The 133,566-nt window shown below is 44.1% G+C and overlaps 1 protein-coding gene and 1 pseudogene across 4 annotated transcripts; one reads left to right on the top strand and one right to left on the bottom strand.

Annotated features, from left to right (window-relative positions):
• Window positions 1-16,805: 16,805 nt before the first annotated feature.
• On the top strand, window positions 16,806-75,054 carry MREG (melanoregulin). Of its 4 annotated transcripts, none has more exons than XR_010410287.1 (6): window positions 16,806-17,198; window positions 34,408-34,567; window positions 71,153-71,243; window positions 72,489-72,652; window positions 73,399-73,618; window positions 74,360-75,054. XR_010410287.1 is itself a non-coding variant. In XM_045870158.3 (6 exons), exons 1-5 carry the CDS (start codon window positions 17,104-17,106, stop codon window positions 73,531-73,533), a joined length of 645 nt encoding a protein of 214 aa, XP_045726114.1. In that variant the 5' UTR covers window positions 16,806-17,103; the 3' UTR covers window positions 73,534-73,573; window positions 74,262-75,054. The 4 variants fall into 4 exon arrangements, 2 of the variants coding, with proteins under 2 accessions (XP_045726114.1, XP_054362491.1); XM_045870158.3 differs by having other exon boundaries at window positions 73,399-73,573; window positions 74,262-75,054; XR_006789987.3 differs by having other exon boundaries at window positions 16,807-17,198; window positions 74,262-75,054.
• A 37,225-nt stretch (window positions 75,055-112,279) lies between these two features.
• LOC123840429 (high mobility group protein B1-like) lies at window positions 112,280-113,011 on the bottom strand (annotated as a pseudogene).
• Window positions 113,012-133,566: the final 20,555 nt, after the last annotated feature.

Genomic DNA, 133,566 nt, shown 5'->3' with positions numbered 1-133,566 from the left:
TGATGCCTGTTTCCTTCCCCAAATTAGGGAAGTTCTCTGCTATAATTTGCTCCAATATACCTTCTGCCCCTCTCTCTCTTTCTTCTTCTTCTGGGATCCCAATTATTCTAATATTGTTTTGTCTTATGGTATCACTTATCTCTCGAATTTTGCCCTTGTGATCCAGTAGCTGTTTATCTCTCTTTTTCTCAGCTTCTTTATTCTCCATCATTTTGTCTTCTATATCACTGATTCTCTCTTCTGCCTCATTTATCCTAGCAGTTAGAGTCTCCATTTTTTTTTTTTTAAGAATTTATTTATTTATTTGACAGAGACAGAGATAGCGAGAGCAGGAACACAAGCAGCGGGAGTGGGAGAGGGAGAGCAGGCTTCCCGCCGAGGAGGGAGCCCGATGTGGGACTCGATCCCAGGACCCTGGGATCATGACCTGAGCCGAAGGCAGATGCTTAATGACTGAGCCACCCAGGCACCCTAGAGTCTCCATTTTTTATTGCATCTCATTAATAACCTTTTTGATTTTGACCTGGTTAGATTTTAGTTCTTTTATTTCTCCAGAAAGGGTTTCTCTAGTATCTTCCATGGTTTTTTCAAGCCCAGTTAGTATCTTTATAATTGTCATTCTGAACTCTAGTTCCCACATCTTACTAATGTCCGTATTGATTAGGTCCCTGGCAGTTGGTACTGCCTCTTGTTCTTTTTTTTGAGCTGAGTTTTTCCATCTTGTCATTTTGTCCAGAGGAGAATAGATGAATGAAAGAACAAAATGCTTACAAGGTAACAACGACCCCAGAAAAATATACACTAAACAAATCAGAAGAGACCAAGTGGAACTTCCTCCCGTGCATTCTTCTATTGTCCCAAATGACTAGTTTCATTCTCTTCCTATAGCAGATGTTCAAAGACTCCATCATTTCTTGTGGTCAGGCGAGGGGCCTTTTGCAGCCATAAGGACCTCCATCTTCGGGTGAGGATCTCTCCTCCCCAAAAGAATATTTAAATCTTCAGGTATCTAAAGGGATATTTTGAATCTTGAGGACAATGCTATTTATGATTTGTTTGATAACCAGCGCCCCCTGTCAGTTAGTGTCTGCTTCCCCCCCAAGCTGCATCACCATCCAGCTTTCTCAGCTGTGGCTGGAGTGAGAGGCACATCTTCCTCAGTGGGAGTCAGATGGTGGGGACCCGCATCAGAGCCGCATTCCTGGAGGTCTCTTACTCCTCTCATTGAGTGAGGTCCTCCCCTCGTTTTCATCTGTAGCCTCCAAACTTGCTCTTCTGGAGCTTGTCAGTTCCCTAAAAGGAAACCTCTTGAAAACCTCTTCTGATTGAGGCCACTTTGCTGAGGTTATGAACAACTGTCTGCTTAGGGCACCCTTACACCCTATCCACCTGCTTATTTTGCCCTTTCCTGTGTGTTCTTGCAGAGGTCTTGGCGGACTCTCTCTTTCCATGAGTTATGGCTTTTAGACTCTGCTGGAGTCCAACTGCCTGATTTTGAATCCCAGCTTCTTCCACTTACTCTTGTCACAGCTTTGAGACAATTGAGAGATTTGAATATGGATTGGGTATTAGCAGATATTATTCAAGAATTACTTGTCATTAGATGTGATAATAGCAGGGCAGTTACTTTTTTTAAAAAATGCCCTTCCCTATTAGGAAAGAAATGATATTTAGGACTTGCTTTTAAACACTCCAGTTTAAAGAAAAGTTGGGGAGGGGAGGGGAGCAGGTGAAATGAGATTGGAAGCATGATAATAATTGTTTAGACCAGTGCCAGATACATTATACGTTGGATGGTTAATTCTATTCTCTCTACCTTGGGTAAGTTTGGAAATTCCTAAAATAAAATAAATTGCAAAATAAAAATGGTCTCATTCGTCACTTGGCTAGTGGGTAACATGGGGACGAATTAGTTTGTTATAAATAAAGGTTACTTGGGAGAAACAGGAGAGAGTTTGCATTTGACCTCCAATGGTTCATGGGGGGTACATGGGTGTGGCAGAGGGAGTGAAAGGCCATGTTCCAAATGGAATATGTATTTTGCGGTACAAAGCTGTTGTCTCTTAACCTGAATTCTGCCCTGCAGTCACTGGGCATAACCCAAGCTCCTGGCCAGCCTCCCACACTGGTTATTTAGCATTACCAGTCAGCCCTAGCACAAGCCAGTTGGGTAAACATGTAGAGTTGCAGGAAAGGGACAACAGTCCAATTATTCCAGTGACATTGATATACCTGAGTTCATATGCTTGAATGGATAAATGATATCCAATTGGTAAATTTGGAAAAAAAAATCAAATAAGCAAAGTGAAAACAATATTCCTTGATTTTCTTGACTATTTGGGCCATTAAGCTTCTGTTTTCATCTGTATAGACTGAGTCACAAATTTAGTTAGAATTTGTAGTTTTAAGTATGACTCAACTTTTTCTCAAATGCTAAACTTAAATAGTAAAGATTCTTTTTAAAAAAGAAATCATTTCTATGGGTAATTCAGAGTAATTATCAGTCAGAATTTCTTACCCTTTTTAATTTTAATTTAACCTTCTGAAGTAAAGGCTGTATGTACCAAAGCTGATTTTGTTAAATTTCTTCGGCTTCTTGTTTTCAGATGAATTGAAAAGAGAGGACTAATCTATTTCTTGCTGAAGGAAGATTCCCATGTGAGGCATTGAGTCTGGATTTGGGGTTGGTGGGATTGACTGTGGTGGGAGGGAGAAGGAGCAACCGTTCTCTTCTATATTGTTGGGGTGGAGTTTAGGGGAATTGCGGGGGGATGGATGCCTTTATTGGATTCTAATTAGTTCTTACTATTTTATTTGGAGGAATGAAACAGGAGATTTCAGTGAGATACAGAAGAGAATAGTTTGTTGAGCAAGCAAAGTGCGTGTGTATAGAAATGGGCTTTGTGGTTGGCTTGGGAGTTCAAATTGGAGAGCAGAAATATATTGCTCACAGAGCTATAGAATCAATATGTAGTAGATAACAATAGCAATAATTTATTGAGTGATTACTATATGCCAGACACTGCCAAACGCTTTCCATGCATGATGTCATCCTAACCTTACAAAAACCATGTGAGGTAGGTTTCATCACTACCAGCATTTTACAGTTGGGAAAACTGGCACAAACAGGCCCAGTAACTTGTTCCAGATCTCACCTAGTGAATGGCAGAAGAGGGATTTGCGTTAAAAGAGTCTTAACTGTAGAGCCTGTGACCAATACAATATCCTGAGACGGACTATCTCACCAAGACATCAAGAGATAATCTAAACATTTTTTTTAATGAAACTATTCAAACACACACTAAAAGAGAATAGTATAATAATACCATTACCCAGATTTAATAATGATCTATGTTTTTCTGGGGCGCCTGGGTGGCTCAGTTGGTTGAGCGACTGCCTTCAGCTCAGGTCATGATCCTGGAGTCCCGGGATCGAGTCCCGCATCGGGCTCCCTGCTCAGCAGGGAGTCTGCTTCTCCCTCTGACCTTCCTCCCTCTCATGCTCTCTGTCTCTCATTCTCTCTCTCTCAAATAAATAAATAAAATCTTAAAAAAAAAACACACACAAATGATCTATGTTTTTCCAAATTTGTTTATCTTCCCTACTTGATTTCTGAGTATCTTAGAATAAATTCCAAATTTCCTGTCATTTCACAGCAAGAGTTCCCTTTAATCTGATTTAAAATATGAATGTGAGCAGAAAAACATGCAGCCCTCAAAAGTGGGAGAGTGGTCCATCATGGCAGTGTAGGAAAAACCCACATGGCCACCACAGCAGGGCCCACTGACCACTGGTCATAAGACACACACCCAACCCACGGGCTACACACCTTTGCTTTGCTTGGTGTGTACATACCTGTTTTGGAGGATGCATCAGACTTTCAGAACTGAATTCATTAAACCAACTGCATTCCCTCCAAGTCCATGTCCAAAAAGGAGTCTAAAAATTTGATTTTCTGTGCAGATTTGCCTAAGAGGAAATAATGAGCTGCTCTGGTGCATTGGAATGTTGACCCGCTGTGAGAGTTTTGTGTAAGTCTAGACCATGTACTTCAATTCCTGGTGAGTTCATGAGCATGACCCAGCATCCTTGAATTCTGAGAACTCTGGAGAGAGGAATAATAAGTTCGAGTTTTTATTTTTTTAAATTTATTTATCATTATTATTTTTAAATATTTCATTTATTTATTTGACACACAGAGAGAGAGAGAGAGAGCACAAGCAGGAGTGGCAGGCAGAGGGAGAGGGAGAAGTAGGTTCCCCACTGAGCAGAGAGCCGGGACGCAGGGCTCGATCCCAGGACCCTGGGCCAAAGGCAGACGTTTAACCGACTGAGCCACCCAGGTGCCCCTAATGTAGATCTTTGTTTTATAAACATGACACACTTCAAATGTAGCTTATTTCCATTTAAAGCACTATTTTATATCCTATTTACGTGAAGCTTCAGCTATTTAGTTTTGGTGCAGAAATCCAAATTCTGGTATGGAATTCAAAATGCCATGCCTCAAATTTAAAATTTTTCAATCTGAAGTAACTGAACATGGGGCGCCTGGGTGGTTCAGTTGGTTAAGCATCTGCCTTTGGCTCAGGTCATGATCTCAGCGTCCTGGGATAAAGCCCTGTGTGGGGCTCCCTGCTCAGCAGGGAGCCTGCTTCTCCCTTTCCCTCTGCCTGCCGCTCGCCCTGCTTGTACTCTCTCTCTCTCTAATAAAAAATAAAAAAATCTTTAAGAAAAAAAACAACGACATGTAGAAGTGGTTCTTTTATCAGAGAGGGTGGAGGAGGGTAGTGATTTGGCTCTCAGGTGTCTAAAACAGGGATTTTTGTTAATTAGCATATTTTAAACTGACTCTTTTTTCTTTCCTTCTTTGAAGGTTCTGGTATCTTAACTGTTTCATGGCTTTTGGGCTATTCTTTTTACTTCAAAGTTATATTTCTCTTGGAATTCCAGATGATGCTGGGTCATAGTGGTGGAGTGGTGGTGGGGATGTTATTTGTTTCAATATAATTAAGTCACCTGCATTTTAGCTTTAAACAAATATATTCACATTGTTATGCTTTGTCACCAAATAGCAAACACATTAAAGCAAAATATTCAGATGCAGTTCTTCATGTTTTACCCGGAAAAGATGAAAGATTTTCATCAGTTATTTTTATTTTATTTATTTATTTATTTTTAAGATTTTATTTCTAAGTAGTCTCTACACTGAAGGTGGGGCTTGAACTCACAACCCGGAGATCAAGAGTCACATGCTCCATTGATTGAGCCGGCCAGGCGCCCCCGTCTCAACATACTTTTAATGGCATGTGAATCACAGTGCTCAAAACACCTTTTGAAGGAAAATGCTCTTACAAACAGAAATTGTCTCCCATGTTTAAAGGAGTTGCTTACTGTTATGTATGATTATGTATAATTTCGTTCCCATTTAGTGTCTACTACTTGAATAGGGAGATTGATTTTAAAAACAAATAGTTTCACCTGACTCACCTTGTATAATATGAAGTTACCCTGAGGACAAAGTAACTATATATATATATATATATATACACATATATATATATATGGGGGGAGGGGCAGAGGGAGAGGGACAGAGAGAATCTTAAGCAGGCTCCACGCCCAGTGTGGACCCTGAGATCATGACCTGAGCTGAAATCAAGTCAGGTGCTTAACCGATGAAGCCACCAAGGTGCCCCAGAGTAACAATATTTTAATAACATCCAGGTACTTAGAAGTGAAGGCTTCTACAATAAAGGGTTAATTTTAATACAACGGACTGCATTCAGGGAAGAGGTCTTTTTAACCCATTTTTAAAAATTCAAGTGAAACTGACATATCATAAAATGAATAATTTTTAAATAAACAATTCAGTGGCATTGAATACATTCACAATGTTGTGCACCTACCACCTCTGTCCAGTTCCCAAAAGGAAACTCCATATCCAATAAGCACTTGCTCCCCATTTCCCCTCTTCCCAGCCCTGGTAACAACCAGATGAGCTGTCTTTTTGGATTTACCTATTTTGGATACGTCATGTAAATGAATCATACAATATGTTACCTCTCGTGTCTGTCTGTTTTTCACCTACCATAATGTGTTTGAAGTTCACCTACATTGTAGCTTGTATTTTTAATAAATTTAATATGGATGGGATTACCTCCCCTGGTGCACAGAATTCCTTGAACCTTATTTCTAGAATGTTCCCTTCTAAGAGTAGAAGGCTTTAGGGATAATGCCTGGCAGACTTAATATGTTGTCCCACAATTAAAAAAAAAAAATCTACCTATCTTATACTGAAGTAATTTGATAAAAGAATTCCTGGCATTTCCAGAGGGAGGCAATTCTGAGCTTGCAAAACAACCCATGCATGGGCACGGTGTTGGGGTTGCCAGGCAGAGGATGCTATGGTGTGCCACACAGATCCTCCCTCAGGAAGAAAGGAGTTAGGAGGCCAGCCCGCCTGGACAACCTCAACCGGAGAGAGCGGCCTCATCCAAGGTCATGTCCTCTTCCTGGGTGGCCCTCATCCAGAGTTGATTATCACAGGGGTTCAAAGGCTCAGACCTCTCCTACCAACCCAGAACAGCTTCCCCATGCAGTCCCCACAGGGCTGAAGCCCAGTCCTGCTGTCTTTTCCCGCTTCTCTCCTACAGGTGTTGATTCCATGGTGCTCCCTGCTAAACCTCCTGAGAGCTAACTCCATCTCAGAGTCTGCTTCCCCGGGGACCTAATGGATGATACCAGATTTCTTGCATGACCACATGAGGTGTCTAAGTGGAGGGATGAGGGCCTGCTCCTTCTCTAAGCTGAGAAGCTTTGCCCTTTTGCTGCCAGATGCTTACTTGCTAAGGGTACCAGAGGTCTTCTCTTCAAGTTAAAAAATTTTTTCCTCTCTTGGTCTTCAAAGTAACCTTTTCTAGGTACCTGTGTTGGGGGGGGGGCTGGGTTACAATTAGGGATTTTGCCTTTATTTGTAAGTCTCACTTTCCTATAGAAATCATTCTCCCATCTGGCCAAGATGCACGTTTTTCAGGGATATCAGTGGTGCCAGGAATCATGAAGGGGATATACTCAAATTTCAGGTTAAATTGTTATACCAGCTTTTCATATTTATAATGCATTTTCTATGGGCCAGAAACCATCATTGTTTTTTAAAAAAAGATTTTATTTATTTATTTGAGAGAGCGAGAGAGCACAAGTGAGAGAACACAAGCAGGGAGAGGGGCAGAGGGAGAAGCAGATCCTCGCTGAGCTGGGAGCCTAATGTGGGGTTTGATCTTAGGACCCTGGGATCATGACCTGAGCCAAAGGCAGCCACTTAACCAACTGAGCCACCCAGGTGCCTGAAACCATCACTGTTTAACATAAACTGGACAAGGATGGGTCTCCCTTGGACTAAGGAATCCTTGTGATAAATCACAATAGCCTATGGACAAAAAACAGGAGACCTCACCTTCTTATGGGGCACATAGGGAAGACATGAGGGATAAGGAAGGTGGCTCTGGGTCAAATCCCTACCTGGGTGACAAAGGCCTTTCTGTACTGAAAACAGCCCAGACAGAGCTAATGGAGAGAAGACCCTTGTGGGGCTCAGCAAGGGAAGGTGGATTGTTGCTTACAGACTTAAGCTAGCAAACTTCACAAAGCCATTGAAAAGGCCACTCATAACCTATATTTAAAGGGGCCTCAGCTTTGGTCATGTAGAAATTAAACATCCATCAGTTTTTTTTTTGAGAGTCTGACTCTCTCCTCTTCTGAGTACTGGCGCGTGGTGCTGTTCACTTCCAGAAGGGTTCACTACCACCTTCCTTCACACACAGCTCATGAAGGATGCTCTCTGGTACTGTCCTCCCTCCTTCCTGCTTCATCTTCCTTCTGGCTTCTCTCCAATCCTTGCTCCCCACACCAACTCCTGCTTTCCCTCCATTAGTATGCAGAACAAGATCGTTCTAGCCCATTCATCAGAGGGAATTTTTACACAGCCAAAAAGGTCCATCAACACATTTCACCAAGGATGGTTCTTTTTCTGGGGAATTTTGCTTCCACCCTCCCTTTAATTTATGCCAAGTTGTTTCCAAGATAGATTTGGAAGTACTTTTTATTCCAAGTAGATAATAAACTTGGAAAACAAAAACTCTTCGGTTTCAGCCACTTATTTAAATTACTTCCTTTATATAAGATAGTAAATCAAGCTAATAAATCAAGTATCAATAATCAGATCGAATGAAATAGAAAAACAATGATCAATCATCTGTGGCACGTGATGGTAAGAAGAGAGGACTTACTGAGCAGTTCAGCAGTGCCCTAGCAGGTTTAGAATTTGGATAGAGCCAGTTGGAGCCTCGCATTTGAATACTGAGATGGTCCTTTAAGATCTCAGTCTATATAGGTGGTGTAGCTGTAGCAACTTCCCATCTGTTGAGCGAAAGAAATCTTTGGAACCCATTTCAGATCCTTAGTCCATCTCCCAAGAAACTGCGATTCATTTACAACGGATAGCCACCAGGTGGCAGCATGGAGAACTATAGGAGGGGTTAAATGAAATCTTTATGGGGAGGTTTAGCTGGTACTTTTTTTCTTAAAGATTTTATTTATTTATTTGACAGAGAGAGAGACACAGCGAGAGAGGGAACACAAGCAGGGGGAGTGGGAGAGGGAGAAGCACGCTTCCCGCCGAGCTGGGAGCCCGATGTGGGGCTCGATCCCAGGACCCCGGGATCATGACCTGAGCCGAAGGCTGACGCACAGCGACTGAGCCACCCAGGCGCCCCTTAGCTGGTACTTTTGCTTGGGTACAACTTGCATGGAAAAGTTGCAGCGTTCTGGCCTGTTTATGTATCTCTGTGAGTGTTATGGAGAAATAAGTAATATAAATGAATGGAAAACTAAAAACCCACTGTGATAAATTTGGTTATCTCCGAACACTCAGATTGGCGGGATCTGGGCTTAAAGTTGGAGCAAACTTTTGGGGGCCTTTCACAGCCAAGGACGGTGCTCATGTATTCTCCAGTATTACAGTTACGATGAATGGCTTCTCCTGTTTTGTATCTTGGTGTCATCTTGCATGTAGCAAGCGCTTAATACATGTTTATTAAGTAGAGTTTAATCAGATTAGGAACAAGTGTGGTATAATTAATGAATCCAGGCTGATGTTTCATTTTAGTAGGCTATACTGGGGAGACTTGGCAAGCTGTAGAGCACTTCGGATTACAGGGGAGGGTCTTTTTTTTTTTTTTTTTTAAAGATTTTATTTATTTGACAGAGAGAAACACAGCGAGAGAGGGAACACAAGCAGGGGGAGTGGGAGAGGGAGAAGCAGGCTTCCCGCTGAGCAGAGAGCCCGATGCGGGGCTCGATCCCAGGACCCCGGGATCATGACCTGAGCTGAAGGCAGACACTTAACGACTGAGCCACCCAGGCGCCCCTACAGGGGAGGGTCTTCCGAGGTGTGAAACAGTTTCGTCCCTGAAGATGTGAGGATTGAGACTGGGCGTCTAAACACTGTGTGTCACAGCAGGGTGGTTAAGGACAGTAGAGAGAGGAATATACTTACGATGGGAACATTGTGGGAGCAGTACAGGTAGCTCGGGGGGTCTGGTTAGGATAGTTAAACATGAAAAAGATGGGGGTGAAGGAAGGAAGGACACACTGTAGGAATCAAAAGGTTGAGCGCCTTGGGGCACAGATGCATACAGAAGATTTCAGTGTCATAATTCTGAAATTTTCGTTCTAGGTAGATTTGCTCCAAGTAATAGTCTGAGGACTATTTATGTTTCATCTCTGTATTCCACAAGAGTTTTAGTACAGTGCCATGCTTATAAAGTTGGCATTCAATAAATATTTGTTAAATTGAATAATTTTAGGTGGTCACAATTAGCTGTGTAAGGGGATGGAGTCGAATCTGATGAAAGTATGTATTTAAAAAATTTTTTTATTTATTTTTATTTATTTATTTTTAAAGATTTTATGTATTTATTTGAGAGAGAGAGAGAGCGAAAGAGCACCAGCAGGGCGAGCAGCAAAGGGAGAGGGAGAAGCAGGCTCTCTGCCAAGCAGGGAGCCTGATGCGGGGCTCCATCCCAGGACTCTGGGATCATGACCTGAGCCCAAGGCAGATGCTTAACCATCCGAGCCACTCAGGCGCCCATAAGTACGTATATTTTTTAACAACAATAATTGTAGCTGACGTTTACAGAGTGCTTCCTGTTTTCTGTGAAACTGTGCCGGCTATTATTTCACCTCATCCCGACTGTAGCCACAAGGGGGCGCTGTGATGCCAGAGCCCATGCTCTTAACCACCTTGTTCATGGTTCTCAAATGTCCTATGTGGTCAGTTTCCTGGAGTTGCCTTAACAGATACCATACACTTCGTGGGTGAAACAACAGAAATTTACTTTCTCACGGTTCTGGAAGCTGTGAGATCAAGGTGTCAGCAGGGCTGATATCATTCTGAGGCCTCACCTTGGCTTGTAGATGGTGGTCTTCTTTCTTTGCTATCACCTGGTCTTCCCCCCGTGTCTGCATCCCAATCTCTTCTTCTTATAAGGAGGCCAGTCATAATGGCTTAATGACCTCATTGAAACTTAATTACCCCTTTAAAGGTTCTGTCTTTAAATACAGTCACGTTCTGAGGTACGAGAGATTAGGACTTCAACATACGAATTTTGGAGGGGGACACAGTTCAGTCTGTAACGGTGTGCCTCAGAATTCCCAAACCTTGGAAGTAGGGCTGGGACTAGGGTCTGGGAAGTGAGGGGCGTGGGGTGGAACACTGAGGACATGCTCACTCTCAGGTCTGTTTGTGCAAGTACAGGGTCTGCACCAATAGTGAGTGTCCTTTTAACTACTGTGCCAATAAGCACCTCATGAACCTCCGCCTAGTACCATCCTTGCTGGGGAGCCTGGTAAAAGAGCAGAGTCCGGGGCCCCAGCCCAGAGCTTACGATTCAGAAGGTCTCCGGTAGGGCCTTGGAATCTGGAGTTTCCTTAAGCATCCCCAGGGATTCTAATACAGGTGTTCAGGATCATCCCTCAGCCTCAGAGAGAGCTCCTTTACATCCAGTGCAATAATTTCTCTCTTCCTCTTTGGTCTGGGAGTAGATGTCACTGAACTCATCAATTACCCCTCTGAATTTTTAGGGGGTGGGGTGGGATTCTGAAGTCCCTCCTGCAGAAAGCCCCTGTAGTCTGAGTTGCCGGGCACTGACCTTGAGAGGACCAGGAACTGGCCCTTTTTTTGTGGGGTCCTTTCGGTCTGTTCCAGATGGCAGAAGCTCCTTGGACACACACAAGCATGTGTGAACCAGAGCATCAGCTACTACAATTACAGGGTGCAGGTTACACTGATTCTAAGTACCAAGTTGTTTCCAAGAGTCTCTACTAAACTTTGAGAGAGCCAAGATGTTTGTTGCTTGAAACTGAAGAAGGAGCAAAGACTGATTAGAAAGGTTTTCTTAGAGTCTACATCATGGGGGAGGGAAGGAAGTGAAATCGATCAGCAGACCGCACCAAATAAAAATAGTGTGACAAAAAAAAAAAAAAAAAGGAAAGTATTTTGCATTATGGAGAACCACAGAGTGATATGACTGAAGGATTCTCAGGTGGCGGATTTTTGTCTGTTTCTCTTCAAGGAGGAGAAATCAAACAAAGAAACAGACAAAAATCTCACCTGACTTAATCAAACTTCGGACTGTTGTGGATGGCCCAAAAGAGAGTTGTTCTTTCATAATTCTCTCTCAGAGCACAAACACCCCTTTTTTGTTTCTTAACCCTCTTCAGTGGGACTGGATGGGTTTAGCTCTGAAAGCAATGGAATCTGACCCTCGTTAACTTTAAGCGAAAAAAAGAAAAAGAAGTATTGATTTGACAAGTGATGGAGTAACCCACAGAATGATGGGCAAACTAAACAGCTACAACAACTGGATTTTGGAAAATCCAGGAACAGGCAAGCTCCAGACATCTAAATAGTAATTGCTGTTGGACCTCTTCTTTAGGATACTGTTTTGAAAATAATACATGTTTCAACTCCAGCCATTTTCTATCTTTGGCTCCTTGTCCTTAAGATGTAAATTTCAGGAAGAGTGTCTAATCAGCCCATCTTGGTCACACACCCATCCCTCATTGGAGGTTAAGGTCTGAGGGATGGGGGGTGTACATTCATTGTCATCCCCAACCCATGGGATCGGAGCGGGGGTCTTCCTCAAACAGAAACAGGAGGAGACTTGAGGTGTACTGCAGAGAGAGAAACAAGAAACCCAAAGGGGACCCTTGGCTGACTTTTACCTTAGTGATTTCACTCCCTGATGTGACTTCTCCAGAGATAGGAGGCATGTTAGCTGTCCATCTTGGTTCACTTAGAGTGAGTGATGATGCTGAGGTCAGCTTGGAATACTGGCTTGTCTCAGAAGATAACCTGTTTTCTATAAGGAAGACAGTGTCCTTTAGCTCTCTACTGGATACGGTTAGCTCATAAACAGGCTCTTCAGAAATCAAACATAACTTCATGCCAACTCTGGGTTCACTAAATAGCTCTTTTTCTATTTTCACACATTTCTTTAACACATTTGTTAAGTGCCTACCATGTGTCTGCACTGTTCTAGATGCTGTCTTACAGAATTCCCTTCTGTTTATTGAGTCCCTAACCTGGATCTGCACGGTTCTAGGTGGTGGGGATATTGCAAGAACAAAACAAAGTCCTTGTTTTCATGGATGGAGCCCACATTCTAGTTCACCATTGCATCCCCAGGACCTGGCTCAATAAATATTTGTTGAATGACTATATGAATGACATCAGCTTAAACTATGTCATTGCAAGCCTAGCTTTTCTGTGGAATGCACTCATGTGCTGTTGGAGCTTAAGAATTTGATTTTCTAATCTTTCCTGCCCTGCATATGCCTTTGCCTCTAACTCACAGGAGTCATCAATAAATTCTTAAAGGAGATAGTTGTTTTCAAAGCAGGTGCTAGAGTTTTTGCTGCCATGGAGAAAGCTGACAACATGGGCCCCCAGTTCTGCCTTGAAAATAAGCAGCTGATGGGTCTGTGAGTCACTATGTGCCCCAGGAGACTGCCTACTCCCCCGACATCAGGTGCCCAGGGGATCTTGGTGAATGTCAGATGTTGCTGTCTGTGGTGGGTGGTGTTGGCATCAACTCAGGCGGGAGGAACAATCTAGCATCACTCTAAAAAAAGGAAGGCTCGCTGCTCTCCCACGAATGAGGTCTGAAACAGGAAACAGGGTCACCGAAACGTGGTCTCACCTACCTGGAAGCTGCAGCTGGAGGGTTTGGTAACATTGTTCTTCCTATCCAAGGTCCAATTTACTAAAAAACAGGGAAATCATGAGGGTATTTAATTTCCAGGAAGATGAGCACTACAAGAACACAGATATAATAATCCTTAGGAAATTGATAAATAGAATACTCACATCAGTTAAAATGAATGAGGTAGTATTATATGTGCTAATAAGGATAGACATCCAAGACATATGATTAGGTGGAAAAAACTGGCAGATTAACATGCACCTTTTATATTAAAACAAAACACTGCCAAAAATAATGACACACACAATGATGCCAAATATACATCACAGAGGCACCCAGGTGCATGTGTGTCTGGAAAAAGGTTGGTACTGTACTCATAACAAGGTTACCCTGGAGGAGGTAGAAAATGAACAGGAGTGCGGGTCATGGCCAGAAGACACGTAAGCTGTAATATTTAAACTTTTTTAGAGGAATGTTTCATTTTATAAGTTTTAAAACTTAAAATTAACTTTAAAAGAAAAATATTAAGAATTGTTAGAGCAGGCAAACAGTATACACGATTCTTAGTAAGTCAGGGCATTAACCTCCTGATCATGTTTGTTAAGCAGATGTGGTTCCATGGCCTTCTAGAAATATGTTGTCTGAAACAGACCACATAAAAGATGCCCACACACACACACACACAAAAAGATGCCCACACATGGCAAAGGTAAAAAATATTGTCCTGGGTAAGCCAAGTAATATTGGAACCAACATTTGCCCAATAGGCTTATACTGGATTTGATCAGTAGTGTTGAACTTTGACATTTCTAAGGAACTTTATGGTTTTCAGACTATCTCATTTGAATCTCTCAACTGTGTCTGGTTTGGTAGGGCCAGATTCATCATCTCCATTTCACAGATTAGAAAATTGAGGTTCAGAAAAATTAAGTGACTTGTCTAAGAGCAAAGCGAGTAAAGGGGCAGAGCACCTCTATTTTCCAAGAGCAGAAAGCCTTCTCTCATTTATCCACTCAATAAATCCTACTCCAGTAGTTAATAGTAGCTGCTAGAACCTAGACTGCATCTTCTTGCTGGCTGAGCTCACATTTGGCAGCCCTCTCTGCCCACTCTCTACTTGAACCTAAGTGGATTGACTCACATTCCAAATCCAATTTTAGAACCTAGCGCATTCTCCCAAAGGGATTTTCCAGCCGGTTGGAAGTTTGCTGTCAAGAACAACACTCAGCCTCCATCCTGCCATAGTTGCAAGTGATGAATGATGCGGTGCTGGGCTTGATACCACAGCCCCGCGATGCCTGGCAGCAGCAGCAGCTCTGTAATGTTGACTTTACATCACGGGTCCTTATCCAGTCTCCCCAACTAAGTCCAAGTCAAAGGAAACCTCCTCTTACTCTTCCTGTCCTTCCGTAGCCAGCCTGTCAATGAACGCGCATTTGGTAAGTTCCTTCAGCTTCATAATGTAGCCAGAACAGGACACACTCACGTGTAGCAACACATTTAAAAAATTAATACACTGTCCATGAGAACTGACACTTCTGATAATAAACTCTTGCTCTCCCTCCTCACCCCTGCAAACCTGCTCCCCCCACATTCTTCTCTATCTCAATTAATGGCGAGGCAACTTTTGCAGCTTGTCAACCCGAAACCCTTAGAGTCACTCCTTTCTTTTTTCACACCCTATTTCCAATCCTTTAGCAAATCTCGTTGGCTCTACCTTCAATTTCCATCCAGAATCCATATCAGCTCTACGGCGACCTCCCTGGTCTGTCATCTGGATCATTAGAATGGCCTCCATTTGCATCTCCCTGAACAGCCCTTGGCACCCAGTTTCTTCTCAAGATGGCAGCTAGTGGATCCCACTGCCATCTAGATAGACCATATCATTGCCTCCACTCAAACACCTCCAACTCGGAGCTTAACTTGGAGCAAAATCCAGCATCCTTGCAAAATCCTACAAGGTACCATATTCCATCATTTCCTATTACTCTTCGTCCTGGCCTACACCTCTCCAGGGCCCCTAGAATTCTCTCTCATGCACCCTATAGTTTATTCTCTGTCCTCTGGGATTTTGCACAGTCTCACTCTCCCTGAAATGCTCTTCCCTGTGATATCATAGCTAGCTTATCTCCTTCAAGTCTTGTCTTAAATGTCACCATATTAGGAGGCTTTCTGTGACCACCCCATTTAAAACTGCAGGCACCATCCCTCTCCCCAGCACACACACACACACACACACACACACACACACACACACCTCCCTGGCATTTCTTGTCTCCTTCCCTGCCTTATTTATCCCCAGAGCATGCATTACCTTCTAACACACTAAAGAACACACTTGTTTTGTTTGTCTAACTCTCCTCTTAGATTGTTTGCTCGAAGAGAATAGGGGTTTTTGTTTCTTTTGTTCACGGCAGTTTCCCCAGCGCCTAGTACAAGTCTGGCACATAACAGATGCTGATTAAGTATTTGTTGAATAAATCAGATTGGCAAAGATGAAAAATTAGATGGTGACTTGATTGGCGGGGGTATAGGGAAATAGATACTTTCACACGTTGCTGGTCAGAGTGCAAATTGGAATTGCCTCCTTGGGGAGCAATCTGGCAAGGTCCATTAAAATTTAAAAAGGCATCTTACTAAGACCCAGCATTTAGCTGCCAAGCATTTACTCAATAGATATACATGTCTAAACACATAGTTCAAGGATGCTCATTGGCGCATTATTTTAATGACAAAAGGCCGAATGAACTGAAATGTCAGTAGATAGGGGTCTGCTTGAATAACATATGGGAACCGGTATGACAGCTTAATAAATAACTGTTAAAATGATAGAGGAAGATATACATGTATTGCTGTGGGACGGTCCCCAGGATCTCCTGAGTGGAACAAATGTGTGAGGTATGCCAGCCAATAGGGGAAGAGGGGAATGTAAGTACACATGCTTACAAGTTCCTACAAACATACGTAAGTATATAAATAAGTACATAAATAACTCCGGAAAATTGCAAGAAACTAATGATAGAGGTTGCCTGTTCTGTTATTTAAGGGCTGGTGAGCTTGAAAACGACTGGAAAAATTATCGCGAATATAGTACTTAAAAAAAAAAAACCCGCTTCTGGGGGCGTCTGGCTGGCTCAGTGAGTGGAGCGTGGGACTCTTGATCTGGCTTCGAGTTTGAGCCCCATGTGGAGTGTGGAGATTACTTAAGAATAAAAAAATCTTGAAAAAAAAACAACCACGCCACTTCGTAATGTGACAATCCATGCTCTTCTACTAGCTTTTACTCTGTGTGGGGCTGACCTGGTAACAAACATCTGCCCTAAACTCTGCTTTGAAGGCACGGAGTAGGAAGGAGGACCTTTTATTTCCTGGCGCAGTGAAGCCAATAAAACGTACGAACAGATTCAGCCTGACCTCGCGCTCCCGCCTCGAGGGCTCGCCCCCTCCTTCCCCCAGCCCCGGGCCGCCCGTCGGAGGTGCCGGCTGCCTGGAGTCCCCGCTTCCTCCTGAGAGGGCGGCAGCGGAGCGTCTCGGGGACGCATGCGTCCCAACTGGCGCCCGGGGCATTGGAAGAAAGGGGGGAAGCCCCGCCAAACAGGCGCCCCAAACAAAACCCGAGCGGGGGAAAGCGCGCGGCCGCGCACACCCCGGCCGTGCAGGCGTCTCGGCCTCGCCCGCGTCCCCGGCCCGGCGTGATGCGCACGGAGCGGCCCGCGACGCCCGGGCCGCGACTGTCCTGCAGCGGGACGCCGGCCGGGTGGCCGCGCCCCAGCCGCGCGCGCTCGCTCGCTCGCCGCCGCGGCCGTCTCCCCGTGTGCCGGCGCCGCGGGGCACCTCGCTCCCCATGGGGCCGCGGGACTGGCTGAGGACCGTGTGCCGCTGCTGCCCGTGCCGGTGCCTGGAGGAGCCCGCCGCGCCCGAGAAGGAGCCCCTGGTCAGGTGGGTGCGCGCCCCGGGCCGCGAACTGGGCTTCCCGCGGCGGCGGCGGCGGGCGGCGCGGAGCCGGGCACCTGTGTGCGCGTCCCAGCTGGGGGGGGGCTCGCTTCCCGGTCGCGCTGAGGCGCGCACTCAGCCCCTCGGCCCCTTCCTGCGGATCCTGGCCCTTGGGTGGGGGTTTTGCCCGCGAGCACAATCCTCCGGAGGCGCGGGAGACCCGAGTGGACGCCCGCGGGACGCGCCGAGCGAAGCGCGGGAGAGAAGTTTGTGTCGGCGTCCCACCTGGAGGGTTTGCTGTGCCTGACCGTGTGTTTGAGAGGCGTATTTCAGTGGCACAGGGGACTGTGAGTTTCTGCTCCACCCAGGAAAGAAGTTGGAGACTGTGCATTCAGTGTTGTTACCAAAGAAAGACAAGTTTAGGGGACTGAGCCCAGGTGATACTTTTCACATGAAAAAATGCTTATTTTCTGTAGGGACCGCCTGTTCACTAGGATGTTGACTCATTCATTACACGTTAAGTTAGGAAGTGTGAGGAAATGGAACGCACGTTTGCAGTGCGCTTAATGGCTCTGTTGAGGGGGCCAGGTGACACAGTTTTGTCCTGGGCTGTCATTTTAAGCAATTACTTTTGTACCTTCACCGTGATGAAATGAGGGTTCCACTAGGTCATGCCTACGGGGTAGCTAGGACAGCAACACAAGATTTAAAATGAAATTGGGCACAGGACATGAGGGGAAAGTAAACAAATACTGAAGCCAGCGTTTCTTGTGAAACATGCAGCTAACATGATAAAGCTTTCGCAAGTTTTCAAAAGCATGATTTACCTTTTCTTACTCTGTCAAGTCCAAGCACTTCCCTTGACTTTTGAGGTCTTACGTAACCCCTTACTGCCTGTCCACTCTTATTTTCCAGCATATTAAATACTGTGCACTCCTTGATTTAATCAGACAGGCGTCCTTGCTGCTCTAGGAACAATCCAACTTTCTTATTCCCCCCAAGCTTGCCTTGACCTTTATCCTTCCTGCCCCCTCCAACCAGCTAAGTGCTGGTTCTCAAGCCTCTCTCCACCCCAGCAGCTCTCTTTGATGACTTTGAGCTTATTCATCTCTCACTTCTATGATTTAGGGTTTAGAATTTACCATCTGCCCCTCACTGTTTAGTGAGCACACATGTATGTAGATATATATGTCATATCTGTTGTATATATAGAAACGATTGTACACACGATGCACAATGTTTTTGTGTGCTCTTGCTGATGGTTTCAACAAGAAACCTAGATTATTAGGTTAATATGGACAGGGAGACATCTAGTAAACTACCCTTAGGCTTAAAAGAAGTGGCTAACAATCTGGAATTTCATGCTTGCTTGTACGTGCAACTTGTCAATATTCACTGTAACGAGAAATACAGTACTCATCCTCAGTGTCTTGGGTCTTTCCAATTTTCCATCCCGGATTGCTATTTGAGTTAATAGTTTTGGTTATTTAAAAATCACTCGCCACTCCCCCTTCCTTGGCCCGCCCCACCCCCTGCAACCACTTACCTGCGGTCTGCCTTCCCAGGTTTGCCTCTTCTGGAAATTGTGTATAAATGGAATCGTACACAAAGTGGCCTTGGCACCTGGCTTCTTTCACTCAGAATCATGTTTTTGAGTTTCATCCATGTTGTAGCATTTATCAGCACTTCATTCCTTTTTACGGCTGAATACCCTTCTTTTGTTTGGCTTTCGTACATGTTATTTATCCATTCACCAGTGGATGGACATTTGGGTTCTTTCCACTTTTTGGCTGTGAACATCTGTGTACAAGTTTTTGTGTGGATGTATGTTTTCAGTGACCTTGGGTTTATTCCTAGAAGTGGGATGCTGGGTCATACAGGAATCCTCCATTTAACTTTTTGACAAACTGCCAGACTGTTTCCCTAAGTGACTGGTTTGAAATCTTTTTTTTTTTTTTTTTAAGATTTTATTTATTTATTTGACAGAGAGAGACACAGCGAGAGAGGGAACACCAGCAGGGTGAGGGGGAGAGGGAGAAGCAGGCTCCCTGCAGAGCAGGGAGCCCGATGTGGGACTTGATCCTAGGACCCTGGGATCATGACCTGAGCCGAAGGCAGTCGCTTAATCGACTGAGCCACCCAGGCGCCCATGATTGGTTTGAAATCTTGATGTGGTTAAATCATGGGGCCAGATGGTCTTAGTTTTTATTTTATGGAGAACTTCATTCTTTGTCTTTTTTTTTTTCTCATTTATAAAAGAAGGTTTTGTATATATGCTCTGCCCCTAACCAAATCCTTTTTGGTGACGTAATGGTTTTCAAATTTTGTTTCGTGCCGCAAGGGAACAGTGCCGGGATGAGGTGTGCTTGGGGGAATGACAAAGTGTCATTTGTGTATGCGGTCACCTGCGGGCCTTTTCCAGCACGCACCAGGGATTCTTGTGAGTTCAAGAAAAGCAACTCTGAGTCTCATCTCCTTTGCCAATCTGATCATGCGTTTTGTGTTTTGATCTTGTTCTTTTTTTTTGCCTTTTTCTGGAACTTTATACCTGAAGGGAAATGCCTGTTCCTTGTCTGGTTTACGTCTGTATTTCTCTCTGTTCCGCTAGTTCTTTATTTCCCCTTTTTCTAGAAATACGCTGAGGCTTCCCCTGACTGAAAATTCATCCTGATATTGCCAAGCCCTTCAATTACCATCCTTTGCTTCCTTTTGTGTCGGGCACAAAGGTTTTGAAAGAGTTGTCAACTGTACCCCCCACCCCCACTTCCTTCTTTACCACCCATTCCCCATGAAATCTGGTTTCTTTCTTTTTTAATTTTTAAAAACTATTTATTTATTTTTGAGGGGGGAGAGGAGCAGAGGGGGAGAGAGAGAGACAGAATCCAAGCAGACTCCCCGCTGAACAGGGAGCCAGACACGCGTGGCTCCATCCCATGACCCCGAGATCACCGGCGGAGCTGAAATCAAGAGTCAGAGGCTCAACGGACTGAACCACCTAGGTGCCCCTGAAATCTGGTTTCTGGCCTCTGCTTGATTACATGAAAATTGCTGTCTTGCAAGTCACAAGAGAAAGAAATCTGATGTTCTTTTCTCAGTGTGCAAGCCATACCTCTGTGCTGACCATCCGTGCTTGCTTTCACTCTTCTCTTTCCCTGGCTTGTCTGATTTTGCGTTCTCTGGTTTCTGCCTGTGATCGGTCCAGTCACGTTGGTCTCTCCCCTGGTGTCTTTGCAGAGGCCATATTTGTTAGCTAGACATCTTTTTGTTTTTTTCTACTTCTTAAGCTTCTGCTCTGTTCTCCAGGCCCATTTCAGCTGCCTTTTTTTTTTTTTTAAAGATTTTATTTATTTATTTGACAGAGAGAGACACAGCGAGAGAGGGAACATAAGCAGGGGGAGTGGGAGAGGGAGAAGCAGGCTCTCCGATGAGCAGGGAGCCCGAAGTGGGGCTCGATCCCAGGACCCCAGGATCATGACCTGAGCTGAAGGCAGATGCTTAACGACTGAGCCACCCAGGGGCCCCATTAGCTGCCACCTTTGTGAGGGAGCCTTAGAAAGTCTCCCCAAGCAGTTATGGTGTCTCTTTACTTTCTCTCTACCCCTCGGGTCACTTCTGGTTATGACAGTTCTAAGCTGGGTGCTGCAACCCCAGCTTGACTGGAGGTTCTACTCTGGGTTGGAGGGGCTAAATCCAGCTCACCTGCCAACCCTGCTGTGCCCAGCACAGTGCTCAACATGGGGTAAGAACTGAATAGCTACTTTTTGATGGGTAATGATTACAATACTAGCTGTTCATTTGTTAATTTCCATGTGTAAATTTTTTAAAAATTTATTTAAAACAAAATGCTATTGAGCCAACACACATACACCCAGCATCCACCATAAGAAAACAGTGATAGAATTGAAAGCCCTCCACCTATCTCTCATGACTGCATCTACTTTCCTTCTTAACTTTATAGAAATGGTGCATCCTGGGTGTAAGCCATTGCATGAGTGAGGTTTCTTTGCATACCTTCTGTCATTAGTCATCCCTAGGACTGAATGAAATAGGTGTTATTTACCTCCATTTTATAAAGGAAGAACCCAAGGCTTAGAGAGTTGAAATGAATTCAGAGTCACAGTTGGTAAGTTGGAGAGCCAGAATTTGAATCCAGGTCTGTCAGACTTCCAAGTCTATGCCTTGCATTGTAAAAAATTCAGAAAACTACCAAATACTTTCCAGAAGTAACTTATAATACTTATGCATGAGAAACTGGTGGATATCAGTAGTCTTCACTCCTGTCTGTTTTGGCCCCTTTCTCCTTCCCTTTTTCCATGTCCTTCATAGCTATAGTTCTTTTACCTAGAAGTGGAAGCAACCAGGCCCCGTGAAGTGAGCCCAGTGGGAGTTAGGAGACCTGAATCCTAGTTTCAGCTGTTAACTAGCTGTGGGATTTGGGGGGGGCCTCTTTACCTTCCTCAAACTTTAGTTTCTTCTTTTGCAAAATGGGGAGATCAGACTTTTTTTTTTAAAGATTTGTTTTAGAGAGAGAGAGAGAGTATGAGAGCAGGGGGAGGGGCAGAGGGAGAGGGAGGGAAAGAATCCTCAAGCAGACTCCTCGCTGAGCGCGGAGCCCCACACGAGGCTCGATCTCATGACCCTGAGATCATGACCTGAGCCGAAATCAAGTCGGACTCAATCGACTGAGCAACCCAGGTGTCCTGGGAGATCAGACTTTGATGCATGATCTTGCAGGGCTGTTCCAGGCTTGATGCAAATCGTCCTCCTCCTGCGGGCTTATGTCCGCTGAAATCGTTTGACTGGGACCCCAGGGGCAGTGAGACCATCTGTGGTACAGGGAAGGAACCTGAAGACCCAGGGCATATGCATCACAACCACTTGTCCAACTCCTTAGCTGCCCAGGGCTGTTTCACCAGAGAATAGGTGAGCAGTCATCTCTAATGCCAGGAAGCTTGGTCACAGGTCTCAAGAAAGGACATAAGACCTGACCTTCACACCAGGCTTCAGGCCCAAAGAAAGCCAGAGGTTTTGTTCAGTCTCATTGTTTTCTCCCCCTTCACTCCGATTTTAGGACAGAGTTGTCTAAGAATCATCTTTTCCATCATCTTGGAAGGTTTGAGGTTGTGCACGCCGTTCTTCTCTGTCCTGCCTGTATTCCTAAAATAAATAGTGATCAAACCACAAGGAACCAATGTGCACTGAGGACAAATGGATTGTTTTGGAAAGGCTAGATTATTGATCATTTGTCTGTAAAAGAGTGAATGACTTTTTGGCTCAAGGTTTCATGTTACTAATGAAAAGAAACATAAGGGGTGTGTATCATTAGTTTCCTAGGACTGGCACAACAAAGTACCACGAATCTGGTAGCTTAACCCAACAGAAATGTGTGCGTTCACAGTTCTGGAAGCTATAAGGACTCTAGGGAGAATTGCTTCTTGCAGGTTCCAACTTCTGGTGGCTACTAGTGTTCTTGGCTTCTGGCTGCCCACTTCCAGTCTTTGCCTCTGTTTCCTTCCATGTGCCTCTTCTCCTCTGTCTCAAATACCCCTCTCTTTGCTCTTGTAAGGATATCAGTCATTGGAGTTAGGGTCCATCATAAATCCAGCTTGATCTCATCTCAAGATCCTTAACTTAATCACAGCTGCAAAGCCCCTATTTCTGATTAAAGTCACATTCACAGGAACTGGGGGTTGGGACTTGGACAGATCTTTTGGGGGGGACACTCTTCAACCCACTATGGGGTACTTTCGGGAAAATGTTTGAGCTCAGAGCACTGGTTTTTATTTCACTTTTATAGCATGGCTTTCTTCCATCCGTGGTAAAAGCATGCTCTTGCCATATAAAAATCCCCCCCAAGCATGAGTTGTGGCCCTTGAAATGACATGATTCTGGAAGTGCAGCTGCAGTTAGCCTTTGAGCAGAGCGATGTCCCAGTCCTCCGGCACCAGAGTCCACTGCCATATGACATCCAATAGGGACAGACCTCAGAGATCTGGAAGAGCCTATGATGCAGTGTGAAGGGAGGGCCGTGCAAATGTCACTCTCTAAAGCCTACTTCACAAGGGTCACTTTGAAGTGTGTCGGGGATTACAATTCTTACGCTCTAATTTTCACTTACTCTAATCTCTGATTTTTTATTGGCTGTGGATAACTGATAAACAACCATGACCACCAACTTGTTGAAAAGCCACAGAAGAGAGGGAGAGAATTACAACCGTGGCTGAGTTTTTTTAAAGATTTTATTTCTTTATTTGACAGAGAGCACAAGTAGGCAGAGTGGCAGGCAGAGGGAGAGAGAGAAGCAGACTACCTGCTGAGCAGGGAGTCCGACATGGGGCTCGATCCCAGGACCCCGGGATCATGACCTGAGCCCTGGCTGAGTTTTTATTCGTGGCTCTCTCTTAAGCCACCCAAGTGAACCACGTGATGAGCGTCCACAAGGCTTTAGCTCCCTGCTCTCGTCCAGCCTCCACTCCTGAGAGCAGAATTTACGCGCATATGTATCTGCGGGTGGTGCACAGAGACAGCCTTCTGTGTCTCCTTTTTCTGCAGTGCCTGGAGTTCCCAGCAGGAAAAAGAAAATAAAATCTCAGTTTGCTCTTGAGGGTTGTTTCCTGCTATTCTGAGAAGGAATTGAACAGGGCCTGCGAGTGTGGGCAACAGAATGGAATTTCCCAGACCATAAAGGAACGCTGGGTGTGCACTATGCTTGGGGGCCATTCTAAGCAGCGGAATCACCAATAAAAAGCACAAAAATGCAAAAAACATGGCACTAAATACACAACGAAAAGGACACTTGTCTACACTACGAGAGCCGAAACAGAAAGCAGAGCGACGTCTTGTTGGAGCTCAGCCGGGGACATGCCCCTTGAGTGCTGCAAAAGCACCGTATCGATTTGGGATGACAGATAAATTTGGGTACGTGGGTAAATGTGCAAATATGGGAATGATGAAGCTCAGCTGTAACTGTGTCTGTAATCCCCCCTTGACGGTTGGAGAAACTGAGGCACAAGAGCTTGGGTAGCTTGCTCAGAGGCATACTTGGCCGAGCTGAGGTTCAGATCCTATTAGAAGGAGAAGGGGCTGCCTCGTACGCAGGGAGATGTGTAACTAGCTTTTTATGTGATGTGTGCTAGAAATTGTGTTTGCAGTGTGAGACCTGCCCCGAATTGTTATAACCCGGGGTTGAGAGCCCTCGGGCCCATTTTTCTGTATTCAGGCTGCCCGTGGGAAAGCAGGTGCCTGTGGGAAAGACGGGTGGTGGGTTTAAGACACTTGGGAGGCAATCACCACCAGCTCGAGAGGAACAATAATCCTTTACATGTGTGGAGTTTTTCATTTAACAGTGTGGACTCACATGACCTCCGAGCTGAGTAAATGGTCTTCTACCCTTGGAAGGGCTTAAAAAAAACGTTGGCTGAAGTGTTCGTGTCAGTGAGATCTCTCCGACTGGGGCAGATGGCCTGACTCTTTCCCCTTAGTGTGCCGCAGGGCGCACCCCCCGATGCCCCCTCTCACCCTCCACCCCTCCACCCCCTAGCTAATGCAGCTCGGCCATGACTTCCTGCAGAACCTGCAGGTACAAAGCCCAGAGCCCTGGGCCAGACAGTGATTCATAGGAAGCGCCTGGCAAGGCACAAAGGATTCCTACTGCAGGAATCGGCTCCCAGCTCGAAGAATCTATGGCAAAGCCTGGATTTTTACCTTCTTGAAAGCCAGAGGGGAGAGAGGCGTGGGTCAAGGGCACAGTTCCCAGAACGGTGCCTCAGGTCCAATGAGTAGGAGGTGAATGCTTTACCAAGAAGTCAGCCACTCAAGGTTCACAGAAGGATGACTTATAAAGGTTTTCTTCCCAGGAGACCTCCAGAGTCCTTCTTCCCCTTTTAGTGAATTGCATGAGTCAGTCTTAGTGACATTGGAAGTTCCTGAGAAGATGAAATTTCTTTCTCTTATGCATCCTGTGATCTAGGTTTCCTGGAACTTTTTATTCTCTAGATAGCTTGAAGGGATCTTATCATTACACTTTTGTTTAAAAAGTAAATTCTGCTCCAGTGCTGGGTAAAATAAGTTTATTTTGTTAGCAATTGAAGTCCTTTTTAGTCTGGTGAATACATATTTGTTTGGTGCCAATTACATACTGTGCGCTCTGTTCTTTTGGGCCTTTTTTAGGGAATCATTTAGGTGAGACACTGTGTATCTGAAGTACCCCCCTACTGCCCAAAGCTGATAAGAGTTTACTGAATTCCCCCCTCACTTATTATTTTTTTCCTTAACTTTAAAAAATCCAGGTTTGTATATGTGATATCAGAAACTAAAAACACATAAAAATAGGTACAGTATAAACAACTATAAAGTGAATATTCTTGTAACCACCATCCGGGGCAAGAGATAACTATGGCTAGTCCTGTATCTCCCACCCCTGATTGTGTCTAGATTTTTGTGATAGTCATTTCCTGGCTTTTCTTTAAAGCTTTACCATCTATGTGTGCACCTTGAACATGTATTTTAGTTTTGCTTGCTTTTAAGCTGTACCTAAATGACATCAAACTGTGTGAGATCCATCCACTTTGCTGTGTGTAGCTTAACCTGTGATTCTCAGTGCTCCATAGGGTATCCATTTTGTTCACCCATTCTACTGTTGGTGGACTTTTGGGTGGTGTTGGCTGGTGAAATTGTTCATCCTTCAGCCATACGGGCCGTCCCTTGGGTCCTCAGATACACCAAGCATGCTCCTGTCTCAGGGCCTTTGCACTTCCTGCTCTACCTGTTTAGAATGTTCTTTCTCCACTTACCTGTATGGGTAACTCCCTCACTTTATCCAGGTCTCTGCTCAAAGTCATTTTATCAGAAAGTGCTTCCCTCACAACCCCTTTTAAAACAGTGCCCCCACCCCCTCACTCTGTCCCTTTTTTTTTTTTTTTAAAGATTTTATTTATTTGAGAGAGAGAGAATGAGAGAGAACACATGAGAGGGGATAGGGTCAGAGGGCAAAGCAGACTCCCTGCTGAGCAGGGAGCCCGATGCGGGACTCGATCCAGGGACTCCAGGATCATGACCTGAGCCGAAGGCAGTTGCTTAACCAACTGAGCCACCCAGGTGCCCCACTCTGTCCCTTATTCACCATGTATTCCTTCCGACCCCTGAGCATCGCCTGATGTAAGCTTATGTGCTTATTGTCTGCTTCCTCCCGTGAGACTGTGGGCCCACCTTCGTAAACTTAAACAGCTAAAAAATGTTAAGTTTGTCTGTGAGTCTGGAGACAGGGATTTCCAGCCTCATTTCTACGATTCAGAGCCCTATGAACTTGGGAAACAACAATTCATCACTTAGCAAATATTTATTGAGCATCTCCTATGTGTTGTAAGCACTGTCGCAAGTCATATATCACAATATCACCGAGCCAAGTAGGTAGTGATCCTCTCCTCCTTTTATTCTAGTGGGGGGAGGAAGCAGCAAATATAATAAGTAAATTGGAAGATAAATATGTGTGTAGGAAAAAGAAAAGGCAGAGCATGGGCGGGGGGTACGCTTGCCATTTTAAGTTGATTGGTCAGCTCCTCATCCAGGAGCTAATGTTTAGACAGAGATTTGAAGGAGGGGAGGGAGTGAGGCATGTGGATATCTGGGGGAAAACATTCTAGGTAGAAGGATCAGCCAGTGTGACTGGGGGGTTCAGAGGACAGCAAAGAGGCCAGAGTGGCTGGGATGTCATATGGGGCCCAATAGAACACTGAATGACTGGCTTATATTCCAAGTGGGAGCCACTGCAGGGTTTTGAGGGAGGGGCAGCATGGTCTGATTTACATAGTAAGGAGATCACTTTGGCTGTTGTGTTAGGGATAGAATTGGTGGGAGGCAACAGTAGCCAGCAGTAGGCGGAAACAATGAGTAGAGGGATTCCTGCGCCAGGTGTAAGACAGACCCACCCTGGCTCACCAGACCCCAGACTCTGCTGGGGTGTGCTCATGCCTGCCCCTTGTATCTTTGGCTCAGGGTGGCAGAGGTAGGTGGATATTTTCTGAATGTAGAGCCAGAAGGATTTTCTGATGGATTGGAGGTAGGGGATGAGAGAGCCAAGAGTGACGTCAGGATTTTGGCCTGAGCAATTGAAAGGATGGAGTTTCCATGATCCGAGTGGAGGCTGCTGGTGCTTGGTTTTAACCATGGTGAGCTCGAACTGCTTATCACACATCCACAGAAATGGGAAGAAGCAGTACGTGTAGGAGTCTGGGGACACAGGTAAGTGTAGACTTAGGAACGTGCCTCACGTAGATGGTATTCGAAGCCATGAGGGGGTGAGGTGAGCGGGAGTGGTGCAAGCAGAACAGAGACCAAGGATTGGGTCCCATCCTCCTGAGCCCCCCTGCCCACTTCCCAGGGTTCTTGTCAGGGCCGTCTTCAAGCCGGAAAGCACTGGACACGTGCACAAGACGAGATGACACGGGGCTCTCTGTCAGCCCCAGGGACGGAAGGCAGGGAGGGCAGGGGCACAACGGGCACCAGGGCCAGAAAAGGGGCCCCCGATCGGGGCTTTTCTTCCTTCACTTTGAGGTAGGTGGTACCTCTGGCACTGAAGAGAGTCGTGGACCTCGGTGGGGAAAGGCTGAGAAAAACTCTGGCATCTATGGAACCGTGTTTAGATTGGGGGTCAAGTGATGGATCAGCCAGGTGTGAGAAAGAGCCAGAGTATCTGGTGGGAGGGAAGGAAGGAAAAAAGGGAGGGAGGGAATGTAGGAAGGGGGGGACGGAGAGAGAGAGAAAGGGGAAAAAACAAAGAGGAAGGACAGAGGGGGAAAAGGAGAGGGAGAGGATCTTGGATCCTCCTGCTCCGTCACTGGGAGGCTTCCTTAGCAAGAGGAAGGAGAGGTCTGGAAGCCACGGGCTCAATAGGAGACCAGTTCTCAGTGGGGAATCAGATGAGGTGTCCTTAGGTAGTCAAGGGGGTGCCACCAAACGGCCTTCGGGGTCTGTTTTTTGAGACTTTGGTTGCTGTTTATTGGAGATTTTTTAAAAAATCATTTATTTATTTATCAGAGAGAGAGAGAGAGCACGTGCACACGAGAGAGCACACAGGGTAGGGGAAGGCAGAGGGAGAGGGAGAGAATCTCAAGCAGACTCCCAGCTGAGCACAGAGCCCCACATGGGGCTCGATCTCATGACCCTGAGATCATGACCTGAGCTGAAACCAAGAGTCGAACTCTGAACCAGCTGCACCACCCAGGCGGCCCTATTGGAGATTTTTATCTTTTCACTGTCTTGAGGGCTTCAGCCTTACACCACCGATCTCTGACCCATGGCCTGTCTGTGGGGAGAGCTGGGGGGGGGGGTCACTGCAGCTCCAGGTGTCAGCAGCGGTATTCTGTGGGGTAGGGAGGACTTGTTGGTAGGGAGGACTCACGGGAAGCTCTGGAAACTCTTGGCAAGCAGCCTTAGTGGCCGCCGGCTCTTTGCACCTGCATTCCCCAGGCAGGGAGTCCGGTGTTCCCAGATCTTGAGTCTCCTGGGAGCTGCAGGTGGGTTGAAAGAAAAGACTCCCAAGGGATTGGGTCTTGTGCCCCCAGGTGGGACTAGGAGTGGAATCATCTTACCTTTTGCGAGTGAAAGCTGCTTCTGCTTCTAATGTGACTTCAGAGCCACCTCTCAAATGCCCAAGCTTAATAAAATATTTATCACCAGCAGATGGTGGCCAGAGGCAAAACAGCTGCTCTCACTTTCTTTAGAACCTTTCCGAAATCATATGGGGGAGAGAAAGTCAAAGTTCCCGACTCAACACCCCCCCTTCATCCTTGCCTTTTGTCCTCCCTGGGCTTCTTGGGCTCAGACCTCAGGGCCTTTGCACTGAATTCTCTTTACACAAGCCCCAGAGTCCTTCCCGGAGGTACCTGAGCTGCTTCTCCAGTCGTTTGCTTTAGGCATTTCTTTTTTTTTTTTTCCTGGTCTCTCCACCTTAAGGGTTTACAATTTTAGAATAAAGTGGATTGATGCCTGGACTGGGTGGGTGGTGCAGGATAAAAGGAACAGGGACTAGCATGCTGGAGCAAAGAATCTGGGATCAGTGAGTCGGGCGGGCTCTGACAGAACCCTCCCTCACTTTCATCTTGACCAGTATGTGGCTGAGCAGATGGGCAGGCCACATTCCACACTCAGGAGGACGGCAGGAGCCCCAGGCAAACAGCACGGGTCAGAGTCATTGCTCTCTCAGAGGCAGAAGCATGCGATGCTCTTGCCTGTTTTATGCCATTCCCCTGGGTGTCAGTGACTAGGCAGTCCGAGGCCCGTGGGACGCCAGGGCAACACGGCTCCTAATTAGGGTAGCGTTATAGTTGTGGAGAGAACTCTGGAGGCCCCACCTGCCTAGAGGCAGGAGCCCTTTGAACAGGCCCGGTGTTGACCTCCCTGCAGAGCTGCATTTGGGTTTGCAGACCAAGCAGGAGAGGCTGTGTTTCACATTGGCTGGAGTCATGCATGTTCCTGTGTGTGTGTGTGTGTTGGAGTGAAAGACAGACAGACAAAGAGAGAGACAGAGAGAGAGATTGGCTTTGAGAGGCAGGGGGACTAGCCAGGGAGGCACCGGTTGTAATCTTCTCAAAACATGCAAAGAAATTGTGGATTGCTAGCAGAAAGTGGGCTAGATTATTCATGATCAGATGTTGATCACCGATAATGGGGGTGGATACTGGCTAATTTCTCAACCTCGGCTTTGGGAAAGTTTTAGAAAGGTGGCAGGGGTGAGTTGTGGCTGAGATTTCCTTTAACACGTACTTTTAAAGCACCTCCTCTGTGCCTGACCCTGCCAGGCCATGTGGGATGTCAAGAAGTGCAGAAAACAGTCCCCGCCTGGAGGAACTTTCCAGCCGGTGGCAGAGTCAAGACTCACACGAATGAAACAAATTCGGGGACGAGGAAGAGAGCGGTGTCAGGAAAGTACGAGGGTTTCGAGGCCTTGGAGGGAAATGTCCCGTGCATTGGGAGCCCGGGTGGTGTCTCTGGGGTCTCAGGGCCGGGAGGAGCCACGCTGGGGGCAATTGGCCGGTTTGTATGGGGACCGCGGCACACGTGTACTCGTTATCTGAGCCGCTCCATTTGCGGGTGTGCAGCATTTGGCTGTCCAGTCGGTGACACGTGGCTGCTTAGAGCCAGCCCACTGGGGACCTCCTGCTGGGACGACTGTCAGCTGGCCGTCAGTCCTCGACAGACGGTTAGGCAACACCAGGGTCTGGTCCGTGTCTGCAGAGGGGGGGATAGCGTTCCCTACCCTTCTGACCTCAGACGGCCCTGTCACAGGAAGCATGGGATGTGGGAGCCCTCGGACGAAGCTCTGGGTAGTGCAGCAGTGCTTTCTCAATAGTGTAAAATCTCCTTAGGCGGAGAGCCGTCCGAGGCAGCACCCTTCAAGTTAGGGACACCTCTCCGGGGTCTGCCTGCCCTTTGGAATTCCTCCCGGCCCCGCCTTCTGTCTTCCTTGTGGCTCACCTGCGCTCTCCAGTCGACCCCCATCCCCCGCGCTCTTTCAGTCTAGCTGTTCCCGGAGGCCTTTCCTTACTCCTCAGGCCCAGGCCGGGCCTCCGATGCTACGATGCTACGGCTTCCAGGTGATGGAAATGCACGTGCATGTCTCCCTAGTCTAGATGGCCAGCACCATCCTCGTTCCTCAGCCCGGATCCTGACCTCCCTGTGAATGTCCCGTAGGCTCAGGGTCAACCGTGGCCTCCTCTGCGCGGTGCCAGTTGAAGGCATCCCTCTCCCTCGTCAGCTAGGCCTCTGCTCGCACCTCGGGGCCGCCCGCCACCGGGCTCCAGCATCTCGGGATGTCCGTTCCCGCCCTGTTTCCACAGCCACCCCCTTGCCCGTGCTCGCCCCAACCAGTATTTCAGACGTTTAGAATGACATATGTATTTGTTAGCAGAACTCCCCCTTGCCTGTGCCCCAAAGAAACCTTCGTTGTAACTCTAAAAATGAGATTTAAATCGAGCAGCCCTGGTGGTTGTGGCTGGTTTGTGGGCTTCTGTCTCTGTCTGCCCATCTCCTGCGGCACTCCTTCCCCGCCAGCTGCCCCCTGGGCCCCTGACAGAGGACCTCAAAGATCAGGTCATGAACACCGCACCTGCCGTCTTGGCATGGCCTCCTAGGCCATGTCCTTGTTCCTTCTTCCCCCGAGTTGTTTCTATTTTTGTTTTTTTTAAGATTTTATTTATTTGTTTGACAGAGAGAGAGAGAGACAGCACAAGCAGGGGAAGCAGCAGACAGAGGGAGAGGGAGAAGCAGGCTCCCCGCCCAACAGAGAGCCCAGGACCCTGGGATCATGACCCGAGCCAAAGGCGGACGCTTAACTAAGTCACCCAGGTGCGCCCCCCCCCCACCGAGTTGTTTCTAAAACCCAGACCTGACAAGGCTCAGAATCCCCTTAACACTTGACAGTTCACAGAATAAAGCCCGAACTCCAGCACTGTCATCAGTCTGACCCCGAACGACCTTTTCTTCCTCCCATCCTTCTGTCTCCCTCTGTGCGTGCACTGTGTGGTGTAGCCATACAGGGAGGCGTGGAATCTCCCAGCCCTGTGGGCACCTCAGAGGCTCCTGCTGTTCCCTCTGCCGGGAACACCTTTCCCCTGGCTTCTCCTGGCGACAGGCTGTGCTTCCTCAGGTCTGGGCTAGATGTCGCCTCCACAAAACCTTTCTTGAACTTCCTTCTCATCACACAGGTTGTCACTCCTTCTCTGGCTCTATGACATTCTGTTTATACTTAAAAAAAATTTAATTTCACTTATCTCATTGCACTTATAGTCACAGTAAGGGCGGGGGCAATGTCCTATTTGTTTTCAAGTCCCCAGAGAACCCTGGTGCCCCGGATACAGCAGGCATCCATTCCATGTTCGTTGAATCAACAACTGATGGAATGAATGAATGAATTTGACATTCTTGTTAAAGCCCGTGTGGCCAGGGCACTGAGGCCTCATTTGCCTCCTCTTTTGTTGACTCATCATTTTTTTTTTTAATTTTTTAATTTAAATTCAATTTAGTTTACGTAGAGTGTGTTACTAGTCTTGGAGGTAGAGTTTAGTGATTCATCGTTGCAAACAACACCCAGTGCTCATTACATCACGTGCCCTCCCCAGTGTCCATCACACAGTTACCCCTTCCCCGCACCCCCTCCCCTCCAGCAACCCTTAGTTTGTTTCCTAGGATAAAGAGTCTCTTATGGTTTGCCTCCCACTCTGTTTTTATCTTATTTTATTTTTCCTTTCCTCCCCCTCAGTTCTTCTGTTTTGTTTCTTAAATTCCACATATAAGTGAAATCATGTGGTATTTATCTTTCTCTGACTTATTTCACTTAGGATAACGCCCTCTAGCTCCATCCACATTGTTGCAAATGGCAAGATTCCATTCTTTTTGATGGCTGAGTAATATTCCTGTGTGTGTGTGTGTGTGTGTGTGTACCACACCTTCTTTATCCATTCATCTGTCGATGGACATCTGGGTTCTTTCCATAGTTTGGCTATTGTGGACATTGCTGCTCTAAACATTGGGGTGCAGGTGCCCCTTCGGATCACTACATTTGTATCTTTGGGGTAAATACCCAGTAGAGCAATTGCTGGGTTGTAGGGTAGTTCTATTTTCAACTTCTTGAGGAACCTCCGTACTGTTTCTAGAGTGGCTACACCAGCTTGCATTCCCACCAGCAGTGTAGGAGGGTTCCCCTTTCTCCACATCCTCGCCAACATCTGTTGTTTCCTGACTTGTTAATTTTAGCCATTCTGACTGGTGTGAGGTGGTATCTCACTGTGGTTTTGATTTCTATTTCCCTGATGCCGAGTGATGTTGAGCACTTTTTCATGTGTCTGTTGACCATTTGGATGTCTTCTTTGGAGTAGTGTCTGTTCATGTCTTCTGCCCATTTCTGACTGGATTCTTTGTTGGCTCATCATTCTGAAGAAGTGCTTTCTGCGTTTCTGCCTTTGCCGTGTTGGGCCTCCTACATGACAGCCGGGCGGCTGAGAGCACTGTGGCCGAGCTGTCTGGTTCCCCAGTCGTTTCCCGATCGCTCTGATCCCTTTGTCCAGTCCCAGACCCTACATGCTGCACTGCAGCTAGAGGGATTTAAGGGTCCAGTGTCTCGGTCCTCTGTCTGAGGCAGATAGTGGCCTCCTGCTGGCCTTAGCTCTAAGATCCCCTCCCCGCTTATGCTCCAGTTTTTACAAGTGGGCCCTGGCCCTCCCCAGGGCCTTTGAATGTATTGTTTCATTTGCCTGGAGCTATGTTCTTATCTTTCAACTTGAAGTTCAAGCACCCCTTCTTTACGATGCCTACCTGATGCTTTCCCCCGCTGGCTCTCAAGGCTCTCTGAACTCCCCCTCTGTAGCACGTCTCCCAGTTTTTCACCATATAGTCATCTGGTCATTCATTAATGTGATTCCCTCCCTGGGCTCTAGTGAGGTCCAAGGATGGGGATCGTGTCTGTTTTGTTCACAATTTTACGGAGCCCTGTGATTTACACGGAGTCAGCACTTCATACATATAATAATGAAGGGAACAGCCCCGGCATGACCCTGCCTGTGCAGTCCCACAGAAGCTCACCAGGGCCGGGTACAAGCAGGTCCTAAGTATGGGGCTTTGCTGCTCACCTCCTCCAGAAGCCCAAACGTGGATACCACCTTGTAGAATGTAAATCCTACAACAAACACAAGAGATGGAATGACTGAACTTCTTACTCAACATCTCACATTGTCTGCTGAAAGTATTTGGATATGCATATTCATTTCTCCACTTTCTTGTGAGGAATTTGATAGACATTCTGTTGCCATTGTGTTCTCAGTTTATTGTGCTTCCGTGAAAAATTCACCTCTTTAGGTCAATTGTCCATCACACGAGAATTTTACCCACCCCTGTTGGATTTCCTTTTTTTGTTTTCACTGCTGGGATGTGTAGTGCTAAATTTCGTGTTGAATGTAGTAAAATCACCTCTACCCAGGCGTCTGCTTGCATCTGTTCTCTGCTATTCTTAAAGTGATTTTTTAAAGTGTTCTATTGTGCTATGCTTAATAATTAGAGACCATTCAGACCTTGTTATTAGAAATATATATACTTATATATTACATTGTATATTATACAGTATATAACATTTTATTTGTATTATATGTTACATGCGTATGATGTATACATTACATATATTACATGTATTACCAAATGCTTATACCCCTTTTTTTAAACACCATAGTGACAGCAATCCGTATTCTTCATTTGGAGCAACTCTGGCAAGAGATGATGAAAAGAATTTGTGGAGCATGCCCCACGATGTGTCCCACACAGAGGCAGATGACGACAGAATCCTGTACAATTTGATAGTCGTTCGAAATCAGCAGGCCAAAGATTCAGAGGTAAGCAGATCTTGCTGTATGCTGCTGATAATGGCCAGTCCGAAATAGCAGTGACCCAGAAGGCCAGCTTGGAATAAAGAAAAAAAAGGAGAAAGGAGATATTCGGAATGAGGGCAGGTATTTTAGCAGCATGGGGTTGCTAATTATAGCTGGTCTTGGCCGACCTGCCGGATACACAGATAAGACTGACTTCCAGGTACGACCTCGAAGATGGAAGGATTATAGAAACAGCAAGGCTGTGTTGCTGACGACGGATCATCTTCCGCGACTTACCCATGCTTCTGTAATTTTTCCGGTTGCTTGGCAAGGCACAGTTAGAAGATTCAGACTGACATGGAAGGGGATTTTGCGTTACAACGAATCGTGAATTAGTGGGGCCTGAATTAGTTTTAATTATTTTTTCTGCTTCTTAAATTGTGCATGTTGATTAGATAGCAGCGTATCGTAATTTTTGTGATGAAGCATGAAATCAGTCTTTTTTTTTTGGTAGTAGCAATGTTTAAAATTACTAATTTTTCAGAGCAGTTTTAGATTTATAGAGAAATAGAGCAGAAAGAACAGCCACTACCTCCAAGGTCCACGGTTTCCCCCATTATTAACATCTTGCATTGGGGCGGGGGGGTACATTTGTTACAGACAGTATTGATACATTTAGCTAAAGTCCAGAGGTTACATCAGGGTTCACTCTTTGTAGTGTATTGTACGGGTTTTGACAAATGGATAATGACAGGGGCTGAAAACACTCTTAATGAACTCTTATCCCCAAGTTATTGGTATGGGAACACTAGAATATTGAAAAGGACAGAACTGTAGTAAGTTAAGAGAAAACGAGATCATATTTTATTTTCTCATTATAGTACTATATATAATATATTATAATATGATGGGTATCATTTTCCAAATAATAGGAACTTTTCTCAATTCTGCGTTCATCAGTGAGTTCTGAGTAGATACCTATATTAAATACAGACTTCATGTTTTACTTTGTATCTTATAGTAATTGAGAAGAATAAGGACATTGAAAACCCCAGGCTCTGGGTCTGAAGAGAGGTACCAGAGAGCGTGTATGTGTGTTGCTGGGGGCAGGTGGCCATGGGGGGGGGGTCATCTTTTCCTTATCTGGGTTTCTTTATTTTTGCTAATTAATTGCTAACTATTTTTTTCCCCAAAAAACATGCGTTAGCAGGAAGTGATAACTTTTAGAAGAGCCATGTGTCCTTTTATTCTGGTGCAGCTTGGATACGTTTAGGGGGTTAGAAGCAGGTGTGGAGATGGATCACGGGGTGGGGGCAGGGCTGACACTTGCCTCTGGTCCTTCAGGCCCGGGGAGGGGTGGACTGGAGAGTCTGCAGTGGCTATGGAGGAGAGTCCTGTCTTGGGTGTGGAGTGCTGATGAGGACGGCCTCTGCTAGACATCTGTCACAGGGTTTAACTCGGGCATAGCATCCCTCAAGTGGCCGGCTGTGTTCTTCACTGTCCCCGGCTTCCCTTGTCCCTGGCACAATTCTGTCCTCTGCTAGTAACACCGAAAGCACATCATCAAGCCCCTCCAGCCAAGTCCTGCCACCCTGGCTGCCCTTCTTGAGTATATGGACAGGAACATGTGACCTTGCTTGCCCTTGATGAGAAGAGCCACCCCTTACCCTACTAAAATGGGCTGAGCCGTGAGAGTTCCTTTCTGCCGGTGAGAATAGACCTCTTCTGACCCCACCGTGCCCAAAGCTGTTAACAGCAAGAGGGCCGCAATACATGGCTCACCCCCTTCTGTCCAGGGCCCCAAGTAACCGGGGAAGGGACCGGAAGGCATGTCTGGAGCTGAGACTGGCAGCTCTCTTTGGAGAAGAGTCTTCAATAGTCTTCACTGTTGAAAAGCCAGGGCAGGAGGTAACAGGAGCTACAGAGCTCTGTGGATAAGCACAGCTTCCCAAGGGGCCTGTTGCGCCATTTCTGCGCTGCTCTGGGGACTGTGTGAAGGGCCGTGCAGGAGGCTTTTTCTCCTCCTGGCCTCAGAAATGGACGAGCTTCACTCTAGAGGAACTCTGTAACGGAGACGGGCAATCAAATAAATAATGTGAAGATGTGATGATAATCACACGTGAAATGATTCGAAATATTTCTGCTCATGGTGCTTCCTTTTTTTTTAAGTGTAAAATATATATATATATATGCACAAAGTATGTATATTGCATAAAATAGAGACACATTTTGTATGCAATTGCATTATAAGTGTATGATTTTTTATTATTATTTTTTAAAGTTTCTTTTTTTTAAGTGTATGTATTATTATATATATTATATATGTATATATAATAGGGACACCTGGATAAAAATTTTCTCATATTTTCTTCCAAAAATTTGAAACACATATAAAAGCATATATTAATATATCTCTTCATTTCCCCCAAGTTACGTACTGTTCCTCACCTTGCTTTTTTCTACTTAATGATATATTTTATTTATTTATTTTTAAAGATTTTATTTATTTATTTGACGGAGAGAAAGCGAGAGAGGGAACACAAGCAGGGGGAGCGGGAGAGGGAGAAGCAGGCTTCCCGCGGAGCAGGGAGCCCGATGCGGGGCTCGATCCCCGGACCCTGGGATCATGACCTGAGCTGAAGGCAGACGCCCAACGACTGAGCCACCCAGGCGCCCCTAATGATATATTTTAGACATAGATCCATTTCAGGATGCTCTAGCTTTACCTCATTGCTTTGGGGAAGGGGTCTCTAGTGTTCTCTTACCTGGATTTGCTGTCATTTATTCAACCAGTCCCTGTTAACGTTTATGTTGGTTCAGGTTTTTTGAGGCACTGCTGCAGTGGATATCCACATATACTTGCGTGACCTTGGATAGATTTTTCAGGAGTAGAATTGCTGGGTCAAAGTGCATTTATTTATTTATTTATTTATTTAAAGATTTTATTTATTTGAGAGAGAGAATGAGACAGAGAGAGAGAGCACATGAGAGGGGGGAGGGTCGGAAGGAGAAGCAGACCCCCTGCCGAGCAGGGAGCCCGATGCGGGACTCGATCCCGGGACTCCAGGATCATGACCTGAGCCAAAGGCAGTCGCTTAACCAACTGAGCCACCCAGGCGCCCTCAAAGTGCATTTAAATGCTGGAATTGCCACAGCACCTCCTTCTTGGAGGAACAGAGGAGAGAGCCATGAGACTGCAGAACTGGGGAGCATTGGAAGCTTATCCTGTGCTCAAGGGGAGCAGCTGCTGAGCTCCAGACAGCTGTTTGCCATGCCGAGAACATGGATCTGGAAGTGCCAGAACTTTTGATTTTTTTCTCTAATATTTATTTATTTATTTTTATTTATTTTTATTTTTATTTTTTTTTAAAGATTTTATTTATTTATTCATGAGAGACAGAGAGCGAGACAGAGGCAGAGGGAGAAGCAGGCTCCCCATGGAGCAGGGAGCCCGATGCGGGGCTCGATCCCAGGACCCTGGGATCATGACCTGAGCCGAAGGCAGACACCCAACCGACTGAGCCACCCAGGCGCCCCAATATTTATTTATTTTAGACATCGAGAGACAGAGGGGCAGAGGTAGAGGTGCTTCAAGCAGACTCCACGCTGAGTGTGGAGCCCGACGCGGGGCTCAATCTCACTACCCTGATATCATGACCTGAGCTGAAACCAAGAGTCGGATGCTTAAAGTCCAGAGCCATCTATGCACCCATAAAACTTCTGATTTTTAAGGGAAGCTGAAAATCCCAATTTACAGATAAAATGTCCAGATTTTTATTTTTATTTATTTATATTTTTTTAAGATTTTATTATTGGCGGGGGAGAGCACAAGCAGGGGGAGTTGGAGAGGGAGAAGCAGACTCCTTGCTGTGCAGGGAGCCCGATGCTGGGCTCAATCTCAGGACCCTGGGATCATGACCTGAGCTGAAGGCAGATGCTTAACCGACTGAGCCACCCAGGTGCCCCAGATTTTTAAATGATAACTCACATTAAAAAATGTGTCAGCTAGACAAAATATGTTTATGGGCTGCAAATATATAGGGAACATTTACAACAAGGATGACTACGTATTATTATTGTTATGTTGTCTGGTATGAGTAAAAAATGAACCCACCATTGATTAAGGAGGTGTAGTTGGGAAGCCAGTTGGGTTGTGTTTTAAGTTTGAAGGAGTTCCTTGTTTATTACTGTTGCTTATTTTCTTTTTCACAAAGGATGAAACCAGTACAAATGTTAATGAAACAGAGCATTTTAGTTTTGAAAGAAATTCTACCTACTGAGGTACAAGAACCCTAGATATTCTTGTATGATATAATTTAGAAGCTCAGCAAGGTATTAAGGAAAACCAGGCATTATGGTTTTCCTTGAGTAGCAATAGCATGCTGGGGATGTCCATATTTGTAATTCCCTGAAAAATGAAAAATAATTTCAGAAGTGTGTATACTACGTCCATTCCCCTAGTAGAGGAAACACTGCGAATATTACTAAATTTGCACTGTTTCCCCAAAATGAAAAAAAAGAATCAGAAAAGCGGTATATACAGAACAAATAATGAAGCAGAGCCTGAACTTAAAGTTACTTGCAGTGACAGAAGATGTAAAATGTGACATTATTGAAATCGAATAGGATGCACTTTCATTTGCAAAAGCTTCAAAAGCTAATTGAAAACAGACTTTCAGTAGAAGAAATAATGCATCTGCAGACCTCCAAGCGGTGGAAAACTTACTGCTCTTGTCTTCGAATGATGCTGTAAAATACTTTATGTTTGAGAAATAGTGAACAACTTCAAAATTGCGCCCCTGAATCAGGATCGTTATGTTCATTCCCATTAAGCGAATTGTACTTCACATAATCCAGTCTGTTCTAAGGAGCTTACAGTGGTTTATGAGATATCAACGCCTCCTAATTATTTACTTGCATGCCTAATTTTAATCATACTGAGCTATCTTGTTCTCCAAGATATCAATAATAATGAAAAGAGTGCCAGGCACTGTTCACCCACATTGCACATATTAACTATGTCTTCTTCACAACAACACAGTGAGGTAGGCATCATTATTATTTCTTTTGGAAGCAACTTGTCCGGGGCCACGCAGCTGAAAATGTGCCCCTGAGATTTGAATCTTGGCTTCGTGAATCCAGAGACATCATATATCATGAGCGCCATGATTGAAATCTTGAGAAAAGGGATAGGTATTGTCTGCAAGTTGATGTAGATTTCAAAATGGGTGAGCCAAGTCTGCCCAAAGCCTATTTCTGTGACTTGTTGGTGCCAGGGATGAGAGCTGTGTTTGAGGTTGAGGATCGTGATCGCATTTTAGGACATGTTCTTTTTTTTTTTTAAAGATTTTATTTATTTATTTGAGAGAGAGAATGAGATAGAGAGCATGGGGTGGGGGAGGGTCAGAGGGAGAAGCAGACTCTCTGCTGAGCAGGGAGCCCGATGTGGGACTCGATCCAGAGACTCCAGGATCATGACCTGAGCCGAAGGCAGTCGCTTAACCAACTGAGCCACCCAGGTGCCCTAGGACGTGTTCTTGGTTGTACTATCAGCACACCTTTCCTGGCTGATGCTTTTCCATAGGGATCGCAGCCAGTCAAGGCTCCTGTCCCTGGCTTCTGTTTTATCTTGTGCCCTTTCACCCTGTCTCTGCTTTGTTTACTGTTCCCTGACCTAGGTGATTTGATGTCCTTTCTGACGGTTCAGTAACAGTCAACATTTTCACTCTGCTAAAAAAAATTTTTACATGTTTGTTTACGAAAATAAATGCTAAAAGTCAAATCGTTCTTCTAAACACTTCTAAGCACTTTTTTGGTTCAAAATTGGTCACGTTTATTTGGTGGGATCTGTGATAGTATGCCTATTTTTAAAGCTCTTAAGTCATTACATGCTCAGAAATGTTCATAGTTCTCGTGACCCGTGCCTGCCTCCCCGTCACTGAACAGGGCAGTATTTCTACACCAGCAGGATCCATGTGAACATCAGATGCTTGTGTGTGGCTGGAATGATCCCATCCAAACCACACTCTGCCGAATTCTGGGGAACTGTGAAATGGTATTATTTTTTTAAAACCATAGAGGCAAAAGCATAAAATATTCCTGGTTTATAATTTGTTGGCGCTTCCCATGTATCAGGATTCTGCTGGGAGAGTGTTGCCAGGCATTGTAAACGGTGCGTATAAAATGTCTAAAATAGCCACAGACCTCCCCAGGGGTTGGTGGCGGTGTCTGGATGATACACTTAGCCTGGCATAGCCCTGGCACTGAAAGGAAAGAGAACACAGGAGTCGAGTGGAGTGTCTGGTGGGAGGATGTGAGGAAGCGAGAGGAGAGAGGGTTGGGTACCAGCCACGTCACTGTGACACGCGTGGAGCCCAGGATAGGCCATCGGGCTCTGCATGACAGTCTTAACGGGTCTCCACCCATGGGTTGAGACGTGCTCTGGCAGGGCCAGCCGGCTTCTCTGTAAGTGGCTGAACATTGGCTACTGTGGGAGATAGGAGTGCAAGGTTTATGCCAAGCCTGGAGTGCAGAATAGTAGGAAATGAAAGCACTTCTCTAGACAACTCTGGGTTCCCCCAAAGACCTTTTTCTTTGGGAGTCTGGAGCATCAGGATTGTGGGAGGTGGGCATTCTTTATCTTATTTTGCTAGTAAATATTTGGGTTCGCGGGCGAGAGAATAAAAATGCTTATTAGGATCTGAGAATCAAGTGGTCTTACTGTCTGTTTTCTAGGCAATAACATCGAGTATTACTCTGTGTGCTAACCAGCACACTCTCCAGGCAAAGGCTGAATCCTCACAGCAACCCCAGGAAGGAGGCATTCTGACGCTTAAGATTAGAGACTGAGTCGTCTGTACAAGGTGCTGAAGGGAATGAATGGGAGGTTGGGATCCCAGCTCAGTCTGGCTGACCCAGAAGCCAGTGTGGAAACACTGCTCCACTCTCTCTAATGAGCTTAGAAAAAGCCTCGGTGGAATCCTTCCGGTCAAAGATAAACTTACCAAAGGGAAGCTGACTTCCTGCCTCAGGTAGCCGCTCCCGTCTTGTATGTGTCGACATGACACACCCTGTACCAGCTGAATCACAGAGTGGCTTTGGTGTTCGTTTAGTGTCAACATCTGTGTTGGCCACTGCATGTAACATCCTCCAGACGCTGTTGCTTTGGGGCTTTTTAATACCCCAGGCACCATCCCGGTTCGAAGACCCATTGGACCACACCAGGAGACATTCTGTTTGTGATATTCCTTTCTGTTCTTGCCCACCCACCCTTAAAAAAAATATATATATATATATATATATATATATAATATATATATAAAAGCATTTCTGGAAAGCAACATTAAGATACTGTTTCTTACGAGGTAGGTAGCACATCAAAGCTCTATGTAAGGCAGCAGAGTTGAAATGATAAATATTAGAAAACTTGATGTAGATGGGGAAGTCATTAGATACTCGGTAGGGTGTGAGGTGGTAGAAAGCATGGGCTTTGGAATTAGACCGATTTAGGGATAAGAGTTATACTCTTCCCATGTTTTAGCCAGATGACACTGAATAGTTATTTAACCTCAGGGCTGTCACTGTCCAGTTTGGGACACAGTCACAGGGCTTAACTAAGAGGAAAAGGAGGTGCTGATATCAAGCATGCCAGGCCGAAGATATAAATCGGGGCTGCCCTAGACAAGCTGGGACATAGGATCACCTTTCTTTTTTTGATTGTAAAATGTACATAACTTAAAATGTACCATTTTAATCATTTTTAAAAAGATTTATTTTGTTACTTGAGAGAGAGAGAGAAAGTGAGCCCAGGGGGAGGTGCAGAGGAGAGGGAGAGAGAGACTCTTAAGCAGACTCTCCGCTGAGCGTGGAGCCCAATGCGGGGCTCAATCCCATGACTCCGAGATCACAACCTGAGCTGAAACCAAGAGGCAGATGCTCAACCAACTGTGCCACCCAGGTGCCCCCATTTTAACCATTTCTAAGTGTCCATTCAGTGGTATAAGTACATTCACATAGATGAGCAACCATCACCACCATGCATCTTCTGGACTTTTTTATCTTCCCACACTAAACTCCCTACGCATTAAACAATATTACTGCTTATACCTCCCTCCCAGCCCCTGGTAACTACCATTCTACTTTCTGTCTCTATGAACTTGACTACTTTGGGTACCTGGTATTAGTGGAATTGTACAAGATTTGACTCAATGTCGGCTTTGGTTTTTGCTAAAACAAGTGAGATCATCAGAGACGCCTGCTTGTCATCTGGTCACGGCGCCTTCTGCGTGTATTACCTGGCTCTCACCACGGTCTTTTGATGTAGACAGACTATTTGTTAAAAAGAGAGAGACCCAGAGAGCTTCAGTGACTTTAAGTGATTGTGTCCAAGCAGAAATGGGTTTCTGACTCAGCGTTCTGTACCCTGGACTACACAGTGGAGAAGGAAAGCCATCAGGTTCTGAGAATTTAGGGCAGACAGTGGAATGATTTTCTATGTCCTTTTTTATTTTATTTTATTTTATTTATGTATCTATTTATTTATTAAAGATTTATTTGAGAAAGCGAGAGAGAGAACTCAGGTTAGTGCATGCATGTAACCACACACCAGCAGGTGGAGGGGCAGAGGACGAGGGAGAAGGAGAGAAGCAGACTCCCCCATGAGCATGGAGCCCTGTGCTGGCTGATCCCACCACCCTGAGACCATGACCTGAGCGGAAACCAAGAGTCAGACGCTCAACCGACTGAGCCACCCAGGCACCCCTGTCCTTTATTTAAATGTAAACAGGAATAAACGGGTGTTCAAATAAACCAATAGCCATAGACCTTTGTAGAACATACACTGTCCCAACTTATTTCTCTCTTAAGGTGACTCCAATGTGTGATTCTTTTTTCAAAGTCTAGGCTATTCTCATATACAAGAGTTGTTTCAACAAAAGCTCAAATTCTGCCTGGTGTGTTGATTTATTGGTTAATTTTGTTAAAAATGATGTGTCTAGTGTTAAATCAAACAGGTTTGATTTGGAATTATAGTATTGTTAGTTACTCATATGCCTGAAAGGCTAATTTTTTTTTTTTTTTTTTTTTTTTTTTGAGAGAGAGAATGAGCATAGTGCATGCACGAGCAGGAGGTTTGGAGGGGCAGAGGGAGAGAGAATCTCAAGAAGATCCCTGCTGAGAGGCGCCTGGGTGGCTCAGTCATTAAGCGTCTGCCTTCGGCTCAGATCGTGATCCCAGGGTCCTGGGATCGAGCCCCGCATCGGGCCCCCTGCTCCCTGGGAAGCCTGCTTCTCCCTCTCCCACTCCCCCTGTTTGTGTTCCCTCTCTCTGTCAAATAAATAAAATCTTAAAAAAAAAAAAGAAGATCCCTGTTGAGTGGGGAGCCTGACACGGGGCTTGATCTCATGACCCTGAGATCATGGGACCTGAGCTGAAATCAAGATTCGGTGGCTCAGTCGTTAAGTGTCTGCCTTTGGCTCAGGTCATGATTCCAGGGTCCTGGGATCGAGCCCCGCATCGGGCTTCCTGCTCCGCGGGAAGCCTGTTTCTCCCTCTCCCTCTCCCCCTGCTTGTGATCCTGCTCTCACTGTGTCTCTCTCAGTCAAGTACATAAATAAAATCTTTAAAAAAAAAAAAAAAGATTCGGATGCTCAACTGACTGAGCCACCTAGGCGCCCCAGGCTAATATTTTTTAGTCTTTTTTTTTTTAAGAGTCAACAATGTAGGAAAATTATTTTCTGTTCTTCCTAGATCCCTCACCTCTCAACACAGTATGAGAACTAACTGGTTGATACTTCACTTTCATCGTAAAAAGGACCCACTTCTAGGTTCACAACTATTCGTAGGCCAGTGTGATGGGTGTGTATGTGAGAGAGGCTGGTTGGTTGTTCATGCAAAGCTCACAGGCTTGCCGTACCATGGGTGGTGTCACTTCTGCCCAAAATCTGGTGATCAGCTTTGCAAGGTCTTTGAACTTGAATTTTTCAGGGCATCTAGAACTATATGAACATCGAGAGTGCATTAGCCAGAGTTCTTTGGAAAAAGAAACAACAGAAACTATCTGTCTCTCTTTCTCTCTATCTATCCACCTATCCACCCAATCCACCTATCTATTTATCTAACTATTGAGAGATATTTATTTTAAGGAACTGGCTCACAGTTGTGAAGGCTTGGTAAATCCAAAATCTGATAAGGGAGGCTGGCAGACTGGAGACTCGGAAGAGTTGCAGTTTAAGTCCAAAGGTAATCTGCTGGCAGAATTCCTTCTTGCATGGAGATTACTCTTTGTTCTATTAAAGCCTTCAAGTGATTGGTTAGGGTCTATCCATATTATGGAGGGTAATCTGCTTTACTGAGAGTATGCCACTTAAAATATTAATCTCATCCCCAAAATACCTTCACAGAAACATCCAGAATAATGTTTGACCAACTGTCTAGGTACTGTGGCCCAGTCAAGTTGACATATAAAATTAACCATCCCAGGGGGTTTTACTAACAGTAACCAAATTCACAAGAGACTGTTGTATAAACCCAAATGCATATAACCATTTAGGTGGGCCATACACCTAAGTGGTCCCAGCAGTCTCTGCCCTATAATAAAATCCGTAAGGGAAATCAGTGCCCAGACTAGAGGGGTAGCTTGGTGAAAATGAATCAGATAGTGAGAACGATGGCAAGGGATATTTATGGAGCTGTGTACCGGGTGCTGCTCTAAGTACATTACATATACTGTGTTAACTACCCTTGTCCTCCAGATGTGATCATGGTAACCTGGTGCTTTCACCTCCAGTATTAAATTATTCATGTCATTTGGTTAGGACACCATGCCCCTTGATGGTAATAGATAGATATTTCTTTTTTTTTTTTTTTTTAAGATTTTATTTATTTACTTGACAGAGAGAGAGACAATGAGAGAGGGAACACAGCAGGGGGAGTGGGAGAGGGAGAAGCAGGCTTCCTGCTGAGCAGGGAGCCTGATGTGGGGCTCGATCCCAGCACCCTGGGATCATGACCTGACCTGAAGGCAGACGCTTAACGACTGATCCACCCAGGTGCCCCTAGATAGATATTTCTGAACACCACCCCCAGGTGAACAGTAGCCTCAGGCACTGGACTCAGGCATGGATTTGGGAGGGCAGACAGAACGTAGAATCAAGAGAAATCTAGAATAATGTGATATCTCCAGACACTGTCGTCCAAATGAAGCACACAGATTATTGCAAATAGAATCTAAGGTCCTGCCAAGGCCCAACGAGCCCCGCCGTCCCATTTTCTGCCGTGAGACTCTTGACTATGTTCTCAACCACGTAATATCATCTCTACTGCCCATCCATAGCTACACTTCTGCGATTGGAGTCTAATTCATTTTCTTGCTTTCTTATTTAATATCTAAAACTGCCCTTAGGGCACAGAAACCAATGAGGCTGTTGAGCTTGGAGGAATCTCTGCCCAAACAGACTGTGGCAGCTTTCAGGAAAGACCTGCATTTTTCTCTTGGCAGAGACACAAGCGAGCCCACAGGAAGTGGTTGCCCCAGAATGGAATCCCTTGTGATCGAAATAGCGCCTCCGCTTCCTCATTTGTCATTTTGGCTCCGTTCACCAGTGCGATTCTTTTTAAGGTGCAGTAGCCTCGATATTGAATCTGAATTAAATCAATTTCTGCAGCAGTTTTGCTGCTGGCAGTCCATCCTACGGATATTCTCACGTCGTTAAACAAAGATCTATGTGCTTCGCCACGTTGTTTTGAAAAGTAAAAACCTGGAAATAAAATAATCCAATGAAAGTACTGGGTACAAATTCGTGAGGTAGGGTTTATAGGTACTGACTTCTAAAGGGAGTTATGATCTGTTGCTAAGGGGGGAGGTATCATGTCATCCCGCTTGTAGAAAAGCTAATGCTAATAGACAGCAGTAGAGTTTCTTTTCTTTTCTTTTTTTTAAAGATTTTATTTATTTATTTGACAGAGAGAGACACAGCGAGAGAGGGAACACAAGCAGGGGGAGCGGGAGAGGGAGAAGCAGGCCTCCCGCTGAGCAGGGAGCCCGATGCGGGGCTTGATCCCAGGACCCTGGGATCACGACCCGAGCCGAAGGCAGACGCTCAACGACTGAGCCACCCAGGTGCCCCAGCAGTAGAGTTTCTGGAAGGTTAACCTCTCGGCTTATTAGTCATGGTGACCTCTGGGGAGCAGAAGTGGGTGCAGGGAAGAAGACTTTTGTCCTCCTTTAACTTCCCGGTCTCGGTACTGTTTGAAAACAATTTTAGATCATATGCCTGTATCACCTCATGGATGCATACTGCATGTAAAATCATTATCTCACAGCACACGTTATGGTGTGACGGTTTCCCTGGGTCTTTCCAAACATTTTGGTTTGTTGTAGGGAGGGTGTGCTGTGGGAAGGGGAGGGGGGGGGGGGTGCCCAGAGAATGAGAGTTTAGGAGGAGCTGGAGCAAACGCTGAGGAATCCTGCCAAAACGGCCTGGGGCAGACCGTGCCCGGAGCCATCAGTCCGTATTTATCTTTTCAAGGTTGTCAGGTCCTTCTGCTAAATCAGGCTCTTTCTCTGGAGCTCCTTTCCTCTCCAGCTGCACTTGGTAATTAACAGGGCTTTATTTTTGGCTTCTTTACCCCCTGCTTCCCCCTCCACCACCCCTGCCCCTTCCTTTGGTTGGGTTTGCTCATCTCAGAATAATGGAAAATGGCTCTTAACTGCACCCCGCCTGTGTGGGTCCCAGCTGCTGACATGCCGGGCCGTCCGGTCAGGATGTGCTCAGCTCGGGAAGTCTCGGCAAGACTTCTGAAGAGCTTTCCTGAGGAGCCACTTGGCTTGCTTTCTGGTTTTGATTGAACTCATAGGGAAAATGGAGTTCTGGTGGGGGCCGGATCTGCTGCTTCTCAGACTTAAAATCCCCAAAGTATTCTAGAAGGACACTTCATGTAAAACCACCTTTCCGGGGCACCTGGGTGGCTCAGTCGTTAAGCGTCTGCCTTCAGCTCAGGTCATTATCCCAGGGTCCTGGGATCGAGTCCCATATCCGGCTCCCTGCTCAGCGGGAAGCCTGCTTCTCCCTCTCCCACTCCCCCTGCTTGTGTTCCTGCTCTCGCTATCTCGCTCTCTGTCAAATAAATAAATAAAATCTAAAAAAAAAACCAAAAAAACAACTTAAAACCACCTTTCCATTTGGGTGCCCCAGCCCTGGCTACCTAGTTACACACAATCACGTGATTTCCAGGGCGGGAGTGAGCTGTGCCTCGGATGGTTTTGCAAGAGGAGGCAGGCCACGTGGCTCAGGTGCACAAATCGGGTACACCCTCTTGAACTATTAGTCATGTTTCATGACAACTAGTTGAGGTAAAGCCATGCCCAAAGCTCTTACGCCACGTTGTTGTTATTGTTAAGGAACTTGGAGCAGATTTCGATAGACCTGAGTCAAAATTAACCTCGTCCCTTCTTCCGTAAAGAATGTTTTGTGGTCAGAGGCCACAGGCATCTGGGAAATGTGCTTTGGGGCTACAGGTTGCCAGTCCTAGCTGTGGAATCAAGTTTTTCAACCAAGAACCAGAAGATCAGGTGCTCTTGCTGCTTAACCAGGCCCGGATTTTGAGCAAGTGATGAGGGAGGAGTGTAGCAGGAGTAAGTCTTTTCGAAGCACAGCCAGAATATTTTTGTTCAGTTGTAGAGCTGAATGCACTCCAGTCTGTTTGAGACGATTTGCTGATTTTCTTTTCTTTTCTTTTTCCTTGTTCTTTTCTTTTCCTTTCCTTTCTTTTCTTTTCTTTTTTTTTTTTTGCCAGCTTTGGTGAATTTAGCAGAAGATATTGAAACCAAGTACAAGTGGTGGCTGTAAAAATCCACTGCAATTGGATTACTAAACACAGGCCCTGCTTCATTGCTGGGACCTTTTACCCAGGAGCCCTGGGCTCTTTCCCAGGCTGTCACTGACAATCTGGGGGACTCTGAGGGAGCTAGAAGTAGAAATGGCAACAGCTTGTAAGAAGAGAGAGAGACCTTCAGACCACGGACTGCTCAAGCATGGTTCTTTCAACGCAAGCATGGCAATGTGCAAAAATTAATTCTAAGATGCCCTCTGTCATCTTATACCACGCATACTGTTACCTTTCTAAAGTTAGCGAAGTTCCTGTGTTTTTTTCTAATGGGAAGTCACTATAGTGCCTACTCTGAAGCTCTGATCCCTTTGTCTCTCCAGGCCGAAGTTTGGAGGGAATGGGTAATGTGTCGGGATGAAGTGGGGTGTATTTGTGATCAGCAGGAGGGGCAGCCTTCATGTGCCAAACCCTTCCCTGCCCTCTGGGCCCCTCTTCACTTCCAGAGGCCCCTCCAGGGATCAACTCGTGTCACCCTTTGGCTGTGCCCCCTGGCATTGGCTCCTCACCAGGCCTGGCTCTCCCCAGCTGAGTATCCCAATCCTAACATTTTTTCCTTCTTTCTACCCAGTTAAACATCCATTTATTCTGTGTAGGCTCTGCTCAGCCAGAAGTTAAAGAGAAGCGGGTATTAGGAGAAAACCAGAGGACTTCAGTGAAGTGTGTGAATGATTTCAAAGAGGAACTTGGGCATTTGAGAAACGATCTCCCGTCTAGCTGGCAGATCCTGGGCTGATGTGGAAACACTGACTGCCCTTCATACCACTCGTTCCACCTGCTCTGCCCTAGATTTGAAAGGTTTTTTCTTCTCTTCTGTCCTCTGCTTCCAATCCCCTCTGACTCTGGTTCCAGCCACCGAAAGCCTAGAGCAGGGCTATGCCAAATAACCAGGAAGGGAAGCAAGCAAACCTCTGCAGGGTTCATCCACCTTTTATTCCTTTGGCTTGCTCTGAATATTCTCCAGGCTGTCTGTGCTTGTTGTTGTGTAAATGTCTCAGCTAGAGAGAGAGAGAGAGAGAGAGAGAGGATAGAGAGAGAGGAATGGGCTCAGGCCCAGACATATCCAGGCCTGTGATGGCCAAGTGTTCAAAAATGCAGCATTTTATGGATACCTTAGTCTTCATCTTAACGTTTTAATCCACAACATAGTATTTATCTTTTTACTTGTTTTATTTATTTTTATTTATTTATTTATTTATTTATTTATTTATTTTTAAAGATTTTATTTCTTTATTAGAGAGAGAGGCAGAGGCTGAGGGAGAAGCAGGCTCCCCGCTGAGCAGGGAGCCTGATGAGGGACTCGATCCCAGGACTCTGGGATCATGACCTGAGCCCAAGGCAGATGCTTAACTGGCTGAGCCACCCAGGCACCCCAATCTTTTTACCTGTTTTAAAGTGACATTTAATAGACAGCACCTTGGGTCCATAGAAACTAGAGAGAGTACATACTGAATGGACATGTTTTGGAGGGATGATTTTCTACCGAACTCCTGCCTCCCAAGAGTGGAGAGCAGTTGACATTCAAAATCATGGCAAATGTCCCTTCTAATAAGGACACCCGTCATATTGGATTAGGGCCCACCCTAATAACTTCATTTTTAACTTGGTTACCTCTCTAAAGACACCATCTCGAAATTGGGTCACAGTCTGAGGTATTGGGGGTTAGGACTCCAATATAGGGAATTTGGGGGTGTGTGCAGTTCAACCCATAACGGTAGGTAGACCATTGATAGGATTATAAATAGTTGTTTCTTTTGGTGGACAGATGTAGACCCTGTGGGCATAGCAGTAAACAAAGGGCCTGCCCTCAGAGGCAGAAGGAAGACTGACGACAGATACATACAAAGTAGGTTATGATGACAGCACTTTAAAGAAGAAAAATAAGACAATCTCAGGGGACAGAAAGCAACTCCGGGCTGGGGAGTGGAGGCCTGAAGGAGGTGAGGGAGTGAGCTTCGTGGAGGATATTTCAGGCGGAGGGAATTGTGGAGGCACGAAGGCTCCGGGCAGGAAGGAGTGTGGTACCTGCCGGAGACAGTGAGGCCTGTGTGGCCGCAGCAGGGGGAGGCAGGGAGGGGGCTCAGCAGTGTGGCACTGGGAAGCCAGCAAGGACCAGAGCAGGAATGCCCACTGGCCCATGGCGGGGGGTGGGGGGGCTTGAATTTTGTTCTAAGAGGAAGGGGAGGCACTTCCTATCTAAACAAGTAAAACATGCTTATTTATTTGTCCCTGTGCAAGGTCTGTTCCTTCCCTCTGGCCTCTGTCATTCCCATTCTTGGAAGCTCCTGTTCCTTGGGAGGCCTGAGCAGGCCTGGCCTTAAACCTTGTGAGAGGATTCTCCACGAATCTCTTTTTCTTTTCTTTTCTTTTTTTTTTTAAGATTTTTATTGATTTATGTGAGAGAGAGAGACAGAGAGCAGGGGCAGGGGGTGGGGCAGAAGGGGAGGGAGAGGGACAAACAGCCTTCCCACTGAGCAGGGAGCGTGGAGCCAGATGCTGGTCTCCCTCCCAGAACCTTGGGATCTTGACCTGAGCTGAAGGCAGATGCTTAACTGACTGAGCGAGCCCGGCGCCCCTCCATGGAACTCTTGATCCCTGCACATGTGAGCAGACGCACTGCCTGGCTTTTGTCCTGGACTGTCTTTTCAAGGGTGTTAACTTAGCGCACAGCCCTGGGAGGTGTAGGTAATCCTGCCTCAGGAACAAAGGGCAGGCAGGCCTACTGTTCATTATAAAAGATTCAGGTTCCCTGGGTTCAGAGTACCTTCCCTGGGATGCAGCCGACTGCACCTGCGCAGATCATCTGACCCTGCCCCCTTCCCATTACTGCTTTGGAATTGGAGCTTAGAGCGCTGCCGTAAAAAGTACTGACCCCCGATTGCTGGGTCCTTTGTCTCTTCCCCGGAGTCTCGCGTTTTTTGCCATGTCTCATGCCACGCATGAAACTATGGCAGGAGAACTTGTTACCTTGTAAGGGAGTCAAATCTCAGATGCCTCACAATTCTTGACACCCTCAGAATAGCTTCGGTGTTGGCATCATGACTGAGACCTTGACCTTGGGCCAATGCTTTGGCATCTGTTTGTGGTTTTTCAGTTTCTTTTTAAAATAAGTTGGAACTGGGGTGCCTGGGTGGCTCAGTCGTTAAGCATCTGCCTTTAGCTCAGGTCATGATCCCGGGGTCCTGGGATCGAGCCCCACATCGGGCTCCCTGTTCAGTGGGAAGCCTGCTTCTCCCTCTCCCACTCCCCCTGCTTGTGTTCCCTCTCTCACTGTGTCTCTCTCTGTCAAATAAATAAATAAAAATCTTAAAAAAATAAAGTTGGAATTCTTCCAGCACCCCTCCCCCCCAATGACATCTACCAGGAAACTGACAAAATTAAAACTGCTCTGGTGGAAGGTTTCTCATCTCCAGAGCCCCCTGCCCCTGCCCATATATCTTTGGAAAAGTCACTCAACATGATTTCAAAAACACTGTGTTGAGCTACTAAAAAGCCCCTTTAAAACTCAAATCTGATATCTGGGAGCAATAATACATTGATTCTTATCAGAGACCGATTACGTATGTCTTAGCAAAAGTTAATTTACATGCCATTAATATCATTAATAGGTCAGCACAAATGACCTTTTCAAAGGAATGGGATCCAGGATTAAGATTCCAGGATATGGAGGGGGAGGTTGGGAGGGAGGGGTACTGCCATGCTTGGCCCTGGGCATCAGGCCAGGACTAAAAGTAGAGGAGAGAGAGCGCTGGAAGCTAGAGGCACAGAGAGGATAGCAGGTGATAAGTAAAATCACATCTGACCTGCCCATCAGGACACTCACTCCACTGTTCCTCTGTGTCGAAAGGTCTTTTCTTCTTTACTTGGTCTTTACTTGGTTTCTTTGATCCTTATGATCCCTTCCAGGTGCCCCAGGAGCTTTGAGGGCAACCAGGCAGAGGGAGAGAGGCACCCTTACTTTCACATATGTTTCATATTGGGGTTCTATCTGAGATATCATTTGGAAAAAAGACTCTCCTGCCAAAACAAGCTTATGAGCTCATCTACTTGACCCAGAGCTCTGGCAGGGTGTTAAAAAGGAAAGGTGGTTAGAAAGGAAAGCAGGTGCTATTTCATAGAGCACGAGGGGGGGTGTGGTGTTATAGAAAGGGTTCCTGGGGTTCAGGCCGAACGCTACTACTAGCTCCTGACTATACTGCTGATTTGCTATGTGACCTTTGGCAAGCCACTCAACCTCTCTGGGCTTGTTGCTTTCATCTGACGGAGGTAGGTATGGAGGACAGGATCTCAAAGTCCTCATATATAAAGGCCTGTGAATTAGGGAGCAGTGATGCGGCTTTTAACCCAAGAAATATCAAGAGTTGCACCCCTGGGCACTTGCATTGTAAGGAGCTAGACTTCACTCATGTCCTTTGAGTGAGATACATGCACTGTGCTTGGAATGGGGCTTGGACAGTTCCGAGAATAAAACCAGTAGATTTGATTCCTCCATGCCACCTTTTCCTCCACATTCCAGAAAAATCGTGGCTCACAGGCCAAATCCAGGTTGGTTGGTTTTGTTTTTCCAAATCCAGTTTTATCGGAACACAAACATGCCCGTTTGCATATTGTCTTTGGCTGCTTTAGTGCTTTAGTCACAAAGCTGAGTAGCTGATTGTATGTCTTGTAAATCCTTAGACATTTACTATCTGTCTTGAGGCCATCCACACTTGGCCTTTGATTTGCCGCTCAGTAGACTTTGCTTGAATGATTGCGTGGATTTTTCGTACCAAGAGGATATATAACCAACTCCTTTGAGGAAGGCGTCCTGCGACTCCCCCCACCCCTGCCTCACTTTGTGATCCTTTCGAAGAAGAGATCCTCTTTAGAAACCGAGGGACTCTTCTGGCCTTTTCGTTTTTTGGGTGCGAAACATTTCTCATTTACTGATGATTTTTTTTCTTTTGGAAATGACTACACAATTATCTATTATGTGAGATTAGTCAAAAATTTTAAAAATACACTGTAATTTCCAAACATGTTGAATGTGCGGTGGACTCATGCCACACCACGGTTTTCCCCTCCCATTCTGGGATTTCCAGTGCATAGGAGTTGTGGTAGGGGCTTTGTTTGAGTTAATAAAAGCCTGCCATGTTGATGAAGAAGCAAGCAGATGCTGACCAGGCAAAGGTCTTGAAAACTGGAAATGGCTGCCTAATTCAGGATTCATGAGGCAGCCTCCTAATTGGCTTGGCAAAGGGTCATCCGTGTGTCTCTAATAGCCAGTAAAGGCTGGGATAATTATAAACACAAGTGTTAACCAGTGAGTTTCCAGGCAATTACGGGACTGCTTCTGCCTAAGTGATTATTTTGCCTCGAGGCTGTGGCCTTACATCATGCTTGAGGCTTGGTCGGCATAACCCCCAAACCCTCAAGTGGGGGAGCCAGCACCTCTGGAGGCTCAGTTGAAGGTTGGAGGGGAGTAAGAGGTAGGCAGTGAATGAGATACTGGAAATGTAAGGAAAAAAGTTTTATAAGGCTTGGATTTAAATAATAACTCCTAGCAATGGAACTGTGTTGTCATTGACAGGTGACGCAGGCAGCGAGCAGCTTTTGCCTCTTGGGAAAGGGTCACCGTGACTTGGGTTGTGTCCACAGGGTTGTAATATACTGGAGATGTGTGTGGTGTGACCAGGGCAGTGGCTTGGTGTGCAGCTCCGTGTGTTAAAAAGCGTATCAATAACTTAGAGAAGGTGGACAATGTCCACTTAGAGTGGACGATGACAATATGGAGAAATTAGAACGTAGGAGTCAAGGGATGGGGGAGGGGTGGAGTGAGCAAAACCAGATCGTCAAAGCAGTCACCTGGATCATAGATCCTACCCAGCTAGCATCAGGTTGTGCTAATACTTTCAGAGACACAGGCAATCAAGAGGCTCAGCTGAAGCAGGGAGAGGTTTGGAACATTGAGACTGTCACCCTAGGACGCCCTTCCCCCGCAGGACATGCACCTCTGACTCAGAACACTAGATCAGTCTAAATGAAGTTCTCCAGGTTACCTCACATCGTGAGAAGCATTTGAATTGTGAAAGGGCTTCATCTGGTATCCCTTCATTATTTTGTAGCATATGTGACATTCTCCAGGGAGCCACACCCCAAAGATGTTGGGTGTCTTGAGTGCAAGGAATGCTTTGGCCAGAGACATCGTGCTAAGGGCATCTGTAAACAAGGTTTCTTCCTCCTAGCAGATGTCATTCCTCTAGTTACCAGGATATTTGGTTGATAAGGAAATTAGATTGGGTCACCTGCCAGGGTCACCAGTCTTCTTTTTTTTTTTTAAGATTTATTTATTTATTTTAGAGAGAGAGAAAGAGAGAGAGTGGGGGGGGAAGGGCAGAAGGAGAGGGAGAGAAGCAGACTCCCCACTGAGTCCAGACCCAATGTGGGGCTTGATCCCATGACCCTGAGATCATGACCGGAACTGAAACCAAGAGTTGGATGCCCAACCGAGCCACCCAGGCTCCCCTTCTTTTCTTTTTCTTGGGGGGCTTACTCCTTCCCCAAACACACAGACACAGACACACACACACACACACATGAGTGAATGGGTCACAGGCCAGTTGCCTTAACTCCTTCTTCCTAGGGGGCAAAGATGAAAAAGACTGATAAGATTCAGTGCCAGGGAGAAATAAACAACCTGACAGCTTTCAAATACAGAAAGGACAATTATTAGTAGGGTCCCTGGTGATAAGGTATGCAGGAAGAATAATTACAAACAGTTACCACTACATGGGTGCCTGGATGGCTCAGTCGGTAAGCATCCAACTCTTGATCTCAGCCCAGGTCTTGATCTCAGGGTTGTGAGATCCATGCTGAGCGTGGAGCCTACTTAAAAAAAAAAAAATTACCACTTACAATAAGCAGTGTTTGGATTGAAAAAAGTTAGAAACTTTTGGATTTAGGGGGTTGTTAGTTTAAAAAAGCAAATTATAACTTCTGATTTCTCTCTTCCTTTTCTTCCTCTCCCTTGTGTTTCTACCTGGCTCCCTTGGATGCCCACCATCTCCAGATGATCTCAGCTCTGCTGGGGCTCTTTCCTCACCACACCTAACTTTGTCCTTGCTCTGCCTGCCTGCTTTCTGTCCCCTTCCTCCTCTTTAAAGCTGGCAGAGATCTTGGAATGCAGAGTAAACGCTCTACAGAGGCACCAGGGTTTTCAACTAAATGCTGAGGCACGCGTATACACACACAGGAACTTGCAGATTTACCCACAGGATTTTCAATTTAACAGAATTAATCGAAGTCATATGAGCTGAGTAGGCTCTGTGAGTTGCCATCCAGAACATAGTAAATACTTCTCTAAGTAAATTCAAATGATAATAGTACTTATAACTAGACTTTTTCATCTTTGAGGTAAGTAGACATTAGGTTGGGTTAACAAAGGAAGCTGTAAAAATAATCCTTCTTAGTTATTTTAAAGTTTCTATTCTGATTATAAAAGAAGTACATAACCATTGTGGAGAATTTGGAAAGTATAGGAGAAAAAAATCGTCTCTCTCTCTCTCTCTATACACATATATATACACACACACACACACACCCTGAGATGAATATTAGTGTACTATTTTACTGCATTTTTCTTCTGTTATTTTTTTAAAAGATTTTATTTATTTATTTGACAGAGAGAGACACAGCAAGAGAGGGAACACAAGCAGGGGGAGAGGCAGAGGGAGAAGCAGGCTTCCCACAAAGCAGGGAGCCCGATGCGGGGCTTGATCCCAGGACCCTGGGATCATGACCTGAGCCGAAGGCAGATGCTTAACAACTGAGCCACCCAGGCGCCCCTCTTCTGTTATTTTTGAGACATTGTGTGTATATATATATACACACACATATATGCACACACACACATGGAATTTATACTGTACACACATATACGTATGTACTATATATTTATATAATTGTCTCAAATATATATATATTATAATAAATAAATATTCTGCCTTAACACTGATGACTAATTATTTTAGGTCTTTTTTCTTCACTTTTTTGCATTTCCAATTTGTGCTTTAATGAATATTCTTTGCATTCACATCTTTTGTATTTCAGATTATTTCCTTAAGATAGATTCTTGTAACTAGAATTCTTGGATTAAATATTTTACCCATTTTTATATATTTTGAAACACAGCCAAAAAGTTTTCACCCTTTGTGAAAAAATAAAACGATGCCAATTTTATAACTCTCAGTTGTAAGCAAGGAGCCCCTTTCCTCACCCAACTGCCCAGCCTCAGGCATTCCCATTGTTGTTTCCCATAGATAATTTGGAAAGATAGCAGCAATACCAAATTCTTTGTTTTCTTGAGAATTCTTGAAGAGCTGGTGTTACCCTTCTGTGAATTCTCTCTTGACCTCTCTTGTTCGTAAGTGTGATTTTTCTGTGTTAACCCCTTGCTATTGTTTGTATCAAACACTTTCCCCCACATGTTGCTTACCTTTGTATTATTATTTTCTTTCCTTGTTGTAGAAGAGTTTTGAGTTGGGGCGCCTGGGTGGCTCAGTTGGTTAAGTGTCTGCCTTCCGCTCTGGTCATGATCCCGGGGTCCTGGGATCGAGCCCCGAGTCGGGCTCCCTGCTTCTCCCTCTGTCCCTCCCCCTGCTTGTGTTCTCTCTCGCACACCTTCCCTCTCAAATAAATCAATACAATTTAAAAGAAAAGTTTTGGGTTTTTATTCAGTCAAGATATACTTTTCTGTTGTCTTGAAGGTCTTTTAGAAGTAATGGGACATTTGCCTAGGTATAGGTATCATGTACTTGAGATTATGGGTGTGAAAGCACTCTTATAAACTGAAAGACACACTAGCAATAAAAGGAGCAGGGACTCATTAACCCCCATCATTTTGCCACATTTTGAAATTAAACCATAGGGTATAGTATTATCTAGATCAGCACTGTCCGATAAAAATATACCGCAAGCCACCCAAGCAATTGTAAATTTTCTCCTAGCCACATTAAAAAAGTCAAAATAAACAGGTGAAATTGAATTTCATAATATCTTTTCTTTAACCCAGTATACTCAGAATATTATCATTTCAACATAAAATCGCTATAAATCTCCTAATGAGGCATTTTACATTCTTTTTGTTTTTTTTCACTTTGGTACAAGGTCTTCAAAATCCCGTGTGTCTTTTATACTGAGAGTGCTTCTGCATTCAGACCTGTCGTGTGTGGCTGCTGGGGATGGAACTGGACAACACGGGGCTGGGTGCTGCAGGATAGCTGGGTCTTAGTGGGCTTCTAGATTCTGGATTCGAACAACCCAGCCTTAAATCTAAACTCGCCTCAGTACTTGGGGGCAACAGCCTTCCTCGCGGGTACATGAATGGGTCATTTCTATCTTGCCAGAAACTGAAGTCCCCCTTTCCTGTCCATGAACAGCAATATAGTCTTCTTATCCTTTGGTTTTGATGACAGCAGTGAATTGTCCTTCCCCCGCAGTGACCTGAGCAGCAGGACTTTGAGCTGGTTTCCAGCTAGTTGATTAGGAATAACAATGTCACATGCAGCCTCCAAGCCCCTGTTCTTCCCACTGGCAGCATTCGCCAAATCACATCCTGAGTGTGGCCCTTCTCCTACCTCTGAGGCCGGGAGTGGGCTGGAACCCCCCAAATTAGACAAAACTGACTTGAAATCTCATTGCTCAGAAGCCCCGTTCGTTACATGGCCTTGCTGGCAGACATTGGCAGCAGGAGCCGTGAGCCATCCTTTGACTTAATCTGGTTAAAACCAGATAAAGAATTAGGTCAGGGGCCTCTGGCTGCGAAGCAGTCTGCTTCCAGAACCCTGGCAGAGCTGGGGAATGAAAATAAACAAGGAGAGCTGGAAAGGCTTTGCTTGGCATTTACGTCTGACTTGTTCTAGGTCAACATTCTAGCTTTAGTTCTAGGTCAAGACACATGAGCATTGCAAAGGATAGTGGGACTGCTTTAGCAAGCAGGGTAAGGGTGTACCTCTCCAGGGCACCCCAGGCAGTAATTCCAGGATGGTATTAGGGGTTTGAGACTCCGAGTTGTATGTAGAGTCAAACTGCCCAAACTGCCAGACCTTCGAAAAGTTTCACTTTACTATCTTTTAAGTCTCAGAGCGTCTGGGGGAGGAGCCTTAGGGCCTGGTTGTCAGCCCAGCAGGCTGGTCCTAGACCTGGGGGGATCGTGAACCCCCCTAGGCCCAGCTTTCCCTGATTCAGAAGAAGGGCAAGTGGATAGTTCTGGAAGGTCCATAGGGAGGAGACCCAGATGCAGGTCTGTAGCCCAGAAGTTTATTCTTATGTCACTGAAGAGGTGGGTCTGATCAAACTTGGAGAGAGAGAACTGCATCCGAGTCTGATCTACCCTGCCGAAAAGGCTCATTTCCATAGACCCTAGCCACCAACAGACGCTCCAGATGGATGAGCTGTCCAGGCAGAAAAGATAAAGCCAACCCTTGTTGGGAGCAACAACAAGCTCCCTCTGAGCCCCGGAGCCCCCAAGGACCTAAGTGCCAGGTCTCTGGGCCCTCCTTGGCCACCACTCCTCACTCCCCACTCCCCCAAGGTCCATCTCTCTGTTGTTTATCCCTTAGTACGCCGAGTTTCTCTGCCCTGTCATTTGATCCTGTGCCATTTGGGCCGAGGGAGAGGCAGAGGGCTAATGAGCGGCCAGGCTGTGTAGGAACAGTGAAATACAATCCTGTCTTTCCCACTTACACACCCTATCTGGCGGATGGAGAAAATAGGCTTTTATAGCCCTGAAAGAGGATGCCCCTCCTGGGTCCGTGGCCTTGACACCATTCCCAACCACTGTGTTTAAAGGAAGCTCCTCTGCGTAATGGACCGTGGCCTCCTTTCCTGGCCTGCTCTCCCCAGCCTGCCCCTGGCACAGGCATCTGGTCTCTCCTCTGGCTGCTGAGCCGTGAGGAGTGAGCCGACGAGGGGTAGCTGGAGAACAGAGGAGGGGCCTGTCCCTATTCTGGACCCGAGTGGCTGTGCCAGAAGGCGCTTTTGGAATGTCCCTGCACGTTATGTTCCATTTCTCTCCTTGCGTCCCAGTTTCCACACTGGTGACAAGGACAGCATAGTGGGCTAAATTTGGGCCTAATTGAGGGCAGCTTAGGATACCAGGAGGAGCATGGGTTACGGAGTCAGACAGACTTGCGTTTAAATTCTAGGTTCTCCTCCTAATAACTGTGAGATCCCGGCTGGGTTATTTAAACTGTCAGGGCCTCACTTCACACGTCTCTAGAAAGGGCTCCATGAAACGGTCGCGCTGGATTTTATGCCTGGGACGGCACCTGCCACACAGGATGGCCTCAACATCTCTTATTATTTAAAGACACAAACGCGAAAAGAACTTCCGAAATATCAAATGCTTGATCAGGCACACAGTGCAAGAGGGGAATGGATTATTTTGTTTAATTTCACCTTTCTCAAATTCATCATTTCCCCAAAATACGGAAATCAAAATATCTTGATGGTACAAACCAGCCTTGTCCACGAAAGGCACGGATTAGAGCCCAAGTAACTCTTTCTGATAAGATTTAGTGCCAGTTTCTAGATCAAAATAGGCACTGAATCACTGGCAGAATGCAGCCTTTATGTGATTTGTCATATTTCTTTGAATTCAGCAAACCCACTGGGGCACCCCTGTGTACAGAGGATTGTGTAAGACATGGGTGAACCCAGGTTCTTGTACCCAAGGATCCTACAATCTAGTAGCGAAGGGGACATTACAAATACCTTTTTACCAATGTCTATACAGTAAATAGCTCTACAACAGTTTTCATAAAGGGGCTGAGGAATTTCAAAAGAAAAAGCAATTATTTTCAGTTGGTAAGAAAGGTGAAGATCTTTGAAGGTGGTGGCCTTTGAACTGAGCCTTGAAGAGTGAATAGGATTTAGATGGCTCTCGAATGAGGAGGTGAGTGAACGTGGTCAAAGGCACACAGGTTCAAGGCGTGCTGGAGAACAGACCGGTGGTCCTGTGCGGCGGGGGCACACGTGTGTAGGGGGGACGTGTTCATCGAGACTGGATGGTCGGAGCATGGCGAGCCTGCTTGGAATTGCAGCTTTATTCAGTAAGTGCTGGGGCACCACCCAAATCTGACCCAGAAATATACCCGACCTCACCTTCAGGAAGACAGCTCAGGGGTTGGGAGATCTTAGCTTCTGGAAGAAAGTGGAGGGACCAGTTTTGGCCGCTGCTCAGGCCAGGTGAAGCTGGGGTGGTGGGAATAGTGTGGCAGAGGGCAAATTGGCAGGAGCAGATGACTGGTCTGGATTGGGGCGTGTAGGACTGAGGGGAGAGGGCAGCGGGGAACAAAGCTGGGAGCGTGGGAGGGCGGTTGCTGGCTCGGGGGAGGCTGGCAGGGAGTCTCGTTGGTTCTGTAGAGTGGCCTGTCCCCCCACGTGGAGACAGAGGAAAGGGGCCCGTGGAGACCCTCAGTGGAGGCGTGGGGTCGGGAGGCGATTAGGAGTGACCGACAGAGAAGTAGTGACCACAGGAGCTGAGGCGTTGGGGGGATCATCTGGGCAGATGGTGATGGGACGGCCCAAGGCAGAACGTTGGGCAGGGTTTCGGGAGAGGAAGAGACAAAAGAAGAAAGGCCAAAGACAGGGAGCGGGGGGGAGGGAGGTCAGCTGGAGGATGCCCTGCAGAGGCAGCAGATCCTGACTCTCACACCCGCTGCTGCTCATTCCGAGGGGCGGGGGAATAGGTCCATAGGTATGTTAATGGTAAGACTTCCCTCCTTTTCCCGCAGAAACCCAGAGAGGCATGTTAGAAGGGGCCGGCCGTCAGCAATCCATGCTTTAGGTTAGGGCGAGGGCCGCCCCTGACTGGGCGCGAGTGAGACGAGAAGGTGGGGAAGGCAACCTAGCGCTTGCTGTGGGTAACAGCTCCAAAGGGGGCCGCCTGCCAGGGACTGCTGAATTTGGGGGTGGTGAGGAAGTGAGAGCAGCAGGTGGAAGCCCCCCAGGGAAGCCAGTGGGTAGAGGGGCCTGGAGAGTGGGCTAGAGCTTGAGGCAGCTGCAGGGTTGGAGGGGCAGGGCACCATGGCTGCTTGCGTCAGGGAGTGACTCAGTTGTCCTTTTAAGAAGAATGAGCTGATTCCTTCCCGAATCCTTTTTCTTGGACGTGGCACATGAGGTCAAGCTTTTGGGTGTCCGCTGAAAGCCGCCCACTGGTGAGGTCTGGGGGGAGGAAGCCAGCCATGTGGGTGAGTGCCCTGGCTGGCTGTGGCTGTCCCGCGCGCTCTGGGGAGGACATGGCTGGGGTTCTGCGTTAGGCGTCCTGGTAAGAGTGTGGCGGAAGAGGGCTGCAGGCTCCCCAGGGACTTTTGCAAGGGAAGGGAGGTTAATGTGGCTGGCTTCCTTTCGGAATGAGAGGTGGGGCAGCAAGGGAGAGGAGCAGAGGAAGGACCTCAGGTAAGTCTAGGAAACCCAGGGTTTTTTTTTTTACCCAGTCCTGGAGCCTGAAGCAGTTTCAGGAAAGTATGGGGAGTTTCATGGCTCTCCATTGCAGACAAGTGTAGTTCAGGCCAAAATTCTGACTTTTTCTCCTTGGTCCTCAGAATCTCAGATCTTTGCCGGTTGGGCCACCCCTCACTACCCACCACCCTGCGCCTCGGAGGGAATGGTTTTGCTTGTGTTGCTCTGCTCACAGAGGACATGGGGAGGAGGTGGACAGGAGGGAGTGTGCGGAAGAAAGGGTCGGGATGAGTGGGAGGGGGCGAGGTCCTTTCTACCTGCTCTGAACTGAAGTCCCCAGAGGAAGGACTCGAGCACAACTTCGAGGAAGGACTTGAGCACAACTTCCCAGCATCCTTGAGAAGGATGTTGTTGGGTTTGTTTGGTAGCATTCTGGGCTAGAGCCTGGGAATACTTGGTCTCTAGAAAAGTTCTCTCCCAAGACTTCAGCTGTGTTTTCTTGGTTCCTCCTCGGGCGCAGCTGCTGTGGCTTCAGGTTTGTTTCTTCTCCAGTCAGCTGTCCTTTGCTCTTCCTCCACTTGCTTTCCTCCCTTCCCACCTGCCGACACGTCCCCTCCCTTTCTGTTTTAGAAGGCGGTGGAGAGTGGCAAAGTGCATCGGCCCCACAGCCACGCTGCTGGGATGCGAAGTCCCAGGTCTCACTTACTAGAGCGCACTTGGGCAAGTTGTCTCCGTTTTCTCATTCTCGAGATGTGATAATAATATCCATCTCCCAGAGTAACACACGTTATAGGAATTACCTGAGTAAACACATGTAAAGGGCTTAGAGCAGTGCCTGGGAAGAAGAAAGTGCTCTATACATATTATCTCTATCTCTCTATCTACCTCTCTATCTCTACTTTTTTGTAAATGCCTTGAGATTCTTTTAGATTTTGTCAGTTGATACAGGAAAAATATATTATATTGAAAGAGCCTATAGAAATTACGTTTCTAGGGGCGCCTGGGTGTCTCAGTCGGTTAAGCATCTGCCTTCAGCTCAGATCATGATCCCAGGGTCCTGGGATCGAGCCCTTAATCGGGCTCCCTGCTCAGCGGGAAGCCTGCTTCTCCCTCTCCCGCTCCCCCTGCTTCTGCTGTCTCACTCTCACTCTGTCAAATAAACAAAATCTTAAAAAAAAAGAAATTACGTTTTTAGAAATTTAAAGTTATATATATTTGACCCATGAACAACATGGGTTTGAACTGCATGGGTCCACTTATACAAGGAATTTTATTTTGATAAAAACAGTACAGTACTGTAAGTGCATTGACCCTATTTTCTTTTTTCTTTTCCTTATTATTTTAATAATATTTTCTCTATCTTACTTTATTATAAGAATACAGTATATAGTACACATAATATGCAAAATACATGTAAATCGTGTATGTTAATGGTAAGACTTCCGGTCAACAGGAGGCTATTAGTAGTTTTTTTTTTTAAGATCTTATTTATTTGAGACAGACAGAGATAGCGACAGAGGGCATGAGGGGGGAGGAGAGAGAGAAGCCAACTCCCGCTTAGCAGGGAGCCCAACTTGGGGCTCGATCCCAGGACCCTGGGATCATGACCTGAGCCAAAGGCAGATGCTTAACCGACTGAGCCACCCAGGTGCCCAGTAGTTCAGGGAATCAAAAGTTATTCATGGACTTTTGACTTCATAGGAGGTCAGCACCCCTCACTCCCAAGCTGTACAGAGGTCAACGGTGGTATATTTCCTGTAGAAATGACCCCTTTGAGGTCCAGTGATGAAGGACTCACTATCTTACAAAGACTTCATTCTGAAAAGAAACTTCCTTCTTCCACTGATCTTCCTTCTTGGGGCTTTTCTACCTTTTAGTCTTAGTCCTGCATTTTGAGGATATATAGAGAAGAGAAAAGAAGAGGATCCTTCCTCCACATAGCAGGTGTTGAGGCTTGAAGAATGCCATCACGTACCCCCACAGCCCTGTGGTTTGCAGATCCGTCAGCCAGGCCGCCACGACATGGCTCCCAAGCACCTCATCTCGTCTTGGTCCCTCTCCTGGCTGTATCACTGTTGGACAGGATGCCTCTTTAGGCAGCCCCCCACCCCCCGGTGGTTCTGTGTGGAGTGCAGAGATGCTCATGATTAATGCAGTATAATATACATTCATTTAGGGGGCTACCTTTAGGGCAGGCTCCACGTGCTATTTATTTTGGGAAGCCCAGACTTGTGCTTGGCACAAAGCAAGTGCCGGAGAAATGCAGACTGAATGCCCCATTTTGGGTCGATTTGGAGCTTTTGGTTGATTCAAACCCTAGACCTGTCTTTGATGTGAACTGCTGTGCAAGTGGGTTCCTGCGTTGGCTGCTTTGGCTGTGTTCTGCTGTTTCAGCCTAACAGTAGGATATATCTCCATTTATTCCTAATAAATTTCAATGTATAGGTTTTATTTCATAGGCTTTATTTGTTGCATATTTTCAACTCTTGTTTCTCTCCTGCCATATATCAGCTACCTCTCCTACCTCTGTGGCCTTTGATTTCACGAAGTCAATGATAAAAATGATGACGAGGCCCCCACACTGAGCCCTGTCCTGCATTACTGAAAACCTTCCTCCAGACTGACATCAACAGTTTTGAGTACCCTTCAGTAGTTGCAAAACTACCCTCGTCTGCGTTATCCATCTCACATTTCTCTGTGAGAAGCAAACATGAGAGAATCTGTTAGCAGATGTGCCCCCACATATTATGTCTCTCTCTGACTTATCGGATATTTCCCACCATGTACGAAATGAAGGAAAACTGGACTAGAGATGCAGGCCATATGATTTTTTCTATCCTTTAGAGAATCTCTCTTCATCGTAAATAGAAAGTAATATGAGATGATATAAACTGGCAAAAATTGAAAGAAAGAGATAGCAGTTAACAGTGTTCAAAGGATTCACTTTACCAAGAAGCTGTCATTTTCAAGTAAAAGTATTGGGGTCCCATTCACTGTGCCATACCTTGATGTAGATGTTTAACTTCCGTACAAGGCAATGTATGGAATGTTGTTATAGCCAATGTGTCAGTGTTGAGCTGAAGTGGAAATTCCCGAAGGGAATTTTAGTTAGGTGATGCTAGAAAGAATGATGGGGAGCAAAAGGTCTTAAGGCATTTTTTAGTTTTAAGGCACATTTAGGAAAATACTGTAATTTTTTAGGGAACATTTTCTATAAAACAAATATATATACATTTTTAAAAGATTTTTATTTTTTTAAAGATTTTATTTATTTGAGACAGAGGGCAAGCATGAGTGGGGGAAGGGGCAGAGGGAGAGAGAGAAAAGGACAGTTTATATTCTGATACAGAATGATTGCTAAAATATATTAAGTGAAAAGTACAGGATATAGTATGCCAGCATTTATGGGGGAAAAAATGCAAGGGTGCGGGAGAAGTTGGTAACATTCCTTATTTGTAGAAAGGGCACTGATGGCTGGGGGACAGGGCCTTTATTACTTTTTGGATTGTGGATCATATGAATGTATTACCTAACTTACATAAACAAGCCGTAGATATGCAAGAAAAGGAAGCTGTGTTGGGGTAGCAACAATAACTAGTCACTCTTTTCTGTTTCCTTTCTTAAATTAAGGGTATGTAGACTTTGGAAGTAGATTTGAATTCTGGCTTGACTGCTACTGGAAGTTGAGCATGAGGGAAGTAACAGCTCATGCAAAATTTGGGAAGGGCTCTTCTTGCCAATCAAATACAATAAAGACCATTTCTTAAAGTTCAGTTTGTGACTGTCTGATCTTGGGATATGGAATGAAGATGACGATGAAGCAGATTTAAGCCTGGGTATGAGCATCTTCTTCTCCTGAAGATGATTTTTGACCATCCAAGAAAGACAAAAACCAAGATATCCTAATGCTTGGGTTTCAGATGGTGAATAGGTTTTGACTCAAAGTTATTATGGATCAAAAGTTAACTTTGAACTGATCATTAGATCCAGACAGAAAGATTCAACATATGTTTGTAAGTAAGGGAATTGAGTGGTTAAGTCAATGGTAGCTGGACCCCTCTCCCCTCTTATAAGAACAGTCTTGCCCAAGTGAGAAGCTCTGCTCTGATGGACAGAATTTCAGGGGAGGCACCATAAAGCATTCCTTAGACCCAGAAGAGGACTGCTATTATATTTGTGTCATTGACTAAGTCACTTCTGGGACAGAAAGATCGAGCCATTAACACTGCATTCTCTGTAAGCCATAACCTCGCTCAGCTAAATAGGTCTATATGCTGAATGTTGTCCCCCAGGAGCAAGAGGTAGGAAAACATGAGACTAATATTTTGTGCGGTAGTTATAGTTTCCTTTTTGTTTATGTACTCAGTGAACGCACTTTGTAACATGAATCTTTCGGATGCAAGGACCAGAGAAAGAACTCCAGTTGTCTAAACCTACGTGGAATTGTCTTGGATAACAGAGAGTTCCAGAAGTAGGAATGACTTCAGATGAGATAGGATCCTGAGGCCCAGATGTCCTTAGGCTCTCTCTCTCTCTGATTCTTTCACCTTTGTCCTCCTCTGAGAGTTGACTTCTTCCTTAGGCTGACTCTTCTCAGGGTAGTCACAGAGATGGAGCAGTTCTAGTTAGTTCTAGGTTTCTTACCCTCTCACTACATTGTCCAGGGGAAGGGAGAACATCTCTCCTGGTCACTCGTGAAAGCCTCACAGATTTAGCTGCATCTCCTTTGATGAGCTGGGTTAGGTTCCCATTACTGCCCCAGTGGGGGTATGCTGACTGATGTGAGGTATTGGATTTCAAACCTGGCACCCCTTCAAAGGATTCTGATTTCATCAGCCTGGGAGATGGATCTCGTGCATTGGTATTTTAAAAATGCTCCCTGGATGATTCTAATATACAGCCAAAGTTGAGTGTACTACTGAGGAATAAGGTAAGAAAAAGAAGATGGGAAAGCAAACTTTTCATTTTCATTTTAGACCCTTCTGTTCTTTTAGGGCTTTTACTTCCATGTGATTATATTATTTTTATAACTAAAAATAAGTTGATCACTTTTGAAGTTGTTCCTAAGAGTTTAAGATGACTTAAAATATATATAGCCTCTTGTTAGAGTACATTTCTCTATATGCATACATCACCTTTTTTAGCAAGAAATGTCAAGTACTTTTAAACTGTCCCATTCATCCACAACCTCACAGTAATAGAGTCCTTTGTTCTCCTGTCTTCTTGTTGCCTCAGCCTTCTTATCTGGCCCGAATCTGGTGGGCCAACAAACAGAGAGGAGAAGCACCTCAGGAATATGCTCTACGTGCCCTCAGTAACACACTTTCAATCACATGTCTTTCACTTGGACTCGGCTCTCAAGTACCTTATGCAACCAATTCTTTCTTCCTTCCTTTTGGGGGGGGGCAGGGGAGGGGTAGAGGGAGAGGGATAAAGAGAATCTCAAACAGACTCCCTGCTGAGCATGGAGCCCGATGTGGGGCTCCCTCTCACGACCCTGAGATCATGACCTGAACCAAAATCAAGAATTGGAGGCTTAACTGACTGAGCCACACAGCCGCCCCCTGCATTATTTCTTTTATTACACCTTTGCTAATTGACTTATTGTCAAAGTTTCAGGCCACTGTATCAAGACGAGCACAATGTATTACATCAGGATTTAGCAAAAGACAAACAAAAGATAATTTTAGAAAATAAGACCAACTTTTGATGTCTAGTGGGTTTGAATTTCAACTCACTTGTGAAGAGTAATTGCTCTTTGTTATTTTTTTTTAATTATTTATTTATTTTAGAGAGGGAGGAGGGGGAGAGGGAGAGAGAGAATCCCAAGTAGATTCTGGGCAGAGCACATAGCCCAGTGTGGGGCTCAATCCCAGGACCCCGAGATCACGACCTGAGCTGAAACCAAGAGCGGGACACTCAAATGACTGCTCCACCCAGGCACCCCTGGTCTCTGTTATTTTAAAATTATTTGTCTAAAAACAAAGTGTGACGACTTAAAAATTGTAGGACACCACAAGACTTGCTTTTCTCCAAGTATCAGGGAATAGGTGAGTTAGTTTGTTTAGCTGTGAGTAAGATTTTGTACATCACCGTTTCTCATTTGTTGCATTCAGATTCTGTTCTTTGGGGTCATCTTAAAGACAAATTCAAATTCCCTCCTCATTTATTTTATCAAAAGCCAATTCTTAGTTAAAACCCTACCCATGCTTCTACTGGTTTTAGAGCTTTACATTCTGCGCAAAACTTCCAGATACTTTCATATGTGATGATTATCCATGACCATTCTGTCAAAAGACGACAGTAATAATCCAGATATATGAAGCGCATGGTTTCATCCCGTTAATCTTAACAAGCACTTCCCGTGCACAAGTCAGTTGATGCATCATGTGGGGATCCGTCCATAGCAGATTTTTCCATGTCATAGTATTGCTTCTCCATCAAGCGCTTTTATTAGAATAACAGATACTGAAAGAGAACGAATTTGTAGGACATGCAGTGTTGGAATTTAAGAATAGCAAAATAGCTGATAGGTGGGCAGCAAGAAGAGAAAAGTTAAAAAAAAAAAAAGGTCTGAAGCTTGGACGACCCAGTGAGGCTGGGGCTCTGAAAGGATAGGATTTGGCTACTTTGAGCTGAGGGAACAAGTTCTGGGGCATCAGCCAGAACTGGCCATCAGCCAGTCAGAAGAAGCCAAGAAAGCGGCTCAGAGACCTTGAATCACAAGTTAATGAAGCCACCTAGTGGTTTGTTACATGATTTAAGGTTGTGTGAAGACAGAAGGCAAAACTCATCTGCGGATTTTTTGATTGTGTGGGTTTCTTGAATCAAGTGTTTCTAAAAGCCCGATCACTTTCCATTTAAGGAGGACCCGTTTCATTGAGAATCAGCGCCACGCTGCTCTGTGTAATATTTTATTTATTTACAATCTTCTTTTTAGCAAAAAGGACCGAAGCAATTCACATGAAAAGACAGTGAGAGAGCACAAGACAGAAGATGAGAAGAGAAAAAGCATGAATAAAGACATAAAAAGTAGCTTGAATTTTTGGTCATTCAAAAATACTTACGAAATCCTATCAATTTTCCGTGAAAGGACTCTGTATTTTCATTTGGTGGAAACTGATCAGTTACAAATAATGTCCAGAATGATGCAACAGTTTTCAGGAAAAGTGAAACCATATCTGATGCTAAGAGCTGAGCACTTTTTCTTCTGGAGATCCTTCCAAATGAGATACTTCCCTCAATCCTCATGATAGAAACCATCCTGAGTCTTGGAAGATTGTTTCTTAATCGTGTCTACCCTGACTTGGAGGAGAATGTGCATCAAGCGCCCCTTTCAGGGCTTGCATGAGCACACGTGATCCTCAGAATAAGCCTCTGAGGTTGGTAGCACTTGTGTCCCCCTGCTGCACAAGAGGCCATGAGACACAGTTATGAACTTGCCCAAAGCCAGGCTGTTAAGAAATAATGGAGCCCGGACCCAGACCCGGGGCCCAGACCCGGGGCCCCAACCCGGGACCCCGACCCGGGCAGTATGGTTCTAGCCGCTGTGTTCTTTTCCAAGATGCTACGCCCTGAATGGCCAGTGTGGTACAATAAGGCCCATCCAATGAGAACAACAATACTTGAGGTTTCCCCCCAACTTACACACTCTGTAGGGGATTATATATATCACGCACTTTAACACAGTGCTAAAGATGAGGGCAAGGTTGCATATTTCCAAGATGAGTCCTTTAACTCTGCTTTCTTCTAGGGCACAGGCCTTATCGCTGACCCCAGTCACCACACACTCGTGCCCACACATGTACACACGCGTCTTAGGTTCAAAAACCGAAAAAAGAAACAAAAAGAACAACCCACAGAAGACCAGGAAACAGTACTCAAATTCCCCACTTTCTGACTTCTAAAAAATGGCTGAAATCCTATGCCCTTTTGATGGCCTCTCCTTAGATACGAGACCTAAAACGCAGTTGTAACAAAACCCCCTTTATTTTGCTGGTTTTTTGTTTTCAAAGTGGAATCTATAATTATTTGTGAATGGCAGCTAAATTGGTTTCTCTTAGCCAGTCATGAAAGTTGATTAGCAATGAGCAAGGCCAGCCTCGACAGGAACTATAGGGAAATAGTGTCATCATTGAAAGAAATGCGGTTAGAGAAGTCAGAGTATCACATACTTGGGTCTTAAATTGAGCATTAAGAATAGTTGTGTGGTTAATGTTTTTGCTGAAAGGAAAAGGTATTCTCCATAAAATGACTGTTCTGTGTAGATAAGGCTTCTTAACAATAAATGTCCATGACATTTAAAAGAAACACTTCGCTTAATAAAGATGCTTTTTTTTTTTTTAAGATTTTGTTTATTTATTTGACAGAGAGAGAGACACGGCGAGAGAGGGAACACAAGCAGGGGGAGTTGGGGAGGAAGAAGCAGGCTTCCCGTGGAGCAGGGAGCCCGACTTGGAGCTCGATCCCAGGACCCTGGGATCATGACCTGAGCCGAAGGCAGATGCTTAACCACTGAGCCACCCAGGTGCCCCAGCTTAATAGATTCTAACGCTCCTGAAAGATTCAAGTTCTGTTTGGGGACCAATGTGATGGCCTACTGCCCATAAGATTGAAATTTTCAGAATGATAGCTTTTTAATAGTTCTGAAGAATGCCTGAAAGATTCGCCCTATCATGGAACAGAAGTGAAAGAGAGTGATGATGAGATATGGTGAAGAAAATGTTGGCTGGGAATCCAGAAACTTGGGATTCCCAGGTCTACTTCACTCTGATAATAAAGGAAGAAGAAATAAATTCTTGGTGTGTGTCGTTTTTCTCATGGACTTTGGACTCAGACCTGGATTCAAATACCAATTCTGGTACCAATTAGCTGCATGGTATTGGATTCCCCAGTTAACGTCTTTGGGCCTCGGTTTCTCAAGGGATAAAATGGCTTTGGTAATACATGGGTTTTATTAGGGGCTCACTGCATGCAGGTGTTGTGCTCCTATATACTTTTAATCTTAATAACGGTCTGGAATGAAGTCGTCACTGTTATCCCCACTTTACAGGTAAGAGCACTGAGACTGAAACCAGGAGTGGGGAGAGTTTAACGAATGCCCCGAAACTGGTAGCCGACGGATTCCTATGGACTCCTCCTCACCCGTGCCCTCCTCTCTTTCCAGACAGGTTTTGAAGCCTGGTGAAGAGGAGACCCACATGTTTCACTTAGCTTCCGTTTGGGAATTAGGTAGCAGTGGAGGCCGAGGGGTAAAAATAAAGCTGCATTTTCATTTTCCTACAGGAGTGGCAAAAACTCAACTACGATATCTACACCCTGCGGCAGATTCGGAGGGAAGTGAGAAATAGATGGAAACGCATTTTAGAGGATTTAGGTGAGTCTGAAAGTGATCATGGAATGGTGCAAATCACCAGTGGTGATCATTCTTCCCTGTCTTCTGCTTGCGTTGCGTAAAAGGCACGTCGGTGGCTGACTGATGGGAGCTGGCGCCTACTAATTACGGCCCCAAGCCTGTCCTCCTTGTATCCTCCAGCATAAACATCTGATATTTCTGTTACCACCAGCCCGTGTCTTGAGGACAAATTTTGCCATGTGCTCCTGCATCTGTCCTCAGTGTGGAGTATCCCAGGGCAGGGGAAGCAGGTGGGCACTACCACGGAATGTTTTGGGCAGTGTACTTCATGGATTGAACTAGATGAGCGTGATTGGCCAGTTAGGAGCCGCTGTCTAAGAAGAGGCAGGTTGGAGGAAATACTGTTTGTAAGAGAGACAGCGAAACTCGGTGTAGACTCTCAGAAGGAATAAAAGGTAGGGAAGCTTCCAAGTTGGGACATAACCTGTGGCATGGATATTGGGGATTGGTTTTTCTTAAGTCGGCTAGGGTCGTGCTGCAATAAACACGGCCCCTCATGTTGTAAAATGACCTCGTTTTAGTATTTAAAGCGTGAGCATCTCGAGTTTGAAGTCCTCCATCCTTCTGCCTTGAAAGAGAACAGGACACCTTGGCATCATACCTTTTCACACGGGGTGTACCTGGTTGCTATCGCCAGCCTCCATTGCTTTAGTTGGGATACAGTGAGGTGAGATGGACCCCTGCCCTCTTTACTCACCATTATTGTGACCTAATTGTCTCCTTTTATAATGTGAGTTACCCCAGGCAGGTGTAAATCTCTGAGTCTTTCGTATTTTGGGGTGAGTAATTTTAACCAGACAATTGCCTCAGGGAAGGGCATCTGGGCTTGGAGACATAGAAGCCTGGAGACAACCACTTTGCGGGTCCCAAACTGCAAAGGCAGGTAGGGGAAGAGTAAGGAGTGGGAGGAGGATTTCAGTGCCAAAAAAAAAAAGTGGGGGGGCAGCAAGCTGTCAGTGCATGAGGATCTGAGGCTTAACTTGGAAGGGAAGTTAACGAAGAAAATTAAATGAGAAGAAATCTCAAAGGAGCTTTAATTAAAGACCCTATCAGTCACACTGACCTGGGAGGGAGCCCATGGAATGGTGCCTTGGCTCCTGATATTTGTTTGGAGTCCACATCTGGGTGCCTTCTTAATCCCCTGTAGGACGGCCATTTCCTGTGACTACTGTATTTACATGAGGGGTAAAGTTTTTGTCCCCGTAGGTTTTCAAAAGGAAGCCGACTCTTTGTTGTCAGTGACGAAACTCAGCACCATCAGTGATTCTAAAAACACAAGGAAAGCTCGGGAGATATTGTTAAAACTGGCTGAAGAAACCAATATTTTTCCAACAAGCTGGGAGCTCTCGGAGAGATACCTCTTTGTCGTGGTAAGTGGATGTATTTTTTTTTTTTTTTAAGGATTTTATTTATTTATTAGAGACAGAGCATGAGCAGGGGAGGAGCAGAGCCAGAGGGAGATAGAGGGAGAAGCAGATTCCCCGCTGAGCAAGGAGCCCAATGTGGGGCTCGAACTCAGGACCCCGGGATCATGACCTGAGCCGAAGGCAGACACCTAACCGACTGAGCCACCCAGGCGCCCCAGTGGATATATTTTTTTACATGCCCTCATTTTGCTTTAAATTTTTCTTTTCTGTTATTCCAAATACTCATCATTCCAGCACCACCAGCAACACCACAGCTCGAGGTGGTATCTTATACGCTGGTTTCCGGGGGCCGGCAGCATCAGAACCACCTGAAGGGCTTTAAATACTCAGATTTCTGGATTGCACTCAGCCCTATTGAGGCTCGGATCGTGGCTCAAGAATCTGTACTTTTCAGCCACTTCTGCTCTGCGGTCAGATTTTTGAACCATTTGTAGGTCAAAGAGCTGTGAGAAACATTGTGTATATAACCTAAGATTAAAAAAGCATTTGAAGGAACTCTAAGAGTGCGGAACATTTCTTGGATAATGTACACAAAGGGTTAAGGGGCATCTCTAAATTTGTTGAGAAAAATTGAAGAAATGTTTTACTTGCTCGTGATTATTTCTAGGGCGGGATTGTTACTGGATTGGTTTTCCCATCGACGTGGTTGAGTTCCCATCTTGACATTTGTATGTTTAAACGTTTGGCAGGATCGTCTCATTGCTCTTGATGCAGCAGAAGAGTTCCTTAAAATTGCTAGCCGAACTTACCCCAAGAAGCCTGGAGTCTCAAGCCTACCAGATGGCCAGAAAGAACTGCACTACCTTCCATTTCCAAGTCCGTAAAGGAGAGTCAAGGAGGCAGAATTGGGATTCCCCTCTACTGGTACTCAACAGCCAACCCAAGTTGGACAAATGCATATAGAAGACAGTAAGCAAGTGGAGGGTTAGCTAAGTGAAAAATGGTTCTAAATCCTATAAAAACTAAGGGTTTGGAATATTTGGTCTTCAAGAGGATGTCACTGTAAGGAGTATTCAGGTTGCGTTGAGATACACTGGTGATCTTGTATCAGGGAGTTGGCCGGTGGGATCTTTCCTCCTGGCTGATTATATTTCAAGAACCCACTGTCCCCACTTTGGTTTTGGTTGTGCAATAAGCCTATTGGGAGAATGGGATGTTCTAGGTGAGAAAACAGTAAGATTGATAGAGCTATCATTGAGCCCAAATATGGATTACTGAATTTTAAATAATCGTTATATAATATAGGCTAATGCCAAAATAATACCAGGCATTATATGACCTTTCTTTGATTTGGAGGATCCTTCAGAACCTTGCAGGTGTCAGAGGCATCATCTTGAGTATAAGTCATGATTATTCAGAGGTTCCGATGTAGCAGATAATAGAAATATCTAACAGTGCTGCCCAGAAGGGACTTCCAAACAGATCGATCCCAGGCAGAACTCCTTGCAGTGCCATGTCAAAAAGCTCCATCTTCAGTGGTGGGACTTGCATCTTAAATTCTCAACATTATCAATACCTGGTTACCTTATTTTGATGTCTCATCCATTTCTAGACCACAAGCCCTTGCTATGTTATCTGGGATAGCATCTATCAACTGAAACGTTTGGCCTTCACTTCTTTCTCTTCTCTTTAATCTGCTACTGGCTTTAGTGGCTGAGAGTCGCCCCTGCCCAGCGACCCGCAGCGCAGACTTGCAGCTCTGCGTGTGCGGGCGGTGTTGCAAGGAAGGTCATTGCTGGACTCTCTTCCCGTTCGGAGGAGGATTTTCAAGATGGAACAATGCTGCCAGTACGGCTTGCTTCTCTCTCCACAGACTGCGAAGTCCAGCCTCGGAAGTTACTTGCCACTTAAGCAAGGAGCTTGCAGGAAATAAATCATGGTTCACATTACTGAATAGACTTTCAGAAGCTGTCAGATGTATGGGTAGATTGCTGAGAACACTGGCAATATTTTTACTCCTACAGACTTTGCTCTTCTGAGTTCAGGTAAAAGGTAACTTGTCTTTAGTTTGTCCAGGGGATTGTGACTTGAAAACTTGCTGACCGGCTCTTTTGATAGTGTACACAAGGTTTGAAATATTTCTTAGAGGAGATACATGTTCTCCATTTCTTAATGCATTGCAGACCAATTTAACTGACATGTTTCAGGAAGATTCTTTCTAGTATAGTAAGTAAGTTAAAAGTTTTATTTTTTATATTTAACGCTTAACCTCTCTCTCATGTTGTTTAAAATTAGCCTGCAGACAATTTCCCTCACTTCTGTAGGCTCTTGTGAGATAAACGTACAAAAAGTGAAACAAATAAAAACAAAACATACAAAAAATAAGCAATAAATCTTTGAAATCATATTGTTTTCATGTCTGTCCTTGGAATTCGTGTCTTGTCTTTCTGCTTTTTTTTTTATGAGATTGTTTGCGTCTTTGTAGAATAAATTGTAAACATTGTCTTTATTTTTGGTAATGTTTGAGTAAGGATAAGAATGTCTCTGTGATTATAAGACACATGGGAATATCCAGGAATTTTTCCTTGCAGGGAATTAAAAAGTTTCTCTATTTACTTTTCAGTTGAATGTGTGTGATATTTCCAAGAAATAAGAAGGAAGAGGTCATTCTTTCCATAGTCCCTTTAAAGTAAAGGGTAAAGAAGCTGATAGGCAAATGGGTTTAAGGACCTCCCGCTTGTCCTCAAGCCATTCAAAGGGCAGATCTGTGCTCAAGTCCAGGGGACACTGCAGTACCTGACAGACTCAAGGGTGACTGCAGGGACCACTCCAGAACTCACACAGTGTTCAGCAGGACCTGGATCCACAGATGTGCAGGGGCTGGAGGGTTTTCCTACTTTCTAAATGTCTCCCTCTTGACCACTGTAGTATTTCTCAAAGGTTCATTCGTATATACAGGGTGATTTCAGATGGTAGAGACGAATGGAAATTTCCATATTAAAAGTTACTTATTTTAGGGCGCCTGGGTGGCTCAGTTGGTTAAGCGACTGCCTTCGGCTCAGGTCATGATCCTGGAGTTCTGGGATCGAGTCCCACATCGGGCTCCCTGCTCAGCAGGGAGTCTGCTTCTTCCTCTGACCCTCTTCCCTCTCGTGCTCTCTATCTCTCATTCTCTCTCTCTCAAATAAATAAATAAAATCTTAAAAAAAAAATTACTTATTTTAATGTTCACCAGGGGGAAAACCCTATAATTTGCTGATTTCCTGTTTCATGGATATTATTGCAGTAAACAATCAAGTATTCATGTTTTCTTAAAGGGGGCACCCAGGAAGGCACAGTGGACACGCTGACCAAGGTGACCAGGAATGCATTGTGGAGGGGGCAGCCACATCACTGAGAAGCTCAGTGATAAGGCCTGTGGTCCAGATGCTGTTCCAGAAGTGTGCTCACTAATAGCAATGGGGATGGAAGAATAGGGGCCCAGGGGCAGTGCTTCACTGCCAGAAGCAAAGTGGGCACAAGGATCATAATGAGTGGCCGGTCTGAGGGTACCTGCAGAGAGAGTTGGAGATGGTTAATAGAACACAGCATCCCTAGGGCGCCTGGGTGGCTCAGTTGGTTAAGCAACTGCCTTCGGCTCAGGTCATGATCCTGGAGTCCCGGGATCAAGTTCCGCATCGGGCTCCCTGCTCGGCAGGGAGTCTGCTTCTCCCTCTCCCGCTCTCCCCTCTTGTGCTCTTTCTCTCTCTCACTCTCTCTCTCAAATAAATAAATAAAATCTTTAAAAAAAAAAAAAAAAAGAACACAGCATCCCTAGAGGCAGAATGGAGGGGTAACCAATAAGAATATCGCTCAAGCTGTACCAGCGAAAGATCTCAAAGATGGATGACCAGGAGATAGGGTACAGCCACCCTAACAGAAAGTTATGATCTCTTGCCAAGTTTCCAGACCTTGGCTATTTTCCAGACCCAAAAACTACTTACTGAAGGACAGTCTAGATCCCCAAGAGGAGGTCTTTGCAACACCGCTGCAAGTATATATGGCAAAGACTCCCCTAGTTCTTCCTCAAAACAACCTGTGGTTATTCACCTGAATAACTGTACACTGGGGAAAAGAGTGTGCAAACACACTCTGAGGATGTGGGACACAACGTCCAAGTTGACACTGATGCTCAAGGACAAGAGTATCATGATAGTGTGCCTTTGAGAATGGAGGCCTTTGGGATTTATGGAGTCCTATCCCAGGTCTAAATCACAGTAGGTCCATTGAGTCCATGGATCTATCCAATGGTCATCTCCCCATTTCCAGAATAAATTATTGGGCTGAGTGTATTTGGGACTTGGCAGGCCCATCATTCATTTCTTGGCCTGTGAGTTAAAAACTGTCCTAGTGGGAGAGCTTAGTGGAAAACTCTAAAACTCTTCCAGCCCCCGACCGTGATAGGAAACCAAAATCAACATTGCATCCCAGGGAAGTGGCAGAGATTAGTGCTACCCTTAAAGACCTAAAGGTTACAGGAGTGTTGGTCTTGACCACAGTTCCATTCAATTCACCACGCTGACCCCTGTGAGAACTAGATGGATGGCAGAGAATGAAAGTGGATTATTGAAAACTCAACCAAGTGGGAGCCTTAATTGAAGCTGCTGAGCTGGATGGAGAATCTTTGTGAGAACAAATTAGCACAGACTCAGCTACGTGGAATGTGGCTATTGATCTGGTAAATATGTTCTTTCCATACTCATCAGAAAGGCAGACCAGGAAAACTCCATAGGTGTTTGCTGATAATTTCTTGTATGTCAATCTCCATTTCAAAATCTTTCCCCAGGGAACTCGATTGTGACACACTGTGGGAGCCAAAAATATAAAATACCCAAGTCTGCATTTGTGTATGACACATATATAGTGACTTTTTGGTTACTAAACCAAGCCAGAGCATTTATCTACTGAAATACGCATTATTGAATTGCAAATTATTTCAAAAGGTATTTATCTTTCAAATTAAGACATTAAAAAAAAATTTTATCGTGTGTGGATATCATGATCTGTAAATTCATTTAACATCAGTGGTTAAACAGTTTTTAAAGATGCTCATAAAAGTGACTTTTCTTTAGCTAAGACATTACATGTAAGTTTCACTAAGGGTTATCAGTTTAAAATCAGTAGTTTCTGGAAGAGGCCTGTATTGACGTGCGCAGAAACGAGTTTATCTGATTACTCTTCAATGATCACAGAGGCACCATAGCATAGCCCTGGCTTCTTTTCCATTAGAGTAATACATTTATTCATTTCTACAGATAACTTTCTGTTACTAACATCACAACGAATATGTTTAAATTTGATTAAGTTGCATTGAAAGGAATATTCTCAATTTCCAAATCACTACCATGTACAGAGTTAAAATGGCCAACCACTTGGAACTTTGTTTATACTGTTTCAAGAAGGGTTACTATTTGCTTCTAGAATATTATTCCGTGTTCTGCTTTGACACACTACAAAAGGATACGTGGCATCTCCATTTTCAAATCCCTTGCCATCTGGATTTAAGAGAGTGGGTTGTGGAAAACTGAGTCAGGGACCCAGGGCTTAGCTTGAGTCTCATCCTTTAATTATTTAGTATCAAAATGGGGTTAATTTTGGTTTTCTACTCATCTATATTCTAAGTATTTAGTGAAATTAAATTTAGAAACAACAGTATTATAAATACAAAATTAAATGATGACATTCATAATAGATAAAACACGGGCCTATAGACCATTCCTTTTTTCAAAAACCAAGAGTTGTAGTTTCTAGGTAGCTATTTACTTTAAAAATTCTTCAGCATTAGCAGTGTGAAATGTGTGAGTGAACTCCATCATACATCCTAGAGACATGTAGTTAGCATTTGAAGTATTCTCATCAGGAATCCACTTCCCAAATGGCTGTTCAATCATTTCAATGATCTTTAGCAAAATTTACACCAGAAGGTTCATTAAATTGCATAAAGCGTATTAGGAATGATTTTCCATTTATGAAATGAATCGTAGTCTAGATAAGTGGTTAGCTAGAAAGACTCTGGCTCTATCATCTTTGTAGGAAGGTGGTGCTAAGAATCTATTAAACCCAGCACTGTTCAAAGCCTTTCCTAAAGTCCTGTATGTCCTTTGTCCGCCTACTTCACAGACCTGAGCCTGCGTTATCTGGTTTGGTTATTGGGGTACTGTTGTATCTACCTAAGAATGAAATTTATACTCAGGTTTCTTTCAAACTTTCATTTCGATATTGTGGGTCTTAAGAAAAGAAAGGGTGAATTCTCTGGCATTACGGGAAGCATATGTGTAGTCCCTGGCTAATAAGTGCTGTATGTTTAGAAGAATTTGGGCTAAGATTCACTTTCATACCATCTGGTTGCAAGGTTACCAGGGAGGAGACCTATGGCCTTTACCTTCCTCTTCTAATTGCTGGAGAACACTGATATTTACTAAGAGACTGGACATTTGATGAAAAGTTACATTGACTTAGGTCAATTTCTAATCCATTTAAGAAATTTGAAAGTCATGCAGCAAATTTTAACATAGAAAACAACTAATCATACTACTATAATTCTAATATAATCATTCATAACATTTTGGGAGATTTCATTCTTTTTCATGTGCATATTTGAAATTTATATGTACAACTTTATATCCTAATTATTAAATTTAGGTCAGGGGTCATGAACTGAATCAAGGTCTCCAAGGGTCAACTGGGTGGGGACTGTGAATCAAAGGGGTTTATTATGTGTTCCTTGCCTAGAGGGAACAGTTACTACTCAGCTCCAAATGATTGTTGGAATGCAAATGGGCTCAGTTTTGCTAGTTATTCTGATTTTTTTGAGAAGAGCCAAACAAACATGATTTTTATGTAAATTTTATCAATTTTAAAATGTTGGTTACTACATTAAAAAATTTTAAAACATTGTGTAAGCCAAAGATTTATACATGAGCTGATAGTTTACCACATTTCACTGGTCATAAACATTTTTTTGTTACTAAATAGCCTCTGAGAGCGTCATTTTTTTAAAAGATTTTTTAAAATTTATTCATTTGAGACAGAGAGATACAGAGAGAGAGAGAGAGAGAGCATGAGCAGGCGGAGGTGCAGAGGGAGAGGGAGAAGCAGGCTCCCCGCCGAGCAGGGAGCCCGATGCAGAGCTCCATCCCAGGACCCTGGGATCATGACCTGAATTGAAGACAGAGGCTTAACCATCTGAGCCACCCAGGCACCCTGAGAGCATCATTTTTATAAAGCCGTCTAATAGTACATTGTGTAGATGTAATACATTTTATCATCTTTCATCTATTTTTGGACATTTAGAGGTTGTTTCCACTTTTTCTCTGCAATGAACATCTTCATGCATATTGCTTTGTTCTGTGTTGTTCGTAGAATTACAGAATCAAAGGGATGATCGTTTAAATCACTCCTTATGTACCACATCAAATATTTTCCAAAAGGTTTGTATCAATTTATGCTCTTTCTAGCAGTGATGTCTGAAAATATAATTTCACCTTATCTTTGTTATCATTGGAATATACACCAGGAAAAAAAAATCTGACAAAGAAGAAAAAGGTACCTTCTTGTTGATTTAATTTACATGTCTGTTTGTTAGGGTGAACATTAGTCCATATGCTTGTTTACCACTTTTCTTTCTTTTGTGACTTGTCTATTTGTTTCCTTTGTCCTTTGCCTATGGGGAAAACTCCTACTTTGAAGTCTTAACAATGTCTATCTATGCAGTAGCCAGGTATAAATAAACATCAACACCTGCTTCATGTTTAAAACATCTGTTTTATGGGGCTTTTCTTTTCTCTACTAGTTCTCAGCTTTCATCCTTGGGTCTCTCACTGTCTCACATGGCAGCATCCAAAACAGAGGCAAAATGATACGGCTGTGGCTCCTTAGTTCATTTTGTGGGATATAATTCTCCAGGTGTAAGACTGTTCCGGAACCTGGACTGGATGGCCCCACGGAAGAACCAAGCGGCACCCGGAGATCTTGGAGGATAGGAGGTTTATTTAACCCCGGTGTGCTCAGAGGAGAGTGAGCTCTGAAGATCTGAGCCCTGAGCCCAAACAAAGAGGGTAATTTATACACTTCTACTTCCGCATACTGGCACTTTTGGCGCCTGCGGGGAGCGGGGGCAGGGAGAGGAACCCGGAAGAGCCCCAGGGCAGGGGCTCTTGCTGGCTTGGTCAGCCATCATAGGACACAGATTTTTCCCCTTCAAGGGGAGCTACCCCCTCTGCTGTGTTTATATTCTGCAAGTAGCCCAAGCCTTCTCTTCATCCTTCCTTTCATTCTTTCAGAGTGAAGTAAAAATGCAAATAGGTTCATGTCCCCTCCTGCTTAAAGCAGTGTTCTTTTTTTTTAAGATTTTATTTATTTGAGAGAGAGAGAGAATGGGAAGGGCAAGGGGCAGAGGGAGAAGAAGAAGCAGACTCCCTGATGAGCAGGGAGCCCGACAGGGGGCTGGATCCCAGGACCCTGGGACCATGACCTGAGTGGAAGGCAGACGCTTAACATATATAACATATGTAATCTTATAGCATCGTGCACTTTTCCTCCATGGCCCTTAACACAGCTGTCCTCTTGACTCTATTCCTGTGATGACTGGATTAATGATCGTCTGCTCCATAAACTGCAAGCTCCATGAAGCAGGCAAGCGCCACATCTATCTTCGCCCATGACTCCATCCTCAGTGCCTACTGGACTGGCTGGCATATGGAAGATATCAAGGAGATAGCGGCTGAGAGGATGAATGAGGAAAGCCCGCATCCCGAGGGAAGAGAGAGTCAAGAGGCGGGGTTTAACTCAAGAACAAAGCATCAGGCATGGAGGGCCGGCATTCTGAGTCTAGCTCCGTTTGCCACTGACGGTTTCCTTCTCCACGATCACTGTGTGCTTACCTCTGACTTGTAAAACGAGGAGACACAAAAGGAAGAGAAAAGAATGGAACAAGCTATTTCCTCGGCCCGCGTCCCTCCCACCCCCTCCCTCCCCGACCCTGGGAAATGCTAGGAGTTTGGCACAGTGGCATTGACAGTGGCTTCGAATGAGCCATCTGTGCGGGTGCTTCCGACAGCAAAGGCTCGGCCTTAGGGTGTTGTTTGCGGCTTCAGGTGTGGGCTGCTGGAATTTCACCACAAACATCGGTGACGCCATAGCTGGCCAAGGGGACAGTTTATCTTAGTGGTTAAAAGCCGAGCTTTTTTTTTTTTTTTTTTAAGAAGATTTTGTTTTAATAGACAACGTTTCAAAGCACAGAGCACTTTTTTAAAAATTTTATTTTATTGCAAACAATGAATCATGGAACACTACATCGAAAACCACAGCTTTTTACATTTAGATTTCAGCTTTGTCACCAACAAGGCAGATGGCCTTGGGTAAGTTGCTTAATGGCTTTAATCTTTAGTTTTCTCTGTAGCAAAATGGGTAGAAGGCTTGGTATGAAGTTTAAGTGAGCTAATGCGGGGAACTTGATCCACACAGACTAAGTACCCTCTAAGATCCCTCTTGTGGTGGCTCTAGCTGTGGTCCCAGAGGGAATCAGGAAGCCCCAATTTTGGGGAGGAATTTGAAGGTGGAAGGTGGAGTTCCACCATGAGTGGAGATGTAGGTAGCGAAATTTGATTTTGTGATTGCTCTTGAAACTTTACGGCAACCTCTAAGCGGACGCGGTCTGAGGAATTGTTTCACACAGGAGAGCAATCCTACAAGGGATCTAACTTGACTTTTGTCTTTCTTTTCACAGAGGACAGTCCTGTGAAAGAAGCAGCGATTTCTCACAAGATGGTGGCAGGGGCAGGGAAGTTACTGGTTCTTCTGAGACGGCTGTGGATCCCGGTCAGTAAGGGGGCTAGGGGTTTAAAGGAGGATGTAGCAGAGTCATTGAAAGCAATACTCTGGAGCTGGATTACTGGGCTCCACACTAAGTACAGTGGTGTAGAACTGGGGAATTTACCCAGACTTTGAGTTCCTTACCTAGAAAATAGGAGAAATAAAGCTATCTAATGCATAGGGATTTTTGTAAGAATTAAATAGTTAATTCATATAAGGCAATGGTTCTCAATGGGGAAGGGGGTAATTTTGTCCCCCGGGGGGACGTCTGGCCATTTCTGGAGACATTTTCTCGTTGTCCCAACTCGGGGGGATGGGCTATTGGCATCCAGTGGGTAGAGGTCAGGGATGCTGCTAACATCCTACAGCGCACAGGACAGAACCTGCCCTCCCCCGTCAAAGAATGATCCAAAATGTCAATAGTGCTGAGGTTGAGAAATCCGAAAATGAGGTAGTGAGAAGAAATCCTGTCTGTAGAAATTGTTCAGTGTCAACTCTCATGAATAAACTTTCAGTAGGGATGACAATACCATTTTTCATAGGGAGCTTCCCAAATGCTCACACCTCTCTTGACCAAGTAAAGGGGACCAAAAGGAGTTTTTCTTATTCTATGTTCTGATAAAACCATACAGATGACATTTTAGTTGTAAGATATGGCTGTCAGTTTCCTGTCTGGAAGACAAATTTAATTTCCCAACCAAGAAGAATAAGTGGCTTCCAGCCATCAAAATACTGATTTTTTTGTTTGGATACTTTGGAAGATACTTAATGATGCCCTCTTAGAGAATGAAGACATGAATTGAAAGGATTATTATAGAGAAAGCTCCATGGTACAAAGTTTTAGGAATATGTCACATTGACTTTCCTTCCAGTAACTTTCAGAATTTTGCTTGCACTGTCACAAGTTAATTACACCTATGGAAAGACAGGTGGGCAGACCTGCAAAGAGGAGGAGGAGGGCAGAAAATCTCCCAGAAGAAAGGCAAGCAGTTTCTCAATGGATCTGATGGCGTCCTCATCCAAAAACGTGGTGCCATTAGCAAGGGGGTGAGGGGGAGGGTGGGGCACCTTCTCCGATGTAGAAAGAAGGGAAAGCTTGTCTTTCCAACAGGAGAAGGGCTGTGCAGCCTTGTTGCTTGCTGTAGCTTTCTGTGTTGAGTAAGTTACACTTTTCCCTGTATAAAATTACTTTGTATCTTTTGCTCAGGTCTGCAGGTGCTTTCCTGTTGACAGTCACGTTAAGAAAATAGATCTAAGTTTAAAGGGCCTGTATTGGGAGGAAGTAGGGCTCTGCCGAAAAGCCTCAGAAGCTGGGACCAGGTGGGGCTGAGGGAATGGGACGTGAGGGGAGTGGCTGAGGGGGAATGGGTGGGGACAGGAGAGAGAAAGGGTGGGGTTCTAGAAGGTCGAGTGACTGCGGATCCAGTTTTTCCACCTACTCCTGCTTTAAGTAGAACAGCTATACCGCATCTATTTTATTATTTATTTATTTGTTAAAACAATTTTTTTGAGAGGGAGAGACAGTGTGTGCTCTTTAACGGGGCAGGGGGAGGGGCAGGGGAAGAAGGAGAGAATCTTGAGCAGGCACTTTGCTTAGCAGGAGCCCAAAGAGGGGCTTGATCTCATGACCCTGAAATCATGACCTGAACCAAAATCAAGAGTCAGACACTTAATAGACTGAACCACCCAGGCGCCCCTTTCACCTATTTTATCTGAATTTATCTATGTTTTGTAACATTATTATTCCAAATAATACTTCACTTTTTCTACTAAGGAGTTCCACTGCTAGTAAAAAAAAAAATGTAGAAAAAAAATGTTGAAAATCTCTGGCATATATGGATAAAAGGTAACCCCTTCTTTATAGAATGTTATAGGTCAAATGGTTTCCCCCAGAATTCTTTATTCGTCAAGGAGTTCAGTATCTCAGGAAAAAGTTAATGCAAAACCAGGATTATTTCCCAAAGTGAACAAGATCAATTCAGTTTACTCCAGGAGAAGGCTGTTAAACAATCAGCCAGGGCTCTTGTCCTCCAGGGACTCTCAAGGCTTATCACCCTGCCTTTGAACTTGGGATAGAGGGGAGGCTGAAGCAGAGGGGATGGAACCAACTCCTTATTAAGATTCCAGGTGTGCTCTAAGACTTCGGGACTTTGGGTGTCCCTGGAATTAGGACAACCCGTGTCCTTTCCCGGTGAACACCTGTAGGAGCAGTACCATAAGCACTGAGGTGAGCTCACCTCACTGATCTCAGCTGGCTGGTTCCGCCTAACAGATGTGCATCACATTAACACTGGGATCCTGTTTCCCTCCGTCCAGGAGCTTTGCAGAAAGGATCTGGTTGAACACTAGATGCCACTGTTGACTCATTCTGTTGTCTGTTAGCCGTTCAAATTACCCCTGTCTCAGCAAGGAGACACAATTAAAAAAAAAATAGCCTAGGTAAATACATAAAGTTTTGTTTTGTTAAATTTCCTCCCATTTAATGACTGATTTAGAGTTTTTTTTTTTAATTAAAGTTCAGAGGTTGTCATTTTCTAGACAACATTTGACAATTGGCAGGTAATAGATAATGAGGCATGAATGTTTCTTAAAGGAGAAAGGTCAGCTCACACTAGAGGTCTGCAAATAAAATGACTTTTGTACCTATCAATTTCTGCACAAAAGAGACTTCAGTTAACCCTCTAGCCTACTTGTTTCTCTGGCGTATCAGATATGCTTGTTTCTGTGGCATATCAGACTGTTTCCACTTTTGGCATTTACTTGAATATTATAATGGGATATATGTCTAACAGTTGTCTTTATTCCTCAATAGGCTAGGTTGTTGGCGTCATTACAGACTTTTTTCTTCTTTTCATAGACTTGATTTTTTAGAGCCATTTTAGGTTCACAGCAAAATCGAGCAGAAGGTACAGAGATTTTCCGTAGAGGCCCTGCCCGCCCCAGGCACAGCCTTCCCCATTACCAACAGCCCCCACCAGAGTGGGACACGTGCTACAATCAGTGAGCTGCTATGACATGTCAGTATCACCCAGTTGTCCACAGCTCACACTAGGATTCAGTCTTGGTTGCACATTGTATGGGTTTGGACAGATGTATCATGATAGACTTCAGCCATTACAATATCACACGGAATGTTTTCACTGCCCTAACAATCCTCCGTGCTCTGCTCCATCTATTCATCCTTCCTTCCTCCCTATCCCCTGGCAATCACTGATCTTTCTATTGTCTCCAGAGCTTTATTCTCCATTACTGGCTTTCCAGTTTTTTTTTTTTTTAAACTTTCCACTTTAAAAAGTTTTAACACAAAAGTAGAAAGACTAGCAAACCCCAGGAACATAGCCCATCACTTTAAAAACCACGAAATTTTACATAATCATCTATTTAATCCTCCTTTCAAGCAGGTTTTGATCATATTTTCTAATACTGAAATTGAGGATCAGGGACTCTAAGCAACTGCCTGACTTGATAGAGCTACCTGATGCTGCAGTCTGATTCAAGCCCAATTCTTTCTATTTCCAAAAAGTGTTCCTATCACACATCCTTCAGCTTGATTTCTACCAGATATGTGTGCCTATCTGAATAGCTCCATTCTCTCTTGAAGACCAGTCCTACAGATACATTTTCAAAAGCTTTTAAGATACATTTGCCAGAATCTTCTAAAGAGAGAACAATTTATCGTCACATTTAGTTATAGCTAGATTTGTAACCGCTGTGGATATTGTGAATATGTGTATATTTAGGCATTTTATTCTCCAAAGGAGTGAAAAACTACCAGAATATATTTGTGATCCCTTGAAAGCCATAAACCGGCACACCGCTGGGCGTTGCTCATGTTGCAGACAGTACACGGTCCTCTCCAGCTTGCACTGCCAACGTGGAAATGCCCCTGTGAGAACTTCCCTGGACAGCTGACCATTCACAGAGCCCAGATATTTTTAAATGAAAGCTGTTCTAGCTCTTATTCTTTATCTCCCATCTTCCATCTTCAAAACTATCTATCACACCTTTAAGTCCCTAACCCCTCCTGGAGCAACCCCAAGCAACCCCCCAATCCAAGTATGGTAGCTTGATTTTTTTTCACATGGAATGTGGTCCAGGATGCCCTTTTACAACTCTTGTCAGGTCCTTTTAGCTTCCTTTCATTATTATTATTATTTTAGCAAACTGAGCACTAAAGCTACACAGGCCCGTTAAGATGGGTTGATAGCTGGTAAAGAGGATGCCTCTCCCCAAGAGCAAATCACTAAAAGTTATTGGAAACACAAAATTGCAAGTAGCAATAGAGAACCCTTGCTCCATTTGAGTCCTCAAAATTCCCTCATCCTTCCAGAACAAATATGACCGACTCGGGGACAGCTCTCTTTGTACTCCCATCAGAAGGTGCTCAGAGCATTTATCATATTGCATTGAAATACACGTTTCCATGACTGTCACTCCCAGACAAGGCCTCCTCTTGGGGAACTCCAAATCCTGGCCATCTTAGTACCGCTGGTGACCTGATCTTTTCACAGTGCCTGGCCTGTGTTTTCCAACCCTGATTTCATGTTAGGCTACCTTTCGGGCTACAAATGTACAGATCTCCTCCCCTCCCTTCAGGCCTCCTGAGTCAGAATCAGGATTCAGGTTCAGCCTGGGGGAAGGAGAAAAACAGGGACTTGGGCAGTCACAGTTCTCCAGGACATCTGCCCACTACCCCATTTCCCCTGGCCCCCATTCATTCCTTGCCTCTCATTTGATTGAAGTATGGGCAACCTTTCTTGTTGATATCCCCAAGCAAATGATTCTAAAATATGCTTTATTATTCTTCTGCTACAGTAAGAATTTTGATTGAATATACACGAATTGTTACCCCCTTTGAGTCATGACTTGAGAAGAGTAACTCAGAGACTCAGATGTTCAATTTTAGAAAATCATCCAACTTTGGGATGGAGAACCACACCCAAAAGAAAAATGCCTCCTTAATTCATATTATCCATACACAAAGCAGAACAAACGTATAAGCATCTTTTTAGAATTATTTATGAGGGAAATACCAAAATGTTGAATTCAAACTAGGATAATAAGTGAGGAAATTAATTGTTCTATACCCCATATTATGAATTTACATTCCATAAAATGTTGCAGATATTCTCTTTGTCTTGTATGTTGTCGTTATTGTTTGAGTTCAGTAAATACAAAAATCCTTGTAACATCTTTCATAGTCTCACTAGAATCTGAGAGTCCTGTTTTTTTCCCATGATCGTGAATTTAAGTTTGCAGGAACATAGCACCTTTGCTGGATCCCTCTCTAACCAGTCTCAAAATGTAGGGATTTCTATGGGCTTTAATTCACCCTTTCATTAAAAAGGATGTTTCTTTTAATTATAAGTGTATTATAAAGAAAATATGAAACCTCTGTCCTAATGAGCAAGGCAAGAATAGACAAATAGGATAACTACAAATTTTGATAAGGACCATGAAATTGAACACTGGGGACCCCTCTCCATGGGGCATCAGGGACATCTTCTCTGAGAGGGGACCTGTGAGTTGAGACCTAAATAGCGGCTGACATCCAGTCACACAAAAACTTGAAGCTGGTCCAGTCAGATGGAGTAGCATGTGCAAAGCCCCAGAAGCGACAAAAAAGTTTGGCATAACTATGGGACAGAAGGGAGAGCAGTGTGCACCTAGAGCCTCATAAGGGGTGAATGCTGGGGCAATTGTGAAGGTGCAGTGGATGTTGTGTCCTCCAAAGGGCAACCGCTCAAGGGGTCTGTGCCAGGGAAAGCCACAGACTATGTCAATTTTAAAACAGTCACTCTTGCAATTTATAGGAAATGGATCGGAGGATGGCAGGATCAGGGATAAGGGAGGGGGGCAGCAGTGTGGATGAGGCTAAATGGGCAAAGTTGGAGATGTGTATTGGAGAGGGTAATGAACAGTAGTTGCTGATGGATTTGGATTTTGGAGGTGGCACAGGAGAAGGAGAAATCAAGGATGACTCATGGCTTTCTAGCTGCGGAAGAGCATGGTGCCATTTGCTGAGATAAGGAAGACTGGGGGGAGGGGCTGGATCATTTTCAATGGAGTGGCAAGAGTTTTTTTCCCTTAATAATTAAAGAATTCATTTTGTTTCTAAACACGCATGTAGAATTGTTTTTTTGTAACAGCTTTACTGAGTATAATTTATACCCCATGCAACTCACCTATTTAAAGTATATAATTCAGTGTTTTTTTTTTTTTTTTATCCACAGAGCTATGCATTTATGACCACAATCAATTTTAGAATATTTTATTATTCTAAAAGAAACCCTGTACCTTTTAGAGGTCACTTCCTCATCCTTCTTCACATCTGTCCCTGCCCCCACCCCAGACTCTAGGCCACTCATGTATTTTCTGTCTCTATAGAGTTATGTATTCTGGGCATTTTGTAAAAGTAGAATCATACAATATGTAGCCTTTTGTATCTGACTTCTTCATATAGCATAATGTTTTCAAGATTTATTCACATTGTAGCATTATCAGTAATTTACTCCTTTTTATTACTGGGTAATATTCAATTGTATGGATATACCACATTTTATTTATCTATTCATCAGCAGATGGGCATTTGGGTTGTTTCCATTTTTTTGGCTACAATAAATAATGCTACTATGAACATTTGTGTACAAGTTTTTGTGTGAATATCCAAGAGTTGTTGGTTTTTTTGGTCTTGTTTTTTAAATTTGAAAGATTTATTTATTTATTTTAGAGAGAGTGAGCGAGCATGTGAGCAGGGGAAGGGGTAGAGGGAGAGGGAGAAAGAATCCTCAAGCAGACTCCCCGCTGAGCAGGGAGCCCGATATGAGGCTGCATCCCAGGACCCTGAGATCAGGACTTGAGCCGAAATCAAGAGTTCAACTGACTGAGACACCCACGTACCCCTGGTTTTTTGTTTGTTTGTTTTGCTTTTTAATATGTGAAGTTTGCAGTCTTTACAGAATAGCCAAATGGAGAAGCCAAGTTGCTGTCATGGTTCCATGCTTTCTTCTTACAGCTGACCTTTTGACTTTTGTCATTCTATATAGGAGACTCTTGTCTACTGTAAACCAGCCACCCTGACTTCTGAGATGGCCACATCAGGTCTCTTTCTATTCTATACCCTGGCTGCTAAATCTTTCAGGCGGGAAGTATCTTGCAGCTGGTCAGTTGATGGGTCTTCCATGCTGGAGTTGGCTCACACTGTTATTCTCATGGGTGACTCCCTGGGGGAAGGAGGGCAGCCTGACACCGACCCGTGGAGGGGAAGAGCTGCATCACTGAGACAGCCCTGGGTTGGAAGCCCAGCAAATTGCTTAAACCTTCTGGCCCTCATCTGTAAAATGGCAATATTCAGTTATACTGATCTCACTGAGCTGTTGCTAAGGATAAATAAAATAATACCGAACACTCTCCTGATGCAAAGTGGTTTCTTAATAACTGATTTTATTATTATTATGCAGCCACCTCTCCGTGGGCTATTGGTAACATGACACGAATTTCTTCTCTGGTCAGTCTGGCTGTTACCAAGTCTGCTTAATATCACTTTCTGCGGGGCGCCTGGGTGGCTCAGTCAGTGAAGCGTCTGCCTTCGGCTCAGGTCATGATCCCAGGGTCCTGGGATCGAGCCCCACATCGGGCCCCCTGCTCAGCGGGGAGCCTGCTTCTCCCTCTGCCTCTCCCCTGCCTGACTTGTGCTCTCTCTCTCTCACGCCCTCTCTCAAGTAAAAATAAATAAAATCTTAAAAAAAAATCACTTTCTGTATCAATAATACATGGATAATAATACATACTTCATAGGTTACTATAAAGATTAAATGAGATAAGAACTGTAAAGGACTTGGCATAAAATATATTATCAGCAAATGACAGCTTTGACTGTTTCTTTGGTAAGCATGTATCTTTTGAGCACCTACTATGAGCTGCTTTTCTAGTAGAAATCCAGCGGTGAATAGAATCGAGTCCCTGCTCTTGTAGAATCTGCATGGTTGCCATCATCGTTATTGCAAATCTGGTCTGTGTTGCATGAGCGAAGGGGAAAGGAGAAGCAGGTGTATCTCAGATGATGCCTAGGGAGGATATTGACCCTTTTTCTGTTTTACCTGGAAAAGCAGACCCCTTCCCTCCTTCCTAGGAGCAGACAAAGAAAAACCTCTAAAGAGCTCAAGCTGTTACTATGCGAGCCTACTGACTGTCTCCCTTGGCCTTTCCCGCAGTCCTCGGATGGGTCCCTGCAGACTCCCACTGCTCAGGCAAGGCTGTCTGCTCAGACCACGGTGTTGAATTCTGCTCTGCATGCACGGTTTTAACTCAAATCGCCTGCATACTTGGAAATTATTATTGATGTTCTCAACTGTTTACTAATGTGGCAGCGGCTGTGATTTGTGCTTTAATATTTTTTTCAAAGCCCATTTACTTTGTAAGTGCCGTTCTAAAGTGCTCAGGGGGACTCCCAAGTGGCAGATGCTCGTGGACGCGTGTGCAGGATGGTTCACCAGGAGATGGCAGCAGAGACACATGATGTGGGTCTCCCAACCAGGTGCCCTGGACCTTGTTGGCAGGGTTTCTCATACTTGCCCAATTTGTTGTTGCTCCTGTGGTTTTCTCATGTAAGCATTACAGATAATCCCACAAATAGGACATTTTAGGGAACGTGTTTGGGAATGTGAGCAAGATCTTTGCGGATATGGTCTTACATCCTGTCACACTAAACTGTGGCTGACGGACCTTGGAGAGTACGTAAAAAAGGATTAATACAGCAAAGTGATGGACAGAAACTTGCTACAATTTTAATAGGACATTTAAAGCATATTACAGGTTTGTTAACAATGGAGAACATTATATTAAAAAAAGACTTGCAAAGAGGGGATAGATGTGAAAGTTGATTTTATTTGATTTCAGGTATTAAGATGCTTGCTCTGTGTTGTGATTCCTGCAAGGGTGATTGGAGCAGAGCTCTGCTGCCCTTGCAGCAAAGGACACCATCTACTGTGCCTCCAGCTCCTTCCCAGGGTCCTTGAGAAAATGTCTGTGTATGTCAAACATAACATAATGCGGCCTGCTCCTTGGTGCCTTCTGTGGGTATCCTAGACAGTTTGACAGGGAAGGAAGGAATGAGTCTGCAGGCACTTTGAAATCTGTAATATAGGTATGTTTTCCAGTTTCAGCTCTGCCATACCCCAAAGGAGGTTTCAAAACAGAACAAGAATACACACTGCTATGATGAAGGAAAATGTTGGGGCAGAAAGAGGGTACAGTGGACGACATATGGTCTTGCTCCAGGCAATGGACAAGTCTTTCATGTGCCTGCATTTGCCCGCAGTACCAGCTGCATAATTTGTGGGCCCAGAGCAGAAAGGAAATGTGGGATCTGTTGTTCAAAATTATTAAGATTTCAAGATGGCAGCAGCAGGGGATGATCTCAAATCTGGGGACCGTTCTGAGTGTGGTGCCTTATGCAACTTCATGGGTTTCACACTCATGAAGCCAGCCGTGTGTGTGTGTGTGAGAGAGAGAGAGAGAGAGAGAGAGAGAGAAGCTTTTAAAAAATTCTGTTTTCAATGCTTAGTCTTTTTAAGACAGGGTTTCTCAACCTCAGCACTATTGACACATAGACCAGATCATTCTTTGTAGTGGGGGCTGCCTGGTGCAGGGTAGGGTGTTTAGCAAAATTTGTTGTCTATGCCTAGATGCCAGTAACACCTCCCACCCCCAGCTGTGACAATCAAAAATATCTGGAGACATTATCAAATGTTTCCTTGTGGGGCAAGATCACCTTGGTTAAGAACAAATGCTTTATGGAAAGGTTTTACAACACTCCCAAAGATAGCTTAATGCCTTATCTTTCTCTTTTTTCTTTCTTTTCCCCATCCAAGCACGAAGGAAAATATGAAATGCTCTTTTAGGCCGGTGCCCAGGGGTGCGGTTCCTCTGGCTTTGGAGGCTCCTGCAGGGTTCGGGGGCGCCATGGTTCTACGCATGCGTAATTGGTCCTGGTTGCCTTGGGTGGCTATATATTTCACAGAGCGTCTGTTCTCTGAGCCCTGGAAATGTATCCTTTAATCTCTGACTCAGAAAACCCCTTGACTCTGGGAGGAGGCACCAAAGGCCTTCTCATGACAGGCAGGGAGAGGGCTGTTTGGATTGCTAATTTGTTTTCACTTTTTAGTCTGTTTTTCCTTCCTGCTGATGTTCCTCTTTAGACCTCGAGTATGAATAATTCTGCATAGCCTGAGGGAAGAAGCAGGAGGCCAGCTTGTAGAGTTGTTTGTACTGTAATGAAATAGAAAGTTTAAAAGCCCAGTCAAGCCTGAAGAGTTGGAAAAGGAGGGAGGTCTAGGATGTACTTTAAAAATCACTCATAAAACATGGCCTCTTGGAGGTCGGGAAAATTAATTGCCCACTCACTTAGAAAGGCACCCACAGCAGAACTGTATCCACCACCCCCAAATGTCGAGTCTCAACACAGTGTCCCAACCACTTAAATGCTCTTCAAGATATTGTTATTAATCCTGTATTTTAGGAACTGTCATTTTGAAAGCCAAACCAAGTATTGACATTTTCTGGATTGTGGGTAGTAACTTGATAACTAGCCATCTGAAAGATCTGATCTCTACTATTTTATATTTGGTAGCTCTGGTACAGAAGTGGTTGGGTTTAATCAAATTTAATGGCAAAGAAGTCAAGAACCCTAGGCCCAAGTACTCTTCTGAGCCTTTAGCTGTGTTCATTAGCCACAGACAGGACATCTTCATGATAGTTATTCTGAAAATGTACAGATTTATTAAACGTTGTATGGCTACGTGATATTATAAGTATGCACTTATGTGGAGGTGATTCTTCAAAACTGTGAGCTCTTTGAGGTCTATAAATCTCTAGCAAATAGACCAATACCTATTATATAACAAATGCTCAATTAATGTTGAGAACTGGTTGAAAGCCGTGATAGAAACTTGACAAATGAGTAGACTAGATCAGTAGAAACCCTCTTCACTCATGGAAAGACAAATTATCAACATGCCTTTTTACTAGGAAATGAAAGGTAGCATAGGGTGGTAGAATGGAGTTTTAAGCCCTTCCTTCCTACCCTCTTTCTTGGAGGGCATCTTTGACTATTGGAATTAGTATAATACACTAGAGTTTTGGTCTGATGTGTCATCAATACTAGCCATAGACAAGTTTGTTTTTTCTGTAGCTGCTATATACTGAGGAAATGGAAGAACCAGAATATTTACTCTCCTTTCTTCAGATGAGACTGGCTGGTTGAAAGCCTGTCATGGGGATAAATGACTAAAAAGACAGAGAAGACTCTAAGGGTGGGGGGTGGGAAGAGAACAAAGATGGAGACCAGAGAGGAAGAGCTTCTTGATGCCCACCTGAGGGGAACTCCATGGATTCCTCAGTGAGAGAAGTAAAGAACAATTTTGTACCGTCCCCTGGATTCCTTTTTAAGTAAAATACAACCATGAATCTCAGATATAAAGTTAACATGTTAGTGATGTTATTGAAGTTATTAATTAACATGGGAACAAATAAAATATTACAAGCAGCGCAAAGGAGAATTCAAAGAACCAACAATAATGCCGCAATAAACCCACAAATTGATGCAAAACTGGGCTCATTCCACAGCAGGGGAGAGAAATCAATGGTATTTTCAGGGAACAAAATTCATTTGCATGTCTGTCGACACGAATCATTTTCATTACTGTCAGCTATGTACAATTCACAGTGTTGTAAAGTAGCTCAAAGTCAATAAGAGGCACAGAGGTCTTATAGAGTCCAAGAACTGGAAAGATTATACTTAGACAATGCCTCGCTTTCCACTGAGGACAACCTGTACTCTTTTTGGTCCCTGTCAGTCTTTTACAAATTTTTCCCACAATTATGTTTAATTGTCTAATAGTAGCATTTTCTTTTGGGAAACAGACTGTGCTTTCAGGAAAAGCACCTGATTTTTAACTTCCTCTTCAAACAGCTTCAACAAGCCAGGATGAAATGTGTGTGGGTAGCATTTAAGATGAGTGGAGCAGGCTGAGAAGGACTGTTGTTTAACCACGGGGCTTACAGCCAAGCTTTAGACCAAGTGTTACCAACCTAAGTGTAATCTTATTTAGCCTCTGCCCTACCTTGAGCTACATCCTGTGGGCGCATGAAAGTCTTGATGTTACGACTTAGAGCTCCTTCAAGAACAGAAGAGCACAGCATCGCCCTTCTGTGATTCTTTGAGTGCTCACGTGGGGCTGGCTCTCTGTGGGTCGAAGGGGCAGGAGGGTCCTTAGAACAGTCCTTCATGTGATTTGGAGGGTGGGAAGGAAGGACGTGGGTGTGTGGAGGGGAGAGGAGGACCTTCTTTTTTTTTTTTTTTTAAGACACCTATGTCTTTATTTTATTTTATTTATTTGAGACAGAGAGAATGAGAGAGACAGAGAGCACATGAGATGGGGGAGGGTCAGAGGGAGAAGCAGGCTCCCTGCCGAGCAGGGAGCCCGATGCGGGACTCAATCCCGGGACTCCAGGATCATGACCTGAGCCGAAGGCAGTCACTTAACCAACTGAGCCACCCAGGCGCCCGAGAGGAGGACCTTCTAAGTGGAAAGAACTCTTTGAGAGGAGGATGCTAACAAACCTGGATGGTAATGGTTTTCTTTCATCACAGTGTTCTTGCAAAAATGGGGAAAAAAAATGCAACATCTGAAAAGTCAGTTCTGACTGGTCTTTGTTGACCTCATAGTGCAGACAGAAAGAAACCATTTGAAGTGGAGTGGTAAAAATAGAAAAGAAATCTATGCTTTTAAAAGAAGGAGACATAAATATTTGTGGGGAAAAGCAATGGGCCTGAGGCGGCCTGGTATCTGAATCATGGAGTCATGGATTGCACGAGTCGTTGTATACAAAGTCAACCTCCAGGTTTGGGGGTGAAGGATGACCATCGCAAATGTACCTTTTTGTGAGGAATTTGGCACAAGCCATTGCTCTGAATCATGAAGCTCTATCTGCCTACTCATTTTCCAGCATCTTCCTCCAATAGGCAAACGGTGGTGGGGAGCTCCTTTGTCTCCTTGGACTTGAAGTTTTGAAAATCCATTATGAATAATAATAGTTAACTCCATGTCTTATTGCCATAGCACTTGAACAAGTTAGTCTGAAGAAGAGGAAAGAAGAAGACACAAAACTTCTTTTAAAACCATTAAAACTCTTTTAACACAAAGTGTGATTCCATTACATCCATGCTTTAGAGAGAGTTTAAAAGCCAGATGTCATTTGTGGTTCTAACTCGTTTTCATAATTTTAGCTTTAATTCAGAATAGCTGGGGTCTTTGGATTGGTTTTGGATTTGGTCTTTGGATTAGAATCTTCTTCTCACTGTTAATTTAAATATGAAAATGAAGCTGTCGACTTGCTCTTTCTGAGTAAACATACAGACAAAAATATGTCTGTGAAACTTGAGAGTATTTGAGGATTTTTTTTTTCTTATGTGAATGGTTGGAACAATAACAAAGTTAAGCCAGAATGGAGAATTGACTTCTTCCTGCACTGTATTTATGTCACGTCCAGTGTCTCAAAGAGAAGTTGGCTCTGAACCATTCATTTAAAATAGGTCATCTGTGAATTAACAGAATGTAACACCCCCAATTCTCAGCTGAATTAAGGAAATAATCCAATCAGGGCCCCTGGCAGATACAAATGTCTGGTTTAGATCTCCCAAGTTACTAGAAGAGTGACGACTGAATTGGAAAAAGGGCAGAGTTTGACACGTAGAGTGATTTATAAGTCCCTGTTCCATGGAAAAATCAGCCTAAAATCAATTGAAGTTTTACCTGCATTATGCTCTCTTTCAAACTGCATGGGGCTTTAGGAATAGTCAGTATATCAGATGTGTAAAGATATAAATGCACATCGTGGGCCTGGAAGTGTTTCTCCTCCCATAGGTGAGTCTTGATGATATATGAATGAGATTGGGGAGGGTAATCGAGATGCGGTCTCCTTTTCTTGATCAATGCTGGAAGCCGAAGCTGAGGAAGGAGACTGCATTACTGAAAGCATCTTAGCATTCTGGGGTTGTGAGGGGCCCAGAGAAAGTGTGAGTTATGGTTTCAGAGAAGTAACCCTTCGGACGTACCACACCTACGGGAAAGTTGGAAAGAAAGACTAGTGAGAAAAACAGACATGCAGAGAAGGGCCTCAGTTCTTCGGTGGTCACTCCTTTGCAGGTGACCAGGCAACAGCCAGGTCCTCAGCTGTCGTTGGTTCTCAGGTCCTCTGCTGCTAGTAAAAGACATTAAGGGCTCAAGTGTTCCCCAATGGGGTGGAGACGTCGACTTTTGCTTGAATTGATAGAATTTTAAGGCCGGAATGTCCCTGGATGGCTGTTCTGGAAGAACCCAAGTATCCATCCGCTGCTGTTATTCTTATTATTAACAGTTTATTTCCACTTGGCAGCAGTGGCTAATGTAATATCACCTCTCCGGTGACAGTGGTAATGAGGGCCAGGGCTGCCTGGACTCCCAGCCTGTCTGCCAACGGCTGTCTTCCGGGTGCTCGGGGGATCCTGGTTTCCAGAATTTCCCCTTCTCTCCTGGGGTGTGAGGTTGACGGTTGAGAAAACGCCAGGTTAGGGGGCTCCTGAGAGAAGATCACAAAGTTATCCGGAGCCAGAAACGGAAGGCCCGGACTTGTCATGGTGCTGTGGACTCGCAAATGAGTGTGGAGAATAGAGAGCTTGAGAGGTGGCTGAGGTAGTGTTACTGACCTTCAGATGCCTCCTACCCTGGGGCAGGAGCAGACTGGATGTAGCTGGTGAATGGTACTGCTTACACCCTGTAGCTACATATGTTCTAGGACCTGTAGCACAGAAAAATACTTTATGGAGTCCTGAGATTGTCCCTCGACAATCAGTGATCAGGGATAGGGATAAGCTGATGACCGTTGTATGAGGTGAACTAATGGGACTGACTTTGGGGTAGGGCTTAACTAAGTGTGCCCACTTTATAGAAACACTTCATTTAAAGTTCTGAAACCCAGTGGGAGGCAACAGAAAAACCTTCCATTGCAAATCAGTGGCTGAAACATCTCAATTCAGATCTGACCCACCCAGGCCTCTCAAATCTTCCAGCAACTCTTCACACTTCGCTGGGGGAAAAAAATGTGTAAATTACAGCAATTCTTTACACGTCACTGGGAAAAAAAGATGTTCAAGTTAACCCAAGGGGTTAAAAAATTCTTTTTGTTTAAAAATAAAAAAAAACCAACCCATTTAAAAACAAAATACTTGTGCAAGGCAAAATTTCAACTTAGCACCTAAAAATCTAGAGGGAAAATAAGTTTCCTTCCTACCCCAGCTCCTCAGTCCCTCATTTTTCTCCCTAGAGACAACAGACTCCCTGCTATAAGCTGCCAGAGACAGTCTTTTCGAATCCAACTGTGTATGTGTGTGTTTATGGGTCTATAGTCTTTTCAAATGCAAGTGTATGTGTGTTCATGTGTGTTTACCCCATGTCCATAAATATTAGCACATTGTACATGGTGTTCCGCATTTTGTTTTTTTACATATCTTATCTTGGAGATGATTTCATATGATATTGAGCTGCCTCGTTTTTAAAATGTTGCAAGAAATATTACAACATATATTTCTTCTTACTCACAGATGTGAGTAAATCTGTGGGATTAGTTCTAAAAGAATGGAACTGCTGGGTCAGACAGTATATGTGTTTTTTATTTTGATATATACTGACAAAATTCCTCCAAAAAGTGTGACCCATTTACACTGATACAAGCAGCGTATCAGAGTATTTTCTTCCTTACGTTCCTACTAACACCGCCCAGGTATGTGACAGAGTTAACAATGTCTTCTTTCTGTGTCTTCTCCATCTATGCAAAGTGGAGCTTCTGTGTAATATTAGCTAACTTTCAAAAAAGAAATTGTGGTTTCCTAGATAATGTGGCTCTTCTTACTTCTCCTTTGAATATTTAGAGAATGAGTATATGATGAGCTGATTCCATTTGGTAGAACGGTTTGGATTCTATATCTTATTTGATTCTAACTGGGTTGCATGCATGTCTTCAGGCCACTAATGAAAATGAGAGGACATAGTTCTTACTTCCAGGTAGTTTGAAATGTTTAACAATTAAAAGGAAAACAGAAGACCTGGAAAAATATTTAGTAAGGTGCTTTGAAAAATTTGTGGAGAAAAATATATATCTGGATATATATCTCCTCTTGGCATACAGATCAGCATAGGCTTGCTTGCTTGAGGTCTCTATGGAATCAGAACATGGTAAACATAGAGGAATAGACCAGCCGTGAATGGAAGCTGACCCTTTGGTGGGCAATCTGCGGAAGGTGAGCAGCAGATAGGAACTGAGCAATGGGAAGAGTATAGCTGGAATTTTAGGAACTTGGCTGTGGCAGGAAAGGAGAAGGAGGGAGTCAGTGGAAAGGAGACAATTATAGAATGCAGGGAAGACAGGTCTGGGAGGAGCCCAGAGTGGCTGAATTCGCAAGCACAGATGGAAAGGAGAGAGGACACATCTTGCAAAGAGGGGGATGGGTGGTTAGTGATACCAGCTGAGATAGCTCAAAGCAGGGGCAAGAGAAGTTGATTTAATACAGAGAGTAAGGGATTTGCAGAAGACTCAGGTGTAAACCTGGGATTAATCTCCACAAGGTTGGTGACCCTCTGCCTGTCTGGGTTTCCTGCTTGTGAAATGGGGGCACTCTGCTTTTCTTAAAATTCTGGGGATCAGATGGGGTAGCGTATGTGAAAGTGTCTAACACAATGCCTGGGACAGTCATCTCTAGTAAATATGGTGGGTCTGAATCTAAAGGCTAAAGATTTGAGGCACAGGAAGATGTCTGGGCCCATGGTCTGGGGACAGAGCACAGCAGTGAGACGTGGGTGATGGGGAAAGTGAGCCGTATTGGAACTTATGTGGAGGGATAGGTAACATTTTTAAGCCAATGTAAAAATTATACTTCTTAATATATCTCTGCAATAAAGGAATGATTGAAGGGAAATTCCCAAGCAGCTAAATGAATATGGTTATTTATAGTCAACTAGGACCCATTTTTAAAAAGTGATCTGTTCTTGTCAGATAGGCAACAGACATGGCTTAGGAAAACTGTGGGCAGGACCCAGCTATACACACAGTATCCTGTGTACAAATCCATTCATGTTTTGAATCATTTCTTTCATACAGTCTGGTCTTCAAAATACAATCCGTATTGATTCAGGAAGAGAGTTGCTTTCTTCCCATGATAGGAGGCTCTGGTTTGGCTGATAGAGACACAGAAACAAGCCATGAGGGATTTAGGGGATATTTCCTCTGTATTTATTTATCTTGCCTCTTTTTTCACATTGATCAGTTATCAGAGAAGTTCTTTCTTATACTGAGATGTGTCTTCCAAGGAGAAAATGGACATAGGACTCAAAAGAAATCCCTTGATATGGAAGGGTTGTTGGAATAAGGTAGGAGACCCCAAAAGGTAATTGTGATATCAGGGTTTCACCAGTTCATTACAGATTACCGCTCTTGCAAGGATATCAAAATGCGCCATGAGCATTACATTATTTCACATTGCATTATATGCCATAGCATTACATTACATTATGATATATACAATATATCATATTGATGATGAGGAGGAGCAAAAAGGAACAGATCAGATCCTTGCCCATGCTTATAGACTCAGTCTAGAAAATGCAATAGTCCCAGGGTAAGGATGCAAGGAAATTTTAAGGAGTAGGAGCTCCCAAAGAAGGAAAAACCAAAGTTCCCTCACTAAGGTTTATATTCATATTCATCATTCCAGATGGCTACAGCTCCAACCTAGCTGAAAATTCGAGAATGCAACTTTGGGTCCCGCCAGCCACCTTAAAAAAATGCCATGGCTGTTGATTGAGGGTAACAAAGCCCAGCTGCAGTGCTTTTCTCCCCACCAGCTCTTTCAGTGGGGGGAAATGGGTCTATAAACCCAGACCCCTCTTGAGGCATGGAGGGAAGAAAATGTCTGGGTCCTCGCTTGACACCTGGACCTCACCGCGGTGCAAAGTGAAACTCATCAACTCAGGTGGCAGAGAAAAGCAGATGTTTAGCACGGCTAAGTGTAAAGTGTGGGAGAAATGGCTTTATGGGCCTTTGGCTGAGCTGCTCACATTTGAATGTTATACACAGGAGGTCCTCAGGTAGTGAAATAATAGAAACAGACCTTACTTCATGAAGTAGTATATTCTGGATTGGCAGTAGCAGCAACCACCCCTAACACAAAGGAACATAAGGATCTACTCTTTATGTGAAAGAGTTTTCAGCCAGTAAGCGCTGCTTGTAATGAAAAAGTAGGGGCACTGTTTCTTTCATTTTAAACATGTATTCATCATCAGAGGGGATGATGTTGACTCGTGGCAAGAATATTTCCCAAAGCACTTTCAATGGTATGATTTTCTTTAGTTTCTACGGCCGTCTATGAGAGAAGTAGGGATTATTGCCTATAGAAATTGAGGCTCACGCTGGTCAAAAAATTTGCTCAAGACCACCCAGCCAGCGGTAGTGGAAAAGTCCAGAGTTCTTGCCACCCAGCCGGTGTTTCTCAAGGCATGGTATGGACCACGGGGTGGTGCACGAGATGATTTGTTGTGGTATATCAATTAAAATGGAAACAATTTAATAGTTGTGTTGTTATTTTATACTGTATTAAAAAGGCAGAATCCCTTCGTGGTTAACTCAGGTTCAACTCAAGTTCCAGAGCATTCCTGCCCAGATCTCAGTGCCAATTCTACTAATTACTGTGTGATTCCTTCCTCATCAATCCAAGCCTCAGTGTACCAATCTATAAAATGGGGATGAAGCAGCCCCTACCTCATAGGGTGGTGGTGAGGACTGATGGAGCTAATATTTGTAGAACACTTGTGGGGGGCCTGACACACCCTAAGAGTACTATGTTTGTTGAGGGAATAGTAACAATAGCACATTAAACTTATGATTGCATGGATACTTTGAATTTGGAGAACGTAAATGGGGATTTATGTTAAAAAATAGATGGGAATAATTTTGAAATAAAAGAGGTAACTAATAGGAGAGGGGGGGAGCAGTGATATATGAAGAAAGTGGCCGGCGCTTGGGAAGCACTCGTCCATTCCACAAAGAAGTCTGAGCCCAGGGGGAGGCACAGGGGCTGTGCCTGGTTGACGTTCTTTGCAAGGGAAAGATGGCCGTGGAGTCGGCCTGTAGCAGGACACTGGCTAGCTCTCCTGATCCATCTCTCTTCTCATCTTTTCCAAATAAGTCATTGTCTAGGCAACGTTCCTTAGACTCAGAGAGCAGGCATGAAAACGTACTTGAGCAAGAAATAAAGTCACTGTCACCCAAGCAGACCCAGGGTAGGAGAGCAGCCTCGGTTTCTCTCCTGGCTTGTTTTGGTCAGAGTGTCAGCAGCGGGAAGGTGCAAGTCAGATCTGCTGCGGGGTGTGGAAGGAAAGGGACTTGGGGAAGCTGGGACAAGGGGAGGAATTATCAATTCAGAAAACCAGACACCATGGCCATAAAGAGGAGACAGGAGGAGAACTGCCTTCAAGTGAGTCATCCTGCCTCAGCCCAGACAGTTACCTCAGTGACACGGAGGGGTGCAGATCTGCTGATACCATCACTTCTATTCACGAAACGGGGGCGGGAGAAAGAAATGAATGTGCCATCTGTGGCGCAACTCCTTTAGGGACAGATGTACTGTCTACCGCCCCTCCCTGGACTGAGGTCTGTGCTCTGGCCAAGGGCCACACAGGGGGAGCATCCCGGCCGGCTGTGTTTACCTGGGTTTTCACTCTCCGCTCCCTACTGAGCTGCTTTAACGACTTACTCTCTCTGAGACACCTCTCTGCTTCGACCCATGTGCTCTGACAACATTCTTCCCTCAAGTCACTAGTAAACACAGCGACCTCAGGTCACGGAGCGAGGTAAGCAGAGGAACCGTTTCTTCCCTTTGCACCCTTGACAAAGTCACCGTAGGCTCTGGGCTGGAAGCCACATCTGCTTCAGGCTCCACGTCCCTCTGGGCCAGCAGGACATTGAACGTTTCAGGCTCTCCTTTGGCACTTTGAGATCTGGCGCTCACCAGAGGTCCTGAGAGTCACATCAGGTAGACTCCCTGGTGCAGACGGGCTCTTCCTCTGAAGCCTCTGGGCTAATTGTAGTTGTTCAGTTGCCGTAGAAAGGTGCTCTGGTCAAGTTAAGCAAAAGTTCAATTTACTGGAAGAATTACTGGTAGCTAAGAGAAGAAAAACCAGAATAATTAGATTTTGGAAAGGAGGGAAAACACAGGCAGCTCCAGAAATATACAGTAACCGTAGCTAGCATTGACTGAATGCTAACTGTGTTCGTTCCGGCCCTAGTTCTAAGCCCTTGACACGTACTAATTAATCTGACCCTCACAACAATGCTTTGAGGTGGGTACCATTATTATCCTATGAGGGAAAGGGTTAACAAAACCCAAGTCCCCTGCAGCATGACAATCTGACCTTTAATCGACTGCCCAACTATTACTCTGGAAAACCAGACATGATGGTATGTGTCAACTGTATTGCTAGGCAACATTGCTTATAGTAAAAGGCTCCTAGGCCGGGACAAATATAAACACCTGTTAAGGAGCTATCGTTTTGGGCTTCTCTGACTCTTGCAACTGGCATGTCCTTATGTGGGAACCTGCAAGCTACCCCTGTGGAATTGTTATAAGAACTACTAGCTCTTAGGGAGGGAGGAGGATGGGGGAGCTCATGAGGTTTTAAGCCGGAGCAGTTCCCACTTGATGTGAATATTGGCATCTTGTACTTGAATCCTAGTGCGTGCATTATTGTCAGGACTCCTGTGCTGAAGAACATCTGATATGCTTCTGACTAAACTGATGCCTGGTTAAGCGACTGCCTTCGGCTCGGGTCATGATCCTGGAGTCCCTGGATCGAGTCCCGCATCGGGCTCCCTGCTTGGCGGGGGGCCTGCTTCTCCCTCTGGCCCTCCCCCCTCTCATGTGCTCTCTCTCTCTCATTCTCTCTGTCTCAAATAAATAAATAAAATCTTTAAAAATAAATAAATAAAATAAACTGATGCCAGGTACAGAGCCATTTGCTGCCCTGTGAGTCTGAATCTTGATTTGAACCTAAGAAGAACTCTGATGGACGTTGCATATCGCTTTTATACAGAAAAGGAAGCTGAGGCAGCAAGGAGCTAAGTAACTTGGAGGAATCCAAAGACACAGGTGTAATACGTGGTGGATCCCGGTTTAATTCTGGGCAAGCTGGCCCTGGACCCACATGGTGACATGCTGCCTCTTACCCAACCAGCCAGTCTCTGTAGGGCACAGCCTTCTGGAAGAATCTGCTCCATTATTTCCATTCTCGGGTCATTCAACTCAAGATGCAAATTTATTTCCATTCTCGGGTCATTCAACTCAAGATGCATGAGCTCTTGGAGGAAAGAGGCTTGGGTGGCCTAACTGGACCGTCAGCCTATTTCTCGGTTACTGTACCTTGATTGAAAATCCCCAAGGAAAGTCAGAAGAAAGGGAACAGACGTTGATTGGAAACAGTAATGTCTGTCCACAGTTACTGGGGTCAGAGACAGCTCCAAGGACAGAGGCCTAATGGGTATTAACCTCATAATATCTTTGGTGTTGATATTGTTGAACAACTTCTGTCACTCAAGGGAACCTCTGTTTAGTTGTTTTCTCAACATTCCTGGCCAGATCCCATAAAGCTTTCATTTGTTCCTTCCTTCCTTTATTCAATGAATGAACGTTTAGAGAGCCATGAGAATGAAGGAATTCGGCAGTGTGGTTTTGTGACATCCGACAGGAAAGGGGCATGTGGCTAAAACTCCTAAGTAGAGTCATCAGAGGTGGGGGACACCAGGTGTAGCTGATGATTAGTCGTTAGAGATAGAGAACAGAAGAAGAGGGCTAGTCGAAGGGAGAGTCTTCAGAGCACCAGAGCTCGTGGGCACAGACTGGGCTGGGTCAGGAGGTGAGAGGGACAGCAGGTGGGCAAGCTTGGAGAGGGTGGTGCGGCGATAGGAGACTGAGCAGGGATCACGGGATGGGTGGGGTATTTGGAACCAGGTGATGAACCCGAAAGTTGGGCAGTTAGAGAAGAAGAGAGAAGAATTCGTGAGTTAACTGGGTCAGGAGCAGATGCTGAGGATGTGCCCTAAGGAGGTACTCCACACCAAAAGTTTGTCAGGAACCACTGTGTCGACTAATGATGGTAGCTCAAGGCTTCTTGGATGGTCACATCTGGTGGTGCCCTCTTGTTACTCCGGGTCTAGGGGCTTGGCAGTGGGTCTCTAACACTGGGTGTGCTTGGGTCTGTCCTTTCCCACTACTCCAGGCCTCCTCCACTTTGCTGTGTGTCTTCTCTGAGCCTTGCCTCCTAGTCACCTCATACTTTGAAATTGTTTTTCTTCTTTACTCCTAACCCCAAATCTCAAGGTATCACCTGTTGTCTGGCTAGCTAATTTGCAAAATGAACTCAAAGAATGAGGTTGGTGTTCGTGACTGAAAGGTTTACCTGTTTTAGAGACTATATTTATATTTAACCAGTCCTTGGGGAATCAATGTGGGAACTTCAAACATTGAGACATTTCTGCCAGTTGATGGAGAGAAATATTCTTAGGCAGAAGGACCTTCAAGCAGACCTCAAACCCTGTCAAAAATCTGGCTCAGGAAGACCTTTCACAGATGAAAAGCTGGCCCCAAATTATACATATTGCTTTGTGAAGTAATGAACCCCTTCTTACTGAATGTATAGAGGCAGAATGATTACCAGTTAGAATTTTCTCAGAGATTCCATTTGGAATGGACTGGATCAGTGGCATCCTTTTAACAATGAATTTTGCTGTGGGAACTCAACGCAACAAGGAATAAAAAACCAAACCAAACCAAACACTGTACTAGAATTCACTGTCTTTGTCCATACTCCCTACCTTGTAAGGAAGAAGGATTCACGCTTGCTGTACCAGTGTCTGGGCTTTCCTGTATGGGGCAAGGGGGGAAAAACCCAAACCCCAACCAGTGAAGCCAGAGAAGCCGAGTTGAGCTACACGGTGAAGGGAGCCAGAGAAGGGAGACGGGAGGGGGTGCTGCTGGTGGTGGTGGTGGTGTGTGGGTGGAATTAGCCATACCGCCGTACTGGATGTCATGGACAGTTTCTCGTCTGGCTTTGAAAGTAGGGAGGAGAGTAAGGTTTCAGGAAGCAGCTGCTGTCCGAGTAGCGGGTACTGAGAGTGGCAGAGAATGCGAGTAATGTGTTTTCAAAGATCTCTTAGTGTGCATTAAGAATGCACTCCACCCCTTTGGCTTTTTTTTTTTTAAGAGGCTGGGAATAGATTTGAATTGCTTCAGATTATATTTGTTTTGATGGACAGATGCTTCTTTGAACATGAGTTCATGCCGAGGTTGGACCTGTCACAAGACTGGCATCTGCGGGGAAGAAGCCAGACACAAAATAGGTCAATGGTAAACTGATTCTTGATGAATCCAGAATGGGCATCTCAGAGCCCCCCTTGGCCTCACCCTTGTCCCCCGGGGCTCTGTGAAACCCAGTTTGAAACTACCCTCTGCATACACCCCGGAGTCCCTTCCATCCCTGCAAGTCATTGTGCAAGGCCAGCCTTGTCTCAAGTTCAGTCGCAGATACTGACCGCAGGGAAACATAGACTCTTTTTGGTTACAGGTCTGTGTTGCCAAATTCTGGAAAAGGTGCCCTCAGCACGGCCCGGAGCCTCTGCAGGCTTCGGGCTGTGGGGTGTGGTTTTGTGAATGGGGCTCACTGTGGTTCTAGGGAGCCCAGATTGCATGAGCCAGCTGCCGTCTTGCCTCAGGGCGGACGTCTGGTTACACACCACTGCCAGCCCCTGGACAAAGCTATTCTCATTGAGCAGTATTTTCCTCTTGCCGTCAGCCATGACTTCTAAATCCCTTTGCTGTATCCCGTTGGAACAGGGCTCAGGGTTTTAGGCCAGTTCGTTCAGCAGGACTCTGGGTGTCCCGCAAACAAGGAATCATTTGGGATGGGCTGGGATAACCTGATCTTGGGCAAGAAGACTTGCAGAGAACACTGCAGACTGCCTTCCGGGACAAAGCCTTTCGAGGAGTGGACACTTGCATGTGGTCCATGGAGGCGAAAGGCATAGAAGCAAACCCCAGGGCTGGAGTGCCATTTGAGAGGCAAAGCTGGCTCCTCGGATGACGTGGCCTTGGGGTCCACGGCGGATGAGGTCCATGTTTTTCCACACTTCCCACTGGAGCAAGCTGGGATTGCATTTCACCAAGAATTTCCATAGGGTCATAGCACATCTATCTGAGAAGCCTCCGGTATAGAACTCTTTTTTCAAAAAGACTCACGATTGATTTTTTAAATTAGAAGAGCAACACATGCTTGCTTTGACCAGTTTATAAAATTCAGGAGTGGATGAATTTAAATGCATCCCCTTCTCTACTCTTATGATCTGTTCTCCCAGAGGTAACTGTTGCTCACTTCTAGTGTCTGCCTTTCCAGAGTTTTTTCCACGAGAGGCCTGCCTTCCATTTCAGAAGACAGGATGATACAAAGTGCTGATGCTACTGTTTGAGGTTTTAGGAGACAAGCAGGACTTGAGTGATTGGGGCTGATTAAGGTCTGGTGAGATGCAGGGACCAAACCCAGTTGCTTGTTCTGAGCCAATGACTTTTCCAGCAACCCTGCTCCCGTCTCATGGGCTCCGTTGGCTCATATATATTGGTTTTAATGCAGTTTTAATAGCCCAGACCTACGTTTGATTTATCTACTCATTGGGCAGGTGGTGACAGACTCACGAGCTGCATCTGGGCCGGCTGGACCATCCTAGGTGAGCCGGCGGGAACTCCCCAGCAGCTTCCTGATGAAGAGCTACTTTTAGTTTCTGGAAACCTTTAGGACTGTCCCAATGACAATGGGGGATGAAGTGGTGGGGGAAGCCCCTGAGGTCGAAGTCTGGGGCTGGCCAGTATTTCCTTTTCCCTCCAGGAATTTCCAGGAGTCTTGGGGAAAATGTATGCTCTAGCTCTCCCTTTGGCTGCCACCCAGGCCAGGCCCTGGGGACTGGTGGTTAGGCTGGGACTTGTCAGTGAAAGGTCCTCATTCTAGAAACGCTGTGGGGAATGGGGAGTGTTGTATTAATAAGCACGCATGCCCGTGCAGTGCCCAGCACGGGGTGGGTCCTCCTTTCCCCTTGACCTCTCTACTTCAGTTAACAACTGTGCTTTTTCAATATACTTAATAGCCATCAACAGCATACAAACATTATAATTATCACCAGCAACAATCCTATCATTAATTAATTATTATTTTAATAATCAGGAAATTATCTATTTATTATGAATTAATTAAATCTATTTTGTTAGTGTTATATTATTATTAACAGCAACTATTTATGGGGTACCTACTATATGTCAGGCGCCCTCCTAGATACTAGGCATATATTGATGAACAAATAAATATTCCTGCCCTCATGAAACTTATTTATAACCAGCGGGAGAAGACAGACATGAACAATAGGCAAAATAAGCAAGTAGGTTTTATGACATCTTGAATGTTAACAAATGTTGCGGCAAAAAGAAGAGGAAGTTGGGAGTCTGGACCCTGGGCGGGGAGCCTATGTAGCTTTCAGTAGGGCTGCACAGGGCAGAGAAGATGAGATTGGAACAAAGCCTTGAAAGAGGTGAGGGAATTAGGGAAATTTCCAGGTAGAAAGAGACTTTGGCCATTGTCCTCAACAAGGACTTAAATTCTCGGTGGTTCCCTTAGCTATGCCAGGCCCAATCCATTATGACATTCTTAATAATGTTATGAAACCAGAGTGGTTCAGCAGGAAATGACCCTGGGGAGGGGAGAGCAAATGTTGGGGGCTCCATGGAAGATGCTGAGTTTTGGCTCTCCCTGAAGAAAGAAATGACCAGCTATCAGCAATGACAGGGGCATGCATGACTGCCTGGCATAGGGGGTGACTAAGTGCCAAGCATGGCCAGGGAGTAGGACTGGAACAGCATGGTTCTTAGGTCTGGGGTTGCTCACTGATGTCATCGGGGGGATCCAAAAATCTCTCCTCTTCCTCCCAGAAATTTCCTCCTGCAATTCTGTCCTTTGGAATGCATTCTTCTGGTTTCCTCTTTAAAATTGCACACAGCACTATTAGGAGCAAAACATCAAACTATATCAAAATCATGTTAGTGCTTGGATCAGTTTTCTCCCTTTGCTAAGAGAGACTGAGGATATAGGGCTCCTGGGGAGGGAAGAGGGGTTGTGTGAAAGGATAAGGAAAGGGGAGATCTGGGCACTGCAGCAAACCAAGCAGGCATCTCCGAGTCCGCCTAGCTCAGTTATATCCACTTACTGATGGAGAGCTGGAGGACAGCCACATTACCACAAATTGATTCCTGATAAACAGAAATACACAGAAGTTTTTGAAAAGTCGAGGAAAGCCTGGCAATTGAGAACTGATGAGGAGAGAGTGGTTGCCTTCTTTTAAATCTTTCAATCAGGGAGGGAAATATACTCTCTTCCAGTCATGTGCTGATTTAAAAGCTGGATCCCTACAAGTCTCTACAAGTAGAGATCTTGACCAGATTCTCCATAGAGTTCTCAGTGTCCTGAGGATAAGCGATTTCAGGAAATTGATTAGCCTGTATTGACCGTCCTTCCTCCCCATGGGATGCACAGAACAAACATAACATTCAGTTTGTCCATCTCCCAGCTCAAGATTTCTCTATAATCCCCCTTCAAAGACCCCTCTTGGAGGGAAGACCCCTCCTTGCCCATCGTAGTCTTGTAAGCATTACACTGATGTGTTTGATGGCAAGAACACAGTGCCTTTCAGCCCAGTGTGTGCATATAGTAGATGCTCCCGCTTAGTTGCATGACTGAATGCTATTGGAGAAATGGAAGATTGTAACAATTTATGCTCAATTGTGTTCAGCAGATATCAAAAAGCTTCTACATACAGTACTTCCCCATAACATCCTGGTAAGAGATTTTCATTGTTGTCGATTCAAACTGAAGAACAATTTCAGAAAGGTTAGGTGAACTATCAAAAGTCACACAGCTGGGCGCCTGGGTGGCTCAGATGGTTAAGCGTCTGCCTTCGGCTCAGGTCATGATCCCAGGGTCCTGGGATCGAGTCCCGCATCGGGCTCCCTGCTCTTTGGGAGCCTGCTTCTCCCTCTGCCTCTCTCTCTCTCTGTCTCTCATGAATAAATAAATAAAATCTTAAAAAAAAAAAAATAAATAAATAATAAAAAAAAGTCACACAGCTGATAAGTGGAACTTCATGCCAGTTCTAGATTCTTGCTGGTACCCACTAATCTGAGTGAGTTTTAGTCTTTTGATAATGGGCATGATGAATGCACTCTTGTCCTAGATGATTGAATATACTCTATACCACAGATAATTAATAAAAATAATGGGTCACTATCTCTCCTTGTAACTTTTTTTTTAACATGAACATTTAATCTGAATGACTCAGAGATTAGAAAAATAAGGAGGCCAGCTATAGGATAGGGAGTTAGAGAGAAACTCTTACCCTAAATAATCTGTAATCCTTACTCCCACCCTCCCACCAAGTTTTATAGATGTGAGACATGTGATTACAAAATGATTTCACATGTACTTTACATAAAAGAAAAGTCATGAGCATTTGCTTCTGCTGTTGGGCATTTTGTGATCTGTGATAACATTCACTGTTCAGCTTTGGCCTAGTACAGTGGTTGCAGAATTTTAAGGGGCACGAAAACAGCCCCAGGGACTTGTTCAAAATACAGATTCCCCAGTCACACTTGCCATTTTGTTTAGGAGGTCTGTATTTAGCAACATTTCAAGGTGGTTCTGATGTAGATGGCCCAAAAGACACATTTGCAGGGACACTGGCTTATGTCCATGGAGAAAACCATGCTTCCTATGTGACTTGAGACTTTAAGGACACCGATGAGGAGCTCCAAAGGTCAACATTCTCTTCTGAAGTCTGGCTTCAGGACACTTTCAGGGTTTGCTTACATTACTTACCTTGGCTGATGGCCGATGTTTCTCACCACCAACTCGCCGTGGTGTGTGGGTTTTTTATTTGGTTGGAACTATGGGGCCAGGGACAGGAGTGGATCTCTTCTTAAAATGCTTGCTACCTTTTATAGTGGTCAAAAGCACTATCTGTGTCTGAGGGTGACTGACCTAAATGTCTCACTGATGACTCAAAATGGTGCAAGGAGTTGTTACCTATTGCCCAAATTCTGCACCTGCTTCTCTCCTTTCCTTGTTAAATATTTGCTGTCTGTCTGAACTGGAAAAGGATATTTCACACCAAAAGCAAATGGAGATGGTTTTGGCTGATGCCTCTTTGTACTTTTTTGAGGTTTCATTTTCTTGAGAAATGCACAGTGGGTAGAAGTGCTGTCTATGCTTCCTCCTAATGGGCTATTCATAAAAGTGCCCCTCGGGTCAATCGGCTTGTTTTGTCTCTTTCATCGCTTTATGGAGGCTCTGTTTGCTCACCTGTAGCAGATGGACTTGGATTCCAGATGTTTTGAAGAATCTTTCTATGTGGGCCTATATAATGTTATACAGCAGCAATAACTCCTTTAAAGTCTTGTGACTTTGTAAGAAGTTCTGATTGCTTATTGTTTGAAAAGTGTTTGTGTTTCCTAATTAAGCATTTCATTAATAGCTGCCAAGGCCTTTTGGTCTATACACTGACTCTATTAAGTTGATTTTTTCCTAACTAATTCAATATGATTTTATGTCTATACTTTGTTGCTTTATAAATTTTGTTAAATTGAGGCCCACACATGAGGCACTTAGTAATTTTTAGTAAATGATGATAGTAAAAACACATCCACAGAAATGTATCTCATCAGAAGTATGCTTATATATGTTTTTTAACTGAGGTATAGTTGACATAATATAGTAGTTTTAGGTGTAAAATATAATGATTTGATATTTGTGTATGTTGCAAAATGATCACCACAGTAAGTCCAGTTAACATCCATCATCATACAGAGTTACAAATTTTTTTTTGTAATGAGAACATTTAAGATCCACTTTCTCAGTGACTTTCAAGTATATAATATAGTATTATAAACTGTAGTAACTATAAAGATATGCTTATATTTTAAAAAAACTTGGGGGAAAGCAAAATCTTGTAGGCATAGGGGTGAAGGAATTAATCTTTAAAAAACATTTTAAAAATTTCTACCAAATACAAAAGAAGACAATATATTAACCTTCCATGGATCCATCACTAAGCTTCAACAATTATCAGTTTATGACCAATTTTACTTTTCTTTTTTTTAATAAAAAAAATTGTATTTACTTAGAAGCATTCAGAATGTCAACAAAACAGCTGCAATTTTTTTTTTTTTTGCAATTATTGAGTGGTAGTCAGTTAACAGAACAACAATTATTTCGTAGAAGCTGCATCAGAGACAACTGAAGATGAAAAACTACCATCCCCATATATAACTAATTTGTGCTATGCACCAACAAGAACCTGCTTTAAATTTCCATGCCAATTTACAACCCCCATACTGTACCAGGCAAGGTTAGTGGCTATTGAAAATACCACCAGGACAGGGCTATCTAAAGACACATTCGGTAGTGTGTTAACTATACAAAAAAAGACGCTGTACAGTTTAAAAACAAATCTTACACAGCCTTACATTTCAATTTTTTTCTTTAAAAGGAGTGAGTTGTGTACAGGGGGGTTAAATGCTTTATAGACAAGAAAAATTGAGCTAGAACCAACTTATTCATCATCATCATCTTCTTCTTCATCTTTTCATCTTCCTCCTCCTCCTCATCCTCTTCTTCTTCCTCATCTTCCTCCTCTTCCTTCTTTTTCTTGCTCTTTTCAGCCTTGACAACTCCCTTTTTTGCCGCATCAGGCTTTCCTTTAGCTCAGTATGCAGCAATATCCTTTTCATATTTTCCCTTCAGCTTAGCAGCCTTCTTTTCATAAGGCTGCTTGTCATCTGCAGCAGTGTTATTCCACATCTCTCCCAGTTTCTTTGCAACATCACCAGTGGATAGGCCGGGATGTTCTCCTTTGATTTTTGGGTGATACTCAGAACAAAACAAGAAAAAGGCTGAAGGAGGCCTCTTGGGTGCATTGGGATCCTTGAACTTCTTTTTGTTTCCCCTTTAGGGGGGATATAAGTTTTCATTTCTCTTTCATAATGGGCCTTGTCTGCCTTTGCCATGTCTTCAAATTTTCCTTTCTCTATAGCAGACATGGTCTTCCACCTTTCTGAGCACTTCTTAGAAAACCCTTGAGAAGTTGACTGAAGCATCTGGGTGCCTCTTCTTCTGCTCCTCTTGGCAAGTTTGCACAAAGAATGCATATCATGACATTTTGCCTCTCGGCTTCTTAGGATCTCCTTTGCCCATGTTTAATTATTTTCCTCAGCAAGCCAGAGTCGCCCAGTGCCCGTCTGGCTCTCACTTGCCCTGGCGCTCTCTCTATGGAGCTCAATGTACTGCAATGGCTGTGAGAACGGGAGCCAGCCAATTTTACTTTTCTACAGCTTCTCTCATTACTTCTATCCTTGATTAATTTGACCAAATCCTAGGCATATTGGTTGTGTAATTTCATACGTAAATATTTCGGGAGTATTTCTAAAAGACAAAAACTATGCTATTAAAACATAATCACAATACAATCATCACACAAAACCAACACAAAATCCTTAGTAACATCAGATATTCAGTTTTCTCGTTTGTTTTCTCATTTTTTATTTATTTTATTTTATTTATCTTAAATATTTTATTTATTTATTTTGACAGAGGGAGAAAGAGAGAGAGAGAGAGAGAGAGAGCACAAGTAGGGGGGAGGGGCAGAGGCAGAGGGAGAAGCAGGCTCCCCACTGAGCAAGGAGCCTGATGTGGGACTTGATCACAGGACCCTGGCGTCTATGACCTGAGGTGAAGGCAGAAGCTTAACTGACTGAGCCACCCAGATGTCCCTGGCTTTTTTTTTTTTTTTTTAAGATTTTATTTATTTGAGAGAGAGAGAGAGAGCACAAGCAGGTGGGAAGGGGCAGAGGGAGAGGGAGAAGCAGACTCCCCTGCTGAGCAGGGAGCCTGATGCGGAGCTCAATCTCAGGATCCTGAGATCATGACTTGAGCCAAAGGCAGACGCTTAACCAGCTGAGTCACCCAGACATCCCCGGATGTTCAGTTTTTTTTCATGTTTCCATAATTGTCATAGGAATTCTCTTTTGCTCACATGCTCTCTCTTCCTTCTTTCCTCCTTTTTTTTTTTTTAATTGGTATGAATCAGGATCCAAAGATGTTCATACAATGAGATTGGTTAAATATATTTTCCATCTCTTTTAATCAATAGATACCCTCCTCCATTTCTTTTTGTTTTTCTTGTGATTTTTTTTTGCTTTTGTTTTTGTTGAAGAAATTGTGTAGTTTGCCTCAGAGTTCCCACAGTTTGGATTTTGCTGATTCCATTGCTATGATTATCTAGATAAAGTAAAATTCATCATGTGTTCACACTGATAGTCCCAAATGAAATTCAATACAGAGGGCTTTTACTTAATCCCTTACATTCCTATCTTCTTTCTCCCACTCTCCAAAATCCCAGTTCTTAACAATAGCAACATAATGACTCATTTGTTTATCCTGTACTGCTCACAAGACAATCTCAGAATAACAATACCGACACTATACCAATACCATGATTATTGAAGCTAATTTGCAGTAATTTTGTTTTGTAATTATTTTGGTCTCTAGGTATGTACAGATAAATTGAGTGGTGTGCTGGTAAATGTTTAACAGTCAGTATTCCAAGAACAAAGAAGCAAGAAAACCAAAATAAGCAGAAGACTGATTTGTAACATTTGCTGATTTCCACGGTACAAATACCCTCGAGTGGCTGCTTCCAAGCTATGGACTCCGCGTCACTGGATGCCGAGTTGGGAAGAGACATACACAGTTTTGGAGAGCCCAGTTCACACTCAGGGAATTCTGCTTTGATGTCACTCAAAAGGGTTCCTTACTGTATGGTTGTACCAACAATTGGGCCCATGGGTTCATTTGTTCCATTTCACTTTAAAGTTTTAGGGATTACTTTTTAAACTTAAATTTGGTTTTATAATTATGCAAAATACCTTCATGGTCTCAAAGTCAAATCAAAAATATTCAGAAAAGTCTAGCTTCCATCCCTACTACCTTCACCCAGGTCCTCCTTCCTCCACAGATAACCATTATTTAAAAATACTATGGTATCCATCCACTGCTCTGTAATTTTATTGTATTTTAATTTTATATTTTATTTATTTATTTATTTGACAGAGAAAGAGAGAGAGCACAAACAGGGGGAGTAGGAGTGGGAAAGGCAGACTCCCTGCTGAGCAGGGAGCCCAATGCGGGGCTTGATCCCGGGACCCTGGGATCATGACCTGAGCTGAAGGCGACGCTTAACTGACTGAGCCACCCAGGTGCCCCTATTTATTATATTTAGATAATATATTTTATTAAATTTTATTATATTTTAGTGTGCACTTTTATCTAAGCACACTTTTCTATACTTTGCTTTTTTTCACTTAGCAATATATCCTGAAGCTCATTTAATACTACTGTATAGAGATGTGCCTCATTCCTTTTTCACCTAACTAGGACCCCATTTTTTGGATAGGAAATTGGTTTATTTAACCAGTCTTCTATTGATGAACAGTTGAATTGTCCAATAATTTTAAATAACTTTTTTCTGATGTTGACTAGATATTACATTCAATAGTTTAAAAATCAGATGGTACAAAGAGCATACAGTGAAAATACCCTTCTCACTTCTTTTCCCCAGGCAGCTAGTTCCCATCTCCAGAGGAAACCTAGTGTTCTATGTGTGCTTAGCATAGACACTATTATTTATGCTTGCAAGGTGAGGACTATTATTATCAATTTTATTTAGTAAGGGGGATAGGTAAGGAGAGAGTTCAAGAATTTCAATTAATTCCAGTCAATGACATGTCATTAGATATGGGACCAAGGTGTTAGGCTTTCCTATTACATGTTTACACATTCCACTTTCCAGCTTCCACATCAGAATAACAGTTACAAAGATATTGTTAGTTAAATTACCTTTGTCTAGATTGAAATCAAGGAGTAGTGATCTGAGAGGTGTAATCACTCTCATCGTCATCATCAAATGATGAATTTTATCTAAAATGTTTAAATATGAACAAAGATGGTGGCATGCGGAGAGTTAGATAAAGAAAATTAAACAAGAAACGACTTTGGAAAGAGTATGAAATTGATTTAGGCATATCCTTGAAAATATACAAAGGACACTCATTTTGCTCTACCTGAAGCAGCATGACCAAAGCCTAGTACTAAAAAGAAAACAATCCCAGACACACCACAATTAGCAATTTCCAATGTCACACATCACACACAGTGGTAGAAGTTAATGGGCATCTTGTAGGGAGAAAGTGGGAAAGGTTTTTGTCTATGGAAGTCAGGCTCTCAAATGTTGTATGGCTTCCAGTATTCTGGCTCCAGTGGGGTCTCTTCTGACACTGAATTAGGGCTGACTCCATGTGACCAATAGAATATGGTGGGAGCAACAATGTGTTTGACTTCCAAGTCTGAGTCATAAAAGGCATTGCAACTTTGCTTTGGCCTCTTAGATTCCTTACCTTGAGGGAAGCCAGCCATCAGCCTGCAAGGACATTCAAGTAGTTCTGCAGAAAGAAAGAAAAGAGGAGGGCCTGAGGCCCCCAACCAACAGCCAGCATCAACTTCCCAGCCATGTGAGTGAGCCTCCCTAGAAGTGGATCCTCCAGCTCTAACTGGATGATTGTAGATGACCACAGCCTGGCTGTATCTGCCTGCAACCTCATGAGTGACCTGAACTAGAACTACTCAGATGTGCCACTCCTGATTCCAGAGCCACAGAGAAATAACCAATATTGTTGTTGTTTTATATCACATTTATGTTTTTTTAAAAGATTTTATTTATTTGAGAGAGAGAGCATGAAAGAGAGAGCACAGGCAGGGGGGAGGAGTAGAGGAAGAAGCAGACTCCCCACCGAGCAGGGAAACCAATGTGAGACTTGATCCCAGGATCCTGGGATCATGACCTGAGCTGAAGGCAGATACTTAACCGACTGAGCCACCCAGGCACCCTCACATTTATGTTTTTTCATTCAGCATTAGATAATACATTATCTGAATCACTAGTTAATTGATAATTTTCACAATGACTTTGTGAGCTAGGCATTTTCTAAAATAATACTTGTTGTTCTTTTCTAATTATAACAATAGAAAAATTGGAAAGTACGATAAAGTTGTGAGAAAAAAACCAGACGGCACTTTCAACCTACTATGAAATAGGTTATGCTATTTCTACTATTGGAGTTGAAAATCCCAAGATGCAGAGAGGGAAGAAACTTTCCCACGGTGTCCAGCTACTGAATGGTATATGCAGTATTTGAATACAAGTTAGTTTAACTCAACTGTATATTCTCTGTATTCTACTAATCTTAAAAAAAATGGAACTCAAGGGGCGCCTGGGTGGCTCAGTCGTTAAGCGTCTGCCTTCGGCTCAGGTCGTGATCCCAGGGTCCTGGGATCGAGTCCCACATCGGGCTTCCTGCAGAGCAGGAAGCCTGCTTCTCCCTCTCCCGCTCCCCCTGCTTGTGTTCCTGCTCTCGCTGTGTCTCTCTCTGTTAAATAAATAAATAAAATCTTAAAAAAAAAAAAAAATGGAACTCAATATTAATGCCTTTTAAATGAAATGAAAACTCTGTGTAGTAAAAATATCCGTAAGCCTTGGATTTGCTCATCTATTCATCCATACATTCAGCAAATAGCTCTTAGCACTTATTATGTATTAGGCTCTGTGCTAGGGGCTGTGGAAACAGGTGAACCAGAAAGACACACCTGGTTCCTGCTCTCACCAAGATTATGGGATAGTAGAAGGCATTGACATTAAAAAGAAACACACGGCAAATGTGGTAGATTCAAACTGCTGTGCCAAGAAAAACGACATGCATTGAGAAAAAAAGTGCCATAATTTAGAATCAAATTAAGATTGAAGGGTCAAGTAAAACTGGATATTTTCATTGAGACCCGTTGGAGGTAGGAGTTAGCCAGGTGAAGAGCAAGGATTAGAACACTCCAAGTAAAGGGAACAGCATGTGCTAAGACCTGGAAGTGAGAAATTCATTGGCATATTTTGGGAAGCAAAGGAATTGTGGGGAAGAAAGGTGTGAGGTCAAGCTGGAGAAAGGGCCTGGGCCAGACCTCCAGTTGGATGTATTGTAGGACATACTACAGGGTGTTAGGAGCAAAGGGAAACCTGAGGAACTTGAAATTTCTCATTTGCATTGGAAGACCACTGTAGCTGCTGGGTGGGGAGGGGTAGAGAAGGTCAGAGTAGAAGTGGGGGGACTCACAGGGAGGCTCTTGCAGCTCTCCAGGGCTGCGGTGACCAGGCGTCGTGAACTAGGGTGGTCCACGTGGTTTGAGATTATGGATGGATTGGAGACTTGATAGTGGGTTGAACATGAAGGGTGAAGGAATGCTTACTGAAAGGAGTGCCAGGGTGAATCTAAGTGACATTTATGAAACTGGGAAAGACCAGAGGAAGAGCAGATTTGGCTGGGGTATTAAGAACTCAGTTTTATATATTGTGATCGTCAATGACATAGTGTCGGAGCAAGACAAAAGAATGTGGCCCGTCCTTGGGAAAGGATTTTGTTCGAGTTTGGACAACAACCTGCTGCTCACAGATACCATCTACCGACCGCCATCTAGGTATCTTCTCCTGCTTTCCATCCAATAATAATCTTATGTGTGCGGAAGCAAACTGCAGATAAGGAAGTGTGTTGCTGGTTAGCACAGCCCTGGACAGCCCTCAGGAGTTATATGAGCTGCTGTTAATCACATTAGAGCAATTACCTGAAGGTCTCCTTTGAAGGAAACACTCCCACACTTTTCCTTTTTGATCACTGCCAAGGGAGTAGATTTTGTTCTTCAAAGATCGTGTGTTTGTGATAAAACTTTTTACTGTTTACTCCTCTTTGGCGTGCTGGCTCTGGGTGTTTCCCAAATAAAACACCCTCAGTTAACTGGCAGAATACAGAACTGTTTCATTACAGTGCATACACATTTTAGGTAGATAAATGACTTTTTAATTTATTTAGCTATCTTAATATTGCTTGTTCCAAAGAGAAACAGGTATATAGATTCCCCTTTTCAGAATTTTGGAGGCTAATTCAACTTTTATCTATCTAGCAGATGTTCTGGAAGGCAGTAAGATATAAATATATTTCTCCAAATAACATCTTTGAGTAAAAATAGACCCTATGTATGGAAATATAGAAAATAAAATCTAATATTTAAATAAAGTTTTTTACCCCACAAGATAAAAGTAGATCGCTCATGTAATTCTTTGGTTATTTAACCATTCTAAAAATGGCTTGCAGAGTGGAATTATTTTCTGAACAACAGCAGGAACTATTTTTTCCTTGAGAATTTTCTTTCTACTTGGTCTCCTTGCCAGCGGGATTTCTCTCAAATTGCACGCATTTCCGCTGAGTGCGGTCAGCAGCTTCAAAACCGTAAGCTCATTAGTTGCAGTCTTTGCAACACAGTGGAAAGAGCACCAGCCCAGGCATGTGATGTCTCCCTAGGAGGAGTCTCCTACTTCTGAGTCAACCACCCAGAACCCATTTCTTTCTGGAGAAGTAAAACACTATGGGTGAGATTTGCCTCGGTGGGTTTGTGGTAGGATTAATGAGATGGGTAGGTGTGCAGAAACCAAGAAGGTAAGATACTGTTGTGATTCTTCCTTCTCAGAGAAGGTTCCCTTCAGTAGCTCCTCTTCTCATCCTCTCTGTCTCTGCCTTGGCAAAGACCACCTTCCTCTCTGCCCTGGATGACTGAACAGACTCCCTGACTCCAGCCTTGTCCTCCTCCAGTCCTCTTCCCCCCCCCCATTCCCCACCACCCCATGCTCCCGTCACAGTCTTTCCCAAATGCAAATCTCACAAGGCTATGGCTTTACTTAAACTTAGTAGTACCCCTCTGTGTCTTCCAGAAAGTCCATGGTCTATGAAATGGCTTTCAGGGCTCCCCTAGGTGGCCCCTTCTCCATTCTGTGGTCACCACTCCAGCTCTATTGACCCACCTTCCATCCCCTGCCCCCCGTTGCCCCCCACCTGGTTGTGTTCCTCTGGGCCTCTGCATAAGCTGCTTTCTCTTTCTAGAACACCCTGTGTCCTAGCCAGCCTGATGAGTTACTCCTACCTACATTTCCTGCCCTGGTTAAGCCTCACCAGCTCTCCTCTGGCTCCCCAACCCCTTGTTTTTCTCACCTCATTTATCTCTCCGTTTCCTAGTGTTTGGAGCCCTATCCCCACTGTAGTCCCTGTCACACTGTTTTGTCCTTACTGGTGGACCGAAGTGTCCAGGCTATGGCAGTCTGAGGAAACATGTAACCCCCTTCAGCGCAGTGCCCCATTCAAAGGCTCTTCTCTCTCCTCTGTTCACACAGGATCTTCCTTGCAAAGCTTCTCTGCTCAAAGAATTTCTGGGAATTTCAGGGGAGGTCATAGGTAGGTCCATGAGCCCTTGCTTCCTTTTGCTTTTGTGGACAGCGAGACAGCCGGCGACTGATTCCCTCCCCCTCTGAAGCTTCAGTTCAAAACATCCTAGAGGTTTAGCCATCATGCCCATTGGGGAGGGATGTGGGAAGCCTGAGGAGAGCACCCATCAGCTGAGATACAGAAACGTGCCTGGTCTCTCTTGGTGACTGAGTCAGAAGAATGTTCCCTCCCTTTATGGAATGGAAGCCTCCGAGAGTTAGAGGCCATGATGATTATGCTGTCAGTTCATGCCACACTCTGGTCTCTCCAGACTCACGATGTCATGGATCTGGTTCAGGGCACCGTCTAGGGACAAGCTCTAGTGGTGGTTCTCACAGAGGGGTGATATGAAATGGTTAATAAGAATATAAGAATCCTGGCTTGTCTGAAATATATATTACTGGGAGCAGGGGGAGGTGTGGAGCCTGTTAAGTGTCATGTTTACATTTATGCTTGTTTTTAAATCCCAGAGACTGTGAGAACGGGCATCCTAGAATTTCCAGAAGTCATAGTCTAGACTAGAGATAAGATGCTCTAGTCTCTCCGGTCAGTCTTCTTCCCTTCTATTCTCACCAGGGAAGGAACTCATTTTACAGCTTTGAGGTCTCTGGGGACATTATTCTGCATGATGGAAAAGAAAAATTCCCTTAGGTGAAAGAAAAAAAATGATGAATATTTCAGATGAGGAAATAGGGATGTGTCTGAAAATTTCTGGCATAGATGGAGAAGAAATCCCAATATGTTTTTGTTAACAAAAATTTTGATAGGCAAAAATTATGTTAACATGAATGATGTGATTTGCTTGGGAAAAAGGCAACCTGAGAGTATTTTAGATTCCTTGGATATGTAATTATATATCCAGAAGGTGCCATATCCAGCAGAGTGATAGATTAAAAATTATGATCAGTGTTCTTAAGCATATAATTAGCATATTGAACATTGACAGTTCAGACCCTAATTAAGTACATAGCGTGCTAACAGAGGGAGTTCTGATTTTTCTGGTTGCATAGGAACCTTATTCCCCAATGAAGGAAAATTTTAACTAATCATGTAATGTTTCTCTTCCATATCTTTTGGTGCAAGAAATCAAAACTACCCTTTGTTGCTCTTAGATCTGGGTGGGGGAGTGAGTGTTGGAGGGAATTTTGTTGCTCTGTCAAAACAAGGTAAATAGAGTATGTTCATCGTCACAGTTTCCTTCTATATCTGAAGCGATTTCACATGCGACTCTTTGGAGCATTATGCATAACCTTTAAAATACTTATGCTCTTAGAGCACTGAAACCAGAATTTTTTTTTTTAAACGCCACAATCTATTTAGAAGTAATTTTGCCTTATAGCCAAGGGTAATCTCATCACTGAGTAATGCTTCTATTTATATGTGTCTGTCTCTCAGAGTCTGTCTGTATCTTGAAGAAATCCCCAATGCAAGAGGCAGAATATAAAATTGAATACCACCATGTAATATCCCCAAAGGGACTTGTTTAGTGTTTCCTTATCCAGTTACCCATGGCTACAGGGAAAGATTTTTCAAAATTCAATACAAATTGTGTTAGCTTGTTTTTCTTCTTGACACCCTTAGGTCTTCTTTGATCACAGATTTTAGAGGAAAGGAAAAAATTCCTTTAGATCTCTCAATGTCAAGGGGCACCCAGATAGTTACTCCATTGCCCCTGCACAGAGCCGTTAACTGTGTGGAAGGACAAAGTTATCTCAGAATTAGAGTTCTGGGATCTCAGTAAAAGCTGTTTTCTCTGCTCAGTGTCAGAGGGTCTTGGGCACTGGCAAAGGGGAATTAGTTATTGAAGGACTTTATTAGGAAGCAGTTTTTTCTAAAAGGTGATTCTTTTGGTCATATCACGATCAAGCATCAATTAATCAACAGGTGTTTAATTATTGTGAAACTACTATGTTGTGCGTACTTTCATCTGTTTTGTAAGACAACATTGGCCTTCACTGGGTTCGTAACCGGTAGTCACTCTGTAAAGAGCCAGAGACACCAGAATTTGAGAGAAAGGGTAGAAATTGGCACCTTCGTGGTTCCTAGGGGTTTTGGAATTCCCCAAATCTCACTGTGGATGTTAGAATGCAGTTAATGGAAGAGAATATGTGCTCTCATTCATTTTAATGTCCCCAAAGTCATTTTATAATGAAAGGGGTCATTATCCGGGCAATATAGAAAGAAGGCCAAAAAGTGAGGAGTGTTCATGGTTGTCCCAGGTAGAGAAGAGCCCTGTTGAGTCCAGCATAGCTAGAGAGGTTAGCCACTGGGTGAGGCAGACATAATCAGCTCCACTGCCGCAGTTGGAGGGAAAATGTGTCATGGAACCATCCTGTTGTCTTGGCTGTGATTCTAGGTTTACCACACAACCTTGTGAATGGATAGGGTGCATGGAGGGCCGGGGTGTATCAGGATCTGCTAACATTAGGGACCCCTCTCCTGCCCCTCCTAAAATACACTTCGATTCTTTAAATGACCAGAAGGTGAACATTTCAGGGCATAAGGAGACAGAAATCAATCGAAGGGATACGTAAGCTTTTCCACCCCCTTTCCAATGCAATGCCCAAACTAATAAGACCCACATTGTGTTCAACCCTTTATCCAAAGTGTGTCCCAGTCTCCTAAGCATCTGAGGCCCTGAGCTAGCATGGCTCTGCTTGTGTTTTCAGGTAAACAACGGAGGGGATGCCCCGAGCCAAAAGCCAGACTTTGCAGGGAATTTCTGAGCTCTAGGAAATGGAAGAAGAGTCCTGACTCTTTAGACCTTTCTCTGCAGAAGGGATTGCCGCCTGTCCATTTGCTAGGCTCACTAGTCTACACCCATTGCAAGGCTACGATCAGCCTCATGCAGACAGAGTCCATCAGAATCGGAACCAAATATAAATATCTTAGGGATCAGGATTTTTAAACAAAGGCAATTCAGGCAGGAATTTGTATGTCACTTATCTTCCCTCTGATCAAACATGTTGCTATCTTGTAGGAAAAGACAGTGTAACTGTAGATCTACTTGGCTTAAGAACGGTAGCTGGAATATTAATGTTCCTTGGTCCCAGAAGAAAGAACAATCTTTATCACCTGGTGTGAAGGAAGGATCTTTATAGGTCTTCATAGGGAGGATCCTCCAAATATATATAGAAAAGACCTTCTAGGATCTGCTCTACCATGGGTGAACTGGTGACCCGATCAAAACCCAGATCTTGAACAGCAAAGCTGGGGACCAAGCAAACCAAAGATTTATTGGAAACGTCGCCAAAGTATCGATGTCCCATGAAGCCCAGCCTGGGCAGCCAGCCAGTACCATATATATATATACCCATCCTCCTTTTTTTCCCTTCACGTTCATTCTCTCTCTCTCTCTCTCTCCTCTTCCCATGTTATTAACTACAACAAAATCAGACTTGGGGGAGATATAAAATGGAAACACATAAAATAAGAACAACACAAAACCAAGTATACTTGCTGATTGGCTTACTGTACTGCTTGAAGCTTCCTGTCGCCTACACTGGTAGTACTATCCAAGTTTCTCTCACGTCAGAGAACGTGGCAAGGCAGCTTTGAAGAAGTCAAAAAAATTTATTTGAAACCCTATTTTTATGTTAAAAAATCATGCAAATTTTGAATTTTACTGTAAAATATGTTTGTTTTCATTTAAAAAGCATGTCCTTCTCCTAATGTCTATATGTAAAATTTATGTTCCAGAGAAATGAGCCCCATTCTTTTTTTTTTTTTTTTAAAGATTTTATTTATTTATTCATTAGAGACAGAGAGAGAGGCAGAGGGAGAAGCAGGCTTCCCGCGGAGCAGGGAGCCCAATGTGGGACTCGATCCCAGGACCCTGAGATCATGACCTGAGCCGAAGGCAGACGCTTAACCATCTGAGCCACCCAGGCACCCCAAGCCCCATTCTTTTGTATCTTTCTATGAGCTCTAGCCAACCTGTGGGTAGTCATATATTAGTTTGGGAATTAGGAGCTTCCGTTGTCAAATCTAAGCTCTGTAGCCTGGCATACAAAGCCTGGAGTCATCTCTTGCCTGCTGCTCTAATCTCTTTTCCTTTTATGGTACTCTATCCTCCAGACTCACTGGGTTTTTTGGGCATAATTCCTAATATACCTTGGGCCTTTACACATGTTGTTGCCTTTCAACCATACCTGGGTTTTCGCTAATAGGGTAATTTAGGTGGGCCCTATAGAGCCTCAGGATGTGGCTGGTTGCCAGAGGAACAAACCATGTAATTAGATGGTTGGGATTTTCAACCCATCCTCTGACCCAGTGGGAGGGAAGACTAAGGGGGGAGGCTAGAGATTGAGTTAATCACCAATGGCCAATGATTTAATCAATCATCCTTACATAAGGGGACCCCTATAAAAATCTGAAACAAGAGGTGCCTGGAATGTATTTTTATCCCACCTACCTTACCTCTGTTTGTCCACCTAAGAAGCTCCTACTCATCTTTCAATACCCAGCTCCTTTGTCTTTCTCCTCTCAGAAGTCTTCCTTGACTTTCCAAAGCAAAGTGTTATCATATTTTCTTTTTTTTTTTTTAAAGATTTTATTCATTTATTTAATTGACAGAGAGAGAGACAGTGAGAGAAGGAACACAAGCAGGGTGAGGGGCAGAGGGAGAAGCAGGCTTCCTGCAGGGCAGAGGGAGAAGCAGGCTTCCTGCAGAGCAGGGAGCCCGATGCGGGGCTCGATCCCAGGACTCTGAGATCACGACCTGAGCTGAAGGCAGACGCTTAACCGACTGAGCCACCCAGGCGCCCCTATCATATTTTCTTTTGGGAAAATATAAACTGGGTATTTTAAAGCACTTCAGTTTTCTGAGGATAACTTTTGCCTTTGATAATCAAATTCACTGGATTGATCCCCAACCCATATATAATTCAAAGTTCAATGTCCCTCTCAACATTTCCAAAAATTCTCAGGGAGAATTACAACTTCCTGCTTTTTGAATTCTCGGTTATCTAGCTTGCTTCCCTGCTTCTCCCTAGGCATGGACTAGCTCCTTCTATATTCCCCCAAAGTACCAGTTAACTGCCCCCCGCACCCCCACAACATGTGTGCAAAATGCATTTACTGAAGTTTTCAGAATAACAAAGGGATCTCTGCTCTCACAACCAGAGACTATTCTAAATAAAAGAGAACAATTGTCTTTCTAAGAGCAATCTCTCAGCCCTTAGAGGAATAGACTCAGACAATGGTCAGCTCTATGGGATGATGTGCCACCCGGACCATGCTGCAGAAATGGAACACTCGCTCCCTCAGCTGCTGCAGCTCTTGGCTGTCGATCCTTCCTGGGATTGCCTCAGTTGAAGGGCCATGTGCTCTTCCTGGAGTAGCCTCCACCCAGGGACTGGCTGAAGCAACCCCTGGCTTCAACTCGGACAACTCTGAAGGGCCATCTCAGCTTCAGAGCTTGCCACAGATGGACTGAGGTTTTGTTTTGTTTTTTTGTTTTTTAAGATTTTATTTATTTGAGAGAGAGAGAGAGGGAGAGAGAGCATAAGCAGGCACAGGGGAGAGGGAGAAGCAGGCTCCCTGCTGAGCAGGGAGCCCAATGCGGTACTAGATCCCAGGACCCTGAGATCATGACCTGAACCAAAGGCAGACACTTAACTGACTGAGCCAGCCAGGCACCCCTGGGCTGAAGTTTTTACTGAGGTTGTACCCCACTCAGCTTCTTCTGCCCCATCCTGTTTCCTTTACCTCCCTCCCTTGGGGTTGGTCCCAAAACACTCTACTTCCTGAAGACCTGCTACGTGCTAGTCTCCATCTCAGAGTCTTTCCGGGGAACTCTGCTTCATGGAGTTATCTATCCTATCTAAGCTTGAGCTTTTGTCTGTTTGTTTGTAAAATGGGAATCCTTGTTACTACCCACTGTGTAGAACTGGGATGTGTATTAAAATAGATGAATACAGAAAGAACTAGGAAGAATGCCAGTCACGTTAACATATAGTAAGTCTTCACTCAATCTTATCCATCATTATTATTTCTGTACCTAGTGTCCAAACATGCCACAGCACTGATCACATCATATTAAAATTGCTTATTTATATTCTGTGGTGTTTAGTGAGAAAGAACTTAAACTCCTTCCCCTCTTATTTCTCCTTTCCTCCTCCTTCTCTTCTTCCTTCTCCTTTTTTTTCCTCCTCCTCCTCCTTCTTCAAAAGAAGCTGTTGATAACTGGGGTGTGAAGTTTTCTGAGGCAGGGGTAGATACATTTGTTGAGCCTGGGGTCCTTCCAAGAGAGAAAAGGGATGAAGACTCTACAGCTTCCTCCCAAGATTCAAAATTAGTCAGATCTGTCAGTTTTTGACTAAGGGAACCCTACAAAGGCAGGTGCCAGAGATAAAGATCAGCGTAGGCCAGTCATTATCACAAACAAATAAGCAAACAGACAAAGCCCTCCCACATTTGCAAACTCACCCTGGCTGGTGGTGCTGCTGGTGCTGGTGGTGGTGATGTCCCAGATGAGAACTTCTGCAGCAACATGGACTTCAACCTTACTTTTCATCCTTCAACACAACTAGTTACACCTTTCATTTATGGAGCCTAAGACAATTAGTTTACAACCCTGCTTCCATAATGCCTGCTAATCTAATTCAGTTGTGTATATGAGGCTGTGGTGTGTTTTCACCTGATAATGCTCCTGACACCAAATACATGTTGTTGTTATTTTCCCAACACCAACCTATTCTCCAACTGTCCAGAAACCAACTGGGTATCATACAATTAAATTCTGACACTAACTTCCCAGAGTTAGCACAGATCCCATAGGTGAAGGGCTCACTCCCACAAGACTGCCTCTATTTTGGATGTCAGTCACAAGTACCCAGCTCCCATACTTCTGATTGACCAGCTATAAATTGGGGGTCTCCATGGCCTCCTCCTCAGTTTGGATAATTTGCTAGAATGGTTCATAGAACTCAGGAAAACAGTTTACCTACTATTACCATTTTGTTATAAAAGATACAACTCAGGAATAATCAAATACAACAGATGCATAAGGCAGGGTATGGGAGTGGGATGTACAGAGCTTCCATGACCACTCTGGGTGAGGGCTTCCCCAACACCTTGATGAATTCACCAATCCGAAAACTCTTTGAACTTCATTGTTTAGGGTTTTTGTGGAGGTTCCATTATGTAGGCATGATGGATTAAATCACTGGCCATTGGAGATCAAATCAATCTCTAGCTCCTCTCTCCTCCAAGAGTCAGAGGGTGGGCTGGAAGTTTCCATCTTCTAATCACCTGGTTGTTTCCTCTGGCAACTAGCTCCATCCTGAAGCCACCTAGGGGCCTGCAAAGTCACCTCATTAACACAAACTCAGTATGGTTGAAAGGGCTCATTATAAATAATAAAGGATGCTCTTCTCACCCCTATCACTTAGGAAATTCCAACGGTTTTAGAAGATCTTGTGCCAGGAACCAGGGATGAGACCAAACATATATTTCTTATTATATCACAATATCACAGAGGCATAGTAAAAAGGTCTAGCAAAGAGGTGCAAAAAGTGAGGATATGGGTTTTTAAATCTCTCCTGAGTGCCAATTTTCTTGGTGTTGAACCAAGTGGGGCTAGCATTTGATAAAATTTGGAAGAGTTTCCTGAGTTTTTAACCTTGCAACTGTTCTAATTCTATAGGACCCAGTTTTCTCTCCTATAAAAACCTACTTTCAGAGAAGTCTGAAACCAAACAGTTGTTTCATATACTTAGATAAAGGTATAAATTGATAACATTGCATTTGAGTTATACACTTTCATTTTAAATGGAGACAAGGTCCTGGCAATTTAAGTCCAAATACATTATATTTATGAATTACCAAACATTAAAACAAGATGGCAGAAGTACTGAATAGACAAGATTGGGTAGAAGGCCTTCCCTAAAATGACTTAATTATTCCCAACAATCTTCCAAACTACAAATACTCTTGTCTACAGTCTGAATCAGAATCCCCAGCCTCTGATTCTTTTGGTAATTACTAGTTCGACTGAGTCCATTGTAGCTGAAACTAAAATGTAAGAACAGTGTGTTAGGGAAAACTTTGGTAAGTCATTTCACAAGTATACAGTAACTTATATCTATAGAAACTAACATAGTAAAAATTATTAAAAAAATAAAATAGTTGAATATAAAAAAAAAGAAAATTGTGGGTATTAAAGACAGTTCCAAAATGCAAAATAAGTACTTGTATTAGTTACCTATTATTGTATAACAATTTACTCCAAAACATAATGGCTTATAAAATATAACCTCATTACCTCACAATTTATTTGGAATTTAGGAATCTGGGCATAGCTTAGCTGGATCCTTGGCTTCATGGTCTATCACAAGGCTATCATCAAGGGGTTTCCCAGGGCTAGGTTCTCACCAGAAGGTTCAACTGGGGAAGGATTTCTTCCAAGCTCACTTATGTGATGGTGAGCAGGATCCAGTTCCTTATTGGACTTGAGTGCCTCGGTTCCCAGCTGGTTCTTGCTAGAGGCCACCCTTGATTCCTTGTAATGTAGGCAAAAACACTCTACTCCCCACAACATGGCAAGTTGCTTCATCAAAGCCAACAATAGAGACAAGAGGTAGGACACAATCTTCTGTAACCTAATCACAGGGATGACATACCCTCAACATGGCCATATTCTGTTGGTTAGGAGCCAACTGCTCAAAGGGAAGACATTACCTGGAAAATACCAAGAAGCCAGGATGTATCATTGGGGTCCTCTCAGAGGCTGCCTGCCTCAGTGCTCCAACTAGTAAGAGACAAAGTACGTTTAGTGATATCATGAAGAAAACAAAAGATTCCATGTAATAGCACAGCTACTCTGGGAACTGTAATTGCATAGGCATGTTTAAGGGAGAAGTCTCTTCTAAATCAAATCAAACTTCCTTAATTAATGCACTGCTTTATTCTTCAAACATTCCGAAAACTTCCTAATCTAATCTTCAGAATCTTTGAAGCCATTATCAGATGCTTTAAAAGTTTTGCCAAGTATTTCCCTTTCTTTTATACCCCCATATGACATTTCTCTTCTAGATCATTAAAGAGAAAACTACAGAAAGACCACTGTGAGCGTGTGTACTTTTTCTTCGAATTGTGGGGAAGGGATGGTGTTTATGAAGGTAAATAAAGCAGAGTCTGAAATCTTATGAACAAGATCCAGTCTTCAGTTAAGCTAAACAGATTGTATTCCATCTGCAATTCTCAGCGGGGTGTATCTGTTGATGACCGAAGGAAAGAGTTTTTTATTCTGAAAACATAGTGGAGACAGAAAAACTCTCATATGGAAAAAAAAGGAGAAAGAAAAAATGGTGTGAGTGGAGCTGGGACAGTTTATTTGTGGAAATTTATAAAAATGTGTCACAAAGCTCACTTTAAGCTTGCTAATTGCCAGCTGTGGGCCTGATAAATATGGGATAGGTCCTAATTTCCATGTTGTGGGGTTTTCTTTATAGCTGTGTTGATTGCCTGGTTGTAATATGAATGCATTTTTTTTTAAAGTTGAGTACTCTGATTTTTTTTCTTTTTTGCTCTTCATTTCTTAATAAATTCAGAGCACTCCTCTTTCTATCCTTCTGTTTGCAATGGAAGAGCAAATGGAAGGTAAGAGGAATGAGGGAGTTTACAAATAGATTAAGTGGTGAGATTTGAAATATCACATATATCTGATACAATGTCTGACACTCCTTTGATGACAAGAAAAATGCCTTTGGAGAATTTCAGTGTCATTTTTTCTGATTTACATTACAACTAGCAAATAGAAAAAAATGTTGTGGTAGCACAATAGGGAGGGCTTTGGATTACGCCTGAGTTAGCTGAATGGTTCAGAGTAGTTAAGAACCAGAAAGAAGACATGCTCAAGGAAGAATAGTTCAGTGCTGAAAGACAGAGACCCAAAGGGGAAGCAAGTGTGCCCAAGATAAACCTTAATCTTGTCCCAAGTTTGTCTAAGATTGATCCCGGTAGAGGATGGTTAACTTTTCAAAATGATTATACTCGTGGAGATATGCTTTGTCTGCCAAACCCAAATGACTAAAGGATTATTAAAGGACATTCATTAATTTGTTCTAAAAATAGAAGTAATTTATGTAAAGTATAGGAAATTTGAATAAATATGGGAAGCTGAGTGTTTGATGAAGATAAGAATTGAAATTCTCTTTTATTGAGATAATTGCCCTTTGGAGAGGCTTCCATTTTTCATTGCTGGTGATGGTGGAGTTACTAATTTACAGTTGGAGCAACTTTGATGTGGCTTCATCATCAGAATCGGTGTAATGCAAATACTTACCTAGAGTTCTTGTCAAAAACTTGAAGTCAGGGGCACCTGGGTGGCTCAGTCATTAAGCGTCTACCTTCGGCTCAGGTCGTGATCCTGGGGTCCTGGGATCGAGCCCCGCATCAGGCTCCCTGCTCCACGGGAAGCCTGCTTCTCCCTCTCCCACTCCCCCTGCTTGTGTTCCCTCTCTCTCTGTGTCTCTCTCTGTCAAATAAATAAATAAAATCTTTAAAAAAAATCCCCCCAAATCTTGAAGTCACTATAGATTTGACTGCAGAAGCTACAGTTGAAGATATTGTGTTCATTTTGACACAGACAACTAGGTACTTGAAGAAGTAAAGAAAATTTTTTTCTTAAATATGAATTTAGATGAACTATTAATAATTCTTTTTTAAAAATTAAATTTTTTTAGAGAGAGAGAGCACATGTGAGTGGGGGACGGGGAGGGGCAGAGGGAGAGGGAGAGAGAGAATCTTCAGCAGGCTCTACACTGAGCATGGGGTCCAAAGTAGGGGGCTTGATCCCAAGACCCTGAGACCATGACCTGAACTGAAATCAAGAATTGGACTCTCAACCGACTGAGCCACCCAGGTGCCCCAACTATTAATAATTCTTAAATGCTGGTATTGAACAGATTTTGAGAAACATACCATTGACTGTTGTGATCTTGTCTACTGAAAGAAATGAATGATCCCAGCATCAGTCATCCTGAGGCATGAAAGGAGTTTACCTCAGATTGGGGTAGGCAGGATCTCCACCTGCAACTGAGGCCAAAGATTTTATGGGGCTCAGGATGAGAGGGACCTAGAGATTTTGGGTTGTGAGGGGTACACTTTGTCTCATGGAAGACAATTAAGAGTAGGATGGGGAATTCAGGTGTCGGGTCAAGTTGTGAGTGATTATTTTGTAGCAGCGAAAGTCACTCTCCAAACTCTACTTTTATTCCTCAGTCATTCATAAAGTTTTGTTTACCAGCGCTATGTTGTGGTCTCAGCTCCTCTTTAGATTGGATCAGGAAGGAACTGAATCTATGCTTGGAGTAAAAAGGTGAAGGACAGAGAAAACCCAGAGGAGCTATCAATGTGAGGAATTAGTCATTTGAGAGGCTGGGCTCTGAAGTGCCTCTTCCCTCACCCTTGACAACACTAGGTATAATTGTGCTTTCTAATTTTTGTTCATTGGACTAGGACAAATACATTTATTATCTTGACATACACTTCTTTAATTATTAGTGAGGTTGAATATCTGAGCATGTTTTCAAATAATTTATTAGCTGTTTTTCTTTATATTTTCTGTAAACTTTTTATAGATATTCTCCACTTGTCTATTGCATTACTGATTTTTTTCCTTTTAAAAATTTGTATGAGTTGGTTTTGTTTTGCCTTTTTTTTTTTTTTTGTAAAAGTTCTTTTTAAAGAAGAGGAATTAGCCCTTGTGCCCCAAATGTGGTACACGTATGCTTTCTAATATTTGTTTTGGTCTTTCAACTTTGTTTATTACATATTTTTTCTATTACCAATCTTTAAGTTTTAATGTCATCTTTATCACTCTTTTCTTTTTTGGCTTTTAGGTTTTCTATCCTGTGTCTTGAGGCCTTCCTTAAACATGTTTCAACACCATTACCAAAAAAAAAAAAATTCCTGTTTCTTTACTGAATTGAGATGCTACTTTTGTTAAAATCTCTATGTGTTTTTAGGATTGATTTCTCAACTATTTTTTTCCATTGTTTGTTTTAATGTCTTTTGAGGCAGATGCTCCTACTTCTTTTGGGAAATTTCCTGGCTATTCTCACATTTTCATTTTTTTTAAAGATTTTATTTATTTATTTGACACAGAGAGAGAGAGAGAGAGCAGTAGAGGGAGAGACAGAAGCAGACTCTCTACAAAACAGGGAGCCCGGTGCAGGACTCGATCCCAGGACCCCAGGATCATGATCTGAGCCGAAGACAGACTCTTAACCAACTGAGCCACCCAGGCGCCCCTCATATTTTCATTTTCATTTTTATAGGTAAACCTTATTCATACATTTGTTGACAACCCTCTCCAAGTGAAATCGTGTTGGTATTGAGCTTATAAATCAGTTTAGGTGAAATTGACATCTTCATGAGTCTTTTTATTCAAGAGCCCAATGTGTCTGTCGTAGAGGTTTTACATGTCAACCAGGCCATATTTTCCAGAACCTTCTTTCCAGGTTGGAGTTTACCAAAAAACAAATTTGTGTGAAATTTACAAGGCAGATGTGAGGCAGCGTCCATCATCTTTAAAGGTCCTCATGGGTAGAGGTGAGGAAAGGCAGAGGCAGAAGACCAAGTGGGTTCCAGTGGGTTCTTAATCTTCCCCATTCTGTGTCCTGCTTTTCTTCCTGACTCGAGCCCTACTGACCAAGGGCAAACCAGTCCCGCCAACAGATACTGGCTGTGAATTCGCAGAGGAGGTACTCTGCAGAAGCAGCAGTCTTCTCGGCTGGTATACTAGTCTCCCTTTGCTTACAACTTTTGGCAGCTGCAGGTGCCTTGCTTCCTGATTCCCCTGAAAGCTCTGACTTTCCCATATGGGCCAGTGCTTCAGAAGAGCTGGTGACTTTTCTCTGATCCTAAGATCCCCCATTTGGATCTTTACTTCCCTAGCTCCTTCCACAATTAAGTAGGGTCCAATTCTGTAATTAATTCCTTATTTCATAGTACTCATAGAAGCTCTACTCCCCTTGTGGAACCCTGATGAATACACTGTCCATTCATTTAGCTCTTCTTTTATTTCTTACTGTGGTATTTATGTTTTCTTCATATAGATCCTACATACTTCTTAAAGTATTTATTCTTAGATAGCTTATCTTTTTGCTTGTTTATTGTGAATGGAATATTCTAATTGGATCCTACCTCAGAGCCTTTGCACCTGTCGTCCCTTCAGATCCACCCATAGCTTGCTCCATTATTCCTTTGAGATCTTTATGAACTGCCATCTTTTCAAGGAGGCCTTCCCTGGCCACTTTATAAAATGGTAATTCCTCATATACCATATACTTCCTTCCTTGTTTCATGTTTATCCTTAACACTAACCACTAACATACCATACATTTTACTTATTTATCTTATATATTGTCTGTCTTTCCCCACTAGAACATAAGTTCCATGAGGGCAAGTATTCTTTTTTTTTAAATCT

The sequence above is a fragment of the Mirounga angustirostris genome, unplaced genomic scaffold (genome assembly GCF_029215605.1).
Source record: "Mirounga angustirostris isolate CCGP_5_RB_7025 unplaced genomic scaffold, mMirAng1.0.hap1 SCAF_3, whole genome shotgun sequence".
In the NCBI taxonomy this organism is placed as follows: Eukaryota; Metazoa; Chordata; class Mammalia; order Carnivora; family Phocidae; genus Mirounga; species Mirounga angustirostris.
The sequence above is the reverse complement of the archived record's forward strand: the minus strand, read 5'-3'. Positions and strand labels throughout refer to the sequence as shown.

Coding starts and splice junctions, on each gene's coding strand:
- MREG (XM_045870158.3), top strand. CDS start 17,104: ATGGGGCCGCGGGACTGGCTGAGGACCGTGTGCCGCTGCTGCCCGTGC. Junction 71,244..72,488: donor ACGCATTTTAGAGGATTTAG/GTGAGTCTGAAA, acceptor TTGTCCCCGTAG/GTTTTCAAAAGGAAGCCGAC. Junction 72,653..73,398: donor AGAGATACCTCTTTGTCGTG/GTAAGTGGATGT, acceptor AACGTTTGGCAG/GATCGTCTCATTGCTCTTGA.